General features: G+C 40.7%; 2 long non-coding RNA genes across 3 annotated transcripts in view; both read right to left on the reverse strand.

The window, feature by feature from the left end:
- Positions 1-18,253, reverse strand: part of LOC131103021 (uncharacterized) — a 21,119-nt gene extending 2,866 nt beyond the window's left edge. Inside the window, exons 1-6 of one of the 2 annotated variants that reach the window (XR_009119534.1) lie at positions 18,168-18,253; positions 17,979-18,054; positions 17,733-17,837; positions 17,559-17,619; positions 17,171-17,304; positions 9,779-10,551 (exon numbers count right to left, since the gene is read on the reverse strand). This is a non-coding gene — a long non-coding RNA (uncharacterized LOC131103021). Of the gene's footprint in view, positions 1-9,778; positions 10,552-17,170; positions 17,305-17,558; positions 17,620-17,732; positions 17,838-17,978; positions 18,055-18,167 lie in introns of those variants that run through there. The other variant, XR_009119533.1, reaches the window with a different exon arrangement.
- A 24,037-nt stretch (positions 18,254-42,290) lies between these two features.
- LOC131103126 (uncharacterized) lies at positions 42,291-114,614 on the reverse strand. Its single transcript, XR_009119562.1, has 4 exons — positions 114,144-114,614; positions 69,740-69,796; positions 49,674-49,722; positions 42,291-43,796 (listed from the first exon to the last, which is right to left on the reverse strand). It is a non-coding gene; the product is annotated as an uncharacterized LOC131103126 (long non-coding RNA).
- Positions 114,615-136,441: the final 21,827 nt, after the last annotated feature.

A 136,441-nucleotide genomic window follows, 5' to 3' on the forward strand; every position in this document is an offset into this window, starting at 1 on the left:
TGCAGGATTCGAGTCCGAATATTTCTGGAGTAGCCTACTCACAACAAAAGCACGGATGAAGAAAGACAACAGAAACTCTTCACTTCTTCGTTACGTTTCTGAGAACAATCTATCTTTTCAACATTTGCTCTTGCCGTTGAATCAAAGATGGTACGGTCCCATTGTCTTATGTCAACTAGGGCTGGGACGACGTGTCGACGTCATCCATGACCTCGACACAAAAAATACGTCCACGTCGATGTGCCTTCACTCAGAACTAGTGGTGGGCAAAGCCGTTCATTTCAGTGAACAGGATCATTCCGCTTCATTCAGTATAAAGATCCGTTCATTTCGGTCAATTGGTTGTTAGCCTGTGATGTCCCCCCGTGCATAGACCTGGTCGAGTCAGTCCGTTCACTCATGTTCACGTTCTTTACGACTCAACGGCTCACCAACTAGTGCTGTGTCGGTCATGAACAAAACGGCCCGGCGGACTGAACGGGTATTTTATGGGCGGTTCATTCGTTCATTCGCAAAAAAGAACTAGTTTATTTGACCCATTCGTTCACAAATGCCACACCACTACTCAGAATCAAAACACGGCGGCGGCCGCGGCAACAAGATGGCATATCACAAAAGCACGACTGCGATGCACCAGCACCTATTGAGGAAGCACCCATTCATATTTCATTTAGAAATATATATTTTTATTAACCTGTGCATGTGTTTGTGGTTTATGTTTTCAGGGACTAATCAGGGACCTTCAGGGATTAATCAATGCATCAAAAAACTATTTTCTAGATTAATCGATTACAGAAATAATCGTTCAACCCAGCCCTAATGTCAACCTCCGTGAATCAGGAAGTAGTCATCAAACACTTGGCTTAATGATTCAAACTTAATGATCTGCACACTTTTGTTTATGCTATTGGTGTTTGGCGCCTACGGTGTTGCTAACCACGCCCCATTCCCAGTATGTGCAACATGTGTTTGTCTCTGCCGTCTTTTCCTTGGGGATTGGACTTAGTGAAATATGGGTTCCGAGTGTCTCACGGTCATTGACCAACCTCCATACAGTAGTATAAGCACAAGTGTGGAAGCAGCACAAAACTTGCAGGCTTGCTTCTGAAGCATTCAGGTTTCATCAGAGAAAGTAGTTTCATGTGGTCATATTCCTGCATGTGTGTGTGTGTGTGTGTGTGTAGCCTCTAGGACATTAATTAGTTGCAGTTCATGTGTGTGTTTGGAGGGGGTTCGTGAGGGCTTGGCCTCGGTTCAGGTTTGTTCTGCTATGTGCCCCCATTATTTTCTCTGCAGGCAGTCCGCTTCGGTTCCAACAACCTCTGAAGCATCAGCATTTTTTTCCCCCTCTCCAAATCGTGTGCAGAAGGGAGAAAAGTTTGTAGGAAGGTCTTTCATTTGGTATTTTTATGTGTGTATCAGTTCAATTTTCATATCACAGAATACTTTGTAGCAATATAGTTGGGGAAGGTGTGGAGTGGTTGAATTTTGTTAAATCATAAATTATTAAGAAATAATAATTCATTCATTCATTTTCTGCCGGTTATCCTCACGAGGGTCGCGGGGGTGTTGGAGCCTATCCCAGCTGTCTTCGGGCGAGAGGCGGGGTACACTCTGGACTGGTCGCCAGCCAATCACAGGGCAACATTCACACTCGCATTCATACCTATGGACAATTTGGAGTCGGCAATTAACCTAGCATGCATGTTGTTGGAATAATTTTACTTTATTTTAGTTTTATTGTGTGTGAGATTCATTGTTGTACGCCCCCCCAAGTTACAAATTCATTCATTCATTAATTTTCTACCCCTTATCCTCACAAGGGTCATGGGTATGCTGGAGCCTATCCCAGCTGTCTTCGGGCAAGAGGCGGGGTACACCCTGGACTGGTTGCCAGCCAATCACAGGGCACATATAGACAAACAACCATTCACACTCACATTCATACCTTTGGACAATTTGGAGTGGCTAATTAACCTAGCATGTTTTTGGAATGTGGGAGGAAACCGGAGTACCCGGAGAAAACCCACGCATGCATGGGGAGAACATGCAAACTCCACACAGAGATGGCCGAGGGTGGGATTGAACTCGAGTCTCCTAGCTGTGAGGTATGGGTGCTAATCACTCACCCGCCGTGCAGCCCTATTAAGAAAGTATTTAGGAAAAATGTATTGCTAAGTAAATACCGATCCATGCCACAGGTCGACAAATTTCTGTGTTTTTTCACTAACTAAATTCCAGAGAGACGTCAGGAATCAAGCGACAGGATGTATAGTTCCAACTTCCAAAATATTCCTCTTAACTTCCCATTTTCACCCAGCTTCTGCCCCTGCAGGTGCACTGCAGAGACCCCAGGAAGAATTTCCCCATCCATTCTGTCACCATGGTAATAAAGTCCTTTGGCATTAGCCAACAGCCAGGGGGATGATCCCTGGGAAAAATCATGCCCTCTCCTGACGAAGGCTGTGAAAACTCCCAAATTCTCTCCCAGACGTGTCAACAAACATCACAGCGCAGGTTCAGCTCCACCAGAGCTCTTGTGCAAAGAGCCAAAGGCCCTGTTTGACACCTTGTTAAGGTTTTCCTGTCCTTCCCTCATGCCCTCTCCCACCCTTGCACGTTCACGCTTTTAGGCACTGACCCCTAAGATCCCAGCATCTCTCTCCCATTGCAACAATCTGGCACCATTTGGCCTCCAGATTTCTGTAAAGTTGTGTTGCGGGACAAACAGATATAGTAGGCATCTTAGCGGTGTGCAGGTTGTGTGTAATCTGCTAAAGTATTCCTGCAATAAGCATGACAAAAGAGTGCGAGATTGAGGAATGCATATCAATGAGGCGCATCAGCAGAGGATGAAAGGAGCCATTTTGCATCAAACACACACAAGTCGGTGAAATATGACAGTCCCGCAGTGAAGAAGCTTGGAGGGGTGCTGGGGAGGCCATATTGCAACAATCTTATCCTGTGGTCATTAATCGTATCCTGCTGTTTGTAGGCCGCCTCAGCGTCATGTCAAACACATTCTCGCTTGCCCGGTGGGCGCAGCACATAAAAAAAAAAAAAAAAAGCAGACTCCGAGAGCTCCTAGAGGACCGGATCATCTCAATCATTCAGACACAGACTTGCGGGGGTCACAGGGAGTCTAGTGATTCTTGTTGTCTGCTAGAGCACAGCTTTCCAATGGCGGTGTTAGGGTGCCATGTTTGGATCAAATTGTGCATTTGGTCTAATGTGAACGTGATTATCCATACCCAGTGTGCACCACCAAACAAGGAAACCAACACCACTTTAGAGATGGGTTTCGGTCCACTATGAATGCAAATTAATTCTGCAGTAGTTTGGTTCACTTGTGTTCAAAGGCGAAAGCTGTTAAAACGATGTTAAAATTATTTGTTTATGTGACAACGCCACTCTTAAAAGGTATATTTTAGATGTTATTCTTTAAATATAGTTCATATTTGAGCTGTCAATCAAGTCCTTACTTTGTTTTTACAGTACTGCCTTTGGTGCCATGACAGAAAAGTCAAGCCAACAGCACCAAAGTGTGCATCAAGTTTTTGGGTTTTTTTTTTTTTTTTTACACACTAAAACCTTGGGTTTTCCTCATGGATGGTGCAACCATGGCTGAGCTCCCGTGTCTTCAGAGGCAACTCCACATTAAGAGGAGCTAGCTGACTCAAGCATCTATTTGGGATGCCAACATCCAACAAGTATGAGCCTCAAGGGAGACTAAGGACACACTGGAAGGACTGGGTCTCACAGCAGGTCGGGCAAGACCTAAGGGTCCTCCCAAGAAAGCTGGAGAAGGTTTTTTTGTTTTGTTTATTTTTTAGCTAGAAATAACAGAATTTTAAATCATTTTAATTTCAGTTTTCAGTGGACAACAATGCTGATATTCATTTTCTACCGCTTATCCTCACGAGGGTCGCGGGCGTGCTGGAGCCTATCCCAGCTGTCTTCGGGAGAGAGGCGGTGTACACCCTGGACTGGTCGCCAGCCAATCACAGGGCACATATAGACAAACAACCATTCACACTCACATTCATACCTATGGACAATTTGGAGTCGCCAATTAACCTAGCATGTTTTTGGAATGTGGGAGGAAACCGGAGTACCCGGAGAAAACTCACGTATGCACGGGGAGAACATGCAAACTCCACACAGAGATGGCCGAGCGGAGAATCAAACCCAGGTCTTCCCGATCTCCTGACTGTGTGGCCTACATGCTAACCACTCCGATAAATTTAAATTGACAAAAATTTCATTGTATTAGAATATTAGCTTTAGTGCATCCTAATGAGAACTGTTGAATATATTGGTTTAAAATATTTTCACCACTGAAAAACCACCAATAAACTACACTACTCTAAACATTACTATTTAGTCGCAGATCTTTTTGTTGCAATTAGTGACCTTCCATCCATATTAAAATGTTCAGCATGCAGAAGTCCCTAAGCTTCAACCAAAGAACTCATTGACTTTTTAATAGTCAATGCTTGAACTCCTGAAAGTTTCATTTACGGTAAATACAAGGCCTTTTTGACAGCCTCACTATGTATTATCTTGTCAGGATCTTTGAGCAGCAGCTTGAAGCAGTCTTCTTCGGAATGATTGATGGGCTCTTCGACACATTTTCCGCATGCTCCTGAGACTCGGCTTGTCAAGAGTCGTCTCAGGTTTCTGGCATCGGCCATCAGTTCAGTTGCAGTACTGAGACTTCACGCAGGCAGAAATCGAAATATTTAGCAGCGATAATAATGTGGTCGTTTTTTTTTTTTTCATGTGTGTGTTTTTCTGCACGGTCTGAAACCAAAAGCGAGAGAAAGCGAAGGATATGAGAGCAGTGGGAAGCCTTTCCTCCCCTTCCTTGGTTGGGTCACCTTGGCACTTGTCAGTCATAATGACAAATGGCAGCGCCTGATGAAACACAAGGCTTACATCATCACTTCCCTAATGAGGCCGCTCACAGCAGGGGGGAGGCAAAGGGGGGGAGTAAGATGGGCAGCATGGACAGAAATAAAGAAAAAAAAAGGAGGAAATCGAGGGGCCCCCCTTTGACACCAAATACACTGTAAAGTGGACAAAAGTGTTGGGACACTTGGTTTCTATGTTTATTTGTCCAGTCATCCGGAAAAAAAAAATTTGTGAGGTCATCGGTCACATAACTCTGTTCAAGTTGATCCCAAAGGGGTCCACACCACACGCACGACTTTGTGGGCCTGCCTTCAAAGATATAGGTAATAGCATGGAATTAATACAAAGACCAAATGTATTGATAAGGTGCATGCTCTAATTCGGGAACTAGCCTTGATTTATGAATTAATCAATCCAACCCTAACCCAAACTCCTAAACTCCAACAATATATTAACTGTAAACCCAAAAACCTAATCTCTTAGCGGATGCTAACCAGCAACCCAACACTAAACTTGAACACAACTAATCCTTAATCTTAGCCATTCAGCAATCACAACCATAAACCCATAATGCCAACAAAACAAAACGACCCAACATCCTAGATTGTGCAGGTGTACCTCGTCTTTTTTGTTATTGCGTGCAAGCCTTAAAGTGACAGTGACAGCACAAACAGAAGCCCAATGGACCCTCCATCCAATAAAGCCACACTCGTTCCAATTGAATTAGTTCATTTGTGGCCAATAAATGACTGCGAGGCGTTGGCAATGCCTTGACAGAACCTTTGACCCATTAGGGTACGGGGGGGGTTGATGGATTAGGCCCATGTTGGGCCGACTCAGCTGGACATCCAACAGAGACCCCCCCCCCCCATTCATCACAGTCCAGACTGAAGTGGAGCAGGCCTCCAGATGGGTAGCATTGTAGCTGGGCCACCCGAGCAGACATCTGGAGGAATCGGGTCCACCTGTGTCCTCCTGTATTGCAATGTCCAACCACTCCAGAATCAGAGACCGAAGGTACGCTGGCACCCATCAGCCATCGTGTCGAGGGAGCGCTGAGGCGTAACACGGGGATTTAATTGGTGGTGCAAGGACTAATTGTACAGCCAGGGCAGCTGCTAATGAGTTAATTCCAGACTGCTCATCCATGATGAGAAGAAACAAGTTGTCAACGCGGTAATTACGCTGCTGCTCATTAACCTCTGAGCCTCAGGACACAGAAGAACCGCTTGATTCAGATGATAATGTTTATCTTTTTAGCTGTACTGGGGTGTACGTAGTCCTGGTAAGGCAATGATTACCATGCTGGTAAGAGCGGTGGAACTTAAAAGTGGAAAATTAGCCAATCAGGGGCTTTTTTTGTAATTTAATCCAAGGCCAAGTGTCATTATTGCACCATGGGGGTGTCTCTTCGCCAAACAACCACTGACGTCATTGTGCATACTGAAAACTTGTGTTGGTAGAACCCATTCCTGACATCCATGAAGCCATTCGTTCATGTATTTCAGTTTAAGCGGATCTCAGTCCTGGTCGCGAGGGCAGCACTCAGTGACATCCAGACCTCCTGGTCCTCATTTTCCAATTCCACTGGAAGGACTTTAAGGTGTTCCCAGGTCAGCTGTGAGACATGATCCCTCCTCGGTCTGCCCTGTGGCCTTCTCCTGACTGGGCATGGGGTGTTCTATGAACAACTCAGTGCCACCATCCTTGCATATGAAATGTAATGGTTTTTGTAAACAATTGAAAATAAAACAGTAGATTTTCACAGAGTCAGAGGCATATAAATTGATCCTGATTCAAATTTGCCAATAATAGGTATTCATATATTAACAGAAATGGGACTTCTGGTTAAGTTATTGAAAATAAAATTGTTGCTGTATGGATATGGGTCGGGGGCCAAAGTACTCGCCTCGCCCCCAGGTGCTGGCAGCCCACACTACGCCACTGTAAGTGTGCAGGAGGGGCTGACAGTGTGAACGTTTATTAGTCTTAAATTGAAGCTGAGCAACCGTTTTCAAAGCCAACCCGGGGGAGGCTCCGGTAAGCGCTTGGCAGGTCGCAAGCCATGTTGACAGATCAGAATGTATTTTCAGGGAGGGGCTATTTGGTGGGGTTGAGGGCGGTGGTGGAAGGAGTCAGGGGAAATATATATGTAATCCTGTGACCCCACTATGACAGGCATCACGCTGCTCTCTAGGCACTGATGTCTTCCATATGGAGCCAGGAATGGTCAGCGCGTGTTTACATGAGCTGAGCTCCGCATATGTGGTCCTGGGACGGGCTGTGGTTCTCTGCAGCCAAGCCAGATGAAAGATGCTTGAGCAATCAAGGCAACCCCCTGCTGAAGATCCATTAACACAAGCTGCATAGTGGCACCAAGCAGAGCTCCAACCTGCCAAAAACACTCCTCGTGCAATCCATGTGCAAACACTGAAAAACCTTCATGATTACACATATTATACCAATATTGGAGGCGACTGAAGTCCAAGGCCAAGTCAACACTTTTACCTGGCAGCCTCTGAGAAGTAGCATTTGTGGATATCAAAAATAATTTAATATATGTTTGCTTCTGCCATATTGAGGCGTCATGTTCAACTTCTTGTCAACCCTGTATTGAGAAGCCTTGACAATCATTGGTCATCATGAGAAATTTTACATTTTCTCAAAAAATGACCCCTGGGAAGCATAGCTGCTTGAAAAAAATTGTGAAAACCATCTTGTTCAAATCTGCTAAGCTAACTTCAGTTATGTTTCAAATACATACATAAGTATGTGGAATCAAACCATGAAATGGATGGAGTAAGACCCTCAAACAATGTATAACGATGAGCGAATTCAAGAAACAATACAAGCAGTTGATGTTTGCTAAATACAAGGATGAATAGTCTTGAACCAGTCATGATGTGCTGTATATATCACTATATTGACACTTACTATAGTACACATTATGTCATTGGATGGTCATATCACCTCGTATGTACTTCGGTAGGTGACAAAAAATAAATTAAAAAAATGAAAATAAAAAAAAAAAACTTAAACTACATTAGGAAAGCAGGAAGTGAACAAATATAACAGTTACTGATTGTAAAAGTACCAGATGGAGGGGTAGGATTTAATAAGCTTTGCTTCTTCATACTCCTTTTGGATATGTGGAACTGTGAACTGATTATGGGATGCATTCAATTGTAATCTGATGCATGTTCAAATGAAATAAAACCATTACATTGATTTTTAGTTGCAACTCTAAAGAGTAAGCAGATTCTGAAGTCAGAAGAAAACTCCAGAAAATCTGTCTTTTGGGGAGTAGGGTCGGTCCCAACTGTGGAAGGCATACTACTCTGGATGTGTACAACAAAAACAACAAAATGCCCTATAGAGTACATCAGCACAGTATTGAATCCTCAACAAGTGAAAAAACTAACCAAAACATGTATTGTTGCATCTGTGCGTTTGTTAGTTCCAGAGAATCAGCTTTTCTTTCTGAACCAATCAAGAGACAGCGTTACGTCTAGCTCCACCCTCCACCAGCATACCAGGCATACCGCGATGACTGATAGCACAACACAGGTTTCTGTTGACTATTTTGAGACCCATACACAATGAACCCATAAGTGATGGTTAATACCATCCATCCAAGTAATGCAAATGTTGGTTCTTCAGTAGTGAAGCAGAAGCAATGATTGACCTGTGGCCTATTACCGACCTGTCCAAGTACTACCTACTGTCTTCCTGATAGCCCCTCTTGAATGAAAGCATCAAATAACCCTGAGAGTATAAACCCCTCAGTGGATGTTTGGACAAAAGGGGGCTCCCCCTGTAGTCTACTTAAATAACCACTTCCCCTGGAATGAAAACAGATCCCTTATAGGACACTGGTATTCCTTCCCCAACTGGCTGTATTTGGGATTTCGGCTTAGCGACTGGCGCTGTGATGGAAGACTTGCCCCGTCCCTGTTGACTCAGTGATGGAAGTCAGTGGCTGAACTTGGGGCTTGTCTCACGAGGGATCAGGACCTACCCCCCTACTATTCCTCGGTAATGACAACCAGCCCCTGACATTCTTCAAAAGTCTCTGGTTATTAAGAAAAACAAACAAGGACATGAGACGCGGCGCTCACAAATACCGTCCTGAAGCCATCTGGAGGATTATTTGTGCAACTCAATCGTCTCTATTTGGAGATTGAATGAGGTTGTGATGATTTGGATGTACGGTACTTTTAAACATCTTGTCTAGGCAGAACGTGGGTCTACATGACAGAACTTCCGTCACATTGCAGAACGAAAGACACACAATTATTCTTCAGGGGTGGGATGCAGAGCTCCCGCCACCCCCTTGCCGTGCCTCTATGAGGCCTCCCGTACCTTGCCTCACATCATTGCCCTGCTAAACGCTGACAATTGGTGACAAATGACCTGCAAACTGTGCGCCTGTTGCCCCGAGAGACCATGGCAGGCTGGTGGGAGTGGGATCAGGGAGGGAGGGGAGTCGCCGCAAGGCACAGGTGCCTGAAATCAGCATGGATCCAACCTCTGATTGGAGCTGACAGCAGCAGAGCAACAGAGTGTGGGAGTCCGCTGGGTGCCACCCACAGCTCAATTAAATGATGGAGGGTCACGGAAGAGTGGAAGAGTACTGGAGAGGTCAATAGGAGGAAAACAATGGTCATACCCTATGCATTTTATAATTGCATAATATTACATCTTTAATATGGTAATATTGAGACGTTTTTTTCTCAAATAATTGAAAGTTTAGTCTCATAGATTACTTTTTTCTTGTAATATTGTGACTTTATTCTTGTAAAATTACATTGCAAACCTTGTAAAATTTTCTAGGATATTATGATTTGGCATTTTTTGCAAATTGCGACTTCTTTCTTGTAAAATCCCAACTTTTTATACAGTGTTGAAATGGACATTTCAAGCGATTACATCGGTTTTAATTCAGGCCCAATTAAATTCACACAGGACAACAAATGTTGATCACCTAGAGTGACATTCCCACCCGCTCCAATTCGCTATTTAAAGGGGAGGAAACGAAAGTTGGGTGCATTCCCACCCTGTAGTGAAGGACCTTCCCACATATGACAGTACAAATTAATGAAGATTCCAGACAATCCCGCTCCCTTCACGCGACAAAAGGTTTTTACCCCCCGGTCTGGGCAGGCAATTAAAGTATGTACATGGAGCGTGCACGACTGCATGTGTGCACACTTATCTGCGTTGATATCAGCACCTTGCACCACATGTAATAAACTTCCTGCATTAACATTAGCATGTCACACGAACACTGTAAATATATTCATGCTAGCTACATGTGTGTAGGGGAAAGTGTGTTTGTGTATGGAAGGAGGGGGTTGTGGGGGGGGGGGCACGGGTGGGAGATTTGGGGAGCAATCAGCTGTGTGCAAGTTGCCGTCTTTGAGGGGCGGCGGGGGTGCACGTCGACCCCGCGTGTGGGAACCCCGCGCTCCTCACTTCTCATACATTGTTCTTGCTCTCCTCCAAACCGTTAATGCCACAAAAGATGCTCGGGCCTATTGTGGCACTCGGGACAGCTGAGGGGAGGGGCGGGCGGGTTTGCGGCTAAGGGGGCGGAGGCTGGCGGCAGGGGGAGGGCTCTGAACTTGACTGGATCCGCTGTGTGCGAATGGACAAACGGATGCAGAAAAAAGACAAAATGTCATTACAATAACTTCATCTGATTGACTTATTATAATCACAGCTAAGAGGTCGTTAGCGCTGGAATTTTTTGTGTGTAACATTGATATGTGAATGGACCAACAGACAACCGTGAATAGAATGATTTCATTTGATTGACTCATGATAATCATAGTACAACATCCATATCTATGTAATTTGTATGCGAATGGACAAACGGATGCAAGACGCGACAAAACAAAGGTTATGGTACTTTCTGTTATACGGTACAATAATTGTAACTCATAGTAGCCTTAGCACGATGAGAGGTTCTGATTTCTGGTTTATATGTAAATGGACAAAAACATGTGTGACCTGAAAAACAAATGCCAATTACTAGTAATTATCTACGGGATCCCAGACACTTACTGCATTTGACAAAGTTGACAATTTCTACATGTTTGTGTTGCTTTACATATCTTATGTTTGTATGAGCGCGCAGACCTCACAGCTAGGAGACCAGGGTTCAATTCCACCCTCGGCCATCTCTGTGTGGAGTTTGCATGTTCTCCCCCGTGCATGCATGGGTTTTTTCCAGGTACTCCGGTTTCCTCCCACATTCCAAAAACATGCTAGGTTAATTGGCAACTCCAAATTGTCCATAGGTATGAATGTGAGTGTGAATGGTTGTTTGTCTATATGTGCCCTGTGATTGGCTGGCCACCAGTACAGGGTGTACCCCGCCTCTCGCCTGAAGACAGAATGGAGAAAAAAAAATGTTGAGTTAGTTTTAGTTTAGTTATTATTCGTTTTTAATACAGAAACTCTGATTCAGTGAGTACTGTAGTTTTACTGTAGTACTGGTATGATTGGTGCTCTACTTTATTATTATTTTTTTAAAGAAGTTTCAAAAACCCTCACATCTCTTCTCGGCCACTTAGCCCCCCGCCCTCTCCCCTTAAGAGGATGTGTTCTGGCCAGATTGGGAGGGGATGGGGGGGGGGGGGGGGGGGGTTGATGCTTAAAACACAAAAGAGTTAAACCAACTCAAGGTCTCTCCTCCAGTGGCTGATGGCGAATCTGAGAACCTGTGAGGAGGGTTGAGGTGATGTTACATTTTCATTGGATTTGGGATGACAAACGAGCCACCAATGGTAAGGGCCCCCGCGTGGCATTGTGATGTAAATCCTGATTATTTTCTTTAATTAAAACATTGGAGAGGGGGGGGCGGAGCTGACACCGGCAGATCTGAGACAAGGATTCTCACGTCTGTCCCAGACTGGAGAACTGGGGCTCTGGGGGATTTGGCTGGTTTGCGTCGGAGGGATTGAGGCTGATCCTTAGAATGTGTGACACAGGTAGTTTATATTCCACTGGAACACTTTCTTCCATCTGTCGGAATCGGAATTGACTATCCATTTATGATCAATACATTAACTAAACGCTCCTTGTAAGGCATTAACGCTAATACCTGGAAAAAGTAGCGCACAACATCTGTAAAGGTCGTCTGTAACTCCAGGGTGCAAAATTAGCGTAGCTTCCGATTGTTCCTGTCCTGTTCCCTCCAGATGAAGCGCACCACAAACAAAAAAAGGCAGGCAGGAAAAACACTGAACGCTGGGACCCTCAGGATCTGTTTTGTTTGTCCTTGCCATGCTTGTGGGATTCATGGGACCGCTGTGTGCGATCCCTGTGTGGCTGGAGACCAGATGTGGTCCCAAGCTGACTGTGTGCTCCAGAGGAGGACGGTGCAGAACTCCACTGAGTGCACACAGTAGCAAGTTAGAACCTTCCTCGAGGACATATACGGAATATGTAATTAGGTCCTGGGGCAAGACTTTCTTACATGACATTTGTATGTTGGAGTAAAGTCAGCCTGCACATTTACTCGCTACTCACACTGCTGTCTGTAAAAATCAGGAAAACTAAAACATAAACAGTACAGTGAAACCTTGGTTAGAGTCATTAATCCGTTCCAGATGGTCCAATTCGATCAATGTTTCACATCAGAAATAACGTTAATCTAATAAATGTGTCGGAGAAAGTCACATTTTTAAATGCATGGAAATAACTGAAAGATAAATCAACATATTAAGGTTACTTTTTAATTCACTGAAGACATGATTGTTGACAAAGACACAGTGTGGCAGCAAGATCAACACAGACGCCACCTTTGTATTTTATTTCATTCATTCATTCATTTTCTACCGCTTTTTCCTCACAAGGGGGGAGGGTGCTGGAGCCTATCCCAGCTGTCTTTGGGCGAGAGGCGGGGTACACCCTGGACTGGTGGCCAGCCAATCACAGGGCACATATAGACAAACAACCATTCACACTCACATTCATACCTATGGACAATTTGGAGTCGCTAATTAACCTAGCATGTTTTTGGAATGTGGGAGGAAACTGGAGTACCCGGAGAAAACCCAGAGATGGTCAAGAGTGGAATTGAACTCGGGTCTCCTAGCTGTGAGGCCTGCGCGCTAACCACTTGTTCACCGTGCAGCCTGGTTTAAGTTATATTCATTCATTTTCTATCGCTTATACTCACAAGGGTCGCAGGGGGTGCTGGAGCCTATCCCAGCTGTCTTCAGGGCGAGAGGCAGGGTACACCCTGGACTGGTGGCCAGGCAATCACAGGGCACATATAGACAAACAACCATTCACACTCACATTCATACCTATGGACAATTTGGAGTCGCTAATTAACCTAGCATGTTTTTGGAATGTGGGAGGAAACCGGAGTACCCAGAGAAAACCCATGCATGCACGGGGAGAACATGCAAACTCCACACAGAGATGGCCGAGGGTGGAATTGAACCCTGGTCTCCTAGCTGTGAGGTCTCTCAATTGTGTTTCTTACCTCAAGTCTCTGCTTTTTGTATTGATCACATCTGCAATAAAGTGCTATAGTTATGATGAAAAAGGTGAGAAACAGAATTCAGGAAATAAGTCACTGCAAAACAGGAAGTTGTTGTCTGTGCTGATCATGCACCGAGCAGACGGAGTGATGTCACGGGGGTCTCTGGCAAAAGGTTTTAACAAAATGCGTGCCATAAAATACGCAAAACAAAGCTAAATTCAGTATAAATCTTCAATGGGAAAACATGCTAACCAGGTTGCATGCTAACCCTGTTTACAAACATTTACATAATTGCTCATAATGCAATGTACCATTCTTGCTGCAGGTGATACATCGGCATAGGTGCAATGATTTATGAGGAGAGAAGAGCAGGAGGGGGTGGGGAAGAGTGTGGCAACCATGAGAACTTTTTTTTTTTTTTAACCGCCACCCCCCCTTCCTCTTCTGCGCTCTCTATTTTGGCGTAGTTGCACTGCTCTCCAGGATGGCTGCCCCCCTGCAGCTTAAGCCTCTGTCTCTTTTTGTCCCCAGCACAACAGCCTGTGGCATTCCATGGCAGCAAATCTGGCTGTGCTGTCACATGGGAGAGATTAGCCAAACTAAGACCTCAATAGAATGCTCACTTTACTCGCCTCCGCGCCCAAACACCCCGGCGCACCCAATTTAACCGTTCCCTGTCTAGACAGGAGTGCAAAGCGATTATTATTGGTGTTATTAAGACTTATATGCAATGCTCTTTTGGGTATTGTCACATTCCCGGAGGTGGACATGCGCTGCCCAGAAACGAGCCTCACTTCCTGCTGCCAGTGACACTTCCTGGTTGGGCGTGTCAGCGTTGCCACAGTGGATTACCGAGTATTTCTTATTCATTTTTATTAGTAGCATGTGCTTTCTTGTGCCCACTAGCACCTCCGCTCCAGTGCCCCCACCCCAAAAAAAAAAATCTTGATGTGGCTGTCAGAGGAAGATGTTCCAGGCACAGAACTGGGATGAACTGGGACAGGGACGGGGGGGAACTTAGGGGAGATGTGGGGTGGTGGGAGACATCTGAGTGCATTTATAGACAAAAATGGAAAAACACATATGGTTCATGTTTGGACCATGTCCGAATTATACCAATCCCCCCCCCCCCACACACACACACATATACTTTTTATGCAACCCCTCCAGCCTCATTTGCATATGTATTCATGATTAGATTTACCAGATATATTCCCTGCTCATGTTCTTAAATGGGTTTATAGTTAATGCACTGACTGATTAAAATGATTATAGATTATTTTAAAAAACAGACCATTTTAATGTAAAACACTGGACCTGTTATTGATTATTAATGACATAATATTTTTGTAGAAAGTTGACAATAATGGCATGTAATGGTGTTAAAAAGGCCGCTCATATAAATGTATAACCATCTTGTGATGTTATTAAACATTTGATTACATAAGTACATTATTGATTGACTTACTTACATTGAATCAGAAGTCAAGGTACCAAGCAGAAATTCCAGTATACAACTACAGTAATCCCTTGTTGATTACTCATCACCTTAGTGGGGGAGAAGGACCAAAAAAAAAAAAAAAAAAACGAACCACTTCCACACAGAATGAGAGGAGAATCTTTTTCCACTCAGTCAGCAATGATAATACCAATTTTTGCACAAAAAAACAGACTTATATTCAATCAAGACAGCCAAAATGTCCTAGTCAGGGACCGAACCAAAGTGGAACCGGGGGCAAGATTCTATATGGCACCCCCCTCCATCGCCGATTTACCTTCATCTTGTATTGTCGGTTGACCCACTTCTTTTGGGTAACATGGAAAACAGCCATTAGAGATAAGGATTCATCCTAATGCAATAGGATTATTATTCAGAAAGAATAAAATATGTTCAAGTCCATGCCCCCCCCCCCAACCCATGTGCAGCTCTCTTGTACCGCAATGAAGTCAGCGCTTGGCCCTGAGAGAAGACACATGGATGCTGCCTGAGATGTTGCGAGCGCTTCCTGCCATCCTTCCCATTTTCCACGCACACGCTCGCCAGTGCGACTCTCTGCGTTGTTTCCGGTATGACGGGCTAATATTAGCGGTAAAAGCTAAACAACAGATTGTTGTTGTTGTTGTTGAGCTCAAGGAGCCGTTGCACAAAGAACAATCCAGCTGTCCCATGTGGTAGCCTTTTGGCTAATAGCTCCCGAGAATTAGTATTCATGAAGCGGGCTCCTCTTCCCTCTTGCTTGTTTGCTCGCCGCTGTGTTCTCACCATAAATTTTGGGTCTTGCGGAAGAGTGAAAGGTTAAAGTACCTTGTGTTTTTCTTTACTTTTATCATCATGCATGCTTTTATGTTTATGTATTTTAAGTGGATATTGTTTTTAAAGACTACACACCCAGTGACTAAATAATGTTAATTAAACAAAGGTGTAAATTGGTATTTTATGGTATTTTGTTCATTCAATACAGCTTACAGATACTATTAAAATTAATCCCATTATTGGGATTCAGTGTGTGCCTCCCTGGATTGTGAATTTTAACTACTGCTTTTTTTCCTGAGAACACAGGTGGAATCCTCATCACCGGTCGAGTAATTGCACAACCATGACTCAGAAAAAGCACCTTTCGGGTCACCAGTGGGTTCCTTATAAAAACAGAACATATAGAGTCCAACGGCGGTACACCAGAACGCCCAGAATGGCTGGTGAAAAATAGGGATGAAAACATCTGATGGCGATATCAATCATGTGATTGAGATTCAATGTATTGCAGACATGAAATATCCTTTCTGTCAAATGCCAGCAACTTCTGAATTGATATAAATTCTAATTATTAAATTGTCATGCCATACAGCCTAGGTCGCAGCCGGTCGTACGGGTTCCTACGGCCAGTCTTTGTGCAAAAAATGCAAGAACACTAAAATAACAGCTAAAATAATGCACAAAACTAAAAATAAACAATTACCTAAAAATGTCATCCAACACTTATCTACAAGAGAGAGGAGAAATATGATCTCAGGGAAGAACTACATTTGAAACACTTATATGCTAGGACTACGTTAAAAAGCCATAGCATTTCAGTATGTGGAATCAAACTATGGAATGGATTGAGTAAGGAACTCAAACAATGCACAACGATGAGCCAATTCAAGAAACAATACAAGCAGTTGATGTTTGCTAAATACAAGGATGAAGAGTCTTGAACCAGTCATGATGTGCTATATATATCACTATATTGACACTTACTATGGTACACATTATGTCATTGGATGGTCATATCACCTTGTACTTTGGTACGGGACAAAAAATAAAAATAAATAAATAAAATTAATAAAATTAAGTTACATTTTTTTAATTAAATAAAATTAAAATAAATTAAAATTATATTAAGACAGCAGGAAGTAAACAAATGTAACAGTTACTGATTGTAAAAGTACCAGATGGAGGGGTAGGATTTAATAAGCTTTGCTTCTTCCTACTCCTTTTGGACATGTGGAACTGTAAACTGATTATGGGATGCATTCAATTGTAATCTGATGCATGTTCAAATGAAATAAAACCATTACCATTACAATGCAGCAATTTGGGAAACGCCACAAATCACGTGGCCAAAGTCGTGCGTCTGATGGTGACCTAGACTTTAATCTAATCTGTTTGCTACGTGTCGTTACGTCACCATGATGCAGTTTACCATCAAACCCAATGAATTGGGATGGAGGTCTCCATTTCACAATACCGCTCTTGTGCTGTGAAAGTCCACTTACCTATCATCTGTGTCTTCGAACAACTTCAAGCTGTCGCAATCGCAGGGGCCAAGGAACTTTCCGGCATCATTTTCTTTAATGCAGTAGACGTAAGGTCTCATGCCAGGTATCGGCTTCCACTTTCCGCCATCGGCCTACAAAGTGACACAATGCTTGGAATCAGTTTTACATGCACTGCCTGGTCTTGGTTTTATGGCTTCACAGGATGAAAACGGAGCTCTGCCTCAATAACGTGGTAGCCCTCGGGCGGCTGGATTAGAATATATGAGATTATATCATATTCCTGCATGAGGAAGCAACAGGCAGGGCTGGAAACAATACTGTAACAGTGTAAAAGTTACAGTATTTTACAAGTGTAAAAGTGATTCCTGAGCACTGTTAACCATACCTAATTATGCACATGGTACGTGTAGCGTTTTCAGTGAAGATGCTGGTGACATTTGCAGCGCCTAAATGACAGAAAATAAACTCCATCTCAACACAGATAGCTGACACAATCAAATTTTAGCAAAACATTAATAACCAAACTTATATGAACAAACAATAATATAATGAAACTTACTGCATTCCAACTTGAATAATTCAACGTGGGCGGCTGCTAATGACGCCAGGAGGCTGCGATTTTTTCACTGGTTTAAAAACCGGAAGCACACCGGAGGTATGGCGTCTGAAACCGGAAGTACATTTTAATAATTCTATTTTTAAAATACAAACTTAAATAAAACACCAATAATTCCTCTAAACAACTTCTAATCGTTTTTAAGCAACGTTGAGTGGAAAAGTGATTCATGAGCACTGTTGACCATACCTAATCATACACATGGTATGTGTAGCGTTTTCAGTGAAGATGCTGGTGACAACGAGTTGGACTTTCAATGCAGCGTCTAAATGACAGAAAATAAACTCCATCTCAACACAGATAGCTGACTCGATCACATTTTAGCAAAGCATTCATAACCAAACTTATATGAACAAACAATAATATAATGAAACTTACTGCATTCCTACTTGAACAATTCAACATGGACGGCTGCCAATGACGCCAGGAGGCAGCGATTTTTTCACTGGTTTAAAAACCGGAAGCACACCGGAAGAATGTCGTCTGAAACCGGAAGTACATTTTAATAATTAAATTTTTAAAATACAAACTAAAATAAACAACCAATAATTGCTCTAAACAACTTCTAATCGTTTTTTAGCAACGTAGAACTCATTTAATTCAAGAAATGCCTTTAGGGCAATTATTTTCTTTATTGAGAAACTGATAATATCCATGTATTTATCTGTATTGTACAGGTTGAGCTCAAAACTGAACATTTTGAAAGCGAAATCAAGAGTCAGATTACAAATGACTAATTCATGCAGTCAGGCCTGCAGTAATATTGCCTCTCACGCCCCGCCTGACAGTTAACCATGCCCCCCTGGGGGGGGGGCGAAGTCATAGAAATAGACTAACCCGATCCAGACCACAAACATTTGGCATTTATTCCGTGTTCAGGCAATGTTTGAAGTAACATTTTAGCATTATAAACAAATCATCAATTCTAAATAAATCATACAAGTGTAAAAACATGTTCTTTATTAACAGGAACATTTGTGTCATTTTCTTACATTGTACTAATCTAATACTGATTCTATGGTTATCATAATAAACTTGTATTTCCCCATCACCGGTACCCTTTTGTGGTGGCATCACGAAATTTTTTTTTAAAAAAGCCAAAGAAAAAATGTAAAACACGTGCAGTGATCATTGCTGCGGTGCTGATGTCTGTTTTTCATTCTTGTGATTTATTGTTTTGATGAGATTGCGCACTAAGGGGATTTGAATGGCAGGATAATCAAACAGCCAAGTTCCAATAAATGTAACACTCCCCAGACTCCCATGAATAAACAACATGGAATATTACACATATAAATCACATAAGTGGCTCATTAAGTGGAATTAATTGTGATGACAGCCCACTTCTTCCTCTGTATTATTTGGACTTTTTTTTGGCAGAAAAATAATGCAGGGACAAATAAACAAACAAATCATGATGTGTTGAGATGAGCATCATGCACACATTTCCCAGCATTTCCTAGCAAGTGATATAAGCTTCTGAGAAAGAGACTGACTGACAAGTGTGATAGATCCAATTGTCACAGGCGACATTTCACCTTTTTGAAACTTACATAACACCAATTTGGAGTCAAACACGCTAATAAAGAAATGTGACGTCTCATTTTCTCCACCGTTAACTACTTCCTTCTTCCTTTCTTTTTTAAATGTCTTCCTGCTGTTATTTTCCTTTTCATTCATTACTATTTACATAATCTGCTCTTTCAATTCTTTACATTTTTATTCTTACATTATTATTTTTGTAATATTATTTACTACTTTTATTTTAATGTTATTTATGTGCGTTATTATTTATCATTATTGATAATCTACTTTCTACCAGTCACGTTTATATATCTTTTCCATCAATTAAATATAAAAAATAAAATAGTATTAATTTATTATTATTATTAAGATAATATTATTTGCAATTATTTTAATGTTATATATTTTTTACTTAACATTATCTATTTGATTGATTATATTTCTATTTTTCATTAATTATTTTTGAGTATAATTTAGGAGTTCCAAAAAATCCACTTTCCTGGGGGGGGGGGGGGGGGGGGGGGGGGCGGAATGAAAAAAGCTAAAGAAATAATAATAATTAAAAATAAAATAGTATTAATTTATTATTATTATTATTAAAATAATATTATTTGTAATTATTTTAATCTTATATTTTTTTAGTTAACATTATCGTAAATTAGATTCATTATATTTCTATTTTTCATTATTATTATTTCATTATTTCATTATTTCTTTTTGAGTGTAATTTAGAAGTTCCATAAAAATCCCAAATATATTAAATTCTATTTTTTACGATATATATGTAATATTTTTAGTGTAATTTTCAGGCAAAAAAAAGCTAAAAAAAACAGGAGGTGGGGTTGTTTAGGCTTGCAGCATGTCACATATTGCTGAGACTACAGCAATGAGACGTGGCCAAGCCTCCCTCCCTGGTGCTCATCTCCCTGCAGGATCTCCCCTGAAGGCAGCACAGATAGCATCAGATGCAGGCATCCAAACATCCCTCCGCAAACAATATCACTAATTTGTTTCTCTCGTTCTCTCTCTTTCCGCAGCGTTCCACGGAGAGAACGTCATCTTTTGTTCGGCCTTTATGGTGACATCAAGACAGGCTTCTTGTCAAAATTCTTTTCAGTCAGTTGTTTAGGAAGACTTCCCATCTGTCGACTGAACTTCCATTCATGTGTGAGGAAGTCATGTGTTCTGTGTGTGTGTGTGTGTGTGTGTGTGTGTGCAGTAGCTGTTCAGCTCGTCAGTTTTTTCTGAAGGAGAGGAAGAAGAGTGGGCCTCTCTGACAGGTGTCGTCAAAGTATGAGTAAGTCTATCTGTGAGCCGCCTCCCGGTTGCCTCTTATTAAAGAAAACATTCAGCCATCACCATGGCGATGGCAGCGCTCTGCAAAGGCAGCCGGCAGCGCTGACAGGCCGGTGTCAGAGTAGTCTTTCCACCACCCCTGTGTGAAGGACCGTCGCTACATCGCTGCAAACCTCCTCTCTTCTTTTATTTTTGTCAAACCGCTGACGCTTGCGCTGACGAGGACCATAACTCATGAAGCTCAAAACAAAGCAATCAAGCGGTAAAAACAAACATCGGTTTCTGAGGCCTGGACGTGGAATGAATGCTCTTCTCGCCACTTATTAGTGATAACCGCCTCCTTGAGTTAAAGAAGTACATACTGTGGAAAGACTAAAAAAAGCAACAACTTGAAATCCGTGGTTGTGAAACGCCACAACCTATGAAACGGAGTATCCTCCGACTGTTTATGTACTCTATATTTATCATTAATATTGCTTGTCACAGTTAATTGGTTCCAGACCCGATTGTGCTAAGCAGAGTTCATCTATCCATCAATTTTCTATGGGTGCTAGGTGTGGTGGAGCCTATCCCAGCTGACTTGGGGCAAGAGGCGGGGTACATTTTCACTGGAATACCCGGACAAAACCCCACACACGTGAAGAACATGCAAACCCCATAAGCCACGCCCACGTGGAGAATCGAACCCAGGTCTTCCTGATCTCCTAACCACCATGCGACACCAAACCAGATTCATTCATTCATTCATTTTCTACCGCTTTTCCTCACGAGGGTCGCGGGGGGTGCTGGAGCCTATCCCAGCTGTCTTTGGGCGAGAGGCGGGGTACACCCTGGACTGGTCGCCAGCCCAAACCAGATTTCCTTATTTATAAATTTAATATTTTCGGAGTTAGAGCATAGAACGCCTGTTTATAAACTTTTAAATGCACTTTTTAACATTATTAGAGCCCTCTAGACATAAAGTAACACCCCTATAGTCACCTCCACACTCTTATTCCCCAACATAGTAGATAGAATGAGAGAAAATAAGACATAAAAAACATAGTGTGAGTGTGCAAGGGGCTCTGAGTGGAGTGACGTTGGGGGTTCAAAGTTGAGTTTTAGCCTATGACGTAAACAAAGAATAATTGAGTACATGGGTGTTATTTCTACAGAGTTCTAAAAATGTTAAAATCCGGATTCAGAAAGTAATGGTTTTTTTATGCTCTAACTATGAAAATATTCAGTTTGTTAATATTGAATATCACAGACGTGTCTGGAACCAATTAAGTGTGATAAACAAGCGATTAGTGTACATTGTTATGTGTTACATTATTACACACTCCATGCAGTAAAGAATCAAAGTTTCGGCATGCTTTGAATGGGAAAACATAGCGCCATCTGGTGGATATATTGAACTGGGGTGAATCAGTTTATGTAAAGATAAGTGTCCAATTTCATCAGCATCATTTAGAACTAATATGTCAGCTTTTGAGGCTGTACGGTGGACGAGTGGTTAGCGCGCAGGCCTCACATCTTGGAGACCCGAGTTCAATTCCACCCTCGGCCATCTCTGTGTGGAGTTTGCATGTTCTCCCCCCGGTGCATGCGTGGGTTTTCTCCGGGTACTCCGGTTTCCTCCCACATTCCAAAAACATGCTAGGTTAATTAGCGACTCCAAATTGTCCATAGGTATGAATGTGAGTGTGAATGGTTGTTTGTCTATATGTGCCCTGTGATTGGCTGGCCACCAGTCCAGGGTGTACCCCACCTCTCACCCGAAGACAGCTGGGATAGGCTCCAGCACCCCCTGCGACCCTTGTGAGGATAAGCGGTAGAAAATGAATGATACTGAATGAAGAAAAGGGTTAATATTGTCTTAAACAGAACGTATGAAGCTCACGAGATGAACATTCCTGCTTTCTATGCCCCAACGTGGCCAGACGTGATTTTCCTGGAGACGAGCTGTCAACTTCTGCGTTCTGCATGACTCAAATGTTCTGATTGGTGTCCTCCTGTCTCATAAAAAACAACTCAACGAGAAGTAAATTTGCCCAAGGAGTAGTGAGCGGTGAGGCCCAATGAAAGGAGCGGTCTAGTAAAATTGACGGTCACCTTTCATATCCCAACTTTTAATATGTATGTTTCGTATGCCGTTTGGGGTGGAGGATGTGACAAATGGCTTTTTTTTTTTCCACATGAAATGATGGATTAGGGCTTAAACGCTGCAGGGAGGGACACGGTGGTGGCAGACCACAAACGCACCCTTCCTTAATGCTTCTGTGGGTCCAAACATGTCATTCTTGAGGTGCTGCAGGTCGAACCAACGGCCTCTGCAACCACTTTTTTTTTTTTTTTTGCTTGATTGTTGACATGCTTGCGACATTTCCAGGAGCTCCTGACTCTCAGACTGGTCAAACCAGTCTGGATGTTTCCTGCTTGAGGAATCATGCGCTCAAGTTGCTCAGCCAATTGTGAAATGGCTTTACGAGGTTGGATCGGGTCCAGTTGCGTTGCAGAAGTGTGCAGAACCTGCGTGCTCACGGGGCCAAAAGGTCGGTACGCAACATAAGTGACACCATTTATGGCTGTAAATGCAGCATGTATGACGTCATGCAGCAGAGACAAGTCATATATGTGACACGTGTCACCACAGTGGGGGAGTGCATGTTGGGAGCTAAAAATAACATTTCGACAATTCTCAGGTGATGCAATACGTTGCGTTGTTTCTTCTTCTCCTGTTTGAAAAGCACTGGTCTATTTTTCTGGGGGGAAATAACTGAAAAAAGCTAAAGAAAAAAAGTAATTTAAATTAGTTCAGTTCTCCAAACTACAGACCCAACACGGGTTAAAACAAACCTTGGAAGCTGTTAGGCCTGCCCATAATTTCTTGTCCCCCCCCTCCCCCTATATATAGATATTCGAAACTTTCACAACACCAATTTGGAGTCAAACACGCTAATAAAGAAATGTGACGTCTCATTTTCTCCAGCGCTAACTACTTCCTTTTTCCTTTCTTTTTTAACATTTTAAAATTTTTCTACTTACATTATTATTTTTTTAAATATTATTTTCTACTTTTAATATAATGTTACTTATGTGCGTTGTTATTTACCATTATTTCCGAATTTTTATATTTCTAATTTACTTTCTACCAGTCACGTTTATATATCTTTTCTATCAATTAAATATTTAAAAATAAAATTCAAAATTCAATAATTTATTATTATTATTAAAATAATATTATTTGCAATTATTTTAATGTTATACTTTTTTTACTTTGCATTATCTATTTGATTCATTACATTTCTATTTTTCATTATTTATTTTTTTATTTTTTTAATATTATTTTCTACTTTTATTTTAATGTAATTTTTGTCCGTTATTATTTACCATTATTTCCTACATATACAGTATTTTTAATTTACTTTCTACTAGTCGCGTTTATATATCTTCTATCAATTAAATATTTAAAAATAAAAAAGGATTAATTTATTATTATTATTATTATTAAAATTATATTATTTGCAATTATTTTAATGTTAATATATAATGTTAATAATGTTAATATATATATATATATATATATATTCTTTACATTATCTATTTGGTTCATTATATTTCTATTTTTCATTATTTATTTTTGAGTATAATTCAGGAGTTCCAAAAATTAGTTCAGTTCTCCAAACTAAGACTACAGACCCAACACGGGTTAAAACAAACCTTGGAAGCTGTTAGGCAGGCCCATAATTTCTCGCCCCCCCTCCCCCCCATGATATTGACAGCTGCAGCACAGTGATGACATAGCATGTCATCTTCCACCAGAAAGAAAGAGAAAAGCAATACTTCTGGAGTTGATCCTTTAGATCAGTTCTCCAAACTAAGACTACGGACCCCACATGTGTCATAAAAAAACATTTGGAAGCTGTCAAGCAGGCCCATAATTTCTTGTAGTCTTTTAAGCGAACGCGGGTACAGATTTTTCATCCAGCACAGTGACAAATTATGACTCCACTAGAAAACAAATTTGAAAAAAAAGCAGTCCCCCAAACTAATGGGAGAGACCTAACCAAAACCTTAGAAGCTATCAAACAGGCCCATAATTTCTTATTCTTTTGTCTTCTATGATAGTATTGACAGTAGGTAGGTGAAGTAGGTGCTGTGAAAGTGAATAATCTGCACTGTACATTTGCAGACGGCATCCCATAATTTGATGGCACATCACCGTGACAACATGGACCCTGTGAACGGAGCCTGTCAAGGGGAACAGAGGCCCTCATGGCATTGGGACAGGTACATTGAACGCACAGAGCGAGACAAGGCCCTGTTTGTTTAAGACAGAAACATGAACCCATTTGATACAGGAAGTTCTTTTTTTTTTTTACCTCCCACTGGAAATACACCATCCAAGCCTGGGAAGGTTTAGCATCATAGAAACAATGCTGGCACCTTTGTGTCTGAAGTACCACAGAGAAGGAATATTACCGTACCCCCGGTTGAGCAAGTCTATTCATGTATCCTGCAGCATAGTTTAGCATAGAAGGGAGAAATATTACCTTCATATTGACTGTTATCATTATTAGATTACATTCATCTGCACAACGCTCTTCTTCTCTCTTTAATTGCCGTTGTTCACCGGCGACACAATTCAGGTTTAAGCCCAAAATATGCCTCACACAGCATCGGTCGTCAAAGATATATTAAAGATGGTGACCCAACTTTGCAGATACTGAATCAGCGGTGGGGCTCTTCTCCAGCAGATATCATCAGCTGTGTGTACTTAAGTCCCCACTCGATGTCCCGAGTCGCCCAAAAAACACGACATGTTGTTTTGGTGTAGCAAGCGAATAGCACAGACAAGAAGTTGAGGTGCATTCACGGATACGGGACTTATTATTATTTTTTATTTATTTATTTATTTTTGCCCCCCGCCCCCGGGGATAGACCTGAGCCCCGCTGACCTTCGTGACCCACTTTTGGATCCCCACCCATCAGTTGGGAAACACTGCTGTAGAATGTGCTTGTATTGTTATGTATTTGGTAAGTTATTATTGTATTATTGTATTTGTAAGTTATTACCAACATCTACGGATAAAAAAAAACTAACCTTTTTTCTGGAAAAAAAAGTTGTAAAAAATTTGTTGTAATTTATATATCATAGTCAAAATATTTTATACATATATTGTAATGTAATACATTTTTTTAAAACTCTTTTTAGACTATTTTTTATGGGACAGTGACTGCTAAGTTAACCATTGGATTAAATAAAATTGAAATAAAGTAAAACAACTCACCCGGCGGCTGCACGGCGGTCGAGTGGTTAGGGCGCAGACCTCACTGCTAGGAGACCAGGGTTCAATTCCACCCTCGGCCATCTCTGTGTGGAGTTTACATGTTTTCCGGTTTCTTCCCACATTCCAAAAACACGCTAGGTTAATTAGCGACTCCAAATTGTCCATAGGTATGAATGTGAGTGTGAATGGTTGTTTGTCTATATGTGCCCTGTGGTTGGCTGGCGACCAGTCCAGGGTGTATCCCGCCTCTCGCCTTGAAGACAGCTGGGATAGGCTCCAGCACCCCCTGTGACCCTTGTGAGGATAAGCGATAGAAAATGAATGAATGAAAACAACTCACCCTTTGAAGATGTCATGGTGAGGGAAGGGAGGGTCTTTGCAGCGGTTCGATCCGCTGGTGGCATTTTATAGGTACTGCTGGAATCATTAATAAGAAAAAGACATTGAGTAAAACTTTGATATATTTGTGTAACTGTGTAACGGTCATTTGTAGTCATCCAGTTTTTTTTTTTTTTTTACATCACTGGTGCTCCTTTGTGAGATTGCCATTAAATAAAACACAAAAAAAGCAAAACACGCTCAGTAAGTGAGTTAACTCTTTAGCTGCTCAAGTATTTTTTTTAATGTAAAATTGGCAGGGAGTTGTACTGTATCAGGTTCTACTGTATCAGGGTCTCCATGAGAGCCACTCAACAGCATACAGTAAGCCCCATAGTACATGAGCGATGTGGTGTCTGAGATCCTGTGACATGCAGCCCCCCCCCCCCCCCACTCCCAATATAAACGGACGATGGAAGAGCTGATATTATGCCAACAGGATTTACGTGGTGTGGGAAAGCTGCTTCAGTATGCAGCGATGAGGATCTTGATAGATTGGAAGATGAGTCATATACGGCGGTGATATCGATACCACATGTTCCCCCCCACCCCCCGCCGCCTCTCTCCGAGCAGCCCAGAGCTTCACGGATGATGATGAGGTGCTAGGACTTGTTGGACACTGGAGACAAAAAAAAAACGGAGGAGGTAGAAGAAGAAGAAAAAGCACGGTAGGGCTGCTTAAGAGCCACTGAAAGGCAGTTCCCATGCTCGATGCCAAGTGGTAGGCCCGGGGCACGCAGCGGATGACCTCACTGCTCTGCGGCTGGGTAAGAGCTGCTCGGCAACCTCATTGCATCAGCCCCTCCACTTTTGTGGTTTTGTTTGGGACGGCTCAAGAAAGCCCAAATGGAGCACAGAACATGGAGGCGGACTGGCAGTCCCCGGAAAAAAAAAAAAAAACGTAGCCAGGCCAAGTGCTTGTGGTCGTCTAGTCGGGTCAACCCTGGTCAGAGCGAGAACATCGCCCACATCCATCCAGCTAGGCGGGCTGACGGCAGCCTCGGTAATGACTGTGTCACGGCACGGGAATCCCGATTTTTTCACAGCTAGCATCATGTAAGCGGTCCAGAAGCTGGACCTGGAACGGCCATTACAGTAAGCAGTCCATTAAGGTTAATTACTGGAGTTGCTTTGCTCTAATGTGAGTATTATAAAGTATTATTTTATGATCTGGGAACAGTCCTGTATTTATACTCGTCAGGGGCGTCGCTAGGTTCTGAGGAAGGAGGGACTTAGCCCCCTGGAGATGCATATTCATATGAATGAATGTAGTAGACATTAAAAAAAAAATTAAAAAAATCCTGAAAACAAATAACAAACAAAAACTTTTTGACAGATTTAGTAGAGATACTCAATTGTTTTAGGCCACCATTAAATGTACACAAGTACACACAATCTACACAGCAAAACCGCTGTTCAAGCTCTGCAACCATTCTGTCCAGTGGACAGTGATCAATTATATAATAATCATTATTATATTATTAATTAACCTATTATTATTACTATCATCATTATTCTTTCACTATTCCTTATTCTTTCTATTATTATTACTACTACTAGTAGTAGTAGTAGTGCTTATTGGCTTGATTATTAACCTGCTTTTAACTTATATATAAAATTATATAAAATTTGTCTGAGAAAAAAAAGCTACAAAAAATTAAAAAATATCAAATTATTTAGGGGGGGCTATTTTTGTCAGAGATTTGTTTTGTAAAAAACATCAATAAAAAATAAAAAAGAACAAATTATTTACGGTGGCTATTTTTGTCAGAGATTTTTTTTGTAAAAAAATCAATAAAAAGTTAAAAATATCAAATTATTTGGGAGGGGCTATTTTTGGCAGAGATTTTTTTTGTAAAAATAATCAATAAAAAAATAAAATAAAAAAAATATCAAATTATTTAGGTGGGCTATTTTGTTAGATATTTGTTTTGTAAAAAAATCAATAAAAAATAAAATATATCAAATTATTTAGGGGGGCTATTTTTGTCAGAGATTTTTTGTAAAAAAAAATCAATAAAAAATAAAACATTTTCAAATTATTGAGGCCAGCTATTTTTGTCAGAGATTTTTTTGGGTAAAAAAAAAATCAATACAATAAAAAATAAAAAATATCAAAATATTTAGGGGGACTATTTTTGTCAGATATTTTTTTGTAAAAAAAATCAATTAAAAAAATCAAATTATTTAGAGGGGCTTCAGCTATACATCGGATAATAAATATATCTTGTCAAAATAAAGTGAGAAAGTAAGTAGTAAGTAAGTAAAATAAAGTAAGAAATTTGTGAAACATTCAAAACTGAGTTAATTTTAGAGCTGTTACAATTAATCGACTAATCTATGATTAATGCAGACATCCATCCATCCATCCATCTTCTTCCTCAGGTCGCAAGGGCAGCAGAAAAAAAATAGTCAACATGCTAACTGCGGCCTACCCTAATGGTAGGTTCGAGCGTACGCGTATAACTCTAAACCCAAATGTGTTTTTCGGTATGGTAGAACATGCAGTAGCAATCACCTAGCCGTGAGTAGCAGAAAAATCGTATCGATATAATCGTGCCTTTTAAGGTAACGCAAAACCTGTCACGTTTTTGTCGCAGAAACACATTTGTGTGAACGTCGGCCTGCCAGCATTCACATGCTCATCTGTCTTTTGGACCGTTTGCTGTTCATCATTTGTGACCTTCGCACGCAAGTAGATGTATGACACAACATTCCGACAGGAAGTGATGTATTGATGTATGGTAGAGAAAGGCACATGGGACATGTTGATGAATAGGTTGCAGCATTCATGTCACACTTATGTTAGAGTTAGAATGGTTTCTCATAAAGTTTCTCATAATATAACGTTATGCTACGAGAATGTCATTTTTTTCCCATAATTCCGTTCCGCACTTTATACATCCTGTCATACTCCATAGGACTGATTATTAGACTCCGAGGTAACTTTCCAGCTTTCTCGGAGTGCTAAACGGTAACAAGTTCTTTGAGGGCTTAGCTAGCTCAGTCGACCCCGCCCCCACTCAAAGATCCAAGCAACCCCCCCCCAAAAAAAATTCGAAAGCCTCGGTGAAAGTACGTCGTCACATGTGTATTCTTAATCGACTATCTCCATCAAGCTCGATGACTCCAGGTCATACGTCGCCAGATTGTTTGCTTATGCTAAGTCCTCTTGTTTGAGCACGGAACAAAAGCCGTTGCCCAACGCTCACAGTCGGTCAGCGAGGCGGAAAACACAAGATTAACACGACGAAGGGGACACACAACCTGAAAGGAAACAAACCTTGATATTTCTTGTAAAGCCTGTTCCCGCATGTTGAAACACTTCGACCATTGACCAACACGTGAACACGTTCACTCGCGAAAATCCAACGATGCTAACTCTCTCCCGGTCACTGGTGTGTATGTGTGAGTGACAGGAGGAAAAGCTCGGACTCACTTGGTACCACCTTTTTGGGTTGTATGTATATTTTTTCCAACCTTGAATATACCACCAGTTGTCTTATGGTTGTGTTAGCGTTAGCCGGTGGCTAATCAGGGGTGTCCAAAACACGGCCAAAGGGACATTTATGGGTGGAGGCGTATTCTGAAAATATAATTTTAGAAAAATAATCTAAAAAAAAAAAAAAATTGAACAATCTGAATTGACTTCACAAGTATAAAGTCAAAATATTATATTATTATTATTATTATATTATATATATAAATATTAATAAGAAAAAAATCATTTTACAAAAATAAAACCCCATTATATTGTGAGGATAAAACGGTCATTTTAGTTGCACATAGATGAAAAAAATGATGAAAAAGATGAAATTGAAATGTTGTAATATTATGACATGTAAATAAAACAACAAAGTAGCAAAAATCAGGTTGCAGAAAAAGTTGCAATGTTACAAGAATATCGGAATAAAGACATAATAAAAAATATAATAATAATAATATTATAATAATATATTATAATAATATAATATAATAATATATTATAATAATACAATATTTTTTTAAACAAGGTAGAATAGTTGGAATAAAAAACATCAGAAATTAAAATATATATATATATAACAACAATGTAGCAAAAATCAGGTTGCAGAAAAAGTTGCAATGTTACAAGAATATCGGAATAAGATGTAATTTAAAAAAAATTATATTATAATAATATAGTATTATAATATATATATATATATAAATAATATATTTTTTTTATTTAAAAAAAAGGTAAAATAGTTGGAATAAAAGAAACATCAGAAATAAAAAAAAATATTAAGAGTTAAGAGTCATCATAGACGTTTGGACAGCCCCCCCCGCTTCTGTCTTATTCTTAACTTGCTTAGCTTGCCACCTTATAGAGTACCAGTGGTGACATCATTGTTTCCACAGCTACCACCCTAAAAAAACATATCCAGTATGTCGTTATCTCCCAGGGGCCGCTGATCTCCTACCCAGCCTCCAGTCCGTCGCCTCTTGAACATTCCATAAAAGTAAATGCACACATGACCAACCAAAGCCTGCACGAGGCAGCGATATGAAGACATTTGACTGATGGAGTATTATATTGTCACTCCATCCAAACAATGCACACCTCAATGACTTCTAATTCCACAATAAACTCACTCACGACTTTCAATGGAAAGCCAACCCTCAGGTTTGTTTTTTATCTCACAGCTTTCATGAGGTCAACCGCGGGCGACCTGATGTCATCCGATTGCAGAGGCTGATTTTTTTTTTTTGGACTTGTTGTGTCCCTATCGGCAGTCGTCTCATTCAGCTACCGTTTTGCTTCTCCACCCCGCACGCTGATAAGATTCTTGTCAGAGCTCAGCCGTGACATCACAGCCTACAGGCGGCCCGCCGGTTCTGGCGTAAGCGTTCTGGAGACGCACGTCGACAAACAGGAGGATGAAACGTGAGTCACCTTTCTTTGTAACAAAGCATCCTCATCACTTTAAAGTACGGAGTGTAAGGATCTATGTGAGCATTTCACTCTCACTAATCACAGCTAGGAGACCCGAGTTCAATCCCACCCTCGGCCATCTTTGTGGAGTGTGGAGTTTGCATGGGTGGTTTCCTCCCACATTCCAAAAACATGCTAGGTTAATTGGCGACTCCAAATTGTCCATAGGTATGAATATGAGTGTGAATGGTTGTTTGTCTATATGTGCCCTGTGATCGGCTGGCCACCAGTCCAGGGTGTACCCCGCCTCTCGCCTGAAGACAGCTGTGATAGGCTCCAGCATAAGCGGTAGAAAATGAAGGAATGAATAAATGTGCATGGGGGGGGGGGGGGGGGGGGCGTACAACAATGAATTTCGCACACAATAAAACTAAAATAAAGTAAAATTATTCCAACAACATGCATGCTAGGTTAATTGGCGACTCCAAATTGTCCATAGGTATGAATGTGAGTGTGAATGGTTGTTTGCCACCAGTCCAGGCTGTACCCTGCCATTCGTCCGAAGACAGCTGGGATAGGCTCCAGCACCCCCGCGACCCTCTTAAGGATAAGCGGTAGAAAATGAATGAATGAATGAATAATCAGCAGAGAGGACTGCACGGCGGACGAGTGGTTAGCGCGCAGACCTCACAGCTAGGAGACCCGAGTTCAATCCCCCTCCGGTTTCCTCCCACATTACTAAAACCTTAATTAAATAATTTAATTTACGACTCCAAATTGTCCATATAGGTATGAATGTGAGTGTGAATGGTTGTTTGTCTATATGTGCCCTGTGATTGGCTGGCCACCGCCGTAGACAGCTGGGATAGGCTCCAGCACCCCGGAATGAGTGATGAATGTGAGGACTTGACTTAGTGGAACCTGAACATGAAAAACTGGTATTATTATGCCAGTTAATGGAACCTTATAGAAAAGAATCGGCAATACGAGTGAGCTGGAGCCTATCCCAGCTGACCCCGGGTTTGGACACCCTATTTCGAGTCATTCTATGCATGGCCACCTTCCACTAATGACTCCACCGACTATCACTTACTTCTGTTGTATAATTACCCCCCTCCTAAACCTTTGCATGCTCCACCTGAGAGGTATCAGTGGTGAAGAATCCCACTGACTCCTTTTCACAGGTAACATAACACCCGACTCATGAGAGCACAATAGAAGCCCACATTGAAGAAACACTCATTTTGGTGGTGTTTGTCACCGTGAGAAAGCAGAATTTTCCCAAACAATTCAAGTCAAATTGCTCTTTGGGAAAGATTTTCCCCTTTAGTAGAGCTGTCTCCTCCTATTTTTGATGCTCTATTCCCACATTTGGCTCCCAGTCGGTGCAAAAAAACGAACGCCATCATGGTGGTCCGCACTGGAAGACTGTCACAGAACCGAATCTTCGGTTTTGCCGTGCAAAAACTTGCGGCTTGAATGCTGCAGCCAAGCCTCTCGTGTCACATGATAAGCGTTCTAATGACGGAAGATGGCGAGGTTACAGCGAGGTTGTGAGCGACCTCGTTTTATTGGCGCTTTGCGGTAAAACGGGGTGTCATTAACTGTAATGCTGCCGTCACGTCTTTTTGGTCTCTCATCCAGAGCTTGGATGAAAAAGGCATGGCGTGGACATATGTTGGGTGGAAGAGGAGTGAAAAGTATCCCGGGAATGAGCACATCCTGTCAGCTGGTGCTCCCACCCGCATTGCAGGCCAGTGTGTGGGTTGCAAGGGTCTCTCCTCGGGGTCTCTTTCGGACTGCAATAAGGGCTCTAAGGTTCCGGGACCTTCTGACCTCCCGGGGTTAACCTATCATCTTTATCTCTCCCCGTTGTCGCAGCCATATTGAACACATTAACCCGATGACCCCCACGCCGCCTCTGTTCCACTTAGGACACTGTCTTATGGTTGTGTTAGCGTTAGCCGGTGGCTAATCAAGGGTGTCCAAAACACGGCCAAGGGGACATTTACAGGTGGAGGCGTATTCTGAGAGTATAATTATAGACAAAAATGTAAACAAAAATTGAACAATCTGAATTGATTTCACAAGTATAAAGTCAAAATTTTATATTCTATTTAAAAAAAAATTTTTTTTTAACCAAAATAAAACCCCATTATATTGTGAAGAAATAAAAAAATAAAAAAATAAAAAAGATTAAAAATAAATAAAAAAGATTAAAATATTACAAGATAATTGTATGAATTGATTTCACAAGTATAAAGTCAACATATTATATTATATAATATTATATAATATTATATTATATAAATATTAATAAGAAAAAAAATCATTTTGAAAAAATTGTGAAAAAATATAAAAAAAAGATAAAAATATTACAAGATAATTGTATTATTATGATAAGTAAACAAAACAACAAAGTTGCAAAAATCAGCTTGCAAGGGTCCCCTGACCCCACGCCGCCACTGTTCCACTTATGACACTGTCTTATGGTTGTGTTAGCATTAGCAGATGGCTAATCAGGGGTGTCCAAAACATGGCCAAGGGGACATTTATGGGTGGAGGTGTATTCTGAAAATATAATTTTCGAAAAAAAAGATGAATAATTTCCCAAGTATAAAGTCAAAATATTACATTATATATTATTATGGAATGGAATGGCCTTTATTGTCATTATACAAGATGTACAACGAAATTGGAGAATTCCAAGATGGCGGCGCGCACAGACGCAGCGGCTCACGGCTCTCCCTTTCAGTGCTTTTTTGCTTATTTTATGTGTGTTTGTCTATTATTATATTATGTATATAAATATTAATAAGAAAAAAAATAATTTTACAAAAATAAAACCCCATCATATTGTGAAGATAAAAATGTCATTTGAGTTGCACAAAGATGAAATTGTCAATATTGTATTATTATGATAAGTAAACAAAACAACAAAGTTGCAAAAATCAGGTTGCAAGGGTCCCCTGACCCCACATCACCTCTGTTCCACTTAGTACCCTCTTTTACACTATTAAAGCACTTTATACTTCATTGGTTTGGCCACTGCAGCTTCCAGTGCGGCTGTGCACACTGGTCAGGTGGACAACGACGGGGTCGGGTGACTGCCACGGGGTTGCACCAACCCACCCACCTTTCACTCCCCCTGATCTGCCCAACGTGCAGAGGACTTAAGGGGGAAAAGCCGAGGGGATTATCTCCACTGCACTTCCACCCCTACCACCCAGACACTGTTGCAAGGCTTCAGTCACCGTGTTAGCTTGTGCACCTGCAAGCCATCAGATGTGGAGGCCCTGACGAACCTTAGTCTGCTATTCAGATCAGAATTGGTTCTGTGTATTTTTTAAAATCAAAATAGTAGTCATGCAAAATGTTGAGTTGCTGCTGGATGTTCACAATTTGAGTTATACTGTAAGTATGGTTTGTGTTCCAAAAGAGGAACATCTAAGACAAAGACAAAGGTTGAAGACCCATGCTGACAATGCTAACATGCTATTGTTCTAATAATGTAATACAGTACACAAAATGGGAATTTTGTGTACATTTTTGACGTAAGCCAAAAACGATGCTAACCGAGGCATCACCAAGTATGGTTTGTATTCCAAAAGAGGAAAGTCTAAGACAAAGACAAAGGTTGAAGACCCAGCTTTGAAAGTGCTGTTTTATGCTGACAATGCTAACATGCTAACATTTTATAATAAAGCTACGAACACAGTTGGACTCACATATTGTTCTAATAAAGTAATACAGTATACAAAATCGGAACTGTATGCAAATTTTGTGTATATTTTTGACGTAAGCCAAAAACGATGCTAACCGAGGCATCACCAAGTATGGTTTGTATTCCAAAAGAGGAAGGTCTAAGACAAAGACAAAGGTTCAAGACCCAGCAGTGAAAGTGCTGTTTTATGCTGACAATGTTAACATGCTATTGTTCTAATAATGTAATACAGTACACAAAATGGGAACTGTATGCATACTTTGTGTACATTTTTGACGTAAGCCAAAAACGATGCTAACCAAGGCATCACCAAGTATGGTTTGTATTCCAAAGAGGAAGGTCTAAGACAAAGACAAAGGTTGAAGACCCAGCATTGAAAGTGCTGTTTTATGCTAACAATGCTAACACGCTAACATTTTATAATAAAGCTAAGAACACAGTTGGACTCACATATTGTTCGAATAATGTGATATAGTACATGAAATGAGAACTGTATGCAAACTTTGTGTACATTTTTGACGTAAGCCAAAAACGATGCTAACCGAGGCATCACCAAGTATGGTTTATATTCCAAAAGAGGAAGGTCTAAGACAAAGACAAAGGTTCAAAACCCAGCACTGTTTTATCCTGACAATGCTAACATGCTAACATTTTGTAATAAAGATACGCTACGAAAACAATTGGACTCACATATTGTGCTAATAGTAAAATACAGTACATTAAATTTTGTGTACATTTTTGACGTAATGTTCACCGAGGCGTATGCTAACCGAGGTTCAACTTTGTTTACTTTGTCACCTGTAACCCAAACATGAAATATTGCTAAAAATATATATATTAAGTTAACCTAGATGACATTAGTTGTAGTATTTAATAAACAAAATGTGATCAAAGTAGGCGTATTCGACCCTTCAGGACAATATTTGGAAATTTTGGAGCATGGGATAGACTCGGGCATCAGTCCTGGCCTCTCTGATAAGATCACACATTTTTTGGCTAAATATGGAGTTGACGGAATAAGAAGACAAGGCTTCAGTTGAAAATCCAAACCAGAGTGAATTGTGAATGTGAATTCCCAAATCAGGATGACCGAGACGGACAGATCTGCGTGATCCACCGTGGAGTGAGCGAACGGCCAACGCTATCTTGTTTGTCCTTTCATCGTGATCGATGGCCGCCGTTGCTTCTCGTTGTTCCGCACCCTGCTGTCAACTCTACGCATCGGGAGACGAAATTCAAGCCCAGTGTGTAAAAAAGAACTTTTATGAGGGCGGGTCACGGGGTCGGCGTGTTCCCTAAGCGAGGAAGTGTCGAACAGTTTGAAAAAAAAAATCGAAAAAACGATTTTTGTGTTATTTTAACATGCAAACAGTGTTTTGCGACATTCCGACAGCTTGTGTCTAAATCCATCGGCAGCATAATGAGACGTCTCCTTTTCCCGAGGTAAACTCCTCACACATCCAAACAAGCCGACCTTTGACTTGACCCTCCTTTCAACCCTCCAGACAAAAAACGAGCAACTAAGATATGGAACAAAACAAAAGAAAAAAAAAACGGGAATGTTTTACAGCCTGCTATTTCAATCTAATCCTCCTTTCCTTGCCAATCAGGAAAGGTCACGCTATTAAAAGCTCTCCGTTGGAATATTTTGGTATTTTTCAAGTGTAGAAAAGGATGAAGATTTAAAAAAAAAAAAAAAAAAAAAAAAAGAAGAAAATATTTGTCATAATTTCCCCCCCAGTTTGGACGGATTCGAGGCGCGTCGGCGGGAATTCAAACCTGGTGTTCGTCGGGGCCGCTGCTGACGTGGGGAGTGTTTGAGGTGGTGTCTCAGCTGGAATTCTGAATCCAGGAGTGAAATGGGCTGTCAGGGTGATGATGTATGATGAGGGAGAGGGGGGGGGGGGGGGGGGGGGGTCGGGGAACCACCCACTGTGGACTTTTATGATGTACGCATGCGAGTGCGCAGGTTTTCTCACACATACGGAGACTGAAGTGTATGTTTTTTACGAGGCAAACGACGCAACAGCAACTTGTTGAGATGGGAGAAGCCACTTGGAATAGAGAGATGGGAAGTGACTAGCCCTGTGGTGCCCAAAGTGCGGTCCGGGGGCCAATTTGTGACCTGCAGACTTTAATAATAAAAGGTTAAATTGCAAAAAAAAGCTATAAAATTATGAGAAAACAGTCAAAATATTTATATTTATTATTGGCCTGTGGCCTATAATGACATAATTATGAAAATATAATTCAAAAGGAGTAGGAAGAAGCTAATTTTTATACTTGTCTAATAGTTCTTTCCACTTCTTTAGTATGTTGAATTTCCTGTATAGTATGTTCTTCGGGCTGCACGGTGGACGAGTGGTTAGTGTGCAGGCCTCACAGCTAGGAGACCCGAGTTCAATTCCACCCTCGGCCATCTCTGGATTTTCTCCGAGTACTCCGGTTTCCTCCCACATTTCAAAAAACATGCTAGGTTAATTAGCGACTCCAAATTGTCCATAGGTATGAATGTGAGTGTGAATGGTTGTTTGTCTATATGTGCCCTGTGATTGGCTGGCCACCAGTCCAGGGTGTACCCCGCCTCTCACTCGAAGACAGCTGGGATAGTCCTTTTGTCACCCATGGCACCCATGGCTAATTGTTTTTTTTGGCTTATAGAAAATACAATAATAAAATAAAAATAAAAATAAAAATAAAAATAAAAATAAAAATAAAAATAAAAATAAAAATAAAAATAAAAATAAAAATAAAAATAAAAATAAAAATAAAAATAAATTTAAAAAAAATAATTCTTGTTGTAAAAAAAAAGTTGCATTATGTGGAAAATTAGTTAGGGAAAACTATTACTATCATGGGGGAAAATATTACTTTAAAAAAATTGGAAAAATATTATTTGAATAATTTTTCACCTACGTGACAAAGCAAATCCATTTTTTTCTTGACATATTTTCAGCATATCTACAAATGGAAACCTTTAATTTTTCACGATGTGACCCACACCCCAGGCCTGACACAGAAGCGGCAGTCTATGACCCCGTCCCAAGGTCAAGCTCATATCATCTTTAATGACAGTAGACTTCTTGCTCGTCTCCACCTTTCCTGTTCTGTGGTGATATTTGTCTTGGGCTGCGACACCGCCCCCTCCCCTTCCTTTACCCCACCCTCCCCACCTCTCAAAACTCTCCCACACCCCCTTGCCCCAATCCCCACGCCTTGACACTGCCTCTCGGCATTGATGCTGATAATTACCGCTGAATGGATCCGCACATTCCCATGGACGTCAGCGGAGCCTTTAGCCTGCCCCCCCAACCCCCCCACCCCATCATCGTCATCCCCGGTCACCCCCTCCACATCTCAATGGGGGATTAAGAGCGGGATGGAGAGGGTGCTTGCCCAGATGGAGAGATGCTTCGCCATGCAACTGCATGATCTACGTCACCTTGATAGTCACCCCCCCTCACCCCCCTAGCAGTGACATGGGAAGTCTTTGACCTAAATTGGTCTCTCCCTGATGTTTATTTTAATATAGTTCCTCCCTCAGGCCCAAAATGCATCCCACAAAAATGCATCATCACACATTTCCACGTCATTGACATAAATAAGAAATAAATCAGTGGTCATCTTGGGCCTGTCGTCATGGTGGAAAACCAGCCCCCTCCCAAGGGAGGGTTCCTCGCCATTAACCACAGCTCCCCATTGCCGGGGCAGCACTCAGGCAGCCCCAGACAAAAATTTAATTTGTAGAATTATTATATTATATATTAGAATGCTTGCCGAAATGGTCATGGTAATGGTTTTATTTCATTTGAACATGCATCAGATGACAATTGAATGCATCCCATAATCAGTTCCCAGTTCCACATGTCCAAAAGGAGTAGGAAGAAGCAAAGCTTATTAAATCCTACCCCTCCATCTGGTACTTTTACAATCAGTACCTGTTACATTTGTTCACTTCCTGCCTTTCTAATTTTATTTTATTTTATTTTACTTTAGTAACCATTCAGTTACTGTTACATTTGTTCACATCCTGCTTTCCTAATATAATTTAAGTTATTTTTTAAATGTTTTTTATTTTTTATGTATTTATTTTTTATTTTATTTTTAGTCACGTACCGAAGTACGAGGTGATATGACCATACAATTTTTCGTCATACAATTAGTTATGAGGATTATTGGTTCAGTGATATAAATTTGTTACATTTGTTCACTTCCTGCTTTTTAATTTAATTTAATTTAATTTAATTTAATTTAATTTTATGGGTTAGGGTTTGGGCGGACGTTCAGTAATCATTCAGTAACTGTTACATTTGTTCACTTCCTGCTTTCCTAATATAGTTTAAGTTTAAAAAATTTTTTTTAAATGTTTTTTATTTTTTATTTTATTTTATTTTTGTCATGTACCGAAATACGAGGTGATATGACCATCCAATGACATAATCGGTACCATAGTAACTGTCAATATAGTGATATATACAGTGAAATGTGTCACTTTTAATAAACACTCACAATAAACACAAAAATTCACTTATCACTGTCAGGTGTGGAATCAATTAACCGTGATAAACGAGGGATTACTGTACAGATTTAGAGACGTAGGAAATAAGGTAAATCCATCACCAATTCATCACCTCTGTTGAGGAATAGCCGTGGAAAGCCTGTGGAGTGAAAAAGATTCCCACCAGAGCAGAGCAGATCCACGTCATGGTCAGCGGTTGCCTACGGAGGTAACCGATACCCAGCCCGGGTACTCAACCAAGCCCCAAAAAACGCATGTTGTCCCACACGGGCCCCAGAAAGGAGGAACCGGCACCATTAATCACATCATAACGAGAAAGAAGGACTGTAAGCCGCAGAAAGTGAGTGGCACAAGTGGTGAAGTGGTGAAGATAAAGAGAGGAGTGCGTGTGGGAAAGAGAGGTATTTTATACGGGCACGGCGTATATACAACTGTGTAATATACGTCCATAACATGACAGCTGGACGCGCTCCAGGCGAGCGGTTAGCTGTGTCATTTTTCCCCTCAGATGCGGCTCCGTTTTATTTGGAGTCGGCTTCAAGGAGGGTTTTTTTTTTTTTGGAAGCACTGAGGTTTGGCTCCGTGCTGCATGTCGAGCTCACTTCCAATTATCCCCATTAAAAACATTTCCAAGTGGATATTGCCATTTTTGTCAACGTGATACTTTCGACATTTATGTTTATTAGTCCGTGTTCATCAACACGCATCAACAATGGTAATGGTTTCATTTCATTTGAACATGCATCAGATGACAATTGAATGCATCACATAATCAGTTCACAGTTCCACATGTCCAAAAGGAGTAGGAAGAAGCAAAGCTTATTAAATCCTACCCCTCCATCTGGTACTTTTACAATCAGTAACTGTTACATTTGTTCACTTCCTGCTTTTAAAATTGTATTTTATTTTATTTTAGTAACCATTCAGTTACTGTTACATTTGTTCACATCCTGCTTTCCTAATATAATTTAAGTAAAAAAATTTTTTTTTAATGTTTTTTATGTTTGATTTTATATTTTTTTTTTGTCACGTACCGAAGTACGAGGTGATATGACAATTTTTTGTCATACAGTTATTTATGATGATTATTGGTTCAGTGATATACATTTTTAATTTAATTTAATTTAATTTAATTTAATTTAATTTAATTTAATTTAATTTAATTTAATTTAATTTAATTTAATTTGTACCTTTAAATGGCATCATTGAAGATAATGACTTGCTATGGCTGACCAAGCTAGGATACCTGTTATGTTGTCTTAGCGTTAGCATTAGCCTTCATTTATTTCACAGTTTAAAATTATCACAAATTAATTTTTAGGACGTGGTGTTTTACGACTATGTTACGCATACTCTAGTTTCACTTTGTATGAGTAGAATTATTGATAATTACTTGATTTTGAAGTTTAGTAACCAGGACAATGCTCTTGTTGTGTTAGCGTTAGCATCAGGCTAATATTACTCTTTAAGCTTGTGTGTATTTATTGTTTTGTTATTTATTAGATAAGTGGTAGAAAATGAATGAATGAATATTATAAAGCCACTAGTTTTACTCTGTTTTAGCAATTTATGCTAATTTGGGTTAGTTTAATGCGCTAGCATAGATTAGCATCTAGCTTTGTGTTTGCTAAAACGGTGAGAATATTTTTAAATTCAGGAATGGTTATCATATATATATATATAATATGGTTATAATTGTTATTGTTTAATTGTTATAAACAACTATATTGTTTTATGTTATGTTTTAATGTTTTGGTCCTAGCATTATGTTTAGTAGAAAGTTATGGCAACATGGTGTAGTAGTAGTGACACTGCACTTTACCCACAAATTGATTTGGTCTCACTCCATCATGTCCGTGATTGCTTACTTTGAAGGACAAAGGAATGTCCGCCCGAGCTCATTATGGGCTGGCGAGCTGTTTATATACTGCCAAGTACTGCCCCATTTCCTGGGCCTTGCACTGTTGTCTTGGCAACACAGCATCCAAGAACATCAGCGAGAGTGGGGTGGGTTGAGGGGGGAGGTTGGGTCGCATGATGTCATTCCATGGCATGGGGTGGGGGGGGTGGGGGGTGTAGTGGGGGGGGGGGGGTAGGGGTCCAATCAAACCCTGAGAAAATTATGTCACCTTTTGTTGAGCCGCTCCATTCAGGACTATAGAAGTTCAGTGAATTGAGCGCTGCAGAGAGGTCATATTTTTCCCCTTCAGTGTGTATGTGTGAGAGAAAAAAAAGCAAAAACGGGGGTGGGGGTGGGGGGGGGGGGTAGCAGGGAAGTGCATTGTGGTCATGCTAATGTTTGGGCGGGGGGGTAGAGATGGCATTAAGATGTCATGAGGCTCAACTTCCAAAACATTTGAGTTTTTTCACACGCCAATGACCTCGTCATCGGCAAATTTGATTGCTCGTATGAACTCTTTGGAGGATTTGTCAAAGGAATGTTGGGAACCCGAAGAAAAGCGGAAAACAAAAAGCAGCTTCCTGATCCTGAAAACCACTTAGCTATTAGTTTGAGTATACGGTATATTATGTCTTATTTCTCTTATTATGTCTACTATAATGGGGAAAAAGTAGAAGCTACAAACTATAAAAATATTTGGTTTGTAAATAAGAAATCTTACATGAGGACTTTTTTCTCTTTCCGGATGGAATCTTTCTGAATGACTTTTCCAAAAACACAGTATACATGGAAAGGAATATTCCAATCGCATGTCTACATATGCCGCTATAATAAAACAGAATAGTCAACGGGGCATGTGCAGTAAAACGTAAACATCAACATCATGTGATACTGACTTCCTCAAATTTTTTAATTTAATTTAATTTAATTTAATTTAATTTAATTTAATTTTTGAAATTTAGTTTGGATTAAAAACAAACTTTTCGCAGCAGTCCAGTGCCAATTGCTGGCCTCCATTTTTAAAACCGAAGAACGTCTCGAACTGTGTGTTACGTCATAGAAGAACGCACCCGGGATTAATTTAAACAGATAAAAAATAAAAAAAGATACAATTTCAAAGACAAAATTCAATTTTGCTAATATTTTATAATTAAACTTGGGATATGTTTTATATAGATTTATACAGACTTCGGAATAAAGTATATAAGGGACAGAAGAAGAAAAAACACAACGACAACTTTCCGTCTGAGCAGTTACAAGATACCTCAATCGGATTGGGGAAAGGAATATTCCACCCCTGTGAATCCGATTATATATTCATTCGGATTGGCACTTTCGGAATGAGGTGTATACAAAAGTTAAATTCTTTCAGTTTCAGCAAATAACCCGAATGGAATTGGAATATTTGGGTCCATGTAAACGTGGCTTTTCACTTTTCATGGTCAGGTCTATGGGAACCATGGGACGACTGTACTGGTTTAATGACATTTATGATGGTAAACTGAAAATGTAATAAAAAAAACAATATTTTTCACACTAGAACCAGTGGTGTTATTCCACATTATTTATTTACAATTATTGGTTCAGTGATATTCTTAATATATTATATTTGTTTGAGGTAAAGAAATGTAACATTAGATGTTTTTAAATACAAGCAGACAAGCAAAAAGGTCAACACATAATATGATTATTTTTAATTACAGCAAAAATTGAATACATATATAAATAAATACACAGCAATAATGTTACAAAGACAATAATAAGTGCAAAATATCATGTCTCCCAGACAACCCCAGGCCATAATTGGGAACATAAAGTTTTCTTAGTAGCTGAGTGGCATTTAAATCCACATCCTAACCTCAACATTTATGACTCCATTGAACATCAGATGACAGTTTATTCATTTTGTTTCAACTGCACTAAACCAAGGGATTGAGTTCAGATTAATTGGCAATGAAAATTCAAAGCATGTGACGTTTTTTTTTTTTTGGTCTTGACCAGTCAAAGCGGTCTAAATACTGGCTCGGATTAACTTCTGATTATTTTCCTTTTGCAGTTCCAGCGCTTGTTGATGTATCCCGGATAACACAGTAGATGTGACATGGACGGCGTTTGAGCTATGAAAAGCAGATGTCCGCACGGGAAAATATTAATCCAAGCTCAGTGTAGAATAAGTCAAACAATATGTCCATCCGTTGTGGTTAACGAAGGTACGCTTACAGCGCATTCACCCAACTCGGCTTCGCTTTTCCAGCTTCCAGACAGGACTTGACTGATCTATCTCATAATGTCCGCGAAATCGAATCCTCTGCACCGTTCCTGTTGGGTTTATGTCAAATCTTCTCTCTCTCCCCCTCGTCCAAAAGTAGCTGACGCTGGATCTTGACGGCGAAATTGTCAGTGATGTAGCACATGCTGTCTGACGTCTTGCCAGGATAAAAACATCTGCGGACGGTCGTGCACGTCGGCACAATCCAAAAACCAGGATTTAGCCTGTTCCTAGAAACATAATACACAAAACTAATGATTGAAAAATACTTCCACATACATGAACACTGAAGTTGGACGTTTTAAAGACGTACAAATTGCATCCATACGCTAATTTTAATTTATTTTTATTCATCAAGCCAAATAGATCTTATTCGATCAAACTGCATACAAATCACTGGCCCCATCGTGATGACGCAACCGGATTCCAGAAAATGAACTGAAAGCCTCCATGTTGCTTCCCATCATGAATCCTGAATTTAGTCTGTGAGGCTTTAATTCACAGCTTCTGTCCGTATTCAAGACAAAACACGAAATAATGATGGTGCGTTCATTGCGCCTGGGGAACGGCATATGGGGTGAAGTTGAACATTAATAAAACGGCGCTTGCATCCCACTGTGCTGCGTCATGATACAGCTTATCCAAAAATCCTATCATCTGCGTTTGATAGAGAATACCAGTTGACAATCAGTATCCACAATCACTATCCATCCAATGCTGTCAAGATCCTCTTAGGCAAGGCACCCAACCCTCAAGGCTTCATTTATTTTGTTCGACCTCCGAGTTTTTGGATAGTTTACCCTTGGAAGTTAGTCATGGCTGCTTCAGAGTTTTCAGAGAATTCCCTTCGGAGAGATTATAAGGGAAACCTTGAGCAAGGCTTTGAACCGTCAACTGTTCTAGGTCATAATACACTCGCTGGTTCTGATTGATTCCTCAAACGTTTCAGAAATTCAGTCTCTGGGATCAGTAAAAGTAGAATCCATCCAAGACAACCAAGTCGGGAATGGCAGGTCATCCAGAAACTCAGTGGTTCAATCCTGGCCTCTACTCATCCACTGCTGTTGTGTCCTTGGGCAAGACACTTCACCAACCTGTTGTTTGGGGTGTGAATCTCAGCACTGAGGACGATACACATCTTGTTGCACTGCCAGCGATACGATATACGATATACGAATTTTCTGGCGGTACGATGCCATACGATTCCCCGTTTTCACGATACGATACGATGCGATAATCATTTAGTTCAAATGACGTTAATTCACAGCTTCTGTCCGTATTCAATACAAAACACGAAATAATGATGGTGCGTTCATTGCACCTGGGGAACAGCATATGGGGTGAAGTTGAACATTAATAAAACGGCGCTTGCATCGGATTTTACCGATACCCACAAACGCATCGCGGTGAATCTAGATTTCACCTGTCAATTGCATCCATAACCATTGAATGAGCCGATGCACTCGCATTGCTCATCGATTAATATCGATTAATATCAATTAATATCGATTATTTTCCACACCCTTTGTGTATATGAATGGTTGCTGCTGGTGATCGGAGAATCGGTTTCCATCAGTGTACCCCATAGCAGTTTGTTAGCCTATAGTTAGCCTATCTCCTATAGCACTGGACAACATCAATGGTACAAAATATCCAGGGATAAAGTTTTGCTAATCCCTGTAGCATCTCCTAAACGGTAATGTAACATTTAGGCCGAGCAAAGTGTACCGCAGCTCAGAACCGTTGAGGGATCAGCAGTTCTTGACATGGAAACTGGTCTCTTTCCAGCAACTTCCCAACTTTCCTCATTTTCATCCCTAGTGGGGTCTTGAAGCGACTTTCCGCTCCCATAAATAATGTTTGTTTTTCAGTATCTTGAAGTTGGCACCCCCCCCGCCCCCGCAAAGTGGACGGACCGACCTCCAGATGACCTCTAAAAATTCGGAACAGTTGCTTCAGTGTTCAGAATTCAGTGCCTTGCTCAAGGTCTTCCTTAAGTGCAAGTCGAGTATGGATTAGAGTTTAATTATTGAGATATTCAAGGGGCTTGAATCCATTATTCATTCATCAGTCACAAACTGGTGATGGTAATCTACATCTGTAGCCACAGCTGCTATGGGGTACACTGATGGAAACTTCTTCAACCAGCAGCAACCATTCATATACACTAAGGGTGTGGGAAATAATCGATATTAATCAATATTAATCGATATTAATCGATGCACAATTTGAGTGCATTGACTCATTCAATGGTTATGGATGCAATTGACGGGTGAAATCTAGATTCACTGCGATGCGTTTGTGGGTATCGGTAAAATCCGATGCAAGCGCTATTTTATTAATGTTCAACTTCACCCTATATGCTGTTCCCCAGGCGCAATGAACGCACCATCATTATTTCGTGTTTTGTATTGAATATGGACAGAAGCTGTGAATTAACGTCATTTAAACTAAATGATTATCGTATCGTATCGTGAAAACGGGGAATCGTAGGCATCGTACCGGCAGAAAATTCAGCGTATCGGTAAAATATCGTATCGCTGGCAGTGCATCGAGATGTGTATCGAATCGTCCTCAGTGCTGAGATTCACACCCCGAACAACAGGTTGGTGAAGTGTCTTGCCCAAGGACACAACAGCAGTGGCTGGATGGAGGCCAGGATTGAACCACCAACTTTCCAGTTTCTGGATGACCTGCCATTCCCGACTTGGTTGTCTTGGATGGATTCTACTTTTACTGATCCCAGAGACTGAATTTCTGAAACGTTTGAGAAATCAATCAGGACCAGTGAGTGTATTGGGATCTAGAACAGTTGATGGTTCAAAGCCTTGCTCAAGGTCTCCCTTATAATCTCTCTGAAGGGAATTCTCTGAAAACTCTGAAGCAGCCATGACTGACTTCCAAGGGTAAATTATCCGAAAACTCGGGAGATCGAGCAAAATAAATAAAGCATTAAGGGTAGGGTGCCTTGCTCCAGAGGATCTTGACAGCATTGGATCTATCAAACGCAGATGATAGGATTTTTGGATAAGCTGTATCATGACCCAGCACAGTTGTGAGTTCAATGCCGTGCTTAAGAGAACCTCAGCAGTTCTTGACATGAAAACTGGTCTCTTTCCAGCAACTTCCCAATTTTCCTAATTTTCATCCCCAGTGGGGTCTTGAAGCGACTTTCCGCTCCCATAAATAATGTTTGTTTTTCAGTATCTTGAAGCAAGTCGGCACCCCCCCGAGCAAAGTGGAAGGACCGACCTCCAGATGACCTCTCAAAATTCTGAACAGTTGCTTCAGTATTCAGTGCCTTGCTCAAGGTCTCCCTTACAATCTCTCCGAAGGGAATTCTCTGAAAACTTTGAAGCAGCCGTGACTAACCTCCAAGGGTAAATTATCCGAAAACTCAGAGGTAAAAATCCAGGTCGAGCAAAATAAATGAAGCATTGGGGGTAGGGTGCCTTGCTCAAGAGGATCTCGACAGCATTGGATGGATAATAATTGTCGACTGGTATTCTCTTTCAAACGCAGACGAAATGATTTCTGGATAAGCTGTATCATGACCCAGCACAGTTGTGAGTTCAATGCCGTGCTTAAGAGAACCTCAGCAGTTCTTGACATGAAAACTGGTCTCTTTCCAGCGACTTCCGGAGGGACCGATCTCGAGCTGAACAGTTGCTTCAGTGTTCAGAATTCAGTGCCTTGCTCAAGGGCACGTTGTATTTTCCTGGTATGCATACTGGTCTGTCTTCAGCAACCAATCCCAACTTTCATGATTCAGCAGGTCTTGACTCTCGACGCCCGACACTCCAAAATGTTTGTTTATCGAAACATTAGGAGATGAGGTCATGCAAGTAGGTGGTGCCCCCCCCCCCCAAAAAAAAATGACATTATGCGAGTTCAATATTGTTGTTGTCATGGCAGTAAAGTGGCGGGAACATCCTCTCTAGCCTGGGGGGGGGACTGTGTCAGATTAGGTAGACATCCATCAACATTGCTCATCTTCTTGCCTCTACACTGTAAACCCGATGAAGTTATGCATACTCAAAGTTCTTAAAAAAGTTTTAATAACCTACTTATGTCGAGTTCATTTAACATGTTGTTCCATTTTGAGTACTTTTAACTAATATGTTTTGATTAAATTGAACTATAGCTATATTAAGTAAGATTAACTTAAAAACATAGTTTACATACAACTTAAGATACTGTAAATCCGATTGCTCAAAATAATTAATTGGTATAAGTATAGTTAACTTAAAATTTTCTTAAAAGTTCTACTTATAAATGTTGATTGCCAGTTGCATTATCTGTCTTTTCTGTTTATTTAACTTGTCATTTTTGATTAATGTGAACTTTTTGCAGATTTGTGTAACCTACTTAAAATAATTAACTAGTAGTTAATTAAAAAGTAAAAAAGTATCTACACTGTAAACCCGAATGTTCAAAGTACTTAAATAAATTAGGTTATGCATACTCAAAGTTCTTAAAAAGTTCTAATAACTTACTTATGTCGAGTTTATTTAACATGTTTTTAGTACTTTTAACTAATATGTTTTGACTAAATTGAACTATGGCTATATTAAGTAAGATTAACTTAAAAACATAAACTATGTTTTTAAGTGCATACAACTTAAGACACTGTAAATCAGAATGCTCAAAATAATTAATTAGTATAAGTATAGTTAACTTAAAATTTTCTTAAAAGTTCTACTTATAAATGTTGATTGCCACTTGCATTATCTGTCTTTTCTGTTTATTTAACTTGTAATTTTTGATTAATGTGAACTTTTTGCAGATTTGTGTAACCTACTTAAAATAATAATAATAATAATCATCATGATCATCATCATAATCATAAATAAAAATAAAAAAATAAATAAAAATACAAAATAAAAATACAAAAATAAATAATAAGTATTTATAAGTAAATAATAATATTAATAAATAATAATAATAATAATAAAATAATTCAAAGTAAAAAATTCATTAAAAAAATCAATTAAACATGAATAAATCAAACAAAGAATCAACTAAGAATAAATCCATTGCATCAGATTTGTACTATGTAGGTTACACATGCAAACCTTCATCCTATGGAAAGAGTTGAAATGAGAATAAAAACTAAAGAATGGAGAATGCATGGGAGAGAGAATGCAAAAAAGAAAGCTATTTCTCGTTTACCTCAAAATTAAAAAAAGTATATCTAATATCAACTCCAAATATTAAAGCTCTGATATACTCAAACGTTTGAGTTTATGAACTCAAAATTGACTGCCTCACTTGCGACCCTCGTGAGGAAAAAGCGGTAGAAAATGAATGAATGAATGACTTTTTTTGAGTTCTGCTAACTCATTCGGGTTTACAGTGTACTTGTGAGGAGTCACGTTCCACCAACATCTGGGATGGAGTCTAGTCCGAAGTTTGGATCGCTTCTCTGCATGGACTTTGCACCATTCCAAAGCTACTCGTCTGGTTAATTGTCTTTCAGGTTTACCTTTCAATTAACATCCGTCCTTCATCTTTCCATTCGGTTTTTCCCTTCTGTGATGCCTCAGAGTTTGGAGCAGATCCAGTTCAGATCCAGGTCTCAACCTGCCTCCCAGCCCCAGCATGCCCACGGATGCCTGGGGCCGGCCCCTATCACCCTTCCTCATCAGCCCATCTCCTGTACTTGTTTGCGGGCACGCTGCCATGCTCTCACAGGAACATGGTTCTCCTTCATTTACACACAGAGACTCACATTGAGGTCGAGCATCCACGTCTACCCTTATTGGTCTACAGTGGCCTTCATTGAGCCCGCTGGCAGCCCTGCGTAAGTCCATCATCGGGGTGCTTTGAAGGTCACCGACGCTGCGGTGGGCTATCTTGGCATATCTTCATTCAGGTTCCACTGGCAGGATGAGAGCGTTTGAAGCGATATCTCTGTGCCGCCGCATTCTTTACGGCGCTGTCATGACTTGACTTTCATAGCATCCTACTGAGACAGACTTCTGCTGCAATCTGTTTGATCAGCGAGCGCAGCATACTTGGGTCGTTGTGTCAAAGGTCAGTTTATATAAGAAGACGACATGGGATCATGCGGCATATTACACGGAAAGATTACAGATCCTAATTACCTGGGGAACTCCAAGAGATCTGGTTACCAGCGTGCTCACCTGATATCATCTGAAAAAAAAGAAAAAAAGAAAGGATGTTATTCAAAAAGTTGAGTCCAACAATGCCTCATATGTAGTGTTATGGTCACTAGGCATCAGTAATGTTATGAGACATGGCATGACCTTTCACCTTGCATGGAGACTGGCTACTAAAACAGCAGAGCCCAGCTGACATACAAAGGCTGAGAAGAACATGCCATGGCTTAGACGAATACGCCATGGCTGAGACGGACATGCCATGGCTGAGACAGACATGCCATGGCTGAGACGGACATCACAGGGCTGAGTCCGACATGCCATGGCTGAGTCCGACATGCCATGGCTGAGACGGACATGCCATGGCTGAGACGGACATGCCATGGCTGAGACGGACATGACATGGCTGAGACGGACATGCCATGGCTGAGACGGACATGCCATGGCTGAGACGGACATGCCATGGCTGAGACGGACATGCCATGGCTGAGTCCGACATGCCATGGCTGAGACGGACATGCCATGGCTGAGACGGACATCACAGGGCTGAGTCCGACATGCCATGGCTGAGTCCGACATGCCATGGCTGAGACGGACATGCCATGGCTGAGACGGACATGCCATGGCTGAGACGGACATGCCATGGCTGAGACGGACATGCCATGGCTGAGACGGACATGCCATGGCTGAGACGGACATGACATGGCTGAGACGGACATGACATGGCTGAGACGGACATGCCATGGCTGAGACGGACATGCCATGGCTGAGACGGACATGCCATGGCTGAGACGGACATGCCATGGCTGAGACGGTTGAGACGGACATGCCATGGCTGAGACTGACATGCCATGGCTGAGACGGTTGAGACGGACATGCCATGGCTTAGACAGACATGCCATGGCTTAGACAGACATGCCATGGCTGAGACCGACATGCCAACACTACATAATGCTTAGTAGGTTTGTCTCACAGTCAGTAGATATTGGTTTCGTCCAACATTCCCACAACCAACATGCCCGGTAGTCTAACTGGAGACTCTTCATTGCCCGACTGTGACTGTCTAGGATTTAGAAGTATGTAGTGTCACAAATGGATGGTCTGATGGTCTGGTAATGTAATCTTTAATTCTGGACCCTCCAGCCTTCCAACCTGTTGCTGTGTTTTTCAGCCGAATGCGGCGTTATGCTAACCACATGGCTCATACTCTCCCTGGTATCTTCACGGACCATTGCAAAAGTCCGGCGTTGATGAGTGACATACAGTAGATCACCTCAATCCTGAATGTGAAGCTAAGGTTTCAAGTCGGAGGTTGGCTGTACCTAAAATGTTGACTCGTTTGAGTCCTTTGTAGCTATGCTAAATGTGCTGCTATAAGTAAAGGTCAACAGGTACAAGTCAGTACTGGATTGAGAAGTTGCAGGTTTCTCTATGCGGACATGTTTAAGACCAAAACTATGAGTGTTGGACCAAAGTCAGCTCAGACATTCATTCATTTTGAGGCCCTTGTTTCCTTGGGAACAAATGCACGGTTTCCGAGTGGCAATAACATCGCACCAGAAACAGCGGACACAACCTCATGATCTTTTCCCATCCCTTTAAAAATACCTTCACCTGACACAGCGCCCATTTCTCTTCTATCCTCTTTCGTATCCCCCCCGCTGATCATGAGGTAAGTGAGTTATCATGTGGAACAGCAGGAGACTGGAACTGCATGTGGCTAGGCTAAGCCTCCAGATGAGGTAATGCTTAAGAGGCCTGGCAAAGCCCGGCCGAGGGCTGCTCGGGTCTTGATTAGCTGGAGGGTAGGGGCTCTTTTTCTAATATCGGACGCCCCTTTGTGTGGTGAGATTAGTTCCTTATGAAAAAAACGCCCCTGCTGACACGCCTGATGGGATCGGAGCCTCCTGCCCGCTTCATCGTCTCGTGTATAAGCTCTCTACACAAGGCGGGTATGATCAACTATGACGCTGGACACTCTCAGGAGTAAATAAACATACAAATGCCTCCTCATGGGGCATCCTCTTTTCCACAGCTAACATATGTCAGTCACATGGCTGAGACGGTTGAGACGGACATGCCATGGTTGAGACGGACATGCCATGGCTGAGACGGGCGTGCCATGCCATGGTTTAAATGGACATGCCATGGCTGAGACGGACATGCCATGGCTGAGACGGACATGCCATGGCTGAGAAGGACATGTCATGGCTGGGACAAACATGCCATGGCTGAGATGGACATAACACGGCTGAGACGGACATAACACGGCTGAGACGGACATGCCATGGCTGCCATGGTTGAGACGGACATGCCATGGCTGAGATGGACATGCCATGGCTGAGATGGACATGCCATGTCTGAGACGGACATGCCATGGCTGAGACAAACATGCCATGGCTGAGACAAACATGCCATGGCTGAGACAAACATGCCATGGCTGCGACGGTTGAGACGGACATGCCATGGTTGAGACAAACATGCCATGGCTGCGACGGTTGAGACGGACATGCCATGGTTGAGACAGACATGCCATGCCTGAGACGGACATGCCATGTCTGAGATGGACATGTTATGGCTGAGACGGACATGCCATGTCTAAGATGGACATGTTATGGCTGAGACGGACATGCCATGTCGAGATTGACATGCCATGGCAGTGACGGACATGCCATGGCAGTGACGGACATGCCATGGCAGTGACGGACATGCCATGGCTGAGACAGACATGCCATGGCTGAGACGGACATGCCATGGCTGAGACGGGCGTGCCATGCCATGGTTTAAATGGACATGCCATGGCTGAGACGGACATGCCATGGCTGAGACGGGCGTGCCATGCCATGGTTTAAATGGACATGCCATGGCTGAGACGGACATGCCATGGCTGAGACGGACATGCCATGGCTGAGACGGACATGCCATGGCTGAGACGGACATGTCATGGCTGGGACAAACATGCCATGGCTGAGACGGACATAACACGGCTGAGACGGACATAACACGGCTGAGACGGACATGCCATGGCTGCCATGGTTGAGACGGACATGCCATGTCTGAGACGGACATGCCATGGCTGAGACAAACATGCCATGGCTGCGACGGTTGAGACGGACATGCCATGGTTGAGACAAACATGCCATGGCTGCGACGGTTGAGACGGACATGCCATGGTTGAGACAGACATGCCATGCCTGAGACGGACATGCCATGTCTGAGATGGACATGTTATGGCTGAGACGGACATGCCATGTCGAGATTGACATGCCATGGCAGTGACGGACATGCCATGGCAGTGACGGACATGCCATGGCTGAGACAGACATAACACGGCTGAGACGGACATAACACGGCCGACACGGACATAACACGGCTGACACGGACATGCCATGGCTGAGACAGACATGCCATGGCTGAGACGGACATAACACGGCTGAGATGGACATAACACGGCTGAGATGGACATGCCATGGCTAAGACACACATGCCATGGCTGAGACGCACATGCCACGGCTGAGACAAACATGCCATGGCATGGGGCATCCTCTTTTCCACAACTAACATATGTCAGTCACTTTATCGACTTCAATGAAAATCACATGGTGGACCACATCTAGCTGATAATGTTGGAAAAAAAAAAACATGACGAATCCGAGGGGATTTATTCCAAGTAGCACCGTAAAGACAACTGAGGCTTTAGGGATGATTTCAATTATTTGATATGATTTCTGATGGTCCATTAGCTCACAATAAAGCTGCCACTTTAGGAGATGTGTAAACAGGGACTTGCAAACAAACCCCTCTGAACCTTTTTCCAGATGCCTAATTGCCTCTCAATTAGAGACTTTTCCTACATGAAGCTCATTTAAAAGTTTCAAACTGCACAATATCTGTCAAACACACAAAGTAAGTGGCCGCTGTATACACACACCGACACACACAAAAGGCACAAAAACCAGTCAGGGACACTGGCACAACCTTGCGCCAGTGGTCCCTTTAAACCAGTCATGTGAAACGAGGCGTTTCTTTCTGCAAATCAGATTACATCTTCAAGCTGAGGTCTGCAGGTCCAAACACACTTTTTTTTTTTTTTTTTTGCCTTCTTATTTCATCTAAACTATAAGCATCGGTAGAATACTCATAAGAAATAGCCAGCAATATGCTGTTATAAAGCATAGTCAAAGTGAATCATTTTCTTTGTCAAACATAATCACAGAGGTCCGTGCTTTCATAGCAGAGCTCGGCAAAGGAATGAGGCACTTGCAGCGGCATGTTTTGGCAGGAATGCAAAAGATAGATAGATGAACGAATAATTCTTCTATTCAGGTTACGACTACAGTACAATCTCGATTGACACCGTGAGAGGTATGACTTGTTTGTTATTGTGATTGTAGTTTGCAGTGTTGGGGGAAAGTCCTGTGTCTTGACATGAGGGTTCAAAATGACAGTTATGACAACTATGGTATTAATGGCACAGTCCACTCCAGTATCCAAATTGATATATTTTTTTTTAAACCACATTTTGTTTTCCCAGGAAATTGTCTTGGAGATATGTCATGGTTCTTCTGTTGTGACCAAACATCCTATTTTATACCACATTGTCATGGTTGTCCTGTTTTGTTTTTGGGTTTTCTATAAAAAAGCAATGAAAATGTCCTGAGTTTCATTCTTTTTTTCGTTGTGGCATTAACTTGACCGGTATTAGGAAAATCTGTTGCATGTGACTTAAGAGGTTGCGGGGGTGGGGGTGCCGCAACAAGGCCAAAGAAAAAGCAAAACATTGGAGTTACTGGGAATGCCACGCACAATGGGAGTTCAGGTTTCAAAGGGCACATTTTCCCCTAAAGTATTGGTTGTGTACAAAAACTTGCATTTGATCTTAGGTTCCTTCGGGGTTCTGGTTTTGAACGTTCTTCCTTCGGAATTTGTGTTTCTATGTATTTCTATGGGGCTGCACGGCGGTCGAGTGGTTAGCGTGCAGACCTCACAAGTCGTTACGAGGCAAACGACGCAATTTGTTGAGATGGGAGAAGGCACTTGGAATAGAGACATGGGAAGTGACTAGCCCTGTGGTGCCCAAAGTGCGGTCCGGGGGCCGTTTCGCAAACTATAATAATAAAAGGTTAAATTGCAAAAAAATCTATATAATTATGAGAATACAGTCTAAATATTTATATTTATTATTGACCTGTGGCCTATAATGATATAATTACAAAAATATAATTCAAAAGGAGTAGGAAGAAGCAAATTTTTGCTTCATCAGTTTATCATTGATGAAGCCTGTCACACATGTACACCCATGAAGCCTAATCCAGTCAAGAGTCAATATCACAATAGTGTCCCTGCAGAATCTGACGCTCCTTTAGACCTTTATTCTGACCTGAACAATTCCAACACCGTACAGCAGGGGTGGGAAAACTATGCCAGTTGCTTTCTAAGTATTTCAACTTTTAAATTTCAAAAAATTCAATTTTGTAGTAGGGCCACACCCAATATTTAGTATCTTTGTTTAAGAGTCGATCTAAAAAAACGACCTTTTCTGGATAAGCGGCAGAAAATGAATGAATGAATGTATTTCTATGCATAGAATACTTATAGAACATATTGGAATTATACAGCATCTTTGAGTTTCTCATTGATGGGTTGAGTGTCCTGGTTTTTGGTTGTCAAAAACAGGCTTACTGGATCCATTTCTTACCCCTTAGGGTTACTCCTCTCGTCTATTAAGATATACACATCTCAGTATTAATATGCTGTACATACAGGACTATACACTGTACTTTTGATACAAATTGGGTATTGGATCTAACAACTCATTGCCTACCTGAACGTCCATATGCAATTACGTTTTATGTCGTTCAATCTGCGTTGAACTGTAAAAACTTGGACTTAATCAAAGCCAGACTACCGGAGGAAGTACGGAAGAAGTCTTTCCCGACCAGACTTAAATGAGGTTCCATGCTTCTAATCAGAAAGCCATTCAACAACATCAATGTATCCATCAGGGCTAATCAACAAGCAAACGTTGAAAGAAGTCAAGTACTTATTTATCAATTTAAAAAAACAATCACTGCGGTCTTTGCGTTCATCGTAATGAAGAAAATCCTACACACACGCCGTGTGGTAACGTTTGCCCTTAGTGTTTTTTTCCTTTACAGTGAAGCGTCAGCAAAGCTCAACTCAAGTTCAACTGGGGGGGGGGGTACGATCAGTCTATCTTCACAATGACACCTGAGATGACCGGCAATGGCGACTGGCGAGGAAACAGCAGGACGGCGCCCTAGTTAAGACTGCCATGGATGCCATGGATAAAAGGACAGGAAAGAGTGGAGGGGAGACGGGGGGTGGGGGGGGGTAAAGCTGGTCGTGGTTCTAGTTACAACAGGAAGAGCTCTCTCAACCCTCAGATCACCTGCCACACCTGCAAAGGCCAGGATATGGTTCAGTCCGATGCTGCCAGCGGAATGCGGCTAACAATCGGTCACCTGCGTTTCAGGTAAGACCTCCACATGTGGTACCCTCTATAGTTCCTGTGGTCTCAAGTCTTAGTAGGGTTTTATCATTGGAATAAAAAGATTCCATTGCAGGGATAATAGTGAGGTAGCCTGTGTCATGTACTGTAACTACAGAGGCATTCAAGGACTTACAAGAAGTACAGTAGAACCTCCAAACACAAACTGTTTGAAGTTCCAGCAACATGAGGAAAAAATGTTGTGGTATGTCTGTCTAAGCCATGGCATGTCCGTCTCAGCCATGACATGTTTGTCTCAGTCATGTCATGTCCGTCTCAGCTGTGTTATGTCCATCTAAGCCATGGCATGGCATGGCATGTCCGTCTCAGCCATGGCATGTTCATCTAAGCCATGGCATGTCCGTCTCAACCATGGCATGTCCGTCTCAGCCATGGCATGTCCGTCTCAACCATGGCATGTCCGTCTCAGCCATGGCATGTCCGTCTCAGCCATGGCATGTCCGTCTCAGCCATGGCATGTCCGTCTCAGCCGTCTTATGTCCGTCTCAGCCGTGTTATGTCCGTCTCAGCCGTGTTATGTCCATCTCAGCCGTGGCATGTCCGTCTAAGCCGTGGCATGTCCGTCTAAGCCATGGCATGTCCGTTTCAGCCGTGTTATGTCCGTCTCAGCCATTGCATGTCCATCTCAGCCATGGCATGGCATGCCCGTTTCAGCCATGGCATGTCCGTCTCAGCCGTGGCATGTCCGTCTCAGCCGTGGCATGTCCGTCTCAGCCGTGGCATGTCCGTCTCAGCCGTGGCATGTCCGTCTCAGCCGTGGCATGTCCGTCTCAGCCGTGGCATGTCCGTCTCAGCCATGGCATGTCCGTCTCAGCCATGGCATGTCTGACTGAGCCGTGTTATGTCCGTGTCAGCCATGGCACATCCGTCTAGCCATGGCATGTCCGTCTCAGCCATGGCATGTCTGTCTTAGCTGTGTTATGTCCGTCTCAGCCATGGCATGTCCATCTAAGCCATGGCATGGCATGTCCGTCTCAGCTGTGTTATGTCCGTCTCAGCTGTGTTATGTCCGTCTCAGCCATGGCATGTCCATCTAAGCCATGGCATGGCATGTCCGTCTCAGCTGTGCTATGTCCGTCTCAGCTGTGTTATGTCCGTCTCAGCCATGGCGTGTCTGTCTCAGCCATGGTATGTCGGCTGGGCTCTGCTGTTTTAGTAGTCAGTCTCCATGCAAGGTGAAAGGTCATGCAATCTAATGTCATGTCTCATAATATTACTGATGCCTAGTGATCACAACACTACATATAACTTGTCTTTCAATATTGTTTTACAAATACTAGGCCATAGTCAACCAAGCAATCATTTATGAATTAATTATTGTGACATAACGAGGGACGACTGTGCTTGGTTCAAAGTAAGGCATTCAAGGTCCATTTTGACCCCCCCCCCCCCTTCCTAGCCAGATAAAGGGTTAACATGCACACAACACAAGGGTCAAATAAAGCACAGTGTAGTATCTTCATCTGGAGTGTATTTCCTGCCCGAGGGCTACGCGTTCCTTAACACAGAAAGACCAGCATTTCAGGACAAAGCCATGAACTTCTAATTCAAATTCCAAAAGGGCGGCTTATGTCGGTTTAGAATGCAAGCTCGTTGTTTGTCATTCTCTTACCAAGAAGCAAGATATGCACAATCATCAGTGTCGGAGGGGGGGTCCAAAGTTCAGTTTGGAAGGGAAATTCAAGAGGGTAATAAAATTACAGCAAGCAGCTCATTCAAAGGACAAATTAGACTGCCTTCCATGCTTTTTCCTGGGAAAAAAAAGTGTCAAATTTTACAGGCTGACAAGTGAAGAGACAGTTATATTGTGCAACAACAGAGGAGGGTTATTATCTTGTCTGCACCAAAATGACGCCAATTGATTGTCGGCCATTTTTATTTGAAAGCAGCAGAGAGAGAGTAGCAAGCAGCCGTGCCCACGGGAGCTGTGAAATGTTAGTTTTGGAGTCAAGGTAAACAGCCTCTCCCATGGTGGGCCTGTACCCTACACAGAGTAAGCACATGTTTCCCATTGTGGTTAAAAGGGAAGGGGATTAACGTGGAGTGCAGCAAGAGCCACAGTCATACACCCCATGGTGGGATCAGAGTGCTGCTGGGGTCTTTCAGGACTGCTGATGCAGCCTGGTTGTGGAAGTGGATGGTGCACGGGGAGAAGTCATCCCTAGATCTAGCCGACAAACCAGTCAGGGTCCTCTAGAGGTCAGATTTGAGGGGTCATACATGTCAACATGTATGAAGATGTAAGAATCATGAAGATATAAAATCTATAAAAAGAACCAAAGAACGAAAACAAAACATCTGGCTTTGTCCCGGAACCTCTGAGTCAAACAGACCGCATGCAGGTAGCACAGCGGACACTTTAAGGCAAGAGACTGTGACTGTGCAGCCAATTAAAGGACAATTTAAAAAGGCAAAACGTGCAACGGGCCATTGAGGAAGATATGCATAGTGGAGCATATCTGCGTTTACCACAAAAGCTGCCAATTAAGTACCACCCCATGACACTTACACCCCATCACACTCGACTGGAAAGCCCTCAGAAAAAAAGTCTTGCTGTACTGCGTAAGGTAGGGCCACACCCAATATTTAGTATCTTTGTATCTTTAAGAGTCAATCTAAAAAAAAAAGACCTTTTCTGAATCTGCTTGTTAAAATGCGTGAAGGAATTAATGTTACAGAATGGAGAGAAGAAAATGTTGGTTATCAGAGGGAAAACTGAGCAAATCGATGAACATAAAAACTCTCTAAATTAAGAGGTGCACGCTGGAAAAAGGTCGAATGAAGAACACATGATGCCTAATCCAGTCAATAGCACAATAGTGTCCCTGCAGAATCTGACGCTCCTTTAGAACCTGAACAATTCCTACACCGTACAGCAGGGGTGAGAAAACTACGGCCCGAGGCCACATGCGGCCCACCAATCCCGTCCGCCAGTTGCTTTCTAAGTATTTCAACTTTTAAATTTTAAGAAATTAAATTTCGTAGTAGGGCCACACAATCCAGTCAATAGCACAATAGTTTCCCTGCAGAATCTGACGCTCCTTTAGAACTTTATTCCGCCCTGAACAATTCCAACACCGTACAGCAGGGGTGGGAAAATTATGGCCCGAGGCCACGTGCGGCCCACTGATCCCGCCCACCAGTTGCTTTCTAAGAATTTCAACTTTTAAATTTCAAGAAATTCAATTTCGTAGTAGGGCCACACAATCCAGGCAATAGCACAATAGTGTCCCTGCAGAATTTGACGCTCCTTTAGAACTTTATTCTGACCTGAACAATTCCAACACCGTACAGCAGGGGTGGGAAAACTATGGCCCAGAGGCCACATGCGGCCCACCAAGCGTTTCAATCCAGCCCGCCAGTTGCTTTCTAAGTATTTCAACTTTTAAATTTCAAGAAATTCAATTTCGTAGTAGGGCCACACCCAATATTTAGTATCTTTGTTTGAGAGTCAATCTAAAAAAATGACCTTTTGTGGATCTGCTTGTTAAAATGAGCTGAAGGAATTAATGTTACCGATGCAGAGAAGTAAATGTTGGTTATCAGAGGGAAAACTGAGCAAATACAGTACAGTACAAAGTACAGTATCAAACAGGAAACATACAGTGACCTGTTATTGTACTGTAAATAACACACTCCACTGTGTTTATTCATGTATGGTAGAATCTGTTCCTACCTTGAAGACTTCTGGTGTTTTGAAAAACAGTTTTCTGTTGTTTTAATTCACAATGGGCAAAATGTATGGGTCAAATAGTTAGCATGTCAATTTTTGTGATTATTAGCATGTCAATTTTTGCGATTATTAACAAGCTTTCAGACGTTTTTAAAAAACATAAAAGCTCTCTAAATCAAGAGGTGGAATGAAGAACACATGATGCCTAATGCAGTAAATTGTCAATAACACAATAGTGTCCCTGCAGAATCTGACGCCCCTTTATTCTGACTTGAACAATTATATATACTATACTACTATATATATATATATATATATATATATATATATATATATATATATATATATATATATACTATACTACACAATACAGCAGGGGTGGGCAAACTACGGCCCGGGGGCCACGTGTGGCCCACCAAGCATTTGAATCCGGCCCGCCAGTTGCTTTCTAAGAATTTCAACTTTTGAATTTCAAAACATCAAATTTCGTAGTAGCGCAACACCAAATATTTAGCATCTTTGTTTAAGAGTCAATCTAAGAAAATGACCTTTTCTGGATCTGCTTGTTAAAATGTGTGAGGGAATTAATGTATGGGTCAACTAGTTAGCATGTCAATTTTTGTGATTTCTAACAAGCTTTCACAAGTTAAAAAAAAACCCATAAAAACTCTAAGTCAAAAGGTGCACGCTGGAAAAAGGTGGAATGAACAACACATGAAGCCTAATCCAGTCAAGGATTAGGAGCGGGCAAATATGACCAATAATAAACAAATGACTAACATTCCCAGTATGTGTGGTTACAAGCCCCAAGGCTCCAAGAGACCCCAACAGGGTCTGGATCCAATCCCTGCTGTTTATCAGTGTGAGTAGACGCCGCCACTTGTGAAACCTCGACAGAAAGCACTCTAGGGACAAAGTCCAACCCCCGAAATCCATCAGTCTTCATCAGATCTAAAAGCTTTTACAGTACACGACCCTATCCTAATCATCGGTCAAGTAAGTTTACCCATTTACGCAATAACAACATTTGACTATTTCCCCAAACTAAACCAGTCGGCGTAATCACCGAGTTATTAATCCACATGAAGCAACTCCTGACTGTAAAAGGAGTCATCAATCTCAAACACATTTTGTAATCACTTTTAGAGCCAAACCGCAAACGCCGAGTCAATAAGAAAACCACTAGACCAACATCTACCCCTTAACAATATTTAGAAATGGGGGTACTACAGGGTCATGTTCAAGGGCAAGGAAGGGGGGGTTACCTTAACAATTTAAGAATGGAGGAGTGGTGTTATTGGCTAGCATATTGCTTGTTTGGTTGTGTGCTGCCAAGGAGATGATTGCAGCACGTTGAAGATGGACGACGTATGACTTTGACTGTTAACAGATGTGCTAATTAATAACGTGTCATGAAAACTGAAGCACTGAAAGACACAGCCAAAGTTCTTCAGACCAAAAAAAGTACTAGTTGAGACTAAATCAACAGCGCCTCTGCTGGTTGTGGTCAAGTAGAGCAGAATTTGGACAAAAAACGACAAAAATCCTACTGAATTGCGCCACCCTGTTTCTGTTATGTTGACAGAGGTACAATAGTGTCACGGCAGAATCTGACGCTCCTTTAGAACTTTATTCTGACCTGAACAATTCCAACATCGTACAGCCGGGGTGGGAAAACTACGGCCCGAGGCCACATGCGGCCCACCAATCCTGCCCGCCAGTTGCTTTCTAAGAATTTCACCTTTTAAATTTCAAGAAATTCTATTTCGTAATAGGGCCACACAATCGAGTCAATAGCACAATAGTTGTCCCTGCAGAATCTAACGCTCCTTTAGAACTTTATTCTGACTTGAACAATTCCAACATCGTACAGCCGGGGTGGGAAAACTACGGCCCGAGGCCGCATGCGGCCCACCAATCCCGCCCGCCAGTTGCTTTCTAAGAATTTCAACTTTTAAATTTCAAGAAATTCAATTTCGTAGTAGGGCCACACAATCCAGTCAATAGCACAATAGTGTCCCTGCAGAATCTGACGCTCCTTTAGAACTTTATTCTGACTTGAACAATTCCAACATCGTACAGCCGGGGTGGGAAAACTACGGCCCGAGGCCGCATGCGGCCCACCAATCCCGCCCGCCAGTTGCTTTCTAAGAATTTCAACTTTTAAATTTCAAGAAATTCAATTTCGTAGTAGGGCCACACAATCCAGTCAATAGCACAATAGTGTCCCTGCAGAATCTGACGCTCCTTTAGAACTTTATTCTGACTTGAACAATTCCAACACTGTACAGCCGGGGTGGGAAAACTACGGCCCGAGGCCACATGCGGCCCACCAATCCCGCCCGGCAGTTGCTTTCTAAGAATTTCAACTTTTAAATTTCAAGAAATTCAATTTCGTAGTAGGGCCACACAATCCAGTCAATAGCACAATAGTGTCCCTGCAGAATCTGACGCTCCTTTAGAACTTTATTCTGACCTGAACAATTCCAACACCGTACAGCAGGGGTGGGCAAACTACGGCCCAGGGGCCACATGCAGCCAACCAAGCGTTTGAATCTGGCCCGCCAGTTGCTTTCTAAGTATTTCAACTTTTAAATTTCAAGAAATTCCATTTCGTAGTAGGGCCACACAATCCAGTCTATAACACAATAGTGTCCCTGCAGAATCTGACGCACCTTTAGAACTTTATTCTGACCTGAACAATTCCAACACCGTACAGCAGGGATGGGCAAACTACGGCCCAGGGGCCACATGCGGCCCACCAAGCGTTTGAATCCTGTCCGCCTGTTGCTTTGTAAGTATTTCAAAAAATTCAATTTCGTAGTTTGCTCTGGTCTGATGTTTAAAGTGCTCCTGAAAAAAGGGACATGAGAACAAACAGCTGATAGTATGACACTTTTATAGATAAAATTAGACAAATAATTCAATGCGGATTGTTTTTTTATTAGCGTAAAATAGTGTGTGTGTGTGTGTTAAATATATATTCCGGCCCCCCAGACAATTTTGTTAACTAACAAAAAGTTTGCCCACCCCTACCTTACAGTATACTGTATATATCTCCAACTCACTCTCTTCCTCATTGTCACTCGACTCCAGCAAGGGGCATTCAGGGACACTTTTTTTTTGGTAAAAACAATGATATTGGATATCGGCACTAAATCCAACCTTAACTTCTCCAAGCTTCAATATGACTGTGTTAGTGCGTGTGATGAGCCAGTCACTTTAATCCACCTATTTTGTTCTGAATCAGTGTGACAAAAAAGTCGAAACGACGGCGTGTTGCCTTCTCCGCCTGTCTGGCCCACAATGCTTTTTGCATGCTGAGCTCAAGAGATCCACCAAAGCCTGAAGGACTTTTCCTTCACAACCCCAAGCTGGTTTTCCCTCTAGCACAAAAGCCATCTGGGGTGCGACTTGAGAGACTTAGATACAAAATAACTCTTTCAATCGGGGGGGGGGGGGCTCTGCGTGCTTCAGATTGCAGGGGCGCTGAGGTCGACGCCGCCAACACCCCACACCACCACCACCGCTGCGGCCATTCCAATCCTGGTCTACATGACTGACTCCGACTGAAAGCCCAACACGGCACAAAAGTGCTTCAACAGAAAGACCACCTGCTCATCAAACTAAATTGCACTCAGCAAGAGCGATGGGGGAATAGAGAAAATGAAAAAAAAATGAAGGTGTATGACAGGGATGGGGACAAATGAACACAAAGAAATACATGTCTGTGATCTTGGCAAACAAAAGAAAAAATTGCGCTTCGGCAGGCGCGACACCTGAGGGTCAAAATCGGCATAAGATCCCACTCAGCGCTGTTTGTACGCGAGTATGTGCATAAAGCTTCCATCAGTTCCCACGAGAGGTGCACACTTCTACCTTTCAGCCTTTCATCTTGGCTTCTTTTGTGTTCCGCTGCACTTGTTTTTTGTGTTGTCTGGCTCCTACAATTGACTGTTATTATTCCAAGCAGCATTATCTTTATTAATGCCACAGGCCTCCTCCGGACAGAGCGCCAGGTCTGGTCAGAACTGCGACCAATTTTCCCCCTGAGATAAAAGCTCAGCGGAGAGCTGTGTGCCAGCCAGACAGCTCGGACAGGCCTTCATCCTCTCGACTCGTTCTTGGAGAGAGGTAGAACGGATGTGGCTTTCATCTTGGCGCTCGGATCACAGGAAAAAAAAAAAAAAACATCACTCGCCATTTCAGCTTTTGTCAGAACAAACTGAGATTATTATTAGACTGAAAATTGAACACCAACCGGCGCAGTTAATGACGGCCAGCCGGGGCCATTTCCCAAAAGTCAGTCATGCATGATGAGTTGTTTTAAAGACGGTGTGGAGAGCTGACGTGTGGCCAGGGCCCCCTCCGGGGGGCTGAGCCGGGCCAACGAGCGGCCAGAACCTCGGCTTAGTGCCTCGAGCCCACCCCGCTCGCTCCGCTGGTCACACAGCATCAGCTCCCGTCCCCAGCTCGGACACTGATTTATGGGACAGGAGGATTACGGACAAGCCAGCCGTGAGGACCACCCAGATGGTGGCACAGGGTGAGAGACCCCCACGGGCATACACAACTCATACGTAAAACAAATGAAGACTTACTTGCACATGCCGGACACCATGACAAACAAAAATATTAAAAACATAAAAATATGACTGTTTCTTTACTTTATTTGCGTTTTATTTAACCTACAAATGCAATGTTATTTAACCTACACATTTGTAATGGTCATGGTTTTATTTCATTTGAACATGCATCAGATTACAATTGAGTGCATCCCATAATCAGTTCACAGTTCCACATGTCCAAAAGGAGTAGGAAGAAGCAAAGCTTATTAAATCCTACCCCTCCATCTGGTACTTTTACAATCAGTAACTGTTACATTTGTTCACTTCCTGCCTTTCTGATATAATTCAAATGTTTATTTTTTCATTTCAAAGTATTGTTTTTTATTAATTAATTATTTTTTTAATTAATTAATAAAAATTAATAAATTTTATATAATTTATTAATTCATTAATATTAATTATATTAATTATTTTTCCATTTTTATTTTTATTTTTATTTTTATTTTTATTTTATTTTTAAGTGAAAATAATGTTTTACATTTGAAGTCACATAAAACCATTTAAATGAATTATTCATTTTTAAGACTTTTAAGACAGGAAACTAATTCACACGTGGATCCGTTTATGATTGGCCATCGTAATACAGTTTAAGTTTTTTTTTTTTTGTCCCGTACCGAAGTATGAGGTGATATGACCATACAATGACATAATGAGTACCATAGTAACTGTCAATAGAGTGACAGTTGTAGGTTAAATAAAAGTAAAATAAAGTAAAGAAACAATCAAGTCAAACAATCATTATGACCTTGAAGAGAGGAGGCTTTTCCTTCGTGATATTTGAGCGTTTCGCAAACAAGTGATGGAGATGATGACTTATATGATGTTTGTTATGACATCATTAAAAAGTCTTTCCATTATAGGGACTGTTAAAAAATAACTGCCCACAAACGTAATACAAATCTGCAGCTTTGAATGTAATAATCCCGCAAATGTAATAAATTTCCCACAAACGTAATAAAATTTGCGCACTGCAATTGTAATACTGAATTTCCTGCAAATGTAATACCTATTATATTTGCAGGAAATTATTACATTTTGTATGTGGGCGTACATGTGCGTTTTAGTTACAGTATATTATTGTATGTGTGATTTTGTGTGTATAAGAAATAATCAAAAGAAATAAAATATAAATATAAATAAAATATTAAATATAATAATAATAATAATTAAAAAACAAAAAGAACAAAAAAATAAAAACTATTGCAATTATCACAATTATGTTATCTTTTTAATTTTAAATTAATTATAATTTAATAATTAAAGATTCCTCTAATGTATAATAATATTATATAATATATAATATAATATATAGAATAATATTTTTTCCACAAAAAAAGAAAAAAAAGAATAATCTTGTTAAAATCCTCAAATTGACATCTACACCTTCTCCCTCATTAGAAGAAGAAAGAACAAACAACAACAACTACCCAAAACATCATTATTTTGTCTCATATTACATTTGTGGGAAGTTATTACATTTACAGATTTTCACTTTTAACTATTACATTTGCAGGAAAATTCAGTATTACGTTTGCAGTAGGCACATTTTATTACATTTGTGGGAAATGTATTACATTTGCGGGATTATTACATTCAAAGCTGCAGATTTGCATTACCTTTGTGGGCAGTTATTACGTTTGCGGTTGTAACAGGGACCCTTTAAGAGAGAAAGTGTGCTCTTCTGTGATGATGGTCAGTGTTCTTCTTACAAACAGCACCAGGATCCTCAGTTTATCCAAAAGGAGACTGAGGGCAGCAGTGAAATGGAACCCGGAGACTATGGAGTATGAGCATCAGGAGTTTCTGGTAGTGCTTCAGCTTTGGTTGTCTTTTTTGAGCGTTGACACTGCACACACTTGAGCTGGGTGGCCTGAACATGAAAAGCGGTGCAGGGCCGTTTGTCATTGCTCTGTTAACCACTCAAGTGGGAGGCATTAGCTCACTTGAGGCTTCCTCCTCGTTGCCGCAAAGCTCATCAGAATTCATACAAAATCCCCAGGATACAGCAGATTAGAGAAGGGATTCAGTCACGTTGTGTTATTTTGATTGGGTCTTTATAAATATAGTATGCACAATTGCAGCAAGTGATGTGGCACGGTGATTCAACACGGACAGCTCGTTCAAGCACTGCTCTCATTTATCGTGCTTAATCGTTTTCTCATCTTCCCCCCCCAAGCCTGAGCGGAATGAAATAGAAAAAGAGGAAAAGAGGAAGAATAGCAGATATTTGTCACTTGCCTGGGGGGCTAAGCAGAACCCCGCCACGCACGGCGGTCGGATGAGCTCAACAATAAGACTCAGTGACAAATCGGACGTGGTGCATTCCTTGTGCAAACACGGGGCCTCATAAAGGGGGACAGGTAGGCAAACACTCACCTGCCCTGAGCTAACAACGCATGTGGAGGCCAAACGTGCACCGACACATGCGCACACTCGCTTGTCGATATGTGGAGACAGTGTTAGGATGGAAATCGGTCAGGGACAGAAGCTGATTAAATGTTTCTTCCAGACAAAAATGACTATTTCGCTTAAATGATTTTCACCTTTAGTGTCAAAAATGCAAATATCACGCTCAAATGTTTAAGAACATTCCCGCAAAGTAGCATTATTTATATAATACTTTTGTAGTTAGAGCACAGAAATCCTGTTTATATGATTTTTAACAGTATTAGAGCCCCCTAGAAATGAAATAACACCCCTACAGTCATCTTTTCACTCCTATTACCCAATATAGTAGACACAACTAATAATGAAACAAAGCTTTGTCTTTAAATATATATTTAAATAACTTTAAATTATTAAATTAAATTATTAAAATAACTAAAAATTGTAAAAAAAAATAAGTACAATAAAACAAAAAAATAAAAAAAATGCATATATATAACAAAAACAAAAGTCAATTAAATTATTAAAATAACTAAAAAATATAAAAATAAGTAAAATAAAACAAGAAAATAAACATCAAAAAATGCATATATAACAAAAACAAAACAGTCAATTAAATTATTAAAATAACTAAAAATTATAAAAATAAGTAAAATAAAACAAAAAAATTAAATAGCAAAAAATGCATATATAACAAAAACAAAACAGCAAATATGGGAAAAACACAGCAAAAAGGCACAATGTAAAAAGAAAATGCTACAATGCGGATATTAATAACTAATAATAAATCAAAGCTTTGCCAAGAATAATACTTTCAATATTTATGTTTTAATATTGCACTTTTTTTTTTTTTTTTTTTAGAATTTTTACAAATTAAAAAAATTACAAAAATATCAAAGTGGACCCCTGCGTTTTTTTTGGAGGTTTCAGGAAAAACTTTGCAGGAAAAAATGAGCACTTGTGCCTTTAAATTAAAACATCAATACAAAGCAGAACCCGTAGCCCCTCCACCGCAGGCCCTACCCGGTTGGGGTGCGTCCTGTGCACTTCCTGGTCATGTGACTCCCACTAGTCATCTTTTGCTTGGAGGCTGAGAGGTGGAGGGCAAGGACAAGAACGAAGCGGAGAAAAAGGACATGGGCAGAGGCGGGGTTAATACTGTCAGTGGACACATGGGAGAAAACAAATTCCTGTCCCATCGCCATGGAGATGCGTCAACAGCATGCCGGCTGGGGGGGAAGAAGGAGGAGGCGGGAGGGGGAATTGGCAGAAGGGGGCACAGGCTGACCTGCTGTAGTTAACAATTCATCCCTGTATCCGGCTCCCAAATGATTGGGCAAACACGGAGTTCTGTGGAGTCAATAGGGCCTGCAAAAGGGGCTGAGAGGGGGACATCACCCCGGGGTTGACACGGCTGACAGGCACACACTGCTTAGTGGAGGGTGGCCCGGCTGACAGGAGGCGTGTGGGGCGGGGGGTGATGTGTCCAAGACCATTGAGTACTGTATGAGACAGTACATTAGCGGATGACTAACGTGGTTTTCTCCATCCATCCATCCATTTTCCTCCGCTTATCCGGGTCCGGGTCGCGGGGGCAACAGTCTTAGTATGGAAGCCCAGACTTCCCGGTCCCCGGCCACCTCCTCCAGCTCCACCGGGAGGACACCAAGGCGTTCCCAGGCCAGCTGTGAGACATAATCCCTCCAGCGTGTCCTAGGTCTGCCCCGGGGTCTTTTCCCGGTTGGGCATGCCCGGAACACCTCACCAGGGAGGCGTCCAGGAGGCATCCGGACTAGATGCCCGAGCCACCTCAACTGACTCCTCTCGATGTGAAGGAGAAGCGGCTCTACTCTGAGCCCCTCCTGAAAAATCAAGAGGAGGAACCGTACCTCGCCCGGATGTGGGATACCGGGACCTCACCCTGCAGCCAGGCCCGGGGGCCTTTTCCCGGCTGGGCATGCCCGGAACACCTCACCAGGGAGGCGTCCAGGAGGCATCCGGACTAGATGCCCGAGCCACCTCAACTGACTCCTCTCGATGTGAAGGAGAAGCGGCTCTACTCTGAGCCCCTCCTGAAAAATCAAGAGGAACCGTACCTCGCCCGGATGTGGGATACCGGGACCTCATCTTGGAGCCAGGCCCGGGGGCCTTTTCCCGGCTGGGCATGCCCGGAACACCTCACCAGGGAGGCGTCCGGGAGGCATCCGGACTAGATACCCGAGCCACCTCAACTGACTCCTCTCGATGTGAAGGAGAAGCGGCTCTACTCTGAGCCCCTCCCGAAAAATCAAGAGGAGGAACCGTAACTCGCCCGGATGTGGGATACCGGGGCCTCACTCTGGAGCCAGGCCCGGGGGAGGGGCTGGTGGTCGGGCCTTCACCCGTGGAGCCCGGCCGGGCCCAGCCCGAAGAAGCCACACAGGATCTCCCCCTCGTAGACCCACCACCTACGGGGGCAAGCATAAGGGTCCGGTGCATTGTGTGTTGGGTGGCGGTCAAGGGCGGATGCATAGGCGACCTGGTCTTCGGCGGCCAAATCTGGTTCTTGGGACATGGAACGTGGTTTTCTTTTTTTTTTAATTCATCATTCATCTTAACGTGATGACTGCATGGCTTTGAAGTCCCGAGCGGAGATACAAGCTTCATCTTTGCCAAAAACACCCATATGTCCTCCACACTCGCAATTAAGAATGTTATAAAGACGTGACGCCTCCTGATGACAGCCCGCTTATTCAGCACAAAGTTTTTTTTTACGGTACGCCGCATCAACAAGGAGACGCCGTCAACGCACTGAGATCATTCCCAGCGCCTTTTTTGGAGACGCGGTACTCACCATCTGATCTGTGACAGCCATTAACAGCTCATTCTTGTTGGAATTTGGAAGCCTTCACTGTGGAAAGAAGAGACGGCAAAGCGTCACACACTGACTGCACAGTATCAGGTTAAAGCAACAGTAAGGAATAATTGCTTGCTTGCCCCCTGGATCACCCCCAAAATGCGAGAAGTGGCATTTAGCTTGAAGAAAATGGGAGAAAATACTCATTAAAATATTCTAGTAGATATTCAACAGCACCAGAGGAGAAATTTTGGGTTGCGGGGGTGCTGGAGCCTATCCTAGCTGTGTTCGGGCGAGAGGCGGGGTACACCCTGGACTGGTGGCCAGCCAATCACAGGGCATATATAGACAAACAACCATTCACACTCACATTCATACCTATGGACAATTTGGAGTTGTTAATTAACCTAGCAAACCGGAGTCCCCGGAGAAAATCCAGAGATGGCCGAGAGTGGAATTGAACTCAGGTCTCCTAACTGTGAGGCTTGCGCGCTAACCACTCAGCAGCCTGGGTTAAGTCACATTCATTCATTCATTTTCTACCGCTTATCCTCACGAAGGTCGCGGGGTGCTGGAGCCTATCCCAGCTGTCTTTGGGCGAGAGGCGGGGTACACCCTGGACTGGTGGCCAGCCAATCACAGGGCACATATAGACAAACAACCATTCACACTCACATTCATACCTATGGACAATTTGGAGTCGCTAATTAACCTAGCATGTTTTTGGAATGTGGGAGGAAACCGGAGTACCCGGAGAAAAACCAGAGATGGCCGAGGGTGGAGTTGAACTCGGGTCTCCTAGCAGTGCGGCCTGCACGTTAACCACTCAACCACTGTGCAAACTGGTTTAAGTTACATTGTGAAAAGAAACTGCCAAAAAAAGTTTTATAAAAGCTGTCTCTTTGTTGCTAGGCGAACTTTAATCATCATTTTAGCATGCCACAAAGTTTGTATTGTAATTTGCATGCAAACAAAACACAAGGTGTCCTGGCAGGATGAAAAGTAGATGACGTGAAGTCGCCGTGGCAACCACAAAACCACACTTATTCTAATCATAAGCCAGCACAACCTCACGATAATTCTTAAATTGATACTTTAAGGATCCATTATTGCATATTGTTGCTTTAACTCTCTTTGAAGTGAAAAGTATGTCATGTGAGACCAGGATGGAAAATGGTGGACGCCAAAAGGAGCAGGTTCTTTACAGCGCTGCCTGGCAATAACGTGTCAGAGACAAAAATAAATAAGTCAAGCCAAGGGTGGATTTCATCAATGTCACCAAACGCAACGGGAACGGTTTTGTTGAAGTCAGCGTTTAACTTCATGCCCAGTCAGAAATCGGTATTCCCCCCAAAGAAACGGAGACCAAAATGCCATTATCCACGTGGCTGTCCCACTTTTCTGACCCGAAATATGGGAAGGGTGTGCTACTGGTTCTCTGGTGCGATTCACGTCAGAGCAGAACTGTGTGATCGTTTAAAAAAAAAAAAAAAGATATAAAGCGTCCATAAAGTGACGTCTTAACATGTGGCGGGAAATAAAAGAAGCGTAAAAATAGCAGATGTTCAGAGTCACTTCTGGAAAAGGTGTGTCGAGGAAGTTGTAGTCTAAATTTAGCGTATTTACCGCCATCAATTGAGTAAATTGAGCGGGCTGGCTCGGGAACGTGGAAAAAAAAAACGACAAGAAGACCTAAAGTAATATTTCTCATTGATTAGCATGAGCCAGACTTTTAATTGAAATTAATTCACTTATGTGTTAACTTAAGTGTTTAATTCTCATATAAGGATTATGCATCAAAAGTTTTTCTTTACTGAATATAAACCTAATACACCAGGGGTCTCAAACTCAATTTACCTGGGGGGCCACTGGAGCTAGGGTCTGAGCAAGGCTGGCCCGCATTTTTTTTCCCAAAAAAAAACAAAAACGCATTTATTAAAAAATAAAAATATACAAACTTTTCAGTGCTTTGGTTCCGATTTTCTACAATAAAAGCTTTGATAAAACATTCCACTGTTCTCAAATATCTTACTTTTTATTTTTCTGCTCAAAATAAGATGAAAAAAAAATCAAGAATAAAGAAAATCAATCAGTAATAAATAAATATAATAATAATAATAAAACGGCAAATAATAAAAACTTAAGAAACCACATATAGTTGGTGGGTAGACAAATTATTTTTTTCAGATTAAAATGAACAAAGCATTATTAGAGCCCTGTAGACATGACAAAACACGACTATAGTCACATTTATACTTTTTTTTATTTCCAACATATTGCGCAACTGCAGGGTCTTGAGACACATGTTAACTCGCAAACTAGAGAGCTAGCGACCTAAACGGTAGCCTTCAAGTTATTTCCTTTAAACTTAAATAGCCAAAAACTTACCACTTCCACACGGATAGGGAGGATAACTATTAACAGTTATTTAAACTTTAACATGAACATTAATCAAACGTAATAATTTTTTCTGGGTACATGATACCATACAGCATCCATATCAAACTTGCGCGGGCCGCAGTAACATTAAACTTTCATATCAAGGCAGGGGCCTCAAACTAGTGTCCTGCCTAGGTGTGTGTGTGTGTGGCAGTCTGGAGAGGATGCCTCCAGGCCAGGCTGAACAAGGAGCAAAGCAGAAGTCGCATGTCAGCTCTAAAGCATGCACGTATCTAAAAAACACAAGCGTAAACACGGACGATGTCAGGGATTACACACCCGAGATATCGCCGCAGGAAAGCCCGGGCAGGTGTAGCCATCAGGGCGGACGCATTCCCTCCCGTCTTTGCTTTTTTTTTTTTTTAATTCCGCCGTCTATCTGACTGACAGCTCATCCGCTTGCCTCATCTCTTTGACTGGATGACAGCCATGTAAACACATGCATGCCTTACTAGTCTAACACTAGTATACTACTAGTCTAACACTAGTATAGTACTAGTCTAACACTAGTATACTGCTAGTCTAACACTAGTATACCACTAGCATACTTTTAGTCTAACACTAGTATACTACTAGTATACCACTAGTATACCACTAGTATACCACAAGTATACCACAAGTATACCACTAGTATACCACTAGTATACCACTAGTATACTTTTAGTCTAACACTAGTCTACCACTAGTCTACCACTAGTATACTACTAGTCTACCACTAGTATACTACTAGTCTAACACTAGTATACTACTAGTATACCACTAGTATACCACTAGTCTACCACTAGTATACCACTAGTCTAACACTAGTCTAACACTAGTTTAACACTAGTCTAACACTAGTCTAACACTAGTATACTACTAGTCTACTACTAGTATAACACTAGTATACTACTAGTCTAACACTAGTCTAACACTAGTCTACCACTAGTATACCACTAGTCTAACACTATTCTACCACTAGTATACCACTAGTATACCACTAGTCTACCACTAGTCTACCACTAGTCTACCACTAGTCTACCACTAGTATACTACTAGTCTAACACTAGTATACTACTAGTCTACCACTAGTCTACCACTAGTATACCACTAGTCTAACACTAGTCTAACACTAGTATACTACTAGTCTACTACTAATCTAACACTAGTATACTACTAGTCTAACACTAGTCTAACACTAGTCTAACACTAGTCTACTACTAGTATACCACTAGTCTAACACTAGTCTAACACTATTCTACCACTAGTATACTACTAGTCTAACACTAGTATACTACTAGTCTACCACTAGTCTACCACTAGTCTACCACTAGTATACCACTAGTCTAACACTAGTCTAACACTAGTATAACACTAGTATAACTCTAGTCTAACACTAGTATACTACTAGTCTACCACTAGTATAACACTAGTACACTACTAGTCTAACACTAGTCTAACACTGGTCTACCACTAGTATACCACTAGTCTAACGCTAGTCTAACACTAGTATAACACTAGTATAACTCTAGTCTACCACTAGTATACTACTAGTCTACCACTAGTATACTTTTAGTCTAACACTAGTCTACCACTAGTATACTACTAGTCTACCACTAGTCTACCACTAATATACTACTAGTCTAACACTAGTATACTACTAGTCTACCACTAGTCTACCACTAGTCTACCACTAGTCTACCACTAGTCTACCACTAGTATACTTTTAGTCTAACACTAGTCTACCACTAGTCTACCACTAGTCTAACACTAGTCTAACTCTAGTCTAACACTAGTATACTACTAGTCTACTACTAGTCTACCACTAGTATACTACTAGTCTAGCACTAGTCTAACACTAGTCTACCACTAGTATACCACTAGTCTAACACTAGTCTAACACTAGTATACCACTAGTCTAACACTAGTCTAACACTAGTATAACTCTAGTCTACCACTAGTATACTACTAGTCTACCACTAGTCTACCACTCGTATAACACTAGTATACTACTAGTCTAACACTAGTATACTACTCGTCTAACACTGGTCTACCACTAGTATACTACTAGTCTACTATACTACTAGTCTACCAATAGTATAACACTAGTATACTACTAGTCTAACACTAGTATACTACTAGTCTAACACTAGTCTAACACTAGTCTACCACTAGTCTACCACTAGTATACCACTAGTCTAACACTAGTATACTTTTAGTCTAACACTAGTCTACCACTAGTATAACACTAGTCTACCAATAGTATAAGATAAGATATGCCTTTATTCTGCCTTTAGTATAACTCTAGTCTAACACTAGTCTACTACTAGTCAACCACTAGTATACTACTAGTCTACCACTAGGTAAAAAGGAGGATGATGCTCATGCTAGCACACATAGTGAAGTATTAATATTGCATATTGGGATAAAATGAATATTTGGACACTTTCTCACAGAACCCTGACCTTTATAGTGTGTGTGTGTGTGTGCGTGAGTTTGACCCACACGTGGCCTTCAATTAGGCCAACACACAATCCCTCAACAGGGGCGCCCATGTGTTGCCTAATTATGACAAATAGCACAACTCATGCATATGGGGAGGAAAGGGAGTAAGGAGGGGGGGGGGGGGTCGACAATGCTTTGCATGACAGGCGAGGAAGGACAATATTCAAGCTAAATTCATTGTAAGTAATGAAAGGGAAGGATCTAGTATGCATATGATGACTATAGAATATATTCATAGAATGCAAACTAAGCCAAATGTATATGTCAATTTTACTTTTAATTAATCATATGCCGGCTGCACGGTGGATGAGTAGTTAGTGCGCAGGCCTCACAGCTAGGAGACCAGAGTTTGTGGTGCCACTCTCGGCCATCTCTGTGTGGAGTTTGCATGTTCTCCCCGTGCATGCGTGGGTTTTCTCCTGGTACTCCGGTTTCCTCCCACATTCCAAAAACATGCTAGGTTAATTAACGACTCCAAATTGTCCATAGGTATGAATGTGAGTGTGAATGGTTGTTTGTCTATATGTGCCCTGTGATTGGCTGGCTAACAGTCCAGGGTGCACCCTTCAGCGAAGTAGCCAAAAGAGTATCAGCAAAGTAGCTTGAATAATGTCAACAAACATAACCAAAACAGTATCATCAAACCTAGGTCAAAGAATATCAGCAAAACTAGCTAAAATAATATCAGCTAATGTAGCCAAAAGAGTATCAGCAAAGTAGTTTGAAGAATCTCAGCAAACATAGCCAAAAGAGTATCAGCAAAATTAGCTAAAAGAATATCAGTGAAGTAGCCAAAAGAGTATCAGCAAAACTAGCTAAAAGAATATCAGCAAAGTAGCCAAAAGAGTATCAGCAAAGTAGCTTGAATAACATTAGCAAACATTGTCAAAAGAGTATAAGCAAAACTATCTAAAAGAATATCAGGAAACCTAAAAAAAAATATCAGTTAATGTAGCCAAAAGAGTATCAGCAAAGTAGTTTGAAGAATCTCAACAAATATAGCCAAAAAAGTATAAGCAAAACTAGCTAAAATAATATCAGCTTAGGTAGCCAAAAGAGTATTAGCAAAGTAGTTTGAAGAATCTCAGCAAACATAGCCAAAAGAGTATCAGCAAAATTAGCTATAAGAATATCAGTGAAGTAGCCAAAAGAGTATCAGCAAAGTAGCTTGAATAATGTCAGCAAACATAGTCAAAAGAGTATAAGCAAAACTAGCTAAAAGAATATCAGGAAACCTAACAAAAAAATATCAGCTAATGTAGCCAAAAGAGTATCAGCAAAGTAGTTTGAAGAATCTTAGCAAACATAGCCAGAGGAGTATCAGCAAAACTAGCTAAAAGAATATCAGCTAATGTAGCCAAAAGAGTATCAGCAAAAGTAGCTAAAAGAATATCAGCTAATGTAGCCAAAAGAGTATCAGCAAAATAGTTTGAAGAATCTCAGCAAACATAGCCAAAAGAGTATCAGCAAAACTAGCTAAAAGAATATCAGTGAAGTAGCCAAAAGAGTATAAGCAAAACTAGCTAAAATAATATCAGCTAATGTAGTCAAAAAAGTATCAGCAAACCTAACTAAAATAATATCAGCTAATGTAGCCAAAAGAGTATCAGCAAAACTAGCTAAAATAATATCAGCTAATGTAGCCAAAAGAGTATCAGCAAAGTAGTTTGAAGAATCTTAGCAAACATAGCCAAAAAAGTATCAGCAAAACTAGCTAAAAGAATATCAGCTAATGTAGCCAAAAGAGTATCAGCAAACATAGCCAAGAGAATTAGCAAACTTAGCTAGGATAATACGGATAGTGGATAACTGGAAGTTATGCGTCATGTTAAGAATTTGGTCTTGTCCAACTATAAAAAAATGGAAACACTTTTTAAATAAAAACATTTTTAAACTTAAAAAAATATATATGTATATATTATAAAAAAATACAGTATATACTATATACCCAATTCTTCATGTGTTTTGCGTTTTTTTTACTGCGTGATTTGGTGAAAGGTGTGTGTGTGTTACGTTCAAGTGAATGTCAGGCGAAGGAACAGCGAGGCATTAGAAGACTGTTTGCTCTCTTGCATGAGCAGCCTGTTTTCAAGTTTGAAGAGTGACGTGCCAAAGGCGTAAAAACAGGACGTAGCGGCGCTGTGTTTGCTTAAGAACACCCAAAGAATGGACCGCCATTCCAACACAAATCCCTCGACTCGCATTCCTGCTCGTCCGTCAAACCCTACCTGTCTGACAAGATGTGACACCAAGCGGAAAAAGGTAGCAAAAGGAGATGATCGGCAGTTGTCGTTGGCGGGATGACTTGCAGTTTGTGTTGGAGCGCGTTTCAGATCGACGCCCTGCAATTATCGGCTAAGAGACATTTTCTCCCTTTTTACGTCAAACGCAGGACAAATGAATGAAGACAAATGAAACATCTGATTGCCTTTTATTCCTGTGTTCTCATCTACTCTCAGTTGCATCGTTTTCAAGTTGCTTTGCACACAAAATGAATCAATGGCATAAAATAGGCCATATAATAATAATATTATTATATACAATTATATCATAAAACAATACCAGCTGGGCTGCACGGCAATCTAGTGGTTAGCGCTTAGACCTCACAGCTAGGAGACCAGAGTTCAATTCCACCCTCGGCCATCTTTGCATGTTCTCCCCGTGCATGCGTGGGTTTTCTCCGGGTACTCCGGTTTCCTCCCACATTCCAAAAACATGCTAGGTTAATTGGCGACTCCAAATTGTCCATAGGTATGAATGTGAGTGTGAATGGTTGTTTGTCTATATGTGCCCTGTGATTGGCTGGCCACCAGTCCAGGGTGTACCCCGCCTCTCGCCCCGAAGATAGCTGGGATAGGCTCCAGCATACCCATGACCCTTGTGAGGAAAAGTGGTAAAAATGAATTAATGAATGGTTTCAGCACAGGGCGAGTGGTTAGCTTGCAGGGCTCACAGCTAGGAGACCCCAGTTCAATTCCACCCTCGGCCATCTATGGGTTTTCTCCGGGTATTCCGGTTTCCTCCCACATTCCAAAAACATGCTAGGTTAATTGGCAACTCCAAATTGTCCATAGGTATGAATGTGAGTGTGAATGGTTGTTTGTCTATATGTGCCCTGTGATTGGCTGGCCACCAGTCCAGGGTGTACCCCGCCTCTCACCCCGAAGATATCTGGGATAGGCCCCAGCAGCCCCTGCGACTATTGTGTTTCTTTTCACAATGTAACTTAAAGCAGTTTGCACAGTGGTTGGGTGGTTAACGTGCAGGCCGCACAGCTAGGAGACCCGAGTTCAATTCCACCCTCAGCCATCTCTGGGTTTTCTCCAGGTACTCCGGTTTCCTCCCACATTCCCAAAACATGCTAGGTTAATTAACCACTCCAAATTGTCCATAGGTATGAATGTGAGTGTGAATGGTTGTTTGTCTATATGTGCCCTGTGATTGGCTGGCCACCAGTCCAGGGTGTACCCCGCCTCTCGCCCTGAAGACAGCTGGGATAGGCTCCAGCACCCCCCGCGACCCTTGTGAGGATAAGTGATAGAAAATGAATGAATGTAACTTAAACCAGGCTGCACGGGTGTCGAGTGGTTAGCACGCAGGCCTCACAGCTAGGAGACCCGAGTTCAATTCCACCCTCAGCCATCTCTGTGTGGAGTTTTCATGTTCTCCTTGTGTATGCGTGGGGTTTCTCCGGGTACTCCGGTTTCCTTCCACATTCCAAAAACATGCTAGGTTAATTAGCGACTCCAAATTGTCCATAGGTATGAATGTGAGTGTGAATGGTTGTTTGTCCATATGTGCCCTGTGATTGGCGGGCAACCAGTCCAAGGTGTACCCACGCCTCTCGCCAGAAGACAGCTGGGATAGGCTCCAGCATACCCATGACCCTTGTGAGGATAAGCGGTAGAAAATGAATGAATAAATGAATGTGCACAATGAATCTTGCACACAATAAAACTAAAATAAAGTAAAATTATTCCAACAACATGCATGCTACATTAATTAGTGACTCCAAATTGTCCATATGTATGAATGTGAGTGTGAATGGTTGATTATCTATATGTGTCCTGTGATTGGCTGGCCACCAGTCCAGGGTGTACCTCACCTCTCGCCCCCGAGAAGACAGCTGGGATAGGCTCCAGCACCCCCGCGACCCTCGTGAGGATAAGCGGTAGAAAATGAATGAATGAATGAACAATACCATCTGTCCATATATATCCATCATCTAATATCATGTTATATTGTCCCAAAGTGGGTCAATAAGAAGCCCACTGTGACTTTACTCCAATCAATAGCATTGCTGGCTTTGCCGGTTGAACTTTATTTATAGCGTCTGTCTGGCATCTGTCGCATAAAGCATTTTTAATGATGTTTTCCACAGAGATGCCCCACTTGGGCTTACATAACACGTGAATCCGACAACAAACCGATGGATCGGACAGTAAAGTTCAGGGGGTGGAAATCCATCAAGTGTGGAACACAAGAGAGAGCGAGAGAGGCAAGCAGGGTGAGAATCCCGCCCTCTTCCCCCCCGCCCCATATCAGAGGAGCCCTTGGGAGAACTGGATGTGATTTGTATGTGTGTTTTTCAAGAGGGGTGCTCATAAACAGGCATGAAAGGGGCCCCTCTATTCAGCCCACCAGCCGAGATGCGCTTCACTGGGCCCGCCTTTTGTTTTGGCCTTAAACATAAAAAAGTGGGGGTAGATTATCTTGATGTTTCCAAGCCCTGTGATGCCATTAGATGGGTGCCCGCGTTTGGGTGGAAAAAAGCTTCAGTGGCGCTTGAAGTGATTTAAAAGATGCGAGGAGGGAGCGCTGCCCGCAAATCCTGTTTGGGAACGACCCCGGGCAGGAGAAAAGGGAGGCAGAATGCCAAGGGAGCCATCATTCTATAGTATGCAAAGTTGCTCTCAACTTCATGAGTGCCGTGGATGTTAAAACAAAAGACGGCGAGCATTCCTTTGTCACGTGACGAGGGTCAATGCGCCGCCGTAGCGCGTGGGGTCAGGAAGTGCACCAAACTTCCCACGCTGGTACACTGATGGAGAGGAATACGCTTCCCTACTGGCAGGTGTTTGGTGCCCCCAGTGCCAATGCGGAGATGAGGAATTGGGTGGGGGGGGGTGGCAAAAAAAACCACACGCCACTTCCTCGTCAGCATGACAAATCGTGTTCCCATGGCAGAAAAGGACGATCAAAAAGGAGCACGTCTAATCACGGGGAGTCATCGGTGACATCAGCCAGGTGGAGTTATGACACCAAAACTCCATTCACTCTTCATATTGCAAAATGATAACACTGACTTTGCTGATTCTATGAACAGACCATGACTATGCCATCAGGACTAAAAATAGCACCGCATTCACGTTATGTCATGTTAAAAAAAACAGCCACACCATGCATGGTTTTACTTCTCTTGCAAACCACCAGTAATAACCAAAATATTTATATATAATATAAATTCATAATATAAAAGTTTAGCACAGGTTTCAGACCCAACCGTTATTGGAGAATTTCCACTTACTATATATTCAGAAATCAAATATTTTCATAGTTACAACATAAAAAAAAACTTCTCTAGAGCCCTCTAGATATGACATAACACCCCTATAGTCACCTTTACACTCCAATTACTCAATATAGTAGACATAAAAAGACATAAATAAGGCCTATACAACATAAAAAAACTGTTTACAACCTTCTAACTACAGTTTAACATTATTAGAGCCCTCTAGATATGACTTAACACCCCTATAGTCACCGTTACACTCCAATTACCCAATATAGTAGACATAAAAAGACAAAATAAGACACAGAAAACCTGTTTACGACCTAACTACAGTTTAACATTATTAGAGCCCTCTAGATATGACATAACACCCCTATAGTCACCTTTACACTCCAATTACCCAATATAGTAGACATAAAAAGACAAAATAAGACATGTAAGACATAGAAAACCTGTTTAAAATCCTCTACAGTTTAACATTATTAGAGCACTCTAGATATGACATAACACCCCTATAGTCACATTTACACTCCAATTACCCAATATAGTAGACATAAAAGGACAAAATAAGACATATAAGACATGGAAAACCTGTTTACAACCTTCTAAATACATTTGTATAACATTATTAGAGCCCTCTAGATACAACATAACACCCCTACAGTCACCTTTATACTCCAATTACTCCATGTAGTAGACATAAAAAGACAAAATAAGACATATAAGACACAGAAAACCTGTTTACAACCTTCTAAATACAGTTGTATAACATTATTAGAGCCCTCTAGATATGACATAACAGCCCTATAGTCACCTTTACACTCCAACTACCCAATATAGTGAACATTAAAAAGCGAAATAAGACATAGAAAACCTGTTTACAACCTTCTAAATACATTTGTATAACATTATTAGAGCTCTCTAGCTATGACATAACAGCCCTGTAGTCACCTTTACACTCCAATTATCCAATATAGTGAACATTAAAAGGCAAAATAAGACATAGAAAACCTGTTTACAACCATCTAAATACAGTTGTATAACATTGTAAGAGCTTGATAGCTAATAAGTACTGGAACATATTTGCTTTTGGGATGGTACATGATCACACGGGAAGACCTTTTGCTTGAAACAAACACAGCCTGTTCTTGTAATAATCTCGCTCACACACACAAAGGACTTGGACCTCACTAGACCTTGGCTGGGGGGCTGACCGCCCTCTCCAGCGCTAGCATTGCAATTGCTTGTGCCATCGTCCCTTGTTTATCGTGGTTAATCGAGATAAATGAATATCTGCAATGTAGGATTCAGTGTTAATAAATAGAATATTAGAGTCTAGAAAATCACTGTCTAATGACAAGAATTCTCCTTCACCCGGAGCTGGAAGGAAATCTAATAGGCATGAGAGAACGAGCGTCAACAAAAGGGACCGGGGCAAACAAAACCACTTATGGATGAGCGCGCTCCACAACAGGACGAGTCTTGTTCCACACTAAATGACGCTGGGCTCCTCTTTTCCAGTTATATCATGTCTCTGTCAGCCCTGGTGGCTTTTTCAGCGGCTACTTGCAGTACATGCAGTACATACAGTACATGCAGTACTAACCTGGCTTATGGCTTGCCATCTAAAGTTGCAATATTATAAAAAAAAAAACAACTAATAAAATTTGGACATTTTGAAAATTTGGTTGAAAAAAAACATTTTGATTATTAGAACCCCCTAGCCCCCACCTAATATTTCATGCTGTTAAAATGTTATTTGTCATCATAATATTTAATCGAAAAAAAAATATTGTAAACTCTTTTCAAAATTTTTTTGTAAATTTTCTTCTAAAATTATTATTTTATTTCCATAATATTTTGACTTTGTTTCTCATAATTTTAAGACTTAATAAAAATATTTATGAACTTGCAACTAAAAATGACTTTTTTTGCTAGGTTTATTTTTTTTATATATTTAAGATTTTTTATTTTATTCTTTTAAATTGACAGGTGTGTTTTTCATTTCCAACGATTTCAACTTTCTTGTTGTAATTTTTTTTTGTCATAATTCTGACTTTATTCCCATGATATTTTGACTTTATTCTCATAACATTATTACCATTTCTGCAACCTAATTTTAAAAAGTTACACATTTATTAATTTTTTTGTTTCTCACAATTTTAAGACTCAAAAAAATGTATTTTTTCTATAATATCTCAACTTTATGCAACTAAAAATTGAACTTTTTCTTGCTAGATTACTTATTTTTTTTACTTTATTCTTTGATTTTTTTTATCATGTGATCAAATTATATTTAAAATATGAAATTATATATTTTATATTATTATTATATATTATTTTTCTTAATATTTTGATTTTATTCTTTTAAAATGACAGGTGTGTTTTTCATTTCCAACTATTTCAACTTTCTTGTTGTACATTTTTTTGGTCATAATTCTGACTTTGTTCCATGATATTTTTACTTTATTGTCATAACATTATTACCATTTCTGTAACCTAATTTTACAAATTTATTAGTTTTTTTGGTTTTCATCATTTTAATTTTTTTTTGTTTTTCATCATTTTAAGACTCAAAAAAGATATTTTTTTCTATAATATCTCAACTTTATGCAACTAAAAATTTTAACTTTTTCTTGCTAGATTACTTAATTTTACTTGATTCTTGGAAAATTTTCATCATATGATAAAATCATATTTAAAATATGAAATTATATGTTTTTTAAAAACTGACGCAAATGGCCACATGGCCGCATTTTGGACACCCCTGCATTACAATTATCCAATTATGCAAATTTTACGACAACGACGTGAGGCCAGCCAACCAAGTCCCCAAACGGATTGCAGTGGTTCGGGGAACACGGCGGTGCCATAAAACGCAGCAGGGTATAGCCTGGAGAAAACACCTTTGCTAATTTGAGCGCACAAGGAAGTGACTGCGTTTGTTTTGGCTGGAAAACGACGAGGTTCTCACTTTGTGCCGCATCCAACAACGTCAAAACATTTCTCCCTCGTCATCCCTCCCGGTGACCCTCCTTGCACAAGCATAAGCCGTGCAGCACTCTCTGTCTAACCGGTTGGTGGCGAAATCGCAGTCTATTGTGATACCCGTTGTCATGGATACGCCCAGGTGCCGCTCACGGGCCCGGCCCGGCCAAGACGCCGGCTAATCCCTCTCCGTAGCGCAGTGTGTCAATAATCAGGAATGCGCACTGCCTAAACTGAAGCATTGTTGCTGTGCCAAGAAAAATCACAACTCCGAGCGCTGACACCGCCTCTGGGCACTGCTGTCTCTCGCGCCGGAGAAAGAAGTGACAAGCGGAATAATAACGGGTTACAGTGGATGGAAAAGAGGGGAGGCTTTGATATGTCTCCAGACAGCTTACAATTGTCTAAATCATAAAGCTCCCCACTACAGGTGGGGACGTGTCAAGCCGTACGTACAAAAGCACTTTAGTGGCTTCTTATTACCGGCGTATGAAAGACGCCGTCCTCCTGAGGAGACCAGCTGCCGTTGGGACGTCTTTGAAGCGACGCTAATCCCCGGGACAGCAGGAAATATCATCTCCATTTCGCTCAAATTCTCATTTCAATTTACAACAGGGTGGGGGGGCGGCCAAATTTTTGTCCGGCGAGGGCCACATGTGGGAAGAACTAAAAGATGCAATTTTGCTACTTTGAAATCTTTTTTTCACCAATTTTAGTTGTTTTTTTTCAAATAAATAATTAAACTCTTATAAATTTAATTTTAATTAATTTTAATTAATTTTAATTAATTTTAATTAATTTTAATTAATTTTAATTAATTTTAATTAATTGTCCTAATATTAGGACTTTATTTCCATAATATTTTGTCTTTATTCCCATCAAATTTTTGTCCAGCGAGGGCCACATGGGGGAAAATGAAAATATGCAATTTTGCTACTTTGAAATCTTTTTTTTCCTCAATTTTAGTTGTTTTTTAGAAATAAATATTTAAACTCTTATAAATTAATTTTTTATTAATTTTAATTAATTTTCATAATAGTCCTAATATTAGGACTTTATTTCCATAATATTTTGACTTTATTCCCATAGTATTGCAACCTTTTCCCCAACTTAAGTTTGACTTAAAAGCAACGGGACAGCAGGAAATATCATCTCCATTTTGCTCTAATCTTTCTCATTTCAATTTACAACAGGGTGTGGGGGGGGGGGGATTTTGCCCAGCGAGGGCCACATGGGGAAAAATTTAAATATGAAATTTTGCTACTTTGAAATCCTTTTTCCTCCCAATTTTAGTTGTTTTTTAAAAATAAATATTTAAACTCTTGTAAATTAATTTTTAAATTAATTTTAATACATTTTCATAATTGTCCTAATATTAGGACTTTATTTCCATAATATTTTGTCTTTATTCCCATAATATTGCAACCTTTTCCCCAACCTAATTTTGACTTAAAAGCAATGAGACAGCAGGAAATATCATCTCCATTTCGCTCAAATCTTTCTCATGTCAATTTACAACAGGGTGGGGGGGCATCCAATTTTTTTCCAGCGAGGGCCACATGGGGAAAAATTAAAATATGCAATTTTGATACTTTGAAATCATTTTTTTCCTCAATTTTAGTTGTTTTTTAGAAATAAATATTTAAACTCTTATAAATTAATTTTTAATTAATTTTAATTAATTTTCATAATTGTCTGAATATTAGGACTTTATTTCCATAATATTTTGTCATCATTCCCATAATATTGCAACCTTTTCCCCAACCTAATTTTTAACTTAAAAGCAACTTAAAAGGCAATAAAAAAAAGTCAAAATACTATCATAATGTAAAAATAATACTAACAAATAATGTCATAATTGCACAGGAATAATATATATATAAAAAAAGAGTAGGTTAACGTTGAAATACTAATGAAATCACGATATTCTAAAAGACTCTTATATTATTAATATTATTAAATTATGTATTAATTATTATTATAATAATAATATTATTTAAATTAGATATATTAATATTCTGATATTAAGGTTAGAATTCTGAAAAAAAAATATTTTACAAAAATAAATGTAAAAAATTAAATTAAAAAAAGAGTAAAGCGTGTAGTTGACAGTAATAATATTTTTCACCTTATGACAACGCTGAGAAGTTTTTTTTTCTTGAACTTGCTATTTAAAAAAAGTCAAAATACTATAATAATGTAAAAATAATACTAACAAATAATGTCATAATTGTACAGGAAAAATATATATATAAAAAAGAGTAGGTTAATGTTGAAATACTAATGAAATCACAATAATCTAAAAAACTCTATTATATTATTAATATTATTAAATTATGTATTAAATAGTATTATATTAATAATATTATTTAAATTAAGATATATTAATATTAAGGTTATAATTCTGAAAAAAAAATACTAAAATAAATGTAAAAAATTAAATTAAAAAAAGAGTAAAGCGTGAAGTTGACAGTAATAATATTTTTCACCTTATGACAACGCTGAAAAGTTTTTTTTTCTTGAACTTGCTTTCGAAAATCAAATTTGCAGCCTTTCATTTTTCAGCGTGGCCCTCGCTGGAAAAAGTTCCAACACCAGTTATAAGTATCAACGAAGAGGTTAATCCACACCCATCCCTCGTCATGCAACATTTTAAAGCACCATCTTAAATCAATACTGTACATGAAGTACTTCCACATCAAAAGATCTGGCAGCCCATCCTACAGTATGACTACAGCTCCTCCAGACACTAAGACAATAGCTGGCTTGTTGTCTCTCTACGGTATCTCCACACAGATGCGGCTCAACTCGTGAGGCCGATACGGAATGCCCCGCGACACAAAAGCTCCTTTTAAGAGCTTCACTTGGTGTGGGCTGGGGAAACGCAACCAGTTTGATTTCCTGGCCGCAATGAGAAGGAGCATCCTTTGTGGAGCCGCGTTGATATTTTGACTTAATACGTGAAAAATGACAGCTGAGTTTTTTTATGCTGCAATGATGGGATTTAATGAGTCTCAAGCATGTGCTTGTCTTCCAATGAAAAGCAATCAAAAGGGCGGCAGATGTAAAGACAACGGCGGCTTTCAGTGTCGAGGACGCCATCTTGGATGGCAGCTTGACTTGCTGTCGACTGACATCCTTGGTGCTTTGTTCTTTCCTATAAAATGTTATGGAGTAGCAAAGCATGCTCATTAAATTTAAATAAAAAATTAAATAGAAAATATCAAAATAAAATTAAAAAATATAAAAAATATTTTAAAATATTTAAAAAATAAAAAAATTAAAAAAAAATGTTAAAAAATATTTAAAAAATATTAAAAATATATTAAAAATATTAAAAGATATTAACAAATATTTAAAAAATATTAAACATTTAAATAAAAATGTAAATAAAAATTAAAAATATTAAAAATATAAAAAACATAAAAAAATTTAAATAATAAAATAACAAATTTAAATAAAACACCAGATGGTGGCGCTGTTATTAAAAACCCCATACATCGGACCGACCTGAAATTTCTCACACAGCTCCGCAAAGCACCAGCTCGAGGACTTTAGTCGAGGACGCCATCGAGGACTTTAGTCGAGGACGCCATCTTGGTTGGCAGCTTGACTTGCTGTCGACTGACAATCCTTGGTGCTTTGTCCTTTCCTTGAAAACGCTATGGAGTAGCAAAGCATGCTTATTAAATTTAAATAAAAAATAAAATATAAAATATAAAAAATAAAAATAATATATTTTAAAAAATAATAATAAAATAACATTTTAAATAAAACACCAGATGGTGGCGCTGTTTTTAAAAACCCCATACATCGGACCGACCTGAGATTTAAAATATTTTAAAAATATATAAAAAATGTTTAAAAATATTAAACATTTAAATAAAAATTTAAATAACAAATATTAAAAACATTTAAACAAATATTTAAAAAAATAATAAAATAAAAATTTAAATAAAACACCAGATGGTGGCGCTGTTATTAAAAACCCCATACATCGGACCGACCTGAAATTTCTCACACAGCTCCGCAAAGCACCAGCTCTAGCTTTAGGGTGTTTTGTCAAATCAACACAAAATTTGGTGCACACCTTTAGAGGACTGGCAAGCACATGTGTGTAAAATTTGATTGGTTGAAAAACACGTCCACCATCAATCAAAACATCTAATTGAAAATACATCATCATAACCATTTGTCTAATGACTATAAAACTGATTTATTTTATTACATGCATGCATTCAAGTCAAGTCAAGGTGTTGTTGGTTCGATTCTCCATCCTCCTGTGACCATGTCGAAGTATTCTCGGGCAAGTTGGTAAATGTTTTAACAGTGCCAAAGCGACTTTAACTCCATAAACCCGATGGTGGCGCACCTATTAAACCACAAAGTTTGAACCCATAAATCGGACCGACTAGAAATTTACAGTTTTTTAGGGGAACGACAAGCACATGCATGTAAAATTTGAGCAAAATTAGTTGAAAAACATGGCTGCCGTGAAGCAAAACAGGCATTGATGGTTATTGCCCATAAATCAAAGCCCATTTGTGGAATGATTAATGATTAATTAATCAGGTTGTCTCTCACAACCTGAAAGTAGCTGGTTCAATCCTCCATCCTCTCATATTCAAGTATCCATAAGCAAGATAATGAACCCTCAGTTGCTCTTGGTATTGTGTCATCAGTTCTGAATGTGATTATTGTATATGCATGTGCAAAAACATTGAAAATATAAAAAAAAAAAAAGAATGGATTATGCAGTAAAACCTTCACCAGACCAGACTGAGGAGGCAGGTAGTCGCAGACAGTCTAACAAGCGCAAACACTTGACCTTCCGTGTTGCAACCTGAACTTGACCCCGGAGTCAACCCTTTTAGGCGCCTGTGTTAAAAGGCAGAGACGATCATGTGACCTGCAGAACTCGCCCTTCACTTAGCAAGCGCTCACTCGTCCCGATTTCACGGGTGTAATTTTCATCCACATTGTTGGATATGTTTATGGGCGTGGGCGTACATGTGTGTGTATGTGTGTGTGTGTGTGTGTGTGTCATCATCAGTCAAAGTAACACATAAACACACTCATGTCTTCACCTGCCGCAACCTATCATTAGCGCTGTCATGAAGGCACCTCCGCAAGGGGCATCGCAATCCCAAACAACCGCAGGCACACACACACCTGGAGGCCCAAACACACACACACACACACACACCTCCTATTTTCTGCAAAGCACTGTCCTTTCTCCTTAACCGCAACGGCTAGTTATTTAAGTCACTTCCTTGCAAACGTGATGAGCGCGTAAGATCGCCGAGCAAACATCGGCTCACGTCGCACACTTCACACACGGCCTGCTGTGTTTAAGTCTGCCCCGTGCAAACAAGCACTTGATCCCGAGTTAATCAGAAGAACAATGGAAGACCTCGGGAAGCTAGGACACCTTTGGAAAAATTAAAAAAAAACCTATAATCACTGCAATGTTTGCTCTCCTCTGGTAGGTAGCAAGACTTCCTACATGGGAGCGTCATGGCGTTCTGTTCAGGGACGGATTAGCATGAAGCAGCTAACTATGACAGGTGAGCAAAAAAACCTGAATGGTAAATCAGGCCTTAAAGGCAACAGTGTGCATGTTATTGACGTGCTACAAGAATGAGCAGACGCTAACACAATGACTACGCACAGTTCAGCGTCACGCCCCAAAGCGCAACAAATCATGTGACTTAATAACAGAGTGCCGTGCCACTGAGATGGTCCAAGAAGCATCTTTCTCCCCCTTGAGGATGTCAGCCGAGGACGATGAACCGCAGCTCCCCAGTGCTGGCGGCACTTATGCAGACCATGACACTACCACCACCGTGTTTGACTGTCAGTAAACCCCATAATGTTGCCATTCCACTCGTGTTGCAGCTGCACTGCTAAACAAGCTGTGCACAGACTTCTCTAAAATCAACGTCCACTTGAGTAATGTCTCTCTTTTGGTGACAGAAAATGGAGGGATGAGCTTCGTTTACATACGTTTAATCTGATACCAGTTCCAAATTGGTGCCAAAACCAGCACTTGGCGATTACGATTGCTGTTATTATTTTTAAATGTTATACTACATTATTATCTTCCATTCCAAAAATTAGAAAATGAATCATTATTATTATTGATATTATTATTTGTTTTTATAAATTGTATTATTATTATAATATATTATTTATTTGGTTTTATATAGTTTATTAGATTTTTTGTTTTTTTATTTGTTTTATTTTTATTTAATAATGTTTTTATTATTACAATATTATGTTGTATTGTTTTATATTTTTCATATTTTAATATATTTAGTTAATTTAATTTTTTTGTGTGTAAATGGTGCCGAAACTGGTACTCCAAAAATTCAACAAATTATTATGGTTTATATTTATGTTATTATATTATTAACATTACTATATTATATTATTTTATATATTTTTGCTTAAATGGTGCTCAAATTCTTTTTAAAAATGTTGATTTTATTTTTATTTAATAATGTTTTTATTATTACAATATTATGTTGTTTTATATTTTTCATATTTTATTTTATTTTGTTAATTACATTTTTTTGTGTGTAAATGGTGCCGAAAGTGGTACTTCAAAAATGTAATAAATTATTATGATTTATTTGTATATGTTATTATATTATTATCATTACTATATTATATTAGTTTATTCATTTTTGCTTAAATGATGTCCAAATTCTTTTTAAAAATGTTTTTATTTTTATTTAATAATGTTTTTATTAAATAATAAGTATAACTATTATAATTATAATAATAATATGTTTTTCATATCTTATTATATTTTGTTAATTTATTAATAAATTTTTGCTTAAAAATAAGCAACACATATACTGTAGCTAAAAAGATAGCACTTAAAAATGGTAAACATTATTTATTAGTTCATTATATTATATTATTTATTATTATATTTGATAATTTAATATTCTTAAATTAATTTTCATACTCAAACAGGTTTGAAAGCATGCAACAATAGAATATGAGCCAAGCCAAGCTCTCGCTCTGAAACACGTCGTGTATGAATGAGCTCATCAAACAGCAGTTTATACAGTTGGGGGGTCTGTGCAACATCACGTCTGAGCTGAGCCACGGAAACTTGACGGTGTCTCCCCGCTTCATTTACATACAACAATATACAGGACCGAGACCCGCTCCTCCCAAACACACACACACACACACACACACACACACACACACACACACACACACACTGAAGGCATGCTAAACTCAAGCTGAGTCCCTGTGACAAGAACGTTTGTTTGTTTGCAGTTTGTTTGTTTTGAACAGCATCAAGTGTTTATGTGGCGTTCAAAGACCGTCCAGAATCGCTTTACTGACTCTTTTTTTTTTCCACTCAGGTAAAGATGCACATTTGGAAAAGGAGGTGGGGGGTGATTGCTGTGAGAAAAATGCAGAGTCGTCTCCAGTAAGTGGAACTGCTGAAAGATCCAGCCTGGGGTTACGTGTGTATGTGTGTGTATGTGTGTGTATGTATGTGTGTGTGTGTGTGTGTGTGTGTGCAGATGTTTGAATGATGACACAAAGCACATCCAGGTACGGTCCCGCCATCTGTACTTCCTCCAACCCCCGCAAAATATATCCCTGCCATCCCTGCTGAGAATTTGCGGTGTGTCGGAATGAAAGAGGCCTTGTCTAAGGGCCTAATCCTCGGACGATTAGTCAACGCGTCTCGATTAAAAGCTGACAAAGAAGACACCCCCCCCACCACCCCATCCTCCAATGGCAGCCCACAGGTGTCCATGAATTGTCTTTTATGAAACACCTGGAACATTTGACTTCAAGTCAGCTAGCAGCGTTACTTATCCAACCTCAGGTCAACTGACACGTTGCCATGGTGATGACATCATAACGTGACACGTACGTTACCGACATATTTTGCTCATCCAGGTGCCCACCCAGGACCACCACCCACGCACCCTCACCTTTGGATGGTGACCAAAACAACGACATTGCAGACACCAGCGGCTCAGAGGAGTTTGAGTCCAATGAGAAAAAAAGTCCTAATTTTACGAGAACCATGTTGTAATTTTATGAGTAAAAATAACGCAATTTTAGTAACAAAATTATGAAAAATTAAAACGGAAAATGATGAGAAACAACAAAATTAAGTTGAAAAAAATTTAATAACATTACAAAAATTAATTCAAAACATTACAGGAGTCAAGTAATAATAAAGACTAAATTGTAAATAGTAAATAAATAGTAGAAAGTTTTTTTTTAAATGTTAAAAAGTGGTAATTAATTAGAAAAATGTAATAATAATTTCAGAATATTATGTGGAAAAATAACGTTGCTTTAGTCACAAAATAATGAATAATAAAGTCAGAAAATGATGAGAAACAACAAAATGAAGTTGTAATTTTTGTAAATTTGTGGGGAAAAAATACAATAACATTACAGGAATGAAGTCAAAATATTACAGGAGTCAAGTAATAATAAAGACTAAATTGTAAATAGTAAATAAATAGTAGAATTTTTTTTTAAATGTTAAAAAGTGGTAATTAATGAGAAAAATTTAATAATAATAATTTCAGAATATTATGTGGAAAAATAACGTCTTTCTAGTAGTAAAATGATGAAGAATTAAGTCGGAAAATGATGAGAAACAACAAGAATGAAGTCAAAACATTACAGGGGGCAAGTAATAATAAAGATTAAATCGTAAGTAGTAAATAAATAGTAGAAAAAAATTAAAAAAAATGTTAAAAAGTGGTATTTAATGAGAAAAATTTAATAACAATAATTTCAGAATATTATGTGGAAAAATAACATAATTTTAGTAGCATAATGATGAACAATTATATCATAATATTATGAGAAACAAAACAAAATAAAGTTGGAAAATTAGGTTGGGGAAAACTTCTAATATTATAGGAATAAAGTAATAAACCGCCATAGAATATACACAAAATCCAACATGTGATGAGCCGGTTTAGGTTCATACATGCTAAAGTCTACTTGCAGTACTTCATTTACTACCACAACATTCCCGACTATTCCCGCTATTTACTGCTGAATGGCGAAGGAGCTCAGTTCCGTTGTTGTCAAAGTGCGTTTAGGCCTTAATCTGTCCCTTGTTAACCAGTGGCAGCTTGAGTGTCAGGAAATGACCTTTAACCCCGCGGACCGACTACTGTACTTCCCCCGTCACATCCATCGTGCACCAAGGCTTGAGTGAAAACTCAAAAAAATGGGAGTAGTAGTCTTTGGGGGCCGGACATGGGGAGACTTTCCCTAAGAGTGGGGATTGGGGGGGTTCAAATAACAATGACAAGATGGAGGGCTTGAACGCTTCCTGCCATCACATGTTGTTAGGAAGACCGCAGCACTTGCCAATCAGACAGCCGGACCCGCCTGGTTCAGGGGGCCCATGGGGTCAGAGCACACATGGTTTGAGTTGGGTTCCATGTCGGAAGGGGTAAAGGAAAGAAGGAAGGCCAGGGCGCAGGAACCCACCAATTCTCTCTTCCTGCTCCTGCTGGAAACGTGATCCGCGTGCCCATCAACACGGAGCACCGCAAATGTCCAGGAGGTGGCCATGGAGACGGCGCGTTCGTGGCAGAGCGCCCCCGTCGCCCCCCGCCCCCAATTCAGCCTATCAGTTCCCTGGGAGCCGTGCTCATGTTTCATAATGAGCTGGGAGCAGCAGATACAAAAGCTTTCACTCACGCACCAAAAGTAGACATTTCTAAGGATGACCTTGACCAGCACTTCTCAACTGGTGGGTCGGGGGCCTTGGCTGGGCTGACATCATACGGATTATTCTAATGACATTAAAAAAAAACTTTGATAAATGAGAAATACATTTTAAAAAGTCCTGTGCAGATCTCCAGCTGGTCGGAACGTCCTCTGAACAAAAATTCACTTTCCGAAGAAGACGTGTGGCGTGCCAGCTGTACCAAACGGTCCACGAAAACGGGAAAAAAAACCCGCCGAGCCCACAAAAAGCCTTATCAGCCTTTGAAAAGTGCAAAAGGTTTGCCAGAGACCTCCGTGGCAGCACACCGCCTGCTCGGAACATGTGCCCGAATACAGTGCACCTTGCTGGGCCACACCAGACGGCTCCTCCGGCTCTATTCTCTGGTTCTCCTGACCTCCGTGGCGTCACAAGGGCTGCTCGGAACATGTGCCCGAAAACAGTGAACCTTGCTGGGCCACACCAGGCGGCTCTTCTGGCTCTATACTTTGGTTCTACTGACCTCCGTGGCGTCACAGGGATGTTCGGAACATGTGCCCGAATACAGTGCACCTTGCTGGGCCACGCCAGGCGGCTCTTCCAGCTCTATACTCTGGTTCTCCTGATCTCCGTGGCGTCACAAGGGCTGCTCGGAACATGTGCCCGAATACAGTGCACCTTGCTGGGCCACACCAGGCGGCTCTTCCGGCTCTATTCTCTGGTTATCTTGACCTCCGTGGCGTCACAAGGGCTGATCGGAGCATGTGCCCGAATACAGTGCACCTTGCTGGGCCACACCAGGCGGATCTTCTGGCTCTATACTCTGGTTCTCCTGACCTTTGTGGAGTCACACCGGCTGCTCTGAACATGTGCCCGAATACAGTACACCTTGCTGGGCCACACCAGGCGGCTCTTCTGGCTCTATACTCTGGTTCTCCTGACCTCCGTGCTGTCACAAGGGATGTTCGGAACATGTGCCCGAATAGAGTGAACCTTGCTGGGCCACACCAGGCGGCTTTCCTGGCTCTATTCTCTGGTTCTCCTGATCTCTGTGGCATCACAAAGGATGTTCGGAACATGTGCCCAAATACAGTGAACCTTGCTGGGCCACAGCAGGCGGCTCCTCTGGCTCTATACTCTGGTTCTCCTGACCTTCGTGGAGTCACACCGGTTGCTCTAAACATGTGCCCGAATACAGTGCACCTTGCTGGGCCACACCAGGCGGCTCTTCTGGCTCTATACTCTGGTTCTCCTGACCTCCGTGGCGTCACAAGGGCTGCTCGGAACATGTGCCCGAAAACAGTGAACCTTGCTGGGCCACACCAGGCGGCTCTTCTGGCTCTATACTTTGGTTCTCCTGACCTCCGTGGCGTCACAAGGGATGTTCGGAGCATGTGCCCGAATACAGTGCACCTTGCTGGGCCACACCAGGCGGATCTTCTGGCTCTATACTCTGGTTCTCCTGACCTTTGTGGAGTCACACCGGCTGCTCTGAACATGTGCCCGAATACAGTACACCTTGCTGGGCCACACCAGGCGGCTCCTCCGGCTCTATTCTCTGGTTCTCCTGACCTCCGTGACGTCACAAGGGCTGCTCGGAACATGTACCCGAAAACAGTGAACCTTGCTGGGCCACACCAGGCGGCTCTTCTGGCTCTATACTCTGGTTCTCCTGACCTCCGTGCCGTCACAAGGGATGTTCGGAACATGTGCCCGAATAGAGTGAACCTTGCTGGGCCACACCAGGCGGCTTTTGTGGCTCTATTCTCTGGTTCTCCTGATCTCCGTGGCATCACAAAGGATGTTCGGAACATGTGCCCGAATACAGTGCACCTTGCTGGGCCACAGCAGGCGGCTCTTCTGGCTCTATTCTCTGGTTCTCCTGATCTCCGTGGCATCACAAGGGATGTTCGGAACATGTGCCCGAATACAGTGCACATTGCTGGGCCACACCAGGCGGCTCCTCCGGCTCTATTCTCTGGTTCTCCTGACCTCCGTGGCGTCACAAGGGCTGCTCGGAACATGTGCCCGAAAACAGCGAACCTTGCTGGGCCACACCAGGCGGCTCTTCTGGCTCTATACTTTGGTTCTCCTGACCTCCGTGGCGTCACATGGGCTGCTCGGAACATGTGCTCGAATACAGTGCACCCTGCTGGTCCAAACCAGGTGGCTCTTCCGGCTCTATACTTTGGTTCTCCTGACCTCTGTGGCGTCACAAGGGATGTTCGGAGCATGTGCCCGAATACAGTGCACCTTGCTGGGCCACACCAGGGACTCCCCCGGCTCTATTCTCTGGTTCTCCTGACCTCCGTGGCGTCACATGGGCTACTCGGAACATGTGCTCGAATACAGCACACCTTGCTTGGCCACAGCAGAGAGCTTACGTTCTACACCAGCACAAGCACTGTTGATTCAGTCTCAGAACTTTTTGGAGGGGTTTTAACTTCAGGTGTGCGGTGCTGACCTGACATTCAACCACACACGGTGGAAACATGCTACACAGCACAGAGGATAATGGGTGCAGAGCGGGAGAATATATAGGTGACGCATGGGTGAGGCTGTAATTACAGGCTGTTGCAAGAGTCTTAATTGCCTCTGCCTCAGAGCCAAGTTGATGTCAGTTCAACTCGCTCCTGTTAGCGAGAACTCCCGGTGACCTCCTCGTCCCTCCCTGAACAGCGGAAAGATGACTCAATCTTCTTTCGAGCGCCACAGGTTACGCTCGGTCACGTTAACAGTGTGCCGCGCTTGTAAAAAAACAAAAACAAAAAAACCATACATGTATTCTTTAAGAACTCCATTAACGTGTTTGCGAGGATCCAAGTCACAAACAAAGCAGCACGGTGAGCTGCTTCTGCAAGAGCTTGCAAGAGGCCATTTGTTTGTGCACTGCGGCGTCTGGCACTTGGAGGAATTCTTGTCCCAGCAGGCAGCAGGTTTTTACAGTGTTGTTGCAGAGGAGGAATGATTTCATGATAAAAAAAAAAAACACACACAGTAAACACACACAGTGACTCTGCAGCGCACGAGTGCTAACACTGGCAGAAGGTGAAACATTTCAAATGTTCCCACTGAGTCTGAAAGACGATAACACCACGTCTGCTGCACGATGTGACGTACAGCCACGCTGTGCTAACGATATTTTATCAATTCAACACTAGCATGGAAACAGGAGTTCAGGACATTTGGGAATACTTTATTAGGTACACCTGCAAAATCTAATTATATACCGTATTTTCCTGACAATAAGTCACACTTTTTTCATATTCAAATATTCAAATATATATATTATATATAATCAAATAAGTACTGTCTTTTTTGGGAAATATTTTACAAAAAAACTTGTAAATGTTCTTTTTGTAATATTAGGACTTTATTCATACAATACCCAACCTAATTTTCCAAAAATCACTATTTAAGATTTCTTCAATATTTCAACTCTATGCTACTAAAATAAGATAACAAAACATTAATTAGCTGCTTTCCTCATAATATTATAATGATATTCTTGTAAAACTTTTCTTATTATTAAAAAAATATTTTTGTAATATTTTGACATATGCTCCTTAATTTTTTCGATATTTTTTCTCAGAATTATGACTTTATTCCTAGAATATTTTGACTTTCTTCTCTGAGAATTACTGAGTTTTCTTTGTTTCCTCCTAATAATACAAATTAAAATACATTTTTTGTTGAATATTTCAACTTTATGCGAATTGTAAATATTACAAATATTCTTGTTAGATATTTTTTCTCTTAATATTTTAACTTGCTGAATTTTTTAGTTTTTTCACTCTTATTTTTACAATGTGGAAAAAGTGGTTCGCGCGCAGGCCTCACAGCAAGGAAACCCGAGTTCAATTCCACCCTCGGCCATCTCTGTGTCGAGTTTGCATGTTCTCCCTTTGCATGAGTGTGTTTTTTCCGGGTACTCCGGTTTCCTCCCACATTCCAAAAACATGCTAGGTTAATTAGCGACTCCAAATTGTCCATAGGTATGAATGTGAGTGTGAATGGTTGTTTGTCTATATGTGCCCTGTGATTGGCTGGCCACCAGTCCAGGGTGTACCCCGCCTCTCGCCCGAAGACAATTAACCTAGCATGTTTTTGGAATGTGGGAGGAAACCGGAGAACAATTGCTCAACAATAGACAGCAACATTGTTGGTCTTCTTCTACGACTTCAGGTTTAAACATCACTACAGAGTGTCGTCGCCACCTATAGGAGTGTTAATAAATGACGCTCCGTTGCATAAATCCCACTGAAATCAGGTCAGCGCCCCACCGTCGGAGAATCTCTGTTCTCGACTTGAGTCTTTGGCCGTCACAATCCGAGATGAAGGTTTCGTAAGGCGAAAAACGGCCAAACCTCGCATGCAAACATGTGCAGCCTCTGATCTGCTTACCGCGATTAGACGCAAATGACCCGGCTTATGACGTGGAAAATGATTAACCGTTTATATCCGACACACGTAGACACCAACTACGCTCACCAGTGCCTTAACTTTGTGTTTTGTTTTTTTTTTTGACTAGGTTGACTTGAGGTTGAATGAAAGGCTTTGTGTGTGCAAAGCATAACTCATCAGATGTGCTTGAAACTGCTGCTGGTGTTGGAGGTGATGCAGGGTAATTACGACATTAAGGGAAAGGAATTCAAAATAAATGTAATCTCTCAATACCCTTCACTTCTTTACAGCCAACATGCTCCGTCTTGTAGCGGGACACACAGAGAGAGCAAGAGAGAGAGAGAGAGGGGAAAACCGTGTGGGAATGTTCTCACAGTAGGAACATAAGTCCCTGACCCAAAAATGCTCTATGAGAGAAGTTGTAGTTCCAGGTGACCCAAAAGTAACTGGACTTCTTATTGGTTGGGGATGAGGTTTCAGTTCATTCATTCATTCATTCATTCATTTTCTACCGCTTATCCTCACGAGGGTCGCAGGGGGTGCTGGAGTCTATCCCAGCTGTCTTTGGGGAGAGAGGCAGGGTACACCCTGGACTGGTGGCCAGCCAATCACAGGGCACATATAGACAAACAATCATTCACACTCACATTCATACCTATGGACAATTTGGAGTCGGCAATTAACCTAGCATGTTTTTGGAATGTGGGAGGAAACCGGAATACCCGGAGAAAACCCATGCATGCACGGGGAGAACATGCAAACTCCACACAGAGATGGCCGAGGGTGGGATTGAACTCGGGTCTCCTAGCCGTGAGGCTTCTAAAAAGAAGCCTTCTAAAAATAACAGACACATGAGCAAATATAGAAAAATCATCAATTTAAAATATTAAGAAAAAAATATCTAACAAGAATATTTGTAATATTAACAATTTGAAATATTGTTAATATTAAATTAAATATATATGTATAAATAAATGTGAATACATAAATAATTAAATAATATATATATTAAACAAAATAAATATAAATAAGTTGAAATATTCAACAAAAATGTATTTTTAAGAAGTACTGTATTATTAGAAGGAAAAAAAGAACATGCAAACTCCACTCAGAGATGTCATTGTATGGTCATATCACCTCGTACTTTAGTACGTGACAAAAAAAAATGTATTAAATTAAATTAAAATCAGAAAGGCAGGAAATGAACAAATGTAACAGTTACTGATTGTAAAAGTACCAGATGGAGGGGTAGGATTTAATAAGCTTTGCTTCTTCCTACTCCTTTTGGACATGTAGAACTGTGAACTGATTATGTGATGCATTCAATTGTAATCTGATGCATGTTCAAATGAAATAAAACCATTACCATTACCGAAAATTGGAAATGAAATGGACACTGTCCACGGACAGAAACCAAGGAAATGACTCAAATTGCACCATGACAAGGAATGTGAATAACTAACCTGTAAACGTTTTGAGTTTATTTGTATTAATGTTGATGCTTTGTTTAGAAAACAATTGAAAAAATAAAGTAAAAAAAAGAAAAAAGAAAAAAGAAAAAGGACTAAACAGGCTTTAATACAAATCTCAATCTGTTCTTTCCATTGTTAGTTAACTCGGCTGCCAAAATATGCAATGACGTGCAAACGAGCTTGTAAACGAAGGTTGCACACATTGTGAGATCTCCAAACTCTTAAGTGTAAAACTGTCCAATGACGACGCACAAGAGGGACTGATATAATCTAAAGACATATGAGCACGCTTATACACACACACACACACACACGTAGAAGGTGCTAGAGTGCCAGCTGTGTTAATGACGTGGGTGAAATATCCTGCCAGCACAAGTTTTTATAATTTGTCCTCAATTTCTAGGTGTGGTGCTTTGTGTTCTATATCTAATTACAGTTATTTAAGCATACTAGAATGCAGCTGGAACTGGAATACAAGATTACTGATGCTAAACAACAGCTAAGATCGACACATTTCAGCCTGGTCTTATCCTACACACACACACACACACACACACACACACACACACATGCACAGATACAATGCACTTCCTGTCCAGGAGTGCATCGTTCACGTCCAAGATCAAGTTCTCATTAACAAGTTTCTACCTGAGATTCAGTAAGTAACAGGAAAGGGAAATTCCACATGCAGATTCACCTTAAAAACTTCAAGTGTTCCTTCCATTGTGACCTGTACACACACACACACACACACACACGTACAAATACTGGTGCGTTTGTCAGTTATCGCCATCATCAGCCTGACACCTGGCGCTCGGCAAACAATTATAAACTCATCAAGCAAGCGGATCCTGGTGGTGTTGGAAGTCTAATACGGAAGGACAGGTGGTCACAATCCTGACGGGTGGGAGATACGATACGGACTAAGTTCAAAATAAATGGCTTTACATGGACGTGGATGCATGTTTGGTTGCATTAAAACACAAGAAAAGAAAAGAGAAAAAAAACTAATATAGTCATAGTCATAGCATTATTAGAGCCCTCTAGACATGAAATAACACCCCTATAGTAAACTTTACACCCCTTTTACCCGATATAGTAGACATAATAAGAGAAAATAAGACACACAGGACAATGGAGACAAGGGTTTGGGTTTTCTCTGGGTACGCCCCCCCCCCCCCCCCATTATCCAAAAATATACATGTTATACATACATGTTAATATATTATTAAATATATTAATAATTAATATAGTATATTAATTATTAATGTATTAATTATTAATATATTAATTAATTCATTCACCATTTTCTACCGCTTAGCCTCACAAGGGTCTCGGGGGTGCTGGAGCCTATCCCAGCTGTCTTCAGGGCGAGAGGCGGGGTACACCCTGGACTGGTGGCCAGCCAATCACAGGGCACATATAGACAAACAACCATTCACACTCACATTCATACCTATGGACAATTTGGAGTCACCAATTAACCTAGCATGCATGTTGTTGGAATTATTTTACTTTATTTTTGTTTTATTGTGTGCGAGACACATTTTTGTACTTTGTATGGAAAATGTTGTAATAGAATTATTGCTGTTTTGTCCCCCCCCCCATTGCAAATTCATTCATTTTCTACCGCTTATCCTCACGAGGGTCACGGGGGTGCTGGAGCCTATCCCAGCTGTGAAAGGCGGGGTACATCCTGGAGTGGTCGCCAGCCAATCACAGGGTACATATAGACAAACAACCATTCACACTCACATTCATACCTATGGACAATTTGGAGTTGCCAATTAACCTAGCATGTTTTTGGAATGTGGGAGGAAACCGGAGTACCCGGAAAAACCCCCCAGAGATGGCTGAGGGTGGAATTGAACTCGGGTCTCATAGCTGTGAGGCCTGCGCGCTAACCACTTGTTCCACCGTGCAGCCTTAATTTATTCATTTACCACTAAAATGCATGTCCAATTTGCTTATGTGCACATATTAGATACTGTATATAAGTATCATGCATCTATATCAAGATCTAAATATCTTATATTTCTGATATCAATCTGCCCTCCAAAACATGAGAGCATACGGCCGCCTGTAAAGCGCCAACATATCTTGTCGAAAAAGAGAAGTGGAAAACGGTGGCATCCAATCTGGCCTCACCGCAGATCCGACTGTTTACGAGACCCCAGGCCCAACCCGCTTTTTTACTGCTCTGTTTGAACAATCAGCTACAAGCCAAACAAACAGCGCAAGGAGGGATGTTTTGCAGAGCGCTGTAATGGGGAATGTGGTGGTGGTGGTGGTGGTGGGGGGAGGTGGGGTGTGGGGGGGTTAATACGTGTTCATTAGTTTTAATGGTGCCGAATGAAAACGAAGACTCCTTCCTGCGAATATAAACAAACTTAATAGAACCTCTGCTTTCTGTCTTGTGACTTTTCCATCCTTATTATTATTTTTATTTTTTTTAAATATGATGCAAGCTCCATGATATCCTGCAGAACATGCACTTTCGCGACGTTCTTCGTTCTATTTCCAGGTCAGGAGAAGAACTAGAGCACCAAATATACAAAGCGGCGAGACGTCTTTGTTTAACTTTGTTTAACGGAGACGGCGTGGGACGTTGTTTGATTTCTACTATTGAAACAACACACGGGTTCCACTGGTCTGTTTTAAGCTCGCATGACTCCCATTAGGGACACGCTGCTGGCACCGGGCGGGCCCCCACATCTTGACTCCACCTGAACTGAGATGGACCACGCGAGGCAGGACCAGTGGCCCGCATCAGACCCCGACCACTACCTCCAACGCACATAACCTGAATATAAACACGGCTCGGGTCTAGTTGAGGATATGGAGACCCTGTTTATTTATGGACAAGTCTGGGTTCGAGCACAGAAGATAGATAGGTAAGGGACACCACAAAAGCTTCTTCTTATCTCAGTCCAAGGTTCAAATTTTATTTTATTTCACGCAGAAAAAAGCTCTGCGATGACGTCAGCTCCTCCAACGATTCCATTGACGGGTGGTTGAGGGGGAGCAAAGGTGGAACGTGGGCGTGAGAATTCAAAGAATTCCTCCGTGTGTTTACCGGTAAGAAAAACCCAGCCCATGGAAGGTTTATGGAAGTACGAGCTGAGCTTTCATCTTTGCTACGTTCTCCTCGGCGATATCAGTCCAATGTAGAATTTTTACAATAGCGCTTTTACAGCTTAATGGGCCCCGGCTGCAGAAACCCAGACATGGTCAGGTGTTTTTATGGCGCTTGGAGGTCCTTTGTGACAGGGCCAAATGTCACCGCGTTACTGTACTGCAAGACGGGCGACGGAGAAGGGGGCGGGGATTAATTGCGCTTTTAGAATGTGAGAAAAAGTCCTTCCAGTGAATGCAATTTACAAAGTTAATTAGTGACTCTAAATCAGGGGTCTCAAACACATGGCCCGCAGGACACTATTTTGAGGCCCCCGTCTTGATATGAAAGTTTAATGTTAGTGCGGCCCGCGCAAATTTGATATGGATGCTGATGAAATTTATTACGTTTGATTAATGTTCATGTTAAAGGTTAAATAACTGTTAGTTATCCTCCCTATCCGTGTGGAAGTGGTAAGTTTTTGGCTATTTAAGTTTAAAGGAAATCTCAAGACCCTGCAGTTGCGCAATATGTTGTAAATAAAAAAAAGTATAAATGTGACTATAGTCCTATTAGTGACGGGTGTCACTCATGTCAAATACGAAAGGATCAACTCTACACATGTTCTGCTTCTCCCACACTGGCAGTCATATAATCCCGATTTTGAATCTCCGTTCCACATCGTGACCCGGAGTCACACCTTGTCCACCTACGACAGATATTGTACAGCAGGGGTCTCAAACACGCGGCCCGCGGGCCAAATGTTTAATGTTAGTGCGGCCCGCGCAAGTTTGATATGGATGCTGTATGGTATCATGTACCCAGAAAAAATGATTACGTTTGATTAATGTTCATGTTAAAGGTTAAATAACTGTTAATAGTTATCCTCCCTATCCGTGTGGAAGTGGTAGGTTTTGGGCTATTTAAGTTTAAAGGAAATAACTTGAAGGCTACCGTTTAGGTCGCTAGCTCTCTAGTTAGCATGTGTCTCAAGACCCTGCAGTTGCGCAATATGTTGTAAATAAAAAGTATAAATGCGACTATAGTCGAGTTTTGTCATGCCTACAGGGCTCTAATAAGGCTCTAATTTAGGCTCCAGCACCCCCCCCCCCACGCGACCTTAGTGGGCACACGCAGCATAGAAAATGAATGCATGAATGAATACAAGACATGAATAACGACTCATGTGTTGCTGGAAATCAGTGTTTTTTTAAATAGTGGGGCGGACCCCCTTGGGGGCGGACGTGGTGGACAGTCAGTGGAAGGGGCACGAGAGGCTGTCAATGCAGACCTACCAACATGTACAATTTTATAGTACTCAACATGCAATTTGACTCTTGACTCTCTAGTATTTCAAATCGAGAGGGGGGGCACGAAAAAAATGTATGCCCCTTAAAGGGGCCACGACTGGTACCTAGTGACCAGTATAGAATAAGTCCTTCCACTGAATGCAATTATCTTTATTCAAAGTTTTTGTCATCTGATTTGAACAAAATCCCTCAAGTAGAAGTCCTCCATATGCTTATCACCTGATTCAAATAAAAATGGGTGTCAGGGCATGTGAGTCTCCCCTTCATTGTCTCTGGAGGAGGAGCCATTTCTGTACTTTCTTCAGGTTGAGGTTGCATTCATTTCAGCAGATTTTCCCATGGGTGCATACTTGGTGCTTGAACGCCTCATTATGTGAATGCCGTATTCAGGGAGGACGATGCAGGAAACAGGAAGTTGTTTATTGTTATGTGTGCGTACAATACCAGCGTATAAGTATTGCTTCATTTAGGCAAAAAAAATTTAAATATGCATTTTTTTGGCAAATAATACGTCATACGCAACCACAAAACAGTATTATATATGAATTTATATATTTTTGAAAAAAGGGCTTCTTCTTCTTGTTCTTTTAGTATAAAAATTCCTGTGCCATATACGTCAAGATGCATAGAACGACGTACCTCGCAGGGCAATAAAACGCCGATGAGGTATAAACGTATAAACATTACGCAGCGGCGAATCAGCGAGCGTCTCCAGCTAATTACGACCACGCTGCCTTTAATGCCTGTTTATACGGGACTCCTAAATGAATGCTGCCCCTGGAGCTCCTTCCAACACCACTCAGTGGGACGGGAAAAGCCGAGGGAAAGTGAGTGGGGTTGGGGGGAAAGGGAAAATTAAAGTAGGATAGGGATTTTACTTTGCACTGTCTCACGCGAGTAAACAAAATAAAGACAAGTTGATCATAAACGAAAGGAAATGAGGTTTCGCCGTAGGATAATGTTGACATTATTTCATTAAAGTCCTTCTATAGATGATTAAAGAACTCCAGGAAGTAAAAGTCACATGCATTTGGCTTTCAAAAATCAGAGAACACGATTAATAACGCCATCATGTCGGACGTCAAGAACTTTGAAATCCAAGTCCCAAAATATTCCCCTGCTGTAGACCAGAATCGCTGATCTGGACTTCAGTACCGAGTCCACTCTCGATATGGGGGTGCTTTACTTTTTCGTGTTTCTGGGCGACTTTTCTGCAACACACAGCTGCAGATGTCTGCTGGAGAAAGTGCCCTTAAAACAGGAGAATGTCCACAATTTGTCCACAACCCCTTCCTCGGATTCGAACTAGAGTAACTAGAGCCCTGCAGCTTTAATGTAATGTCATTTAATTACTATAGGGTGACATAAAAACTCATTAAAAGTGTTTGTTTTTAAATATCATGTAAACAATACAGCTGAGTGTTTAGCGTGCAGGCCACACAGCAAGGAGACCCGAGTTCGATTCCACCCGCGGTCATCTCTGTGTGGAGTTTGCATGTTTTACCCCTTGCATGTGTGGGTTTTCTGTGGGGTTTGCGTGGGTTTCTTTTTTTTCTAAATATTTTACTTTTTTTTCAAAAAGAAAACTTGTAAATATTTTTTTGTAATATTAGGACTCTAGTCATATAATACCCAACCTAATTTTCCAAAAAATTACTATTTAAGATTTCTTCAATATTTCAACTCTATGCTACTAAAATAAGTTAACAAAACATTAATTATCTGCTTTCCTCATAATATTATAATGTTATTCTTGTAAATCTTTTCTTCTTATTAATTTTTTTAAAATATTTGGACATACTGTGCACCTTAATTTTTTCCGATGTTCTTCTCAGAATTATGACTTTATTCCTAGAATATTTTGACTTTCTTCTCTGAGAATTACTGAGTTTTCTTTGTTTCCTCCTAATAATACAACTTAAAAATAATTTTTTGTTGAATATTTCAACTTATTTATATTTATATATTTTTTATTTAATAATTATATATATATTTATTTTAATATTAACAATATTTCAAATTGTTAATATTACAAATATTCTTGTTAGATATTTTTTCTCTTCATATTTTTACTTTTTTCCTATATGGTGATTTTCTGTATTTGCTCATGTGTTTGTTCTCTGTTATTTTTAGACGGCGGGCTGCACGGCGAGCAAGTGGTTAGCGCGCAGCTGGGAAACCGGAGTTTGATTCCACCCTCTGCCATCTCTGTGTGGAGTTTGCATGTTCTCCCCGTGCATGCGTGTGTTTTCGTCCCACATTCCAAAAACATGCTAGGTTAATTGGTGACTCCAAATTGTCCATAGGTATGAATGTGAGTGTGAATGGTTGTTTGTCTATATGTGCCCTGTGATTGGCTGGCCACCAATCCAGGGTGTACCCCGTCTTGTGAGGATAAGTGATAGAAAATGAATGAATTAAGCAAAAATCTATTAAAAAAAAGTAAGTAAATATAAGTGTGCAAAGCTAGTATTTTAAAGTTGAAATAGCAGACCTCCCATGTTTCCAAACAGACTTCCTTTAAGGATCCATAAAATCCTAGCCTGACCAGGTTGGGACACATGTGGTCCAGTTCCAGCATGCTAACAGTGAAACGCTGCAGACGCCTTTTTTGGATTATTAGTTGGAGGTGGAGAGAAGGCGGCCTGGGCTGTGTTGCAAGCGTCTGCTGTGTTGTGGCTTGTCGACATGAATGATTGCACATTGACTGGGAATAAACAGGAAATAAAGGCCAGGTAGAGAACGGCTTACAAGCTGCGATAAGACAAATGGAGCGGCATGATAAGAGGAAACTCTACGTGCAAGAAGACTTTGGCATGCATTGTACTACAGAGTACTACAAGTGTGACTAGCTAGTATTTGGAAGTATTAACGCTATTTGTACCAAAGAAACTTGCTTAAATAAATCATAGAAATAAACACCTGATTACTTGTGGGAAGTTAAAACACACCACACTGGAAAAAAGCCCCACCTTTAGTCATGTGACCTCTACCTTGGCCATCATTCATCGGCTGCACTTGTTCAGGTTGGAATTTAACACACAGGAAGCCAATAAGAGGGCCAAAAACGCCAAGTTTCGGCAATTAAAAGACCTCTCATGACTGCCATTTTGTCAAATGTCATCAGGTTTATTGGCTTATCAATGTCGGAACACACAGAAGAAAGGTTTATCTTCAAAGAAAAGGAGAGTGAGAATGAGGGGCAATAAGGAGATCATAATGTTAATCTGCTTTGCAGTGCGGGCACACAGCCTCCCTTCCCACTGCCAAAGGACAACACTTCGGTGTTGCCACATTGCCATCTAGCGGCCAAACTTTGCAATGACACGCTTCGTCCGCTGTGGAATTTATATGAGCCACACCCGGAATGACAGGTAAATTGCTCAGTACAGTACCTCGTCCATTATCGAAGTAGCTTTTAAAAGTACAGTAATTTATTAAGTAAACTGTCGTATTCATTCAGGTTTTTCCAGATTGATCACTTTTCGATCTGGTGAATTACACAACGTCATGAAAACAAGGTTAAAATGCTATTATGTTAAGAACACAAGGTTCTTTCACAATTCTTGCCCGAGTTTGGGCTTGAGTTTGGCAAAGTTAACGATCTAGGTAAGGTTCATTTCCTTTGCAGCATTAAGTTGAATAATGATAACATGTTTATTGCTATAATGACATGTTATGAACAATATAATAGCCGCCTATCAGCATTCATTTCTATTATGTTGTGTATTCGCGATCAGGAGTGTCTGATTCAGAAAGAGGCTAAATTGTGGCCTCCAGCGGCGACATGAAGGTAGGTTTTTTTCTTGCAACTGTGGTGAGAATAAATTAAATCATAAACATATAAATGTAAATATTGGTCAAATTATATTGTACAATTTTTTTGGTAAGAATTAATTATGAATATTCCCATTATGAATATTCCCATTCTGGTATTATATATAGCGATATATATATATATATATATATATATAAATATTATATTATATTATTATATATTATATATGTATTTCTATATAATTTTTGTATTTTTATTTAAATACTTAATTTTGTTATGTTATGTGTATATATATATATTGTATATATTATATTACTTCATATTATATATATATTACATTATATATTATTATTATTTTATATATTATACATGTATATATCTATATATTATCATGAATGTATTTCTATTTAATTTTTGTATTTCTATTTAAATACTTAATTTTGTTATATTATGTTTTATATACATATGCATATATATTATATAATAATATATTAATATTATTAATAACAATATATTATTATATATATATATCATATATTATTATATATTATATTATTATATTTTTTTATGATATTATGTATGTATATACGTATATATATATATAATGTATATATCATTATATATGTATTTCTATTTAATTTTTGTATTTCTATTTACTTAATTGTGTTATATTATGTTATATACTCGTGTGTGTATATTTATAACAATAACATGTATTTTATCTTTTTTATTGGGTCAAGTGTGGATCGGAATCCGCGCAAGTCAAATAATAATAAATAAATAGCGATATGCAGCTGTAGTGGCCACTACAAGAACTGCAGCTTCATCAACCGCTATTGGGCAATTACTAGCATTTTCCACAAGAGGGCGGTAAAGTATTATAAATACCGAATGCAAGACTGCAGTTTTCCAATCTAAACGGCTATAAAATACACAAGTTTTGATGTCATATCATAAAATACCATCCGTCCATCCTCAGTCTGCCATTAAGATACTTTTAATCCACTCAAATCTAATCAGCTAAAGTCTACCGAGTGGGATTAGTGTGGTTTTGACACTTTGTAACAATGAGCAATGGCCTGTCGACAGCGGCCTGGCATGCGGAGACGCTTCGGTCATTTCCATGGTGGTTGGGGGCACTTTGGCGGAATAATGAGGGCTTATCGCTTGTCTGGGACCTTGACAGCCAATTACTGCACAGTCAGTCTGTCAGCGGCTGCGAGCTCGCCGGCCAAATATGAGCACGGGCGCGAGAACTCTAAACTAAGGGCCAGAAAGTTGTCAGACTTGGCGGGCGATGGCGTGCAGAAATAAGCATTTAATTGATTAATAGGGGAAATGAACAACTAATCAGTGAATCAATCAGTTTCCTTCCAGGCCTGGTGGTCTGCTCAAGTCACACAGGACATTTCACGCTCCTCTTCACAACAAAAATGTCTTCTTTATCCTTCTGTGCCGGGACGGGAAGGAAAGCGGGGAGAGGCGTGAAAGAGCAGATGGAATGAAAAAGACCTCCTGAATGAGGATGTGTGTGTGTGTGTGGAACTTTCTAAATATGTAGCAGCGGTACCATGGCAACCCACGCCCCGAAGGTAGCCAAGCCGAGATATGGTCCCAGGTTGGGTGGAATGTGATGTTTGTCAAACAAAAGAGGGAGATTTTCCCTCCAAAATGTGAGGAGAAGAAGAGAAGTGATGGGAAACAGGAGATGGAATTTAAGGTATTTAAGGATACCTTTACTGGGAAAGAATGGGAGGATGTTTATGCTAAATGGTAGGAATACACACGCCAGGCCAGTAGTTGGCGATGTGGTAGTATACGCTTGGCCTGGATAATGACTCCATGACTGCAATAATACACAAGTCTTAAATACAGGACTGAGACACTGAGACACATACAACCCACTATTTGCATTCCACAGGCACGCAGAAAAAAAACTTAACAGAAAATTATTAATTAAACATTTATAAATATTAATTAAATACCGAATAAATCCCAGAAATGCAAGAGAGAGAAAAATAATAACAGCAAAATAATAAACATCTGACATAATATGTAAATAAAAATAAACAGAAAAAACTAAATCTAAAATTACACAAATCATAACTTTTTTAACGTTTTTGAAAATGTAAAAAATGTAAATGCATGAAAAGAAAAATGTAAAATTTATAATAAATCAAATGTGATAAAAAAAATAAAAATGCATGACAATAATACTGAAATTTAATACTTATTTAGTCAAATTGAAATGTAAAAAGATGGAGAAATATATATAAAAAAATAAAAACTGAGGAAAGACATTTAAATGTAAAAAATATTTTTTAATCAAATTTAAGTCATTCCGATTTAAAACATAAAAAATGACAAAAAAATTATATGTTATGATTTTAATGCATTCAAATTTTCATAAATAAAACAGTAAATATAAAAAGCTAAACAGATTATAAAAATGTGTAATAAATAATAATAATATAATAAAATTGTGAAAAAAAATAGTGGGAAAAATAAGAGAAACACGGAAGCGATAACTAAAATATGGATGAAACAACAAATGGATGAAAATAAACAGAAAAAAATCTAAATGCAAAATTATACAAATCATAACTAACATTTATCAAATTGTAAAAATTTAAGTGTAAAATTTATAGTGAATCAAATGTAATTAAAATAAAAAATAAAAATACATGACAATAAAACTAAAATGTTATATTTAAAATGAGTCAAATTGAAATGTAAAAGATGGAGAAAAATATATTAAAAAATGTAATCAAATGTAAAAGTCATTCCAATTTAAAACATAAAAAATGACAAAAAATTATATGTTGTTGTTAATGCATCCAAATTTTCATTAATAAACAATAAAAATAAAAAGCAAAAAAAATTAAAATACATAATAAATAATACTAATATAACAAAATAGTGAAAAATAGTGGTAAAAATAAGAGAAACAGGAAAGAAATAACTAAAACATGGACAACAACAACAACAAAAAAGAAAAAATAGCATCCCTTCTCCACTCTCTATCATCCTTCCTCAATTTCTGCAGGACCACTCTCCCAAAACGGAATAGCGGACTAGCTGGAAGATGCTGCATTCCGTGACACTTTTCCACAGAGCCTGCCATCCTACTTCATTCCCAAAGCAGCGTGACACCACCTTAACCTGGTGATGGCGCCTACGATACTTTGCTAGTTGCTACTTCCCAGATGAGTGCAATGAGAACCTCTCCAGGAAAAATCACACGTGTGAGATGAGGAGGGGGAAAAAAAAAAAATCACAAAAACACTTTACACAGCGGGCCCCAGCTTTCCCTTCTCCCACACACACACACACACACACACACACATAAACACATAGGAAAACAAAGGTACCATTTTACTCAGGAAGGGTCAGCAGTTCTCTCCATCAGACGGGGGCTTGTTCTTGGTCAGAGGCTGCTGCCCAATCTCAGACCAACCCCCCCCCCACAAGCTCCGCCGGCCCCCCTCGGGCCCCCTGCCGGCCCCCGCCACCCCCGGAGACAAGCTCCCCATTGTTCGCTCCGTACTAATAAATGACAGTTCTCCTGTTCGGACCAACTTTAAATCCAAAACTGACAAATGGGGCTTATGATCATTTGCCATGAATCCCTGCACTAAACGGTCATGTGACACCGATGATGAAGGGTTACACTTTCCCGCCAGTTGACTCCACGGAGTAATAGGCCTGGCGCTTCCGAGACATAAAAAGGTGTCATTAATGCAAGAGTAACCGCTTCTCCTGCGCTTGGGAGAGCAGTCGGTCATGACGGCAGGGGGGTTCACAGTCAGGTCACCTGCTTCTCAGGTCTGGTTCTTCAGTTTGATCCAAGGTTTGGACATGAAATATGACCTCATAAACACACGCTTGACTGAGGTAACACCATCTGTTTACCTTTTACCCCCTGTGAGAACCGCAAAAATGTTCATATTATTCTGCAGAAACAATAAAAAAGACCAGCGTCAGTGTTAATATTTGACAAGAAATGTCCGAAAAAATCCAAAAATTAACTTTTTATGCATACCTGGATTAGTATGTGACAAACTGTACCTGTTGATTTGTACTGATCAAATTTCAAGACATTACTAATACCACATCACTTCTATCAGGAGAACCAGAGTACAAGGGGGAGAGAGGCACCTGATGCAGCCCAGCAAGGTGCACTGTATTCGGACACATGCTCTGAGCAGCTGTGGTGCTGCTATGGAGGTCAGGAGTGGAGGCATTCAAATGAGGCTATGACTTTAGCGTAAAAGATACTTGATTTTCTTACAGGTAGATACATTTTTAGGTCAGTGAATGCATCATGCAGAATTCACACAAAATTTCTCCAATTTGCAAACTGTAGCCGTTCATTTTTTTTGGAAAAGCGTGAGGAACGTTCTGCCACCACCGTTTGTAAACGCTCACCTCAATAGCCACGTTTACATGGACCCAAATATTCCAATTCCATGAAACGGAAAGAATGTAACCTTTGTATACACCTCATTCCGAAAGAAAAGTGCCAATTCGAATGAATATATAATCGGATTCACAGGGGTGGAATATTCCTTTCCCCAATCCGATTGAGGTATCTTGTACCCGCTCAATCGGAATGTTGTCAGACTGTGTTCTTCTTCGTGGTGTTTTTCTTCTTCTGTTGTTTATTGGCGGTTGGCAAGCAGCTTTCGTGTGCATTAGCGCCATCTGTGGAACAGAATCTAAACCCTTCTATAGGCCATTCACAAGTCCAGCTTTATTAAAAATGAAAATAATTCTTCTTAATTATAAAATATTAGCAAGATTGAACTTTATCTTTTCCTGTTCCCGGGTGCGTTCTTTCAGCGAATGCTGAGATATGACTTAAACGCAGCTCCAGACGACGTTTGATTTTAAAAAATGGAGGCGAGAAATCGGCACTGTACTGCTGCGGGAAGTTTGTTTTTTATTCAAACTAAATTCCAACACTGGACAAAGGAAAAAACGGCAATACGGAGTTATTCCAAGAAGTGAAAGAAAAACTGGAGGAAGTCGGTATCACGTGATGTTGGTGTTTACGCTTTACTGAGCATGCCCCATTGACTATTCTGGTTGATTATAGCGGCGCATGTAGACATGCGATTGGAATATTCCTTTCCATGTATACCATCACTTTCGGAAATGTCATTCGGAAGCCATGTAAACATGGCTCATGTTGTCTACTTGTGGAGTGTCGAGGATGAGAAGTGACTAATTAGGATGAATAATCAGCTAACTTCCTGTACCAAAAGTGACACAAAAGTGTTACTTTTGAGGGCATCGGTAACGGTTCTCCATGGAGGGTGCCGACATGAGCCAAGGGTCGATGTTTGGTGGCGCAGCGGTGGTCCACTCACATACCACAAAAAGCAGAAGAAGAAGAAGAAGAAGAAGAGCTGGTAGTGTTTAGTCAAGGCCTTCCTTGCTCGTTGACACAAAGTCTGTCTTTGTCCGCCTCCCAGGGTGCCAGATAAAGGAATTCTTGTGTGTTTGAAGGCTTGGGGAGGGGTTGCTTATGTGTGTGTGTGGTGGTGGTGGGGGGGGTTATGGTCTGACCGAGTTTATCTGACACTTCAGCTCCTTTTGTGAAGGCAAGTGTCCCACCGCCAATGCTGGCCATGAGAGTCACTTGGCATTAGACAGAGGGTCCCTCTTCAGCGGAGAATGGGAGTCTTGTTTGGGGATGGAGCGTGTGTGTGTGTGTGTGTGTGTGTTTGCTGTATGATGGACATAGAGTGGCGCTCTGTCCCTCAACCTTGACAATAAACAAGTCTTTCTTGCAGAGGTCTGACGATGACTTGTGTTGAGGTAGAGTCACAGCGACAATATCGATAACTTTCTGCTTCTCGAGATCGATAACGTTTTAATATCTACTTATTTTATTTATATTTAAGTGTAGTTTTTGCACACCTGGGAGGTATGAACGACTTGATTAAATTTGGATTTGGCCAACTGTCCAACAACATCACTACTAATAAGAGAACCAGAGAACAGGGGCAGAGAGCCACCTGCTGTGGCCCAGCAAGGTGCACTGTATTCGGGTACATGCTCTGAACAGCTGATGTGATTCCACAAAGGTTTCTGGTGAAAATTTTGCACTTTTCAAATGCTTCAGGTGGTATTTTGTGTTCTGGATGTTTTTTTTTGTTATTTTTATTATTTAATATTTTTACGTATTTGGTACGTTCTTCCACTTAAAGTGAATGTTTGTTTAAAAGTGAACTCAATGGAAGTCAAAAAAGAGCGCTTGATTTGCTCTACCGCACAGGTAATTTCACCTCATCTGAGCCTTTTATCGCTATGACATCACAATTTCCTCAGCCCGATTTTACCCCCGAGTATTGAGCGTTCATTTTCCCAAAATGAAAATCTGGTTAACAATTTGTCCCAATTTGAACAAAATCAAGTGTTTCCGTACTGAGGCAAATCTTGAAAAATAGATTTTTTTTTTACATTCTCCCAAAGAGAATCAGAGCTTTTCTTCCTGTCACTCACTCACACAAGATAAGCTCATGACGTCTTTCAGGGTGATTGTTTATGTTATGACTCCATCAAATATTAGTTGGGTGACTGAATGGAGTCACTGTGTGGCACAGGGTGGGTAAGTGGGGGGGGGGGGGCTCTCGGAGCCAACAAGTGCAGGTGTAAGGTGCATGGGTGCACGGGAAAGAGGGGGGTGGGGGGTCACACAAAGGATGCAGTCAAGTTTAAAGCATTTCTTTCAAGTCTAACTAAATGAACGGATGGTAGCCGGTGGTGTCAAGACCGGATGGGAACATCTTTTCCCAATCTGGAGAGTCCGGAATGTGAGCGGGTATTATAGTCTATATAGAACCTTAATTCATCGGAAATTCCTAAAATTCCAAAACACATCACATAATGCCATAATAAACATTCTGACTGGCATCAAGAATTCTTATACTGATCAGAGACCACCTAAAAAGGCTGATTTAGGGGCACAATTGTTAGTCAATGGAGGTGACACCCTCCAAAAAAAAAACTGATTTTGTACCCTTGGCATTTTGGGAATACACCTGTACCCCCCTTTGACCCCCCCTGGCAAACAGTACCCGGCCACATGGATGCATTATTAGTCTACTGGAGTCCCAAATTTGAAATAATGTGCAACACAAACATCTTAAATAAATCTGACATACCTGCATGATCAGGAGATGCTCCGTGAAGTCAATCCACCTAAATATTCCAAGATATTCCAAGATTCCATTCCTTGTATTCAATCCCATCCACGACAATATTCATGTAGAATAAGGAAGGAGTATCCCAAGGGAGTCCCACATGTCCGCTGAGGTCCAGCGGACTCCATGCTGGACTTAAAAGAGGTTAGTACTCCTTTATATTCCACAAAATGATCCCCAGCGGTTATGTTAAATCCTTCACATGTTGCCATCATGATCCACTTTTGTTTACAACGTAAACATTCATCGCAATGTTGTTGTTTGTAATCCTTCACCCGTGTGCACGCACTAATATCTCTCGTGAATAATTCATCCAAATTCGTAATTCCAGTAATAAAATTCCAGAAGGGACTTTAAGGAGTTCTCCAGTAAGATCCAGAGCAGCGATGGAAGTTCAGCTGGTTTTCCTTGACGAGCCTCCTTCGTCCAGCGTCTGAGCCGCACTGAGCCATAGTTAGAGCACAGCAGCACAGCACGTGCTGCTATGTCATGACGTCAGCACAGAAAGGCATCACGGGAAATGGAGTTTAAAGCCGACAAAGTGCGATAGCGTAGAAAGGGTGATGTTTTTTTTATTTATAATTTATATTGAACGAAAAGTGGAATGTTATATTTGTGTAAAAAGCATATTTTTTCATCACTTTTTGAAAAAGATAAATAAAATTAAATTAAAAATTTAAAAATTAACAATTAGAACAGAATTAAAAACAATGAGTATTAATAAACAATAAAATAAATAAATAAATAATAATATGAGTATTATTATTAAATAATGTGTACTTAGCACTTTTCGAAAAAAAAACTATAAAATAAAATAAAAAAACTGAATATTTCAAATTAGATAAAAACAATTAGAACAAATGCAATACTTATTTGAAAGCATTCTATTTTTTATTCTAACTTTAATGAAACAAAACATGCAAAATATTACTTTTATTTTATTTAGAATTTATGTCAGTTCATTAAATAAAGGCCAATATATTTTCTATATGCTAATATATGCTAATACACAATAAAAATAGGAAATAAATCATTAAATAGTAAATTATTTTACATTTTAATGAAATGGGTTGTGGGGGTACGCTGGACCGATCGCCAGCCAATCACAGGGCACATATAGACAAACAACCATTCACACTCACATTCATACCTGTGGACAATTTGGAGTCATTAATTAGCCTAGCATGTTTTTGGAATGTGGGAGGAAAACGGAGTAAATGGAAATAAACCCACGCATGCATGGGGAGAAAATGCAAATTCCACACAGAGATGGCAGAGGGTGGAATTGAACTCGAGTCTCCTAGCTGTGAAGCATGTGCACTAACCACTCACCCACCGTGCAGCCCAAACTTTCTTATTTGAACAATTCCTATTATATTGGGTAAAAGAGCGTAAAGGTGATTATATAGGGGTGTTACTTTAAGTGTGGAGGTCTCTAATGTTCATTCATTCATTCATTTTCTACTGCTTTTTCCTCACGAGGGTCGTGGGGGGTGCTGGAGCCTATCCCAGCTGTCTTGGGGCAAGAGGCGGGGTACAGCCTGGACGCTAACCACTCATCCACCGTGCATTCCAGTTATTTTTTTTATCCAAAATAAAAAGTATGTGAAATACTATGTGAAATGTAGTCCTTTTGAATTATTAAAAAATAATAATTTTATTTGTATACATTTGTACATAAATAGAGGCTAAGCTATTCGCCTTCACACCCAAGTGTGTCATTATGTCATGAATCATGGCGGTCAATTTGTTTGTCACTCATCGGGTGTCAAGCGTGAAGGCGGCTTGCGTGTGAGCAGTGCGAGTGAGTAACGATGATCATCTGTTGCGCTGATGCAAGATAAGTTGGTGCCTTGAATCACCTTCCCATGAATGAATCTCTTGTACTTTGTCTTACTGCACTTTCATGTCCTTACGCCTCCGGGCTTGCTTGTACAGTATTTGAGGGATCACAGGCTCCCTCTGTGCCTCAAAACAAGGACCGGTATTCCCGGGAGCGGACTGAAGACTTCTAGATTGGGGGGGTACCACCGGAAGATGGCTGTGTGTATTATATGTGTAGGTGTGCCTGATCATGTGACTGGTCAGTGTATGTTTGCTATGTATTAGCTTCCCAGGGTAAAATCACCTTGAAGTTATTCCCTGACCTTAGCTCCATTCCGCTTTTTTCCGCATGCTCCGCATCTGGCCGCGCTCCAGGAGTACCTGAGCCGCACGCGATTCTGTCAGTCGCAGGTAATCGACGCCTTTCTTGTGTGCCGGCCCGGCTTGAAAAGTTGCTGGTTGGTTTGCGAGCAGAGCATTGCGTGACAAGAGGCTGGGATGAAAACACAAAGACATTGTTTTCAGTGATCAGCAACCCCCTTTATAGTAACTGAACAGCATTCCTGGCTCACATTCCTAAGCCACCGCCGCTCTGTGAAGAGTTTTTTTTTTTTTCATCTTAAGGGGAAGGGGGGGGGGGGGTCAAGAAAAAAAAGGAAAGTAAGAAGTACTACACATTTTAACACGGATGTCATTAAACTCAAACGTTAATCAAATTAGTATCGATGAATGTAAACAACCGAGTCAGCAGATTCTGTATCGGTTAGCATCAGTAAACATGTGAGTAAATGCAGGTAAGTGTCTTATATTCACAGAATAGGGATCATTTCGCACCTCCTATGGTCATAGACGACCACAATGCACCCCAAAGGGCATCTGCCAATAGTTTATTACTATTGGGGTCCATTTGTGGCTGTTGAGTATTCTATAAATATATTTACATAACAAAGTTCATTCATTCATTTTGTACCGCTTATCCTCACGAGGGTGCTGGAGCCAATCCCAGCTGTCTTTGGGTGAGAGGCGGGGTACATCCTGGACTGGTCGCCAGCCAATCACATATAGACAAACAACCATTCACACTCACATTCATACCTATGGACAATTTGGAGTCGCCAATTAACCTAGCATGTTTTTGGAATGTGGGAGGAAACCGGAGTACCCGGAAAAAACCCACACATGCACAGGGAGAACATGCAAACTCCACACAGAGATGGCTGAGGGTGGAATTGAACTCGGGTCTCCTAGCTGTGAGGCATGCGTGCTAACCACTTCCCCACCGTGCAGGCCAAACTTTCTTATTTTAACTATTTCTACTATATTGTGTAAAAGGGCGTAAATGTGATTATATAGGGGTGTTACTTTATGTGTGGAGGTCTCTAATGTTCATTCATTCATTCATTTTCTACTGCTTTTTCCTCACGATGGGTCGCGGGGGGTGCTGGAGCCTATCCCGGCTGTCTTCGGGACGAGAGGCGGGGTACACCCTGGACGGGTGGCCAGCCAATCACAGGGCACATATAGACAAACAACCATTCACACTCACATTCATACCTATGGACAATTTGGAGTCGCTAATTAACCTAGCATGTTTTTGGAATGTGGGAGGAAACCGGAAAAAACCCACACATGCACGGGGAGAACATGCAAACTTCACACAGACATGGCTGAGGGTGGAATTGAACTCAGTTAAGCCTGTGTGCTAACCACTTCACCACCGTGCAGCCCAAATGGGGCTATTTTTTTACTTTTATTGGAGGAAGTGGCTTTACAAGCTGGAATAGAACCTCAGGTACCGAAGTTAGTCATTTTGTTGTTTTGAATACCAACCATTACTGGTTAATTGGAACACAAAATGGGTTTTGTGAGCTAATTAAGCCTTGAATTTCATAGATAGCTGCAAGTAATGGAAGGTATTTAAGGTGGACGGTTGAATCTCCTGTGGAGACGGGCAACATGGGGGTCCTCAAAATAGCTGTCAGATGAATATTGTTCCTGGTTTACACGAAGGCTATAAAAAGCTAAGATCTCCAGGTCTTAGATCCACCAGAAGTGGTAGGCCAGGAAAAATATCATAGGCAAAGGATGGTGAAATAACTACATCCTCGTCGTTTGTCGTTTTGCATACCGCTGTATTTTATAAGCTGGTCTCCATCTCATGGGCATCCTGTTGATGGAGCTGGGGTAAACTCGGACTCCGCATAAGGAAACATTTGTTCCCACTGTGGTTGAATGGAGTGCTTGTGCTGGAGGTAGTCAAAGAGATACAAGAGGATAGGACATCCAAACAGTTGAACACAAGAGCTTTTGCTCTGAAGCCCCCCCTCTCTGTGCGGGTAATGAATGTCCTCTAGTCTTATGATTGCACACGGATCCAAAAGATATGACTGACGCCTTTGTCCTCGCCTCCATGTCGCTGGACGGTTGCGGAGGTCAGTCGATATTAAATTTGTGTCCTCGTCATGAGGTGAACTCGTGTGCGGACGTCCGTCACTTATTTACATTCTTGGGTGAGACTTCAAGTCAAACTGAGGCCCCTTCTCCGTAAAGTGTTTTCATGCTATCCCAATTTAGGGAAACCAAATGAATGAAAACCATCCTCGTTATTGGAGGCTCGTAGTTTAAAGACCGCATTCAATTCCAGGGTACACCACGTCTGAACAAATAAATGCCTCACCTCAAATTGAAGCCCCCCCAAGATTAGCATTCTTGTAGCCACGTTAGTTTGCTTTGGGAAGTAGCTCATGGAGAAACATCTTGCTGCTCTGCACGCATTGATAACTCATCCGTTGTTCATGGCGGTTAATTGGTTCCACACCCAACCGTGATAAATGTAGGATTCTTTACTTACAAATGAAATATTTTCATAGTTGGAGTGTAGAAAACCTTATAAATATTAATAAATAATAAATAAATAATTATATAAAATATAAAAAGTGAGGAAAAAGCGGTAGAAAATGAATGAATGAATGAATGAATGAATAAAAAGTTATTTATTTATTTTAAATATTTTTTAATATAACATTTGAAATTAGCTGATTAATTTAAGCATGGAAACATGTTTACTAACTTCTAAATACACTTTTTAACATTATTAGAGCCCTCTAGACATAAAATAACACCCCTATAGTCACCTTTACACATCTATTACCCAATATAGTATTGCATCTCAATTTTGTGATATAGGTGGAAAAGCCTATTATTAATATCAACTTTGTTATGGTGGTCGAGTGGTTAGCACGGAGACCTCACAGCTAGGAGACCCGAGTTCAATTCCACCCTCGGCCATGTCTGTGTGGAGTTTGCATGTTCTCCCCATCCGGGTACTCCGGTTTCCTCCCACATTCCAAAAACATGCTAGGATAATTAGCGACTCCAAATTATCCATAGGTATGAATGTGAGTGTGAATGGTTGTTTGTCTATATGTGCCCTGTGATTGGCCGGCGACCAGTCCAGGGTGTACCCCGCCTCTCGGTCCACGGTACCCCCATATACCCCCAAATAGCCAAAAACTTACCACTTCCACACGGATAGGGAGGATAACTATTAACAGTTATTTAACCTTTAACATGAACATTAATCAAACATAATATTTTTTGTTCTGGGTACATGATACCATACAGCATCCATATCAAACTTGCGCGGGCCGCACTAACATTAAACTTTCATATCAAGGCGGGGGGCCTCAAACTAGTGTCCTGCGGGCCACATTTGGCCCGCGGGCCGCGTGTTTGAGACCCCTGTACTACACAATAATCGAGACAAAAAACGCCAATTTAGCAGGCTACTTTACTGTCCCTAGAAAAGAAAAGTAAAAAAAAGACATATTTGCAATAACATGATCAAGATTCCATTGACGCACTACTTGCTGCAACCAGCAGAGGCGCTGTTGATAAACAAGGACATCTGCAGCAGCACAATACAACACATAAAATGGAAGCAGGGGGTCCAGAACATTTTGTTCCGTTCTAAGTTTAGCAATAGTTCCTGGTCACGTCACATGTTATCTCCAAGATTTGTTACTAGGCAGAATCAATAGAAAACGTAATATTTTTTTCTGGGTACATGATACCATACTGCAACCAATATCAAACTTGTGCGGGACGCACTAGCATTAAACTTTCATATCAAGGTGGGGGCCTCAAACTAGTGTCCTGCGGGCCAGATTTGGCCCGCGGGCCGCGTGTTTGAGACCCCTGATATAAGGTATCATGCAAATTTGGTTGTTTCTGTTACTGGGGTTTGTCACTGAGTCCACAAGAGGAAAATGAGGGTGGAAAAAAAAAAGCAACAATGAAATATCAACGTGTGACTCACAATGAATACGACCGTGACTCACGTATAATCTTTATGCCGGGGATTAAAAGGGAATTTATTTGGGCAAACACACCTTGTGGGTGCTGCTTGTGTATCATGATGGAAATACACCACATCTTTTGTGGAAGTATGGTGGATACTGAATATAGCGTGTACTGTGTGTATGTGTGTTTAGGCTATGCGTGACTGGAAGAAATACACCTGTCTCTGTGTTCAGGTACAACTGTGTGTGTGTGTGTGTGTGTGTGTGTGGGCATGCAGAGGCCTGCCGCTATAGAACAATGCTCTCTATTGTACGTCGCACTCCGACTGCAGACGCTCACACGAGAGGAAGCCCTGCGCCCGCTTGAAAGTGTATCCCCACTCTCGCTTTGCTCGCACATGACATGACATAGTCAAATTATTTATAGCAGGCATATTATGCTGACCGCAAAGCGCCCCGGGGATGAATCCCGACAGCTCTGCCTTTTTACACGCAAAGGTGCCAATCACTGGGGGGAGCACAGAAATGCACACAAATGTGTGTAAATGTAATTGCATATTGTACCTAGTATTCACAGTATTCACATACATAATTGTATGTACAGATTAAGATCATAATGTACTCATGACTCCATGTGGTTTGTTGCCATCATCTGCAAAAAAAAGCAGCTATCAATCTACTTTATTTTGGTGATGATAATAATAAAAATTATAGCAAAATTGTTACAAATAAAAGTGTATGCATCAGCCAAAATTGAAATTATAATACTGTACATTACGGGTGCACAATTATTACTTAATGTCACCCGTAGAGTTCGGGTGGGCAAATCAAACGCTACTTTTTTCCACTGCCTGTGCTGTTCACACTTTTGAGAGAAAGACATTTTTCATTCTGGTTGTACCAAATGTTCCATTATTAGGGGAAAAAAAAACAGATCAGAGACCACACCGGCTGCTCGGAGTGTGTGCCAGAATACAGTGCACCTTTCTGGGTCTCACCAGGTAGCTACATATGGGGAAAAATGTGCTGATTTTATACATGGTAATGGTTTTTATTTCATTTGAACATGCATCAGATTACAATTGAATGCATCACATAATCAGTTCACAGTTCCACATGTCCAAAAGGAGTAGGAAGAAGCAAAGCTTATTAAATCCTACCCGTCCATCTGGTTCTTTTATAATCAGTAACTGTTACATTTGTTCACTTCCTGCCTTTCTAATATAATCATAACATTATAATAATAAATGTAAATTAATTATTAAATATATTATAAATATTAATAAATAATAAATAAACAATTATATAAAATATAATAAGTAATATAAATAATAAGAAATAATTTATTTTAATTTTTTTTTCAATATAACATTTGAAATTAGCTGATTAATTTCAGCGTAGAAAACCTGTTAACAACCTTCTAAATACACTTTTCAACATTATTAGAGACCTCTAAACATGAAATAACACCCCTATAGTTACCTTTACACACCTATTACCCAATAGAGTAGACTAGGGGTGTCCAGTACAACAATGAATCTCGCACACAATAAAACTAAATAAAATTATTCCAACAACATGTATGCTAGGTTAATTGGCGACTCCAAATTGTCCATAGGTATGAATGTGAGTGTGAATGGTTGTTTGTCTATATGTGCCCTGTGATTGGCTGGACACCAGTCCAGGGTGTACCCGAAGAATATTAATATATTATCTATATATTATAAATAATTATAATTATATAATAATAATTATTAGTAGTAATAATAATTATTAATAATATTAAAGTACAACATTATTATTATTATTAATTATAATCATATATAAATATTAATTAATTTTTTTTTGTCTTTTCAGTGTGGCTCCAAAACCCATTTTTGTGCAAAAACTATAGAGAAAATTTCCTCTCTAAAGCAGGTAAAAAATAAAAAATTGTAATGGGCTCACAGTCCTTCACTTTATCCCAGGAGTTTTGTTCTGGGAACAGATCCTAAGAGATGAGGAGCACAGATAGTAAGGAGCAAGACAAAGCAAGCGACACGCAGACAAGGATGAAGAGTCTCGGTTTGGCGACTCATTTATTGTCCGATCGGGATGAAATGTGCAAATACTTAGCTGCCGAGCACATTCATCTGTTGGCCACATGTGGGATAAAGTATGACTGAGTAGCCACAAAAGACGCTTTTTTAGAAGCATTATCAGGAAGTGAAGATAAAAAAAACAACATTTTGTCTTCCATGGTTAAGTGTCATCATCTCTATGAATTTCACCTTTAAGTGTGTGGGTGCGTGCATGTGGAACACCAGTGTCTTCTTCTGTGTGTGTGTGTGTGTTCACTGACTAACGCAACACAGTCTTCATAAAGGTAGTATTGTTAAGTTGCGTGCGAAGCTCATGCTCTGCGTCCCCGCCCACCCCTGTAAACCATGGCCCTTTTTTTTCCCTGCTACACCTTCCCCTTTCTTTTCGCTACAGGTAAACATTTGATGTCCGCACGCAATCCCCACAGAGACTCCGCCCCTTGTTCTCTCCTCTGGCTTTCTTTCAGTGTTACTCATACGCACACACACACACACACACACACACACTCCGTGCACACACACACTCTGCTCCCCATTCTTTCTGGCATTCCTGCTCACACTGACTCAGCACCTGTTTCCTCCATACCTGAGTGAGCGACTTGGAAATAGTCTATGGTGAAAAAGGGCTCAGATGTGTGCTTGTCACTGCCGTCTTTCCATAAAAAGGAACTGTCTAGTTTCGCTTTGACAGCAAGCTAAACACATTAAATACTGCTGAGGAAAATTAAGAAAAATACATAAATAAATGGGCTGCATGGTGGATGAGTGGTTAGCGCGCAGGCCACACAGCTAGGACACTCGAGTTCAATTCCACCCTCGACTATCTCTGTGTGGAGTTTGCATGTTCTCCCCGTGCATGCGTGGGTTTTCTCCGGGTATTCCGGTTTCCTCCCACATTCCAAAAACATGCTAGGTTAATTGGTGACTCCAAATTGTTCTAGCATACTTGCAATACATATACAGTGGTGCCTTGGTTAACATCATTAGGTCCGACTCAAACCAAAACAGACTTTAACCAAGGCATATTTTCACATACAAAATAATGTAAATCCAATTAATCAGTTCTAGACACGCAAAAACATTAACACATCGACAATAATTGTACTTTTAAGTGCACAAAATGATACAAAAATAATTACACAGCTAGGAGACCCGAGTTCAATTCCACCCTTGGCCATCTCTGTGTGGAGTTTTCATGTTCTCCTCGTGCATGCATGGGTTTTTTTTCGGGTACTCCGGTTTCCTCCCACATTCCAAAAACATGCTAGGCAACTCCAAATTGTCCATAGGTATGAATGTGAATGTTCTACTTCTGTACTTGCAGTACATGTACAGTGGTGCCTTGGTTAACATCATTATTCAGTTCTAGAAAGTCCGACTCAAACCAAAACAGACTTTAACCAAGGCAACATTTGGTTGATCCCATATTTTTAGGGTCTGCTAACATTTTCACATGGCATGTTTGACATGGGAGCTTCACGGCAAGCAAGTGGTTAGCATGCAGGCCTCGCAGCTAGGAGACCCGAGTTCAATTTTCACATACTGTACTGTACACATAATGTAAATCCAATTAATCAGTTCTGGACACCTAAAAACATTAAGACATCAACAATAATTGTACTTTTACGTGCACAAAATGATGCAAAAATAATTACAAATAATTACAAAATTACATTAAACATTACTTATACCTATTTTAGTGTGAATGGTTGTTTGACTATATGTGCCCTGTGATTGGCTGGCCACCAGTCCAGGGTGTACCCCGCCTCTCGCTCCTAGACAGCTGGGATAGGCTGCAGCACCCCCGCAATCCTTGTGAGGATTAGCGGTAGAAAATGAATGGGATTATTATTATTATCCTTCTAATGAGCAATGATAATGTACGTATGTATGATTGATGTACAGGATATTTACTGTATATAAGCTGAAGCAATTTTCACACTTAAAACAAGAGGTCTGCAGGGAAATGTGGTGCTTAAAAGTAATGTTCTTGGGAAATAGTCTATGGGAACTGTTGGGGCCATGTGTGCAGGAAGAGCACTGGGAAGTCATTACTTACTTAATAACCTTTATTGGCTTGCTGTTTAAAAAACATCGCACAGGCAATCTGCTTTGCAGTCTAATAGCCGTTTAAGGGAAAGTCATGAAACAGGGGGAAAAAAAAAAATCTCGTTGCCAGTGCCAATTTCAGTCACGCACAGCCCTCACGCTTTAACACAAACCTGTAAGACTGAAGGGAAGGCTGACTGGTTCTGACACATCTTGGACGACCATCATGTCAAGGCAGAGATCGACACAGAGTACCCTGCCAATCTTACCAGCTGCACGTTGGACTGTAATCAGATGTTAGTGATGATTGCAGGATGGGAACACTTTTTAGATAGACGCAGTAACACTCCTGTAAGAACGCCGGCCTGGAAATATGCAGGGAATGCCCTTTCTGTCACAGGGCACATATAGACAAACAACCATTCACACTCACATTCATACCTTATGGACAATTTGGAGTCGCTAATTAACCTAGCATGTTTTTGGAATGTGGGAGGAAACCGGAGTACCCGGAGAAAACCCACACATGCACGGGGAGAACATGCAAACACATAAATGGCCAAGGGTGGAATTGAACTCGGGTCTCCCGGCTGTGAGCCCTGCACGCAAACCACTCCACCGACGTGCAGTCCTCATGTCAAACATGTCATGTGAAAATGTTAGCATACTTTTGTGACCCTAAAAATATGGCATCAACCAAACGTCTTTGCAGGGGTACAGAATTGAACTAGCAACTCATCGTCCAAAGTCATTGAGCATTCATCTAATGATGATGAAACTTTGAGAATACAGTGGTAACTTTGGTTAATGTACGCTTCGGTTAGCATGTTTTTCGGTTAACATTCAAAATTTTTGCCTTGGTTTTAGTTAATTGATGGGGTTTTTTTGGGGGGGGGGGTTCCATCAAAACTAGGTAAAAGTAATGTTAAATGTAATTTTGTAATTATTTTTGTAGCAATTTATGCACGTAAAAGTACAATTATTGTCAATGTGTTAATGTTTTTAGGTGTCTAGAACTGATTAATTGGATTTATATTATTTTGTATGTGAAAATCTGCCTTGGTTAAAGTCCGTTTTGGTTTGAGTCGGACCTTCTAGAATGTTAATGTTAATGTTAACCAAGGCACCACTGTGTATGTATTGCAAGTATGCTAGAACATTCACATTCATACTTATGGACAATTTGGAGTTGCCTAGCATGTTTTTGGAATATGGGAGGAAGCTGGAGTACCCAGAGAAAACCCACGCATGCACGGGGAGAACATGCAAACTCGAGGGTGGACTTGAACTTTGGTCTCCCAGCTGTGAGGTCTGTGCGCTAACCACTCGGTCGCCGTGCAGCCCCAGCGTCAAACATGTCATGTGAAAATGTTAGCATATTCTTGTGACCCTAAAAATATGGGATCAACCAAATGTCTTTGCAGGGGTACAGAATTGAACTAGCAACTCATCGGCCACAGTCATTGAGCATTCATATGTTCTATACATTCATATGTATAGAAGTGATTAATTGGATTTACATTATTTTTTATGTGAAAATTTGCCTTGGTTAAAGTCCGTTTTGGTTTGAGTTGGACCTTCTGGAACTGAATAATGACGTTAACCAAGGCACCACTGTATATGTATTGCAAGTATGCTATAATGGATTTCAATGCATTTTGAGCACAAGCCACAAGGGTCGCAACTTTTTTTTTTTTTTTTTACATAACTCCAACAATCCGCCGTAAGACAAAAAGCAACAATATTACATTAAAACCTCGGCCACTCAGATTTAGGCCTGGGTTGGTTGAAGGACAAAACAATCCCATAAAAGAGATTATTTCAATCCCTACATTGTTGTGTCTCCTGTAACAACTACGGCCACTACTCTCTTTCATTGGGGGATTTTGGCGCCCTCCGACCAGCCCAATTAGCAGCCCTGCTGAGGTGGTGCCATTGTGCAAACACAAACAGTTACTGTACCAGCAAGAGCAAGAGCAAGAGCAGCCCCCACATGGGTCATGTTAAATGAATATTAGATTTGTTGTGCCTATAACAAGTTACCTATTGTTGTGCTGGCCCTTTCTGCTGCTCTGGAAAAAAGCCATTCAAACAAGATAATCTGTCTGCGTCCCGTCAATGCAGCGCTCTGTTCCACCGCACTCGGATGAAGCACCGAGACAAAGGGGCTGTTTGATTGGGAATATGAAGCAATGGGTGTTGGAATATAAAGCAATATGTCCCCTTGGCCTTGTCGGATACGAAAAAAAAATAACCGAACTCAATAGTTCCTGTGATGCAGTTACAGTGTTTGTGTCTTGTTTCATTCTTTTGTCGTTGAGGCCCAAGGATGTCCTGGATATGAGAAGAAGGAGCTTATTGTCCGTGCTTGGAGAAATGCCAGGCAATACAACAAGGAAGCACACGCTGTATTTTTAGCATCTGTCAATCAACAGACGGCAATTTATAATAATGGACAGCAAGACATCATTGCTTCAAAATTTGATTTGAGCACAGACCTAAAACCTTGCTTCTTAATGCACAAGACTAGACACACACAATAATTAATAAACTTTAAAAAAAAAAATTACATTTTTAAAAAATTAATAAACACGTCTAAAAACCTCAGGTAGGGTTTAACAAGAAGATACTGATGTTTGGGTTGGTCACCTGTCCAGACACAGTCTCAAGTTCTTGTTTTTTTTAATGCACAAGATTAGACACATGCAATCCAGAAAATAAGTAAATGTCACAAAAAAGTGGGCTAATAAATTGACACACAATAAATTGACTGTTATTTCAGAAAATAACAGAGGAAATGATACAGCACTCTACAAGAAGCAATGAAGTCTGTAAAATTAAATAATTAAAAAAAATTGTTAACTATAATGATGAAAATGGTAATATTAATGATGATTACAATGATGGTAATAATGATAAAGATTATAACAATAATGATAATAATAATAATAATAATAATAATAATATTACAATGATAATAATAACAGGGGAAAACAAGACAGTGGCATGAACATGATTATATCTTGCTATCTCCTTTTGGGCTTGTGATCAGATAGTTGAATACAAATGTAAATAATGGAAAGTTATATTTTGATCGATGTAAGAAATGCACTGTAATGTTTCATAAATTTGCCCAAATAAAGGAAAAAAAAACAGGCTTGATGTTTTCTGGTTGATGCAGCCACCCTAATGGGGTGTCAGTCATTCTGTCCTAACAGTATTTTATCGTTTCAATACGAAACTGGGTTCTGGGTGACCTGAAACGGCTGAAAAATGCCACAAAATTGGACTTTCCCACTAAAGTTACAGGGGTAGCTGCCTAAGCAGAACACAGAATTCGACTCCCCCTGGAAGATCCAGATTCTTTCCTGGGTCTTCCCTAACAGAGGCGTTCGGGAAGCATCATTATCAACTGAGCAAGTCATCTAATCTGGCTTCTTATTCAGTGCTTCTCGCCCTGTCGCTAAGGGAGAACCCAGCAACCCCACAGAGGAAATTCAATATGGCTGCTCGTTCTTTCAGTCACTATGACCATCGGTGAGTTTAGGAACTTATTGAATCAACAACTAAATGTAATCCATAAACAAAAACAACATGGTTCTAATCCATTCATTCATTCATTCATTTTCTACCGCTTATCCTCACAAGGGTCGCAGGGGGTGCTGGAGCCTATCCCAGCTATCTTCGGGCGAGAAGCGGGGTACACCCTGGACTGGTGGCCAGCCAATCACAGGGCACATATAGACAAACAACCATTCACACTCACATTCATACCAGCCGTAGAAGTTGTGAACACAACCAAGTACTTGGGGGTGCATATCACGGACAACCTCGGCTGGTCACTCCACACCTCCGCTCTGGCGAAGAAGGCACAGCAGCAACTGCACTTCCTGCGGCGGATGAAAAGAGCCTCCCTCTCCCCTCCTATCCTTACCACCTTCTACAGAGGGACCATCGAGAGCCTGCTGACCAACTGCATCTCCGTCTGGTCTGGGAGCTGCAAGGCCTCGGACTGGACGTTACTGCAGAGAGTGGTGAGGACAGCGGAGAAGATCATCGGGACCCAGCTCCCCCCCATTAGGGAAATAGCAAACAGCCGGTGTGTATCTAGAGCCCATCAGATCTGCTCTGACCCCACACACCCCCAGCATGGACTGTTCTCTCGCCTGGCATCGGGGAGAAGGCTCTGCAGCATCCGCTGTAGGACAACCAGGTTCAGAGACAGCTACTTCCCCCTGGCCATCAGACTGCTGAATGCCAAATAAGCTCCTCTACCTTTACTTACATTATTATTATTTATTTTAATTATTTAAATTATTTGGGCAATTTACTGTTCACGCTGCACTTTACATTATGTTGTTCATATTTGGTGTCTATTTATTCTCCACATTATTATTATTGTTATTATTTATTATTACTTATCTTCTTTTGTGTCTGTTATATGGGAGCCAGGCAACGACATTTCGTTGGCAATTTCACTACTGTGTTTTTGTGCAATGACAATAAAGGAAGTCTATCTATCTATCTATCTACCTATGGACAATTTGGAGTCGCTAATTAACCTAGCATGTTTTTGGAATGTGGGAGGAAACCCACGCATGCACGGGGAGAACATGCAAAACTCCACACAGAGATTTGCCGAGGGTGGAATTGAACCTTGGTCTACTAGCGCTAACCACTCATCCACCGTGCAGTTAGTTTTTTGCTGTTTTTTGTCATAAAAACTGTAAGGTTACATGGCATCTGTGTGTATTACTGTGTTAGTTCATGGCAGCTGTTTATTTGTATAGAGCCTCGCTAGCTAATGACAGGGTGGAGAATGAAAACAATGGCAGCTTCTTAAAGAAAGAACGGCGCCGACAAAACAGATCTGACAAAGTGCTAAACTATTTTTTGGGGCTTTACTTATGCCAAACATGAACAGAGTGACAAGTGAAATGACAAAACCGCACAGAATGCAGGTAATGACAGGACTGTTGCGGCATCAAACCTATACTAGACCATATCATTGACGTCCAATGGAAGCCTCCATGATGTATAAAAGGTTCATTTGTATTAGAGCATCCACATGTGAAACCACAACCACTTGAAAAGGGAAGCAACAGCGGGTGCGCCGTCATCACCCGGACTTCGCCGTATGGAGTCGTTTTAGCTGACTTTGATGTGTGAGAACGGTATGTGGAGGTCCGCATTTTTTTTTTCCAGCGCAGTCGCTGACTCAGTCGACCACGAGCTAGCGTGACAGCGGAGGGAAGCTAGTGTTCCCCACCCCTCCCCGTCGGAGACGCACAATGAAATGAAATATGGCTTAAGTGACTGTTGCCCCCAGGCGCAGGACTTCAAACAAAAGCGAAAGAAGATAAACTTCTCAGTTTGAACAGTCAGGCGGTGTTCATAATTAGGGCCTTTTTAATAATTAAGTAGGTAATTACCTCATCTTTGTGTGTAGGAGTTTTAAAACACTACAGAATGATTATTATTATTATAATGGCAACAATGACTACTGCAAAAACTTGACATTACTCTATCAATTGATAGAGCCTATCCCAGCTGTCTTGGGGCAAGAGCCAATCACAGGGCACATATAGACAAACAACCATTCACACTCACATTCATACCTATGGACAATTTGGAGTCGCTAATTAACCTAGCATGTTTTTGGAATGTGGGAGGAAACCGGAGTCCCCGAAGAAAATCCAGAGATGGTCAAGGGTGGAATTGAACTCGCGTCTCCTAGCTGTGAGGCATGCATGCTAACCACTCGATCGACGTGCAGCCTGGTTTATGTTACACTCATTCATTTTCTATCGCTTATCCTCACAAGGGTCGCAGTGGGGTGCTGGAGCCGATCCCAGTTGTCTTCGGGTGAGAGACAGGGTACACCCTGGAGAAAACCCACGCATGCACAGGGAGAATATGCAAACTCCGCACAGAAATGCATGAGGGTGGAATCGAACTCTGGTCTCCTAGCTGTGAGGCCTGCGTGCAAACCACTCGGTCGCCGTGCAGCCAGGTAAAAGGAAGTTCATCATTATTATTGTTGTTGCTGACTTACACATACAATGGTTCTGATGTCAATTGCATGTATGATGAATATACTGTATATATATTTTAATCATCACAGCTTCCTATGTTGGGTTTCCAACAAACTATAAAAATGGGGGCGACCGGAACATTCATTCATTCATTTTCTACCGCTTGTCCTCACAAGTGTGGCGGGGGTGCTGGAGCCTATCCCAGCTGTCTTCGGACGAGAGACAAGGTACACCCTGGATTTGTCACCAGCCAATCACAGGGCACATATAGACAAACAACCATTCACACTCACTTTCATACCTATGGACAATTTGGAGTCGCTAATTAACCTAGCATGTTTTTGGAATGTGGGAGGAAACCGGAGTACCCGGAGAAAACCCACGCATGCACGGGGAGAACATGCAAACTCCACACAGAGATGGCCGAGGGTGGAATTGAACTCGGGTCTCCTAGCTGTTAGCGCTGTGCGCTAACCACTCATGCACCATGCAACCCCATTACTTCCATTAACATCTGAAATATCTTATTTATGACTATGTATATTTGTTTTTACATTGCTGTCAGTGCTTTTCTTCTTGTCACTCCCTCACACAAGGTCTTATACTCTATAGAGTCGTCTTATATGTGGGTCAATTTTTTTTTATTAGTGTTATGATTTGTGCAAATTTCCGGCCCTTTTGTATTGAGTTGTAGACTCCTACAGAGCAGCTATACATACCATAACCTACAGCTTTCTAGATCTTCCAGATTCTGCACCTCTTCCTGCAGCATTTATATGCATTTCCTGCTTCCCACATAAATGGTATGTTTAAATAATTACACCCACGGCCCGCCTCTAAGCACACCTACTCCACTGTGATTGGTCACACTCCTGAGCGCTCCCGAGGACTTCCAGTTACATAGGTTTGGCAAGCCGAAATGAGGTCAGTAGAACTCGATGTTAGAAAAAAAACTCTAAAACCGAGCCATTCAAAGCTTTCGCATTGTTTAACACAAGAATACAATATTGTAACAACATTTATCTGTATTTTTTTTATTTTTCATTTTTCACTGGCTATAAAAAGCTTGGCGTAAAACATGCTAAATCCACTCTTGCATTCTAATCGTCCTCACTTCAGTACATGTGTGCTGTCAGGAGCTGTGTTTATGATACCGGAGGAGATGATGTACTTTTATTGGGGTCAGCTGTTCCTCTTGTCTATTGTTTTCTTTTTTTTTTTTTCCTTTTGAGCGACACAAAGTCCATAGTCTGCTGCCAACACACTACAGATGACGCGGCCACTTACTGAACAGCGTTCAAGGTAACGACGGCTACTTATTTTGGATGCAAGGGTTTGGCCTGGTTATGTATTATGTTGCTAAACTGCCGTGCACCCCACTTTAACCCAAAAGAGGGGATCTTCAGAACGTCACAGTATGTGTCAGAAACGTTGCCGGCAGGACTCATGCAGCCCCAGAACACCACCACAAGACACCATTATCTTGCTTCTATAGCGTCCTTTGAGAACAACAACTGTACTCACATGGATAGAAGTCATTATTACTTGAAGTAATACATCATTTGCATGTACTTTAGTGGCCGTCAGGAGAACATTAACATTGTGGGAGTGCCACCCACAATTCAAAGCTGCCACCCTACTGTATATTTAAGTGTTGTTGCTATCTAAACAGCAGTTTTGTGTGCATGCTTGCATAACATCACACTTGACCCCCCACCCCTAGAATTTGCATCAAGTTATCTTGCATGTTTTTCTTTCACTTAAAGCAGATTTTGACTAACAAGCAGTTGCTGCGTGGTGTGCGACTATTAGCAAGATGCGTCATACCGTCGTCACGGTGGCGGCGCTCTGCAAACAAGAAAAGCGGCTCTGTATTTTTGGATGGTTGTCGTGGCTTTGCACTGGCACGCCGTCAAGATCCTACCCCTGGAGAGAGAGACAGAAGATTAATGACATCTAGTCACGACAGGGCGTTTACGGCTGCAAACCGGGACAGAGTTGGGGGCGGATAGGTCAGGTAAAGCGTGTTCTTTCTGCTGCTGTAAACCCCCATCGTCAAATAAGGAAACACTATTTAGCTGAGTGTGAGACTATGAAAGTATTTCATGTAATAAACTCCTTATTGTAGTCCTTGCTTTGCCAAAGCTACATAAAGGTTTTCGTTGCCAGTTATGTCACTATTATTGTTATTGTCATAAATCAGTAAAACCATTTGAGCCCTTCAGACATGAAATAACAACTCTACAGTTGCCTGTACACTCTTATTACCTAATAAAGTAGACATACGACATAGAAACCCTGTTTAACACCTTCTAAACACAGTGTTTTCACAATATTAGAGCCCTGTGGGCCTGAAATAACACCCCTATAGTCACCTTTACACTCCTATAACCCATTATGGTAGACATAATAGGAGAAGATAAGATATACAAGACCTGTTTACCACCTTCTAAATCCAAATACAGTGTTTTCACAATATTAGAGCCCTGTAGACATTACATAACAACCCTATAGTCACATTTACACTCCTATCACCCATTATAGTAGACATAATAGGGGAAGATAAGATATACAAGACCTGTTTACCACCTTCTAAATCTAAATACAGTGTTTTCACAAAATTAGAGCCCTCTAGATATTACATAACACCCCTATAGTCACATTTACACTCCTATTATCCATTATAGTAGACATAATAAGAGAAGATACGACATAGAAGACCTGTTTACCACCTTGTAAATGTAAATACAGTGTTTTCACAATATATTAGAGCCCTCTAGACATGAAATAACACCCCTATAGTGACATTAAGACCTCTATTACCATTACAGTAGACATAATCAGAGACGATAAGACACAGAAGACCTGTTTAACAGCATCTAAAAACAGTGTTTTTACAATATTAGAGCCCTCTAGGCATGAAATAACACCCCTATAGTCACATTTACACTCTTATTACCCATTATAGTAGACATAATCAAAGAAGATACGACCTACAAGACCTGTTTACCACCTTGTAAATGTAAATACAGTGTTTTCACAATATATTAGAGCCCTCTAGACATGAAATAACACCCCTATAGTCACATTTACTCTCCTATTACCCATTATAGTAGACATAATAAGAGACGATAAGACATAGAAGACATGTTTACCAGCATCTAAATACAGTGTTTTCACAATATTAGAGCCTTCGAGACATTAGATAACACCCCTATATTGACATTTATACTCCTATTACACATTACAGTATACATAATGGGTTTCCCACCTTCTAAATACAGTGTTTTCACATTATTAGAGTTGTCTATGATTTATTAATATATTTTTGATGTGATAGAGCAAAGAACCAGAGAACCAGTGTAGAGCAGGAGGCGCCAACCGGTGTGGCCCAGCAAGGTGCACTATATTCGGGCATACGCAGAAGCAGCGGAGCTAACACTTCCGGTGGTTGATAAGATTTTTTTATGTGAGTTCAAGGGAATGACACAGGCAGGAGAAAAAAGGAGCGCTTGATTTGCTCACCTGCCTCATTGGAGCATTTTGTTTATTTAATTATCAGTTATCAGAGCTATTTTTTTTTATTTTTTAATGTTATCAAATTTATTGGTGTGATGTCATAAATCCCTGATATCGGCACTAGAATGATTGTGCCCCCCCAAACTGGCCCCTACCATTGTCAGTAATAGTCTGGACAGTTGTATAACAACATCCTAAAAGAAAACAAAGTATTTCCAGCGCTGCACCTGGAGGAAATGTGAGTAAGGAAAGCAAAACAGCCAAAGGCAGCCGTACCTTTCAGCATCATTCTGTTAGGCATGTTAGCCCGTACAGCTGCCTGTTATCTGTGTTGTTTCCCAACGTGTCTTTCCTCAGAGGTACCCCCCCCCCCCCCCCCCCCCACCTCCAAATACTATGTTAACATCCGTTGGGGCCAAATCCTCTTACCCAAACACCTGCTGCTTATTCCAATGCTGGAACCCGCCAGAGCCGGGAGCGGTGAGCGGACCTTTGGAGAGGGAGTGGGGGGGGGGTGCTTTTGTTGGCACGCTCCTGCACTGCTGTATCCTGGGGAATGTGTGGAGGTGGATTAAAGTGAATAAATATTATTCTATCACAGAAATGCATTGAATGTTAAAGCTGTACTTACGTGTGTTATTATTTCTGCCTTTCCACAGCACTCGGCGTCATTTGGTTTGGCTCGGGGGGGGTAACCTCTGAAAAAGGATTGCCAAAATCAGGTCCATGGCAAACTCATGTTAGCATGTGTGATTATTATTGTTATTGCTTGTTATTATTATTATTATTACTATTACTTTTATTATTACTATTACTATTACTATTTTACTATTATTACTATTTTATTATTATTACTTTTATTATTACATTATTATTATTGTTATGATTATTATTTTTTTTTTATTACTATTTTTATTTTTATTATTACTATTACTTTTATTTTTATTTTTTTTATTATTATTATTATTGTTGGCACGCTCCCGCACTGCTATATCATGGTGAATGTGTGTGTCATTTGGTTTGGCTCAGGAGGGGGGGGGGGGTTACCTATGAAAAGGAATTGCCAAAATCATGTCCATGCCAAACTCATGTTAGCATGTGTGATTATTATTGTTATCGCTTGCAACTGCCGGACTTGGAACACTGACCTGGAGCAGAAACCCGATTATAACTGCTCCGTATTTTCCGAGGTGATGACCCTCCTGTTGTTGCCGCTGTTGATGATGCAGTGATTCCCAAGGCCAGCCGCGCCGGGTCGCAGCTCCACAGAGGGGCCAGTGTTTGTAGCAGAAGAACTCGACACGCACAAAGAGACCTTTGGTTTGGCCGTGACGCAGCGGGAATGCAGTTGTAGTTCCGTGGGAAGAGCCCAAGACACAAGCAGACACATCTCTCTTCCTATCCCGGCTCAAAGAAGAGGAGACGGAGACACCAACAAAGCCCTCACATGCTACGGCCCATGAATCACTGGAGGCATTATTTCCCTCCAAGATGAATGGTAGACTCTGGAATTGAACACACAGGTAGTAGATTGTAATTAAAAAAGGAGCTCATTGGCATCTTCTGTTGTTTTTTTGTTTAACTCACCCGACCTTCGAGATCTCTCTTCTTCTCTGATGGGAGTGCATTAGTGCATTATATATATATATATACATATATATATAAGGGTAGTAAGGATAATTCATAATGTGGCCTACAGAGAACACACTAACTCCTTATTTTTAAAATCACAAATTCTTTAAAAAGCCATAGCATTTCAGTATGTGGAATCAAACTACGGGATGGATTGAGTAAGACCCTCAAACAATGCACAACAATGAGCCAATTCAAGAAACAATACAAGCAGTTGATGTTTGCTAAATACAAGGATGAAGAGTCTTGAACCAGTCATGATGTGCTATATATATCACGATATCGACGGTTACTATGGTACCCATTATGTCATTGGATGGTCATATCACCTTGTACTTCGGTACGTGACAAAAAATTAAAAAAAATAAAAATAAAAAAAATAAAAAAACTTACATTTAAAAATTAAAAAAGATTAAAAAGATTAAAAAGATTAAAAAGATTAAAAAGATTAAAAAGATTAAAAAGATTAAAAAGATTAAAAAGATTAAAAATAAAAATAATTAAAAAAAATAAATTATATTATGAAAGCAGGAAGTGAACAAATGTAACAGTTACTGATTGTAAAAGTACCAGATGGAGGGGTAGGATTTAATAAGCTTTGCTTCTTCCTACTCCTTTTGGACATGTGGAACTGTGAACTGATTATGGGATGCATTCAATTGTAATCTGATGCATGTTCAAATGAAATTAAACCATTACCATATTGCTGTGTTGGAATGGTGGACCTTTGTTATAGCCTAGGAATGATGTTTGGAGGGACTCCTGGTCGAGTTCAAGGCCCTATGACCACCCAATGCAAAGACTGATGGTGACCCCCC

This window comes from Doryrhamphus excisus, chromosome 15 (assembly GCF_030265055.1).
Source record: "Doryrhamphus excisus isolate RoL2022-K1 chromosome 15, RoL_Dexc_1.0, whole genome shotgun sequence".
In the NCBI taxonomy this organism is placed as follows: domain Eukaryota; kingdom Metazoa; phylum Chordata; class Actinopteri; order Syngnathiformes; family Syngnathidae; genus Doryrhamphus; species Doryrhamphus excisus.